At 38.6% G+C, this 144,179-nt stretch overlaps 1 protein-coding gene across 4 annotated transcripts; it reads left to right on the top strand.

Moving 5' to 3' along the window:
• Positions 1 to 34,458: 34,458 nt before the first annotated feature.
• On the top strand, positions 34,459 to 135,969 carry ARMC3 (armadillo repeat containing 3). Of its 4 annotated transcripts, XM_032243884.1 has the most exons (20): positions 34,459 to 35,215; positions 38,914 to 38,962; positions 51,455 to 51,572; positions 60,080 to 60,205; positions 63,560 to 63,628; positions 63,878 to 64,053; positions 66,330 to 66,524; positions 68,597 to 68,780; positions 78,720 to 78,872; positions 78,975 to 79,080; positions 95,860 to 96,109; positions 99,910 to 100,046; positions 101,256 to 101,424; positions 104,606 to 104,703; positions 105,672 to 105,770; positions 106,214 to 106,309; positions 128,060 to 128,260; positions 130,298 to 130,460; positions 134,720 to 134,847; positions 135,096 to 135,969. In XM_032243884.1, the coding sequence occupies exons 2-20, from the start codon at positions 38,915 to 38,917 to the stop codon at positions 135,118 to 135,120; spliced, it is 2,541 nt and encodes an 846-aa protein (XP_032099775.1). In that variant the 5' UTR covers positions 34,459 to 35,215; position 38,914; the 3' UTR covers positions 135,121 to 135,969. The 4 variants fall into 4 exon arrangements, with proteins under 4 accessions (XP_032099775.1, XP_032099776.1, XP_032099773.1 ...); XM_032243882.1 differs by having other exon boundaries at positions 34,460 to 35,215; positions 134,720 to 135,969; XM_032243885.1 differs by lacking the exon at positions 105,672 to 105,770 and having other exon boundaries at positions 134,720 to 135,969.
• Positions 135,970 to 144,179: the final 8,210 nt, after the last annotated feature.

Below are 144,179 nucleotides of genomic sequence, written 5' to 3'. Positions count from 1 at the left end.
GGCTCTTATTATTTTGAGGTATTTGTTGAGGGTTTTTATCATAAAGGGAGGCTGGGTTTTATTGAATGCTTTTTCTGCATCTATTGAGATGATCATATAATTCTTGTTGTTAATTCTGTTTATGTGATGTATCACATTTATTGACTTGCATATGTTGAACCACCCCTGTATTCCTGGGATGAAACCCACTTGATCATGGTGAATTATCTTCTTGCTGTGCTGTTGGATTCAGTTCGTTAGTATTTTGTTAAGAATTTTTCCATTTATGTTCATCAAGGATATTGGTTTGTAGTATTCTTTTTTTGTTATGTCCTTTTCTCGTTTTAGTATGAGGGTAATATCAACGTCATAGAAAGAGTTAGGGAGGAGTCTCTCTCAATTCCTTTGAAATAATTTCAGTAGGATTAGTACCAATTCTTTCCTGAATGTCTTGTAGAATTTGGCTATGAATACATCTGGCACTGGGATTTTTTTGTTGGCATTTTTCTTTTTTGCTGATTCAATCTCATTGTTTGTTATTTGCCTATTCATGATTCCTTTTTCTTCCTCATTCAAGCTAGGATGGTTGTATGTTTCTAGGAATTTATCAATTTCCTCTAGATTTTCTAGTTTATGTACGTAGAGGTGTTCATAGTAGTCTCAAATGATTTTTTGTATTTCTGTGATGTCAGTGGCAATGTCTCCATTTTCATTTCTGAGCTAATTTGAATCTTCTCTCTTCTTAATCTAGTTAATGGTCTATCAACTTTATGATTTTATAGGAGCAACTTTTTATTTCATTGATCTTTTGTATTTTTTGTTTCAATATCATTCAGTTCTGCTTTGATTTCCTTGAGGTGTAATGTTGTCAATTTGTGATTTTTCAGACATTTTAATGTAGGTATTTAGTGCTATTAGCTTTCCTCAGAGCACTGCTTTTGCTGTATCTCAGAAGTTTTGATAACTTGTGTCACCAATATCATTCATTTTGAATAAATTTAAAATTTCCATCTTGATTTCATTGTTAACCTAAAAGTCATTCAGGAGCAGACTGATTACTTTCCATGTATTTGCAAAATTTTGAGGGTTCCTTTTGGAATTGATTTCTGGTTTTATTCTGCTGTGATCTGAGAATATACTTGATATGATTTTGATTTTTAAAAATTTATTGAAACTAGTTTTGTGGCCTATCATATGGTCTATCTTAGAGAATGTTCCATATGCTGATGAGAAGAACGCATATTCTGCAGTTCTTGTATAGAATGTTATGCAAATATCTGTTAAAATCATCTGTTCTAGAGTTCAGCTTAAGTCCAGCATTTCTTAGTTGACTTTCTGCTTCGATAATCTGCCTAGTGCTGTCAGCGAAGTGTTGAAGTCCCCCACTATTATTGTGTTGCTGTCTATCTCTTTCCTTAGTTATAGTAGTAATTGTTTCATCAATCTAGGAGCTCCTGAGTTAGGTGCATATATTTTTAGTATTATAATATCTTCTTGTTGGGTTGATCCTTTTATCATTATGTCATGACTTGCTTTGTATTTTTATACTGTTGTTGCTTTAAAGTCTGTTTTATCTGATATAAGAATAGCTATTACTGCTTGCTTTTAGTTTCCACTTGCATGGAATATCTTTTTCCACTCCTTTACCTTGAGTCTGTAGGAATCCTCAGGTGTCAGGCGAGTATTCTAAAGATAGCAGTTATTTAGTTTGCAATTTTTAAAATGTATTCTGCTACTCTGTATCTTTCAGTTGGGACATTCAGATCATTTACATTTAATATTACTATTGAGGTGTTAGGTACTGTTTCGGTCATCATGTTGATTGTTACCTATTTTGTTCTCTTCACTGTGTTATAGGCCCTGTGAGTTTTTGCTTTATTGTTTTACAGGCTCAGTCTTTTTTGGTGCATATCAACCTTTTGTTTCAAACTTTAGAACTCTTTTTTCTTTTAGGCTGGTCTGGTAGTGACAAATTTCCTCAGCATTTGTTTGCCTGAAGGAGACTTTTTTTTCCCTTCATTTGTGAAACTTAGTTTTGCTGGATACAAAATTCTTGGCTGACAGTTATTCTGTTTAAGAAGGCTAAAGATAGGACCCCAGTCCCTTCTGATTTGCAAGGCTTCTATTCGGAAGTCTGTCATTAGTCAATAAATTTTCCTTTACAGGTAGCTGATGCTTTCATTTCACTCCTCTTAGAATTCTTTCCTTCGACTTTAGATTGCCTGATGACTATATGACTTGGTGATGTCCTTTTTCCAATGAAGCTCCTAAGAGTTCTTTGAGCTTCTTGTATTTGGATGTCTAAATCTCTAGCAAGACCAAGGAATTTTACCTCAATTATTATCTCAAATAAGTTTTTGAGGCTTTTTGCTTTTTCTCCCCAATCAGGAACACCAAAACTTAGATTTGACCATTTTACCTAATCCCATATTTCTTGGAGACTGTGTTCATTTCTTTTAATTCTTTTTTATGTTTGTGTGATTGGGTTAATTTGAAAGGCATTTCTTTGATCTCTGAAATTCTTTCTTCTACTTGGTCTAGTCAGTCTATTGTTAAAACTTCCCACTGAATTTTGTAATTACCTAATATGTCTTTCATTTCCAGAAATTTGGATCCGTTTTTCTTTAGAATATCTGTTGTAGAAATGTTTCATTCATATCCTGAATTGCTTTTGAAATTTCTTTATATTGGATTTTACCTTTCTCTTGCATCTCCTGAGTTCTGCATCTATTATTTCAAAGATTTCATTTTGGTGTTGCTCCATAGCTGAAGATCTAATGTGATCTTCTGGGGTGTTATAGAACCCTGTTTTTTTTTCTTACTGCCAGAATTATTTTTCTGGTTCCTTCTCATTTGGGTGACTATTTCTTCTATTTCAAAATTTATTTTTTATTCGACTGTATTTTTACCCCCTCATCCCCCCACTTTTTAGGATGTGACTTTAATGTTTATAGTTTAGTGTAAACTAATTTGGCTTGGGTGCTTTTGGGGGTGAAGACTTGTATGAGTTCCTTGGTTATATACAGTCTTTGTGTGGTGGCCTTCTCAGATGCTGGTTGTAGTAGCAATGTGCTTGATATACGTATATGTAGGTTCACTGTCTCCTATGGGGTTGGAATGGCAGAGGTCTCTTGAAGCTTATCTCTTTCTCCAGTGATATTCAGTTATTTATTTTTTTCCCTCAGTGTTTTATTTACTGAGTTGAATAGTTCAGGTTTTAGGCCAGTAGGGGAGATGTTTATGGATGAAAACCAGCTGTGGTTAAAGCAGGTTGATAAACACAATACCCAGTGATGGGCAGAGGGCCCAGCCTTGACAGAGCCAGCTTGGGGACATCTCAGTGAAATGCACTGAGGTCTTTTCAAGGGGAAGACAGAGAGCCATCTCAGTTCCCCTGTTAGGCTAGCGGAAAAGCAATACACCTCCCAGTCATACTCCTGACCCAGTGTTACAGCTGTTCAGGTTAGACAAACACCTCTTTTCATCTGCAGGAATGCTCATGTTCAATGTGGAGAGAGATTGTGACTCTAATCCTCATGCAAGCCTTAGCTTGGAGGGCTTTCTTCCTTGTGGGAATGCAGTTACCCTGAAGTATTCCAGAAAGAATGTCTGTAGGTACACCCCTGCTGAGCTCTTGTGAGAGAAGCCCCAGCTATATCTGCAGTGGTGGACACAGAGAAGACGAAGTCCCCTTCTTCAAGGCCTTTCACAAGCACCAGAATTGCCTGACTGTTGGGTGGAGCTGCAGACTTTCTCTGCTGAGCCCATCACTGCACCTATGCCTCTGCTGAAAGAAACCTCCCGCAAACAGAAAGTTGTGGGACTGCAGGCCTGCTGTTTGGATTCTTTCGTCCCATGGGGTGCTCCCTTGATGTAGTCCACTCTCCCTTCTTCTAGGAGTAGGAGTCCCTGAAGGCAAGACTACTGTGAATGCCGCCGCTCCTCTGGACCTAGCTGCCCAATGGGGCTGCCATACTCGACACTGGTGCTGGGAAATGTCTGCAAGGTGTCCAGTGATGTGACCCGTTCTCAAGTCTCCCAGCTGTGAATATCAGCACCTGCACTGATGGGGCTGGCAGCAGAGTGACATAGACTCTGTGAGATTCCTTCATTATAAAAAGCCTTAGTGTGTTGACTTTCTCAAATGCCAGTTATAATAGTAATGACCTCGTCATGTAGACAGAGTCAGGGCCTCCTGGTGAGCTAGAATGATGCAGGCAATGGGGTAGTTGAGGTCACGCACAAGCTCTCTCCTTCCTGCATGCTGTGTTGTTTTGTGCCTGCAGATGCTGCAATGTAGCGGTCCCCAAACTTTTTGTCACCAGGAAACAGTTTCATAGAAAACAACCTTTCCAGGGATCTGTAGGGGGTGTGGATGGTTTTGGGATGAAACTATAGCCAGATTCTTATAAAGGTCATGCTACCTAGATTCCCTCATACGTGCAGTTCACAATAGGGTTTAGCTCCTAAGAAAATCTAATGCTGCTGTTGATCTGACAGGAGGCGGAACTCAGGTGATAAGCTTCCTCACTCACTGCTCCCCTGCTGTGCAGCCCAGTTCCTAGCAGGCCACAGATCAGTATTGGTCTATGGCCGGGGACTGGGGACCCTTGCTGTGATGGGCTGTGTGCTGGGTGGTCTTTAGCCAGGAGGCGGTGCTTGCAAAAGAGCACCAACTACTGTACTAGCAGTGGGATTTGTGTTTGCCTTGTGTTACCCAAGGGAGATATTCTGGTGACTCACACACTAGGCAGGGCCATAGAACTCCCAAAAGTTTCAGTTTTTTGTGTTAAGCTACCAGGGTGGGTGGCAGGGCAAAGCTGGATGGTAACTGGGTCAGGCAAGTTCGCACTCTGGCTCTCCACATACATACAGGTAGGTGCAAGCAGTGGCCCCAGTAGGGATTACAGGGTAATCCTGGAAGCAGAGGTAATGTTCCAGGGAGGAGTCCAGTTGTCTGTGCTGCACAGAAGAGTCTGTATGGAAAGTGGGAAGTAGCAGGAGGCAGTAAGGCCCACCCAGCTCCCACACACTTGGCAAGGCAGATCTTACACCTGCAGTGTTCACTAAAAACAATTGGCTAGGTTCAAGGCAGTCTGCACTCAACAACTCAAAACCGCCCCAGGCCATAAGCCTTTCTGGGGAAGACAGCAACTGCTGCTTTCAGGCCACACCCCTGCCGGTGTGCCCAAGAAGCAGGGGTGCCCAGTTCCTTTGCCTGTGGCTGCAGTACACTTCCCACTTGTCCCTCACTTCTGGCCAAGGGAACGTGTCTCCAGTGGAGATTATTTTGTGAATATTTAAAAGTTGGCACCTTTTAAATATTCCATGTTTTCAATACATTCTCTCCATTCTAGCTAGTTAAAAAAATCGAAACATCTCTCAACCTCATCTATGCTCTGGGATTTTTTTTTTTTTTTTTTTTTTTTTTTTTTTTAAGCTTACAGCTCTGTTGCAAGGCCTCATGGAGTTTTGCACACCATATGGACAGCTTAGTATTCTGTCAAAAGCTGAATAGATTTTTGTGTATGTTTCTGGAGCTCTCCACAGTTCCCTATTCCCCAGTATTCTGCCCTGCAAACTCCATTCACCTTGATATTCCCAAACTCCAATCCCTCTCTTGTCAGCTCAATGAAACCATTATGTTCCACTTGGTTTCCTCTCACTGAAAAATGAACTGACAATAGACAGATTAATAGGAGAAAGAGGGATGCAAATTTACTTAGTGTTCATAGCATGGGGGGAATTGCAGGAGAATGATTACCCTATAACCCAGTGAGGACCACATGTTATACACTCTTCACAGTTGAAGAGGAGACAGAGAGGTAGAAGTGAATGCTTTTCAGGGGAAATTACTGAGCCCAAAAAGCAATGGCCTGAAACAAAGTTCTTCTGGGCCCTAGGGGAGTTCCTGGGAAGGTGAGGAATGGAACTTCACTGTGAACAAAGATTGTCTTATTATGTAGATAAAGCCTCCCAGGTAATCTCTCAGAGCTGCCCTCAGGAAAACAGATGAAAAGTTTGTTTAGGAATGGTAACTTCCAGTTTCTTCTCTTCTCTGGTAGTTAATCCTTCCTGGTTATTTGATGTGATTCCTAGGAAGAAGGTCTTAAGACAATTGTATTCTTTTCAGAAAGAAGCTTTGCTAATCAGACAGGGAAATTCCAGAGATAGTCACTCTTGGTGCTTAGGGAAAGTAAGAGAATCCGAGAAGCAGGGAAGTGGGGAAAGGTCAGAGAGAGACCTTGAGGCTGCTTCCTTCCTTCAGCCAGCAAGTCAAAGTGGTATTTTGGGGTACTGCTTGCTAAATATAATAGTTGTAATCTGTAAAGCGCCTCTATGTGAAAACAATAATGATAATCAGTTTCACCGTTTGTGTTTTGCAATGGCTAAGAACTGTTGTTTCAAATCCCATCAAAAGTGGGCTAAGGACATGAATAGACAATTCTCAAAAGAAGATATACAAATGGCCAACAAACATATGAAAAAAATGCTCAACATCACTAATTATCAGGGAAATGCACATCAAAATCCCAATCAGATACCACCTTACTCCTGCAAGAAGGGCCATAATCAAAAAATAAAAACATAGTAGATGTTGGCATGGATGTGGTGAAAAGAGAACACTTTAACACTGTTGGTGGGAATGTAAACTAGCACAACCACTGTGGAAAACAGTGTGGAGATTCCTTAAAGAGCTAAAAGTAGAACTACAATTTGATCAGTAATCCCACTTCTGGGTATCTACCTAGCGAAAAAGAAGTCATTATATGTAAAATATATTAATATTTACACATGCATGATTATAGCAGCACAACTCATAATTGCAAAAATATGGAACCAGCCTAACTGTCCATCAATCAATGAGTAGGTAAAGAAAATGTGTTATATATATACCACGGAATACTCAGCCATAAAAAGGAATTAAACAATGGCCTTCTCAGCAACTAGGTAGAATTGGAGACAATTATTCTAAGTGAAGTAACTCAGGAATAAAAACCAAATTGTATGCTCTCACTCATAAGTGGAGGCTAAGCTATGAAGATCCAAAGTCATAAGAATGATATAGCGGACTTTGGGGACTCAGGGGAAAGGGTGGGGGGGGAGCGGGGGATAAAAGTCTAAACATTGGGTACAGTGTACCCTGCTTGGGTGATGGGTGCACAAAAATCTCGAAAGTCACTACTGAAGAACTTATTCATGTACCCAAATACCACCTGTTCCCCGAAAACTCATTGAAATAAAAAAAGAATCTCCCCCACAAATAGAAACTGTTGTTGCAGATATTTTGTCCAATTTTCTAGTTGCTTATGGCTAGTTCAGTATCAGGTCTTCTTTCATGGCTGAAAGAGGTAATCTATCGTTTCTCTTGGTTGCATCACTGAGCCACAGAATCACATAAAAATGACCTATACCACGGGCTTTTTAGATACATGATTCAATAAATTTCTTCTTTATTTTACGACAGTGTCAGTTGGATTTTTCTCCTGCCTACAACCAAACTGTGTGTAAGTGGGACTCTAAATAATGACTTGGATTCGCTGCCAAAAATGGAAATAGTTATTATTCTACAATTTTACCTATTTTTTAAAATTGATCTGTATCAGCATTGCTTTAATTTGTCACCTTCTACACACATTTATTGAGTACTTAAATATACTTTAGATGCTATGCTAAAAACTAAGAGTAAGGGTAAAGAGCTTCCTGCTCGTAAGACACTCTCAGTTTATTAAGGAAAATCTGCATATAAGCAAATAAAAGCAATACAGTTTGTTTTGGGTTGAATCACATCCACCAAAAAAGATATGTTGAAGTCCTAACCTCTGTTAATTCTGAATGTGATTTTTTTTTCTGAAATAGGGTCTTTGCAGAGGTAATCAAGTTAAAATGAAGTCATACTGGATTAGGGTAGGTCCTAAGCCAATGACTAATTTCCTAACAAAATGGAGGGAAATCTCAACACAGATGAAGAGAGAATACCATATGGAGAGAGGAAAATGCCATGTGGAGGCAGAAGCACAGAGACACACAGGAGAGGTCACATGAAGACAGAGGCAAATATTGGAGTGATGCATCTACATGCCAAGGAATACCAAAGATTGCCAGAAACTATGAAAAGCTAGAAAGAGGCCAAAAGGAGGACTTGGAGAGCCTTGAAGAGAACAAGGACATGCCTATACCTTGATTTCAGATTTCTAGCTTGCAGAACTATGAAATAATAAATTTCTCTTGCTTTAAGCCATCCAGTTTGTGCTCCTTTGTCACAATAGCCCTAGAAAACAAACACACAATTTTGTACATACAATGGTGAAGTACAAAGTACAGATGAGGCTGCTAGGAGGGATTAGAAGGACCTGATAATAGATTCTTATCTAGGTACTTTGTATCAATCAGGAGAAGCTAGACAAGGAGGCAGAGCAGAAAAATAGTTGAAGAAATATGGCCAAAAATTCCTTAAATTGATGAAAGTCATGAACCCACATATCCAAGATTTCTAAGTCTCAGTGACTGAAGACAATAAAGATTTACTTCTTATGCACACAAAGTTTACTGAGGCTCTGGGAGATCTCCAGGACAGCTGCCATCCAAGATCTGCCTCAGCTTTTGAGGCAATGTCACACCATTCTCAGTATGGTCCCCAGTGCAGGACTCTTCAGAAGGGCGGTCTTTGCTCCAGAGTTATGACTTTCAGTGGCAAAGACTCTGCCCTGTCTGTACGGTGGTTTAATGGTCCCTGCTGTCCAGTCCTGCTTTCTCCCTTTCTCTAACTTTTACTTCACAATTAAATGTATATACCCTAACTGTGTCACCACAACTACTTCCTGGAGAATCTAACCTGTGACGTGTACCTTCCTTTTTCAGCTCACCATTGTGGGAGGAATTTGGAAATCAAAGTTACACAAATTGATTTTGCCACTTTTTGCTCACAAAGAAGTATTTTACACTAAATTGAGAGCACCTTTTAATGAAAACAGGCCTAGGTAGGAGGCAAATATTCATTTAGCATAGTAAGAGGCTGTCTTAGTCTGTTTTGTGTTGCTATAAAGGAATACCAAAGACTAGATAATTTATTTAAATTAAAGGTTTATTTGGCTCATGGTTCTAAAGACAGCCAAGTTTAAGATTGAGCATCTGCATTTGGTGAGGGCTTCAGGCTGCTTCTATTCATGGAAGAAGGTGAAAGGGAGCTGCATGTGAAAAGGTCACATGGGAAGGGGGCATGTTCCAGGCTCTTTTTAACAACCAGCTCTCACAGGAACTAAGAGAGTGAGAATTCATTCACCTCTGAAAGAAAGCATTAATCAATTCATGAGGGCTCTGCCCCCATGATCTACATGACCCCCATTAACCCCAATACCAATATTAGTGATCAAATTTCAATACGAGGTTTGGAGCGGGGGACAAACACCCAAACCTTACCAGGGGCATTATTTTGTAAGACAAATGGCCTAAGTCATAGTAATCGGAGGAAAGTGTCGTCATGTAGTCTTCAGAAGAATATGAATTCTTAGTGGAGTCAGAGGAAGACAGCTGTGATCTATCCCTGGGGAGAGAAAGAGTCCAAATGATCTTGTTCAACATTTGCCTCTTTTTCTTCCTTCAGAGCCAGGCCACAGCTGGGCAGAGGAAAACCCATTAACACACAAGTGAGGTTTTTGTTGGCAGATTTTATAAGCTTAAAAAGGACCTGAGATTAAGGCTGTTTGATTTTGTGGGATAATTTTCCCCTAAATTGGCCCTATAAAGAGATCTTAGCCCCCAAAATCCCAACCAACAGTTTTTCTGGTGCTGTGCTACTTTAGGATGTTTACTAGAATATCTAAGTAATAATATTTTTATTTTTTCAAAGGTTGCTTTTATGCCATCCCAGTTCAGTGTGGTTTAATCTGGGGAGAAAAACACATGGCAGTACTTAGAAAGGGGTTGCTTCTGTTCCTAGCACTTGGCTGGTCATTGTCTGAGTTTTTGTACCAAAGGAGAGAACAACTCTCCAATCTTACTTCTCTTAATGCTTCTTCCCCCAAAAGGGACATGTTTGATGGAAGGAGAAGGGATCTTTGTTGTACTGGTGATACATATACCTGTCTGTGCATGTAGGATTTCTTTGGTGCAATCTGGTCTATTTTAATTTTATGAACCTCAGTTGTTTGCTTGTTTTATAAAGTAGTTTTCCAAAGTCTGAAATATGAGTCTCATAAAACTCAAAATGTTTCCACAAACCCCTTGGGCATAAGGTATTATGCTATCTTCCCAGCCACATGTCCTGCCCTTTCTCCTGGGCTCCATCAGCTCATGTCACAATAACTTTCCTGCAGTCTGCAAAATGTATTTTGTCAATATTATTTCCTCTACCTGAAATGAGATATACCCATTGTCAATCTGGCTAAAATGTTTCTCGGAATTCAGCTTAAATCACCTCCTCCTAAAAGCTGTCCTGGGAGCTGGCTCTGTTTCTCCTGAGGCTGGCAGTTTTCTGTCTTCTGCTCTGACTCTTCTCTCCTCTAATCACCTAGACTGAGCACTGATGACTTAGTGATAGGGTTTATATAAAAGACTAAGATTTTCTTGTAAATATGTACATGTATCTCTAGCCCTGTTCCTATCACTCAAATGAAGTAGAAAACATCCCTAAAATGACAATGCTTCTTCAATAAATACTGTAATAGTCTGTTCTCATGCTGCTAATAGAGACATACCTGAGACTGGCAATTTATAAAGAAAAAGAAGTTTAATGGAATCACAGTTTCACATGGCTGGGGAAGCCTTGCCATCATGGCAAAAGGCAAAGGAGGAGCAAAGGCAGCTCTTACCTGATGGCAGGCAAGAGAGGGAGTGTGTAGGGGAACTGCGCTTTATAGAACCATCAGAGCTGCTGAGACTTATTCACTATCACAGAAAGAGCATGTGAAAAACTCACCCCCATGATTCAATTACCTCCCACCAGGTCCCTCCCACAATATGTGGGGATTATGGGAGCTACAATTCAAAATGAGATTTGGGTGGGGGACACAGCAAAACCATATCAAATACCTTACTGAAACAAAGTAGTTGTATAAATACCCTCATTGCTACACTCTTTAAAATGTATTACTGAAAAAGGAAGTCTTTATTTAGTTCAGAAATAAATGATGGGCCTAAATCCTGGAAGAGAAATGAAGGGACAAATTTAATTAATCAAGTATCAATTTTCAAGAGTCTCTTTCTTAGTTTTATCAAAATTTTGCTTCTGAATCTTTATTTGCCTAATGAAGGACTAGGCTAACTTTCTAGTCCCAGAGATGGAGTGTGGGTAAAATACAAGTACGTTTTTTGCTTCTTCTCATCCTCGTGAGATGCAGAGGGGAAAAACAAGAAAGGCAATTGGTGAAATAGACAGTGGAACATTCAAGTTTCTTACAGTGCGGGATAGGGTAAGTGCCCACTGGCAGCAGAGAAGTAGGGATAGATTTGTTTCCAAAATTCATAGATTTCTAAGGAATGACAGTCTTTCTTGACAGTTGGATCAGGAGAACACTGGCATGGCGGTCTCAGCAGTAGAAGAATGGGCTGGCTGTGTGTCCTACCACCTCAGACTGCTCTGACAGCTGAAGATCATTATCCCTGGATTATGGAGTCAACTGGATACACCCCTGGTTTTGTCAAAACTGGTGTGGCATTTTGGGTACAGGCTGCCTACACACATTATTCATTAGTCTTTGTTTTGCTTTAATTTTCAATTTAAACATTATTTTGTTTATCTTTAAATAAGTAATATAATCATCTGTTACACAAAAAGTACCAAATATATCATGAAAATTAGTCTCTTTCCTACCCTCTGTAGCCAGCCAACTCTCCTCCGCAGGTAGGACAGCTGTATTTACCTGTTTATCTTCCTGAGCTTTTTCTCCACTAACAGGAGCATAATATTCACAGGGGTCCGCATCTTGTATTTTTAACCTAATAGCTCTTTGAGATTATTTCAAACCAATACATATATGTCATTTGTCACTTTTTTTTTTTTTTTTTTTTAGACAGAGTCTTAATCTGTCACCCAGTTGGAGTTCAGTGACTTAATCTCAGCTTACTGCAACCTCTGCCTCCCAGGTTCAAGCAATTCTCCTGCCTCATCCTCCCAAGTAGCTGGGACTACAGGCATGTGCCACCGTGCCAGGCTTACTTTTGTATTTTTAGCAGAGATGGGGTTTTTACCATGTTGACCAGGCTGGTCTTGAATGCCTGACCTCAAGTGATTCACCCACTTTGGCCTCCCACAGTGCTAGGATTACCAGAGTGAGCCACCGCACCTGGCCTGTCATTCCTTTTTTTTTTTTTCTAAACGGGTTCATAGTATTTCATCAGTAAATAAATCAAGATTTATTTAAGCAGTCCCCTCTTTAGAGATTTTTATGTTGATTTTGTTCTCTTGCAATTACAAATAACGCTGACATGAATATTCTTGAACACATGCCATTTCCTATATGTGTAGGTATGTGTATTTAATCTTTGATATTAGCAATTTATTCTACAGAGGTTGTACCTATTTAAAATTCCAAGAGCTTCAGAGTGCCTGTTTCCCCGTACTTTAACAGAGAGCATTATCAAACTTTTGATTTTTGACATTCTGATGAGTGAAAAATGGTATCACATTATGGTGACAAATTGCATTTTTCTTATGTGCAGGGCTGCCATATGGTTGTGCAAGTTGTGTACTGTATAAATATGGGAAGACAGTTTTAAATACACCCTGATGTGAATAGCGCCTTCTCAAATTCTTGATGTCCGATCTGTATAACTATGAGCAGTGCCCCTATTCTGTGTGAGGATGAAGTTGAATCAATGTCACATGACTGAAAGTCACATGTAGCAGTTCCTTTGCTATTAACTGGCATATTCCTTATACACTTCCTATACGTTCCTGGATTTTTTTAACTTATAGGAATTTTGCATATATTATATAATATTCCCACATAGGTCGTAGTATACATTTGAAATGTATTTTTCTAATTCATTGTATTTTGATTTTGTGTATGTATAGCGCTTTCATGGAAGGTTTTTTTTTTTTTTGGTTGTAGGCTTAAACATCAATCTTTTCATTTATGGCTACTTTTATTTTGGGCCTTATTTAGAAAGCTCTCCTTGATTCCAAAATTTTTGTTTAGGATATATTCTCCAGTATTCTTACGTAAATGTAGGAAAAAGGAGTCCTTTTTTTTTTTTTTTTTTTTTTTACAGTACAAGTCCAATTAGTTTGTGGAGAAGAAATGATAGAAACAAAGTATTGGTAGGCAAATGAGATATTAATAATTGTAGGCAAGAATCACAGCTGGGTGCTAACATTAAGGGTGAACTTGTGATGAGAAACAGGTAGGATATTGCACAGATTGAAAGTACCTCTCAACAGGTACTTAGTAATTACAAACAGAAAAAGAGTAACGTTATAGTGGAGATACCACCTTAGCAAGTGATCAAAATGCACACTATCCATAGAAAGAAACTGACACTATGTGCCTCCCAATATGATGTGCCTGAGAAGGGCACCTCAGCCCTTCTGTGAGAGTCTTGCCAAATAGACACAGTCTCAATCTAATCATCAGCAACCATTGACAAACCCAAACTGAGAAGCATTCTACAAAATAACTGGTCAATACTCCTCTTAAGAGTCAAGGTCACAAAAGAAAAAAAAAAAAAACTGGAAAAAGACTGGGGAATTGTTTATTTTGAAGGAGACTCAGAAAATGTGGCAACTAAATGCAATATGGGATATTGGAGCAAAAACAGAGGATATTAGTGAGAAGGAGGCCCCTTCCAGGTTGTGAGAAGCCCGATGACCTTGTATTTTTCAGACTCTGCTTTTCCCTTTAAATTCAATCTGCCCTCTTGGGTTTTTTTTTGTTTTTTAATTTTACTTTAGGTTTCACAGAGGACACTGAAGATCCATTAAGCCTGGATCCTAAATCATTAGTCCCCAAAAATGAATTTCCCATTCTCCAAGGGTAAGGAAACATTAGCATTCAACTTTCTGAGGTGAAGGGCATTCCAGTCCTTCTATATTTGCATTTCTTCTTTCTAAGGCAAAGGCAAAGTAAATAAACAGGACAATCTGAATGATAATATCCTGTCACTGTCTCCCTTCATAAATATTTGTGTTTCTACAAAGAAAATTTATTTCCCATGTTGAGGTTCCCTACTCCGTAACTGCTGGGTTGAGACGTATATCTGAATTAGAGTTTCAACAACAGTAAACTTCTCACATAGAAAACAGCACCTTTCTGCATGTGATATGTTGTAGGGATACCCAAGAATTAAGTTGAATAAAGTTTTAAAATTGAAGTAAGTAATGGCTTTAATATCAGTTTTGTATGTACTGAAACAACTCATGATTAATTCTCTCTTTAAAAAATGGTGGGCTCAATTTATTAAATAAGTGAATCTAACTCTTGTAAAAAAAAAAAAAAGAGATGCAACTGCAGTCTTCTTTAAAATAATAAAAACAGAAACACACACAGCATTAAAAATATAAATAGCAGAAAATAAGTTGATGAAAGATTCAGGTTCCCAACAAAGAGAACCACTGATTCTCTAATTTATATAAATAAGGTTGTTTCTGAATGACAAGAGAAAAGAATTTCTGAAAAAATATGATGGCTTTTCATTGCTTTTTCTCTCTGGGGTTTTTTTAGTTATTTCCTCGATTTTGGCTATTTCCTATGATCCGGTAGTATCAGACTGCTAGAATAGATGAAGGGGCCAGTAAATCTCTCCTGAATTATATACCAATAAACTATGGAAATAGGGACATATGAAATATTCAGATAATTTTTGATTTCTGCATTTTAGGCATTATTCTCATGACCATTTGCACCTTGCATGTTGGTTCTACAGTAATTCATATTATCTGAAAGTTCCTTATACTTGATATATCCCTTACTTAAACAGGGTTGGCCAGGTGTGGTGGCTCATGCCTATAATCCCAGTAGTTTGGGAGGTTGAGGCAGGAGGACTGCTTCAGCTCAGAAGTTCAAGACCAGCCTGAGCAATATAGTGAGACCACATCTCTACAAGAAAATTAAAAAAAAAAAAATAGCCAAGCGTGGAGGCACACACCTGTGGTCCCAGCTACCCAGGAGGCTGAGGTGGGGGGATCACTTGAACCTGAGAGGTTGAGACTGCTGTGAGCTGTGGTCGTGCCACTGCATTCCAACCTGGGTGACACAGAAAGACCCTGTCTCAAAAAAAAAAAAAAGGGAAAAAAGAGCAATCAACAACAGCCTGCAAAACACAGGGTCAGCAACTATATTTTCAGCATTTATTCAGACCAGTAGTTCTAATAATCTAAGAGTCAGCCAGTGGACTCTATTTTCTCTTGATCATTTAAACTTGCTCATTTATCACTTCTTATTTGTCAAGAGGAATATTTATACATTACTTAGTATTTTTATGTTTATATGAAATCTTCAAAATTCAGTTATTTTAAGATATAGAAATCTCTATAAATTATAGAATATAAATATTATTTTAAAGAATTTTGGCTTCTCTACCAATATTGCTGGTATTGCACAACACTGCTTTATAATGTAGTTTTAGCCATCATATAATGTTCCTAATAGTTATAACACTGGCAAATCTACATTCATGCTTCTTACATTTTGAAATATTTCTACTAGTTACGTATCTCCAAAATACTGGATGCTTTTCTTGCTCATGGGGCAAATTGCCATGGAAATGGAATCTAGCGGCCTTGATTTTCAGGCCAAAATAATAAATGACAGCTTATTACTTTGGCAGATATGGATCATGTTCTTGACTTTAACTCTTAAGGTGAGTTTTCTCTTGATTGAAGATATTTGGAGGACCATCTTAGACCCTTCCCATCCTACGTTGCTCTATTCAGAACTAGTGGATGATGGAGCTTCTAGCATCACTTGCTTATTGCCCATTTTGATGAGTCAATTAAGATTCAAGATTTTATAATTATAGAATAGAAATTACAAATATTTCTTTCCACAAAAATTAATACTCTTTAACACAGTTAATTTGCATAAGCATAAAGTATGTGTTCTATTCAAATTAGTTTCCAAGCGATGCAATTAGTAATGCCAATCTTAGAAAAATATTTTTTGAGATGCATTATGTTTACTGACATGCTCAAAGATGCATATGGGAGGGTGAGTTGGGACGATCCCTTGAGTGAAGGAGTTCTAGACCAATCTGGGCAAATAGTGAGACACACACACAAAAAGCTCAACAATATAATGAACATAATCCAAAATTGAAGGCCCACAGGAAAAATAATGTGTACAATCAGCATTAATGGACTCAAAAAAAAATTCACAAGTGTTGTTTGATGACTGTTAGAATTTTAATGTTAACCAGTAAGACCAGTGTATTAGTCTGTTCTTGTGCTGCTAATTAAGACATACCTGAGACTGGGTAATTCATAAGGGAAAGAGGTTTAATGGACTCAGAGTTCCACATGGCTGGGGAGGCCTCCTTATCATGGTAGAAGCCAAAGGAGGAGCAAAGGCATGTCTCACATGGTGGCAGGCAAGAGAGAATGAGAGCCAAGCAAAAGGGGTTTCCTTTATTAAACTATCAGATGAGACTTATTCACTGCCACAAGAACAGTATAGGGGAAATAGTCCCTATGATTCAATAATTTCCCACTGGGTCCCGCCCACAACACATGAGAATTATAGGAGCTACAATTCAAGATGAGATTTGGGTAAGGACACAGCCAAATCATATCATTCTACTCCTCGCCCCTCCCATGTTTCAAAACCAATCATACCTTCCCATCAGTCCCCCAAAGTCTTAACTCATTTCAGCATTAACTCAAAAGTCCACAGTCCAAAATCTCATCTGAGACAAGGCAAGTCCCTTCTGCCTATGAGCCTGTAAAATCAAAACCAAGTTAGTTACTTCCTAGATACAATGGGGGTACAGGCATTGGGTAAATACAGCCGTTCTATATGAGAGAAATTGGCCAAAACAAAGGATCTCCAGGTCCCATGGAAGTTTAAAATCCAGTGGGACAGTCAAATCCTAAAGCTCCAAAATCATCTTCTTTGACTCCATGTCTCACATCCAGGTCACACGGATGCAAGAGGTGGGTTCCCAAGACCTTGGGTAGCTCCTCCCCTGAGGCTTTGCAGGGTACAGCCTACCTCCCAGCTGCTTTCATGGGCTGACATTGAGTGTTTATGGCTTTTCCAGGAGCATAGTGTAAGTTGTTGGTGGATCTACCATTTTGGATTCTGGAGGACAGTGGCCTTCTTCTCACAGCTCCACTAGGCAGTGCCCCAGTGAAGACTCTGTTGGGGATCTGATCCCACATTTCCCTTGTGCACTGCCCTAGCAGAGGTTCTCCATGAAGGCTCTGCCCCTGCAGCACACCTCTACCTAGACATCTAGGTGTTTCCATACATCCTCTGAAATCTAGGTGGAGGTTCCCAACCTCAATTCTTGGCTTCTGTGCACCCTCAGGCTCACCACTACATGGAAGCTGCCAAGTCTTGGGGCTTGTACTTTCTGAAGCCATGGCCCAAACTGTACATTGGCCCCATTCAGACATCACTGGAGCAGTTGGGACGCAGGGCACCAGGCCGCTAGGCTGCATGCAGCAGGGAGACCGTGGACCTGGCCTGTGAAACCATTTTTTCCTCTTAGGCCACTAGGCCTGTGATGGGAGAGGCTGCTATGAAGGTCTCTGACATGCCCTGGAGATATTTTCCTCATCGTCTTGGTAATTAACATTCGGCTCCTCATTATTTATACAAACTTCTGGAGCAAGCATAAATTTCTCCTCAGAAAATTGGTTTTTCTTTTCTATTGCATAGTCAGGCTGCAAATTTTCTGAACTTTTATACTCTGTTTCCCTTTTAAAACTGAATGCTTTTAACAGTACATCCAAGTAATCTCTTGAATGCTTTGCTGCTTATAAATTTCTTGTGCCAGATACTCTAAATCATATCCTTCAAGTTCAAAGTTCCACAAATATCTACAGCAGGGGCAAAATGCTGCCACACTCTTTGCTAAAACATAGCAAAAGTCACCTTTACTCCAGTTCCCAACAAGTTCCTTATCTCCATCCAGTTCCTCCAGGCTGAGGTGAGGCCACCTCAGCCTGGATTTCATTGTCCAGATCACTGTCATTTTAATCAAAACCATTCAGTAAGTCTATAGGAAGTTCCAAACTTTCCCACATTTTCCCGTCTTTTCCTGAGCCCTCCAAACTGTTCCAACCCCTCCCTGCTACCTAGTTCCAAAGTTGCTTCCACATTTTCAGGTATCTTTACAGCAGCACACCATTCCACCGATAGCAATTTACTGCATTAGTCTGTACTCATGCTGCTAATAAAGATATACCTGAGACTAGATAATTTACAAAAGAAAGAGGTTTCACTGACGCACAGTTTCACATGGCTGCGGAGGCCTCATAATTATGGCAGAGGGCAAAGGAGGAGCAAAGGCATATCTTACACAGTGGCGGGCAAGAGAGAATGAGAGCCAAGAAAAGGGGATTCCCCTTATAAACCCATCAGATCTTGTGAGACTGATTCACTACCATGAGAACAGTATGGGGGAACCAACCCCCATGATTCAATTATCTCCCACCGGGTTCATCCCACAACATGGGGAAATTATGGGAGCTACAATTCAAGATGACATTTGAGTGGGGACACAGCCAAACCATATCAGCCAGTAGCCAAGTATTGCATGTATAATGTCTCATGTATAAGGACCAAGTGGTCATGCTGTGACTGTAATGAAAACAATTTATGTAATAAGTAGGATATATGTAGAACTACATTTTCCTTTCTGCACAGGTAGAAATGTGTTTATAATAGGTAGAGGTGAAAGTTGAAGTAAAAATCTCACCATATTTTGAGTAGCAGAAAATGAAATCTCTTTATTTTGGTAGTTTTTCCTTTTGGACTTTTTCTTTATTTCGATATATCAGCTCCCTGGTGAAAAACTTAGATTAATGGGATACAGAAAATTATTTCTGTTTAAGAGTTTGTTTTGTTACTTAGTCATTGTGTAAAGTTGGTCTCAGTCTTTCATTACATAAACATTGCAGAATATTTTATTCCTCTTTAATTTTTTAATTCTGAGGAGTAATATTTAAAATAAATCCTTCATGTCTGAAATCAACTGTTAAAACTTTATTAACTCCTTCAAGATGCCTTTAAGTTGAGGTCTCTTAAAAATTAAAAAAAAATTAACCCTTTTACTTGGAGACTAATCTCTTGAGTGTCATAATTTTCATCACCTTACATAATTTCACTTGTTAATATCACAGATAATACTCTACTTGAAACTACAGGCTGTACAGGAAGCATAGAAGCTTCAACTTCTGCGGAGGCCTCAGGAAACTTACAAATATGGCAGAAGGTGAAGGAGAAGCAGGTACATCTTACATGGCCTGAGCATGAGGAAGAGAGCGAGTGGGGAGATGCCACATACTTTTAAACAGCCAGATCTCATAAGAATTCACTATTGTGACAACAGCACCAAGGGGCGATGGTGTTAAACCATTCATGAGAGACTGACCCCATGATCCATTTGCCTCCCACCAGGCCCCACCTCCAGCACTGGGGATCGCATTTCAACATGAGATTTGGGTGGGGACAATTCTATACAAAATTAGACCCCAAATTCTGATAATTTGTGGAAACAAAACTTACTATGACTAAAACAATGCTGCCTTGGAACCAGACCCATGTAGACTGGCCTGGGCCTTCAAACGTGAAGGACCCTCTAAATGCAGGCCATAGGACCCTCTTTAATTAGAGTGATAGTCACCACATGTTCCTGGAAAGACTGGAGCCCAGCCTTCCTTTTGTAGCAGTAATCTTGTGTCAGTCTTGATCAAGTCAAAATCTCTGGCTTAATTTGGACAGAAAACCCTAGAGAGATCAGACCCAGGATCTTGGCCTCAATAGTTCCACGTGCTATAGTATTACCTACAACTCACCGCAACAGGCAAAGAGAAGTGTTCACTGATCCAGTCCCTCTACTTTCAACACATTGACCTTCTTGGGGGAGCCCCTCGACCACACTACTCAGTATAGTTTATTCTGGTGGTTCTGAACTGGGTTTTAGATCAATCCAGCTCTCGGTTCAGGGGATCCTTTCTTAAACAAGCACAATTATTCCTTTTTTTCTGACAAACCAAATATCAGAAGCCAATCTAGGGGAATCGCTTTTTAATCAAGATGTGGCTCTGACAGGAGTACCTACAGTGTATCCACGAGCATGGATTACACGTTCCAGGTAGAAGGATTTCTTCCACCACTGTAAGAAGCCATTTTGGAGCATCCTTCACAGAAGAAGATGTTATCTCCAAGGGGTAGGTTGTCTTAGACATCTGTTTTTACTCTTTTTCTAAGTGAAATGTACCATATTTTCTCTTAAACTTCACAACCACTAGCAAACAAGCTGCTATCTCCACAATGCAAATTACAGAAGCCAAGTTCTGAGTCAAAATAATGTGAAAACTTGTCTAAGAAGTAAATGAGTGCTACTTAGGGACCTTGTCCACTAAGTTAAGCTGATTTTAAAGGCCCAGAGTCAAGTGCACAATGAGCCTTATTTACTTCGAAACTCTGTCATTCAGGCTTTTAAATGGTCTTTTTTATAGAGTGGCTGCCTCTAGTCTGAGGGGATCTTATTTTTCGCTGTGGGTGCTTGGTAGTCTTACCCTTCTGAATAGCCAACAGGGCTTCCCACTGTTTCATGGCCATTTGCAGAGCAGTGTCAGTCTTTGGAGCAGTTAATTTTTTTTTCTCCCTGGTACAAGAAGACAAACACTCTGAAATTGTGCCAAGATTTCGCTTCCCCCATAGCATGAGGTAGAGGATTTACAGGCAAAGAGCTCCCTTGAACAGCAGCCAACAAAGCAGATAACTTTTAAATAACACAATGTGGTGGAAGAAACTGCCTTGTGGCAATCTACTGTTGAGAGAAATAGCAACTATTTACGGTACATGTTGGCAAACTATGTATGCTTAAGCTTTAGAAATGGTGAAAGGTTACATAGTGTTTATGGCTTTCTTTACGTAGCTAACACTGAACTGAATGTTACAGAAAACAGAAGTCTTTAGATTTTTATTATCTTTGACTAATTTCAATTGATTTACAATGATCAATGATATGACTAATTCAATTTGGATAGAAATGAATTCAAAGACTGCATTAAAATGAATGTATTATGGTCATCTACCTAGTATTGTACAGATGCACCCTTTCACTTGAGGCAAATTTAGATTTCAAAAGTAGACAAATAATAGATAATTGCCTTCTTTACTGAAGAATATCTTAATCAGTTCAGGTTGTTATCACAAATAACACAAGTGCCTTAAACAACACACATTTGTTTCTCGCAGTTTTAGATGAAGTGCAAGATCAAGGTGTGAGCAGATTCAGTATCTGGTGAGGGCTCTCTTCCCGGTTTGCACACAGCTGCCTCCTTGATGTATCCTTATGTTGCAGAGAGAGATCTCATGTTTTTTCCTTTTAAGGGCAGTAATCACATCATGAGGGCCTTATTCTAATGACCTATATAATCCTAATTATCTCTCAAAGGCCCCACCTCTAAACACCATCGCATTGTAGATTAAGGATTCTACATATAAATTTTGGAGGGACACTAACATTCAGTTCTTAGTAAAAGTTCTTTGCTTTTTTTCTATGAAGTAATTCATTCTCAGATTTCCCTAAATAGTCAACTCTCTTACTGTTCTCGAAGTATAATTAGATTTCAAACATTCTTTTTTTAAAAACCTATTTTCTAGAACATATCTACTGAGTCAAATCTAGTTTTTTGTGTTAAGACTCTCAGGTTGCTAAAAATAGGAGAGTTGATACTATCATGTGGTTTAATTAGTTTCTGACACTAACAGCACCAAAGTACTTGTGGGTAGTGCATGGGAGATAAGACGTCATCTAGACATGGAAATAGCTACGTTGACTGTGACACAGTCTAGGGGAGAAACATGTTGAGTCTGAAGGTCCATAAGAACCTAGATGCAGCAAGAATGTTTTCTGTGGTGGGGAAGGAAAATCCGTCATGATTTCTCACCTCCTCTAGTCCTATTTATGTTCAGCTACGACTATAATTATAACACTGCAAAATTAACGTAAGTAAAGATAGTTAATTTTCTGCTCAAATACTTCAATATCAAGAAAGAAAGTTGGCAGATTAAGGGAAGATAAGACTAAGTTTCATTAAAAATTACACAAAAGACACATTTTGTGATGTCTGCATGTTTGGATAATGGCAGGCTGCTACACTAGGACTGTTGTGAACAAAATTCTGTAGATCGAACTAGGAACTTAACTTACTAGGTGGTCAGTAAGGCTTTAGAGAGTACCTCAAACTTCTCCACACCAAGACACTTACAGAAAATGATAATATTTGTAAGTCACACTGAACCTTCCAGTCAAATTGGAAGAGATTTGGGGGAGTCAATAGGTTAGAGTGCAGCGGCACTATCATAGCTAGCTCACTGTAGCCTCCAACTCCTAGGCTCAAGTGATCCTCCTGCCTCAGCATCCCAAGTAGCTAGGACTACAGATGCAGTAATTTCTCATCAAAATATTGCATATTCTCGATAGTCACCTTGCTCACTCCAGCCTGGGCAAGAGGGCAAGACCTTGTCTCAGAAAACAAGAAAAGAAAATAAATTACATGCAGCAATTTCAAGCTGTAAATTAGATTGTGTGTGTGTGTGTGTGTGTGTGTGTGTGTGTGTGTGTGTAACATATCTGCAGGGGCAAACTCTGTGATCTCATTTAAAAATGTGTGGCTATTTATATTAGTAAATGTTTTATGAAATCAGAATTTAATATATCCACAGTAATTTTTATTTCATTTTCTTTATCATAAATGTATAACAAAGAATATTTAATTTTTTTCACTAAGCTGCTTTGGTCAGAGACTATTTACACAAGTAGATGTAAAAAGTAGCAAATTCTTGCTTTGTCTCTAATGAATTAACACTGCTGTCCTGCTCTTTATCAGATCATTTGTTCTTTGAACTTTTAAAATTTGTATTTCATAGGCTTATCACTTTTTAAACATAACTCCTTTCTTTGACAAATGCAATGTTGAAATAGTTTGTGATAACATATGGTTATGAATCTTTTAAAATGTTTTCTTATTAAGTACTTCAAAATTTTAATAAAGTGTTTCTTCCAGAAAAAACAGATATTGCTTGTCTGGTCTTTCTAATTCTTTAGTGTCCAAATTCCAACACTAATTAAACATTGGTAGTTATGTCTTAAATCCATGAATGTTGACAGTGCACATTATTATACTTCTTGTGGTTCTTCCAAACTTGGATCATGTGTATTAAAATGCTCAAAATGTTAGTTAACACATTTTTTTTAAGCTGACAACTAATTTTCAACTCTGTAGAGTAAGAATAATTTATACTCATTTAAATTTCAATTGTTATTTGAGTGCAGGTATTACAGAAAATCTCATTGGGTAACCCCTGTGCCAGGAGAGTGTGTGTGTGTGTTTTTAATCTTAATTATTTGTATAGAGCTGTAAACAGATATGACTATAGTGGTTTGGATTTACCATCTTGAGAATATCATATAATATGAACTATAGATTCATGAAAAAATTTTTTACACTAACATTTCTGTGTAATTAAAATGATAGGTTCTTTCACTCAGAGTATTTGAAATAAACTCTTTCCATGAAGCCTTTAACCTTCCACAGAAGCAGCATCATATCCATTTAAACAGTGTTTCTAACTTATCTTATTTGTTATGACAAATATAGTCCTTTAAATATCTTATCTCAAGAACTTGGTTTTGGTACCTCTTTGTAGAACAAATAATATTTTTTTCCAAGCATTTCTCTTTAGGCAGTCTTAACTAGATGTATTAACTGCACATCACTAGAAATGTCCATAGAGTCATCAATCTTTCTTTGATTTAAATATTTTCTAGATTAGTGCTTCCTCTGTGTCACCTCATGTCATAAATGTTTCTACTAATGATACTATATGAAAGTGACATCTTTTCTATGACTTTGCCTTGTTCTCAAACACATTTTCACATAGGCTGTTAAATGAATGATTCTGCGATGATGCATGCAACCTGGCTTTAGCTATGAAATTTAAGTTAATGTAACCCTGGTGAACCTGATTTCACAAGAGAATTTTATTTTGAACTTGCAGTTGCTTTAAGAGGTTCAAAGCTTTTTCTCTTTGAGATATAAATGTTGTGGGTGGAGCTGGCATGATTTGCTAGGCACTATTCTTTCAATTGATAACTTTTCCAAGACAAAAAATGATTAGCCTAATTAGGGTGAGGAGGAGAAGAATTAGTGAACATAAATGTCAAATTGAGGTTATCCTCATTATTCTGCTTGAAAGTGACTTAAGCTTCCTGATCTCTTGGCTTTCTTGGTGGACCATTTCTGCAGTATTATTCTGAAATTCATCTCTAATGGTGAGCCTAGAAACGATTCCTCCAGCTCTTGCAACAACACTACAAGTGTAATTCCCTGCTAGTTAGAACTGATTTTGTTTTCTGCAATAGAATAATATAACACATGGAACCAGAGAGTGATTTTTGACTTTAGAAGCTCAAAGATAGAAATCCAGGACAGGTCATGTGACCTGCTTGAATTTGAAAACAGTGAGAATCTGCTTAATTTGAGAGGATGTCTTAAAAAATTGGAAGTTATCTGTGGTTTTCTGGAAAGAAGTAACCATTGGACACTTTTTTTTTTTTTTTTTTTTTTTGAGAGACGGGGTCTCTGTTACCTAGGCTGGAGTGCAGTGACGTGATCATAGCTCAATGAGGCCTCAAACTCCTCAACTCGAGTCATCTTCTCACCTCAGTTTCCCAAGTAGCTGGGACCACAGGCACTTGCCACCACACCCGGCTAAATTTTTTTTGTAGAGATGGGGTCTTGTTTTGCTGCCCAGGCCATACTGGACACTTTTGACAGACCCAGTGGCTATTGCCATAACACAGTGTGGTACACAAAAGAACTACAAGGGACATGGGATGGCAGATTGCTTCTGGTTATACCTCTTCGTTCTTAGACTAAAAAGGACAGGTTTAGAGTTTTAAATGCCTAGAAGCTATGGCTACAGGACTAGAGAGTTCCTATGACTTCCACACACTGGTATGTTACCTCTTGTTTTCACAGTCTGGACCTCTGAATTTCAGCACAATGTATGCTGAATGCACAGCTTCACCAGGCTTCTGAAAAGGCCTAGGAGCAACGAATGACTCAAGAGCAATGAATAACCTAGGGTCTAGATTATGATCTCTAAATGTCACTTTCCAGTATAGCAAAACTAGATTCTTTGGATTCCAGTTTGGGGACATAAAATATGCAAGATGAGCTGGAAACGTTTTTATACTAAAGAACAGGGAAGTTATCAAAGGCTGCTGGAGTCACATCAAAAGGACACCAGAAATTAAAGGGGCTCTCAGGCTGGGTGCAGTTGTTCACACCTGTAATCCCAACACTTTCGGAGGCAGAGGCAGGAGGAGTGCTTGAGGTCAGAAGTTTGAGACCAGCCTGGGCAACATGGTGAGACCCCATTTTCACAATTTTTTTTTTTTTAATTACCGTGTGCCTATAATCCTAGCCACTCTGGAGGCTGAGGTGGGAGAATCACTTTAGCCCAAGAATTTGAGGTTGCAGTGAGCTACGATTGCACTACTACGCTCCAGCTTGGGTGACGGTGTCAGACCATGTCTCTAAAACAAACAAACAAATAAATAAATAAAAGAAAATTTAAAAAGGGCTCCCACTGGCCAATATAGGACAATTTGAAGATCTAAAGGAATAGTGACTATGATTGATTTTAATGTATCTGTTACAAACCCATGTGTTCGTATTGCTAATAAAGAACCGAAACTCATTAATTACCTTTGGAGCTTCTAGGTTATAACAATGCATCACCCCCAAAAACTGGTGAAAACAAGGAAACAATTGAACACTTATCCTGCCTTTCATATATGAACTATATTTCCTGTTAATCAGATAATTGATGAGAAAATATCTTAGAACAATAACTAATAAATTCAGAAGTAACACAGGACATAGAAGATCACCACTGTGCAAAAATCCAATGAAATAATGGACCCAGAAAATTATGCTCAATGGCTACTCAAGCTAACAGATAAAAAGCTGAGTGGAATTTTATAGTGAAAAATATCAGGCTAATAAGACCTGAAGTCATCAAAAGGGAGATATCCAGAAATTTTATGCTTTCTGATGTGATACAACAGAAAATATATAGCATTGCCTGTGGTGGCTTATTGTCAAAAATTGTACCTGAATGTATTAATCTCTGGATATAAACACCCATTAATAGAATAAAACAGCCTACAGACCACCATGTTAAATGACATTATGGAAAACAATCAGAAAAAAAAGGACAAATAAGTTACCTGATTTCTTTAAGGAACAGATAGCAAGATTTAACAAAGAGCAGCGTGAAATTGCTCTATCTTTTTTAAAACAAAGTTTTTATTTTAGAATAGTTTTAAATATAGTATAGAGAGCCTCCATATGTGCCTCACCCAGTTCCTACTATTGTTTGCATTTTATATTACTATGACACATTTGTCACAACAAAAGAACCAACATTGCAACATTACTGTAAACTAAACTCCACGGTTTGTTCAGATTTTACTAGTTTCTGTCAATGTCTTTTTTCTGCTACAGGGTTCCATTCAGGATCTTACATTCCTGCAGGAAGCTTCATGTCATAGGCCCCTCTCTGGTCTATGACATTTTCTCAAACTTTTATCTTTGATGACCTTGATACTACTGAAGAGCACTAGCCAGATTTTTTAAATCAGAATGTTTCTTTATTTGGGTTTTTCTGATGTTTTCCCATGGTTAGACTTGGGTCATTGGTTTTCGCTCTGTCATCCACGCTGGAGCATGGTGGCATGATCACAGCTTACTGCAGCCTCAACCTCCTGGGCTCAAGTGGCCCTCCCACCTCAGACTTCCTAGCAGCAGGGACTACAGGTGCATGCTACCACTCTTGGCTAATTTTTTATTTTTAGTAGAGATGGGATCTCACTATGTTGCTCAGACTGGTCTTGAACTCCTGGACTCAAGCGATTCTCCCACCTTGGCCTCCCAAAGTGCTGGCATTGTAGGCGTGAGCTCCCGCACCCAGACACCGTAACATCTTATTAAGCTACATTCTACATACTCGACTTATCATGGATGACGTTAACCTTGACCGCCTGGATGAGGCAGTGTTTGCCAGGTTCTCCACTCTAAAATTACTGCCCCTCTTTCCTTTCCAGAATCTACTATTTTGGAGCAAGTCACAAAGAGCAGCTTACACTCAAGAGCCGGGATATGGGAAGAGTTAAGCTATACCTCTGAAAGGGAGGATTATCTACATAAAATATTTGGAGGTCTTCTGTAACGGAGATTTGTTTCCTCATCCCCATTTATTTATTCATTCATTCATTTATTTAAATCAATATGGACTCATAGGTGTTTATTTCATACTTTGTGTTATGGTCCAGTAATATGCTACTTATTTGAGCGCTTAAGTGCTTCCAGATTTGACCTCTAAAAGCTCCTTCAGGTTGGCTCCTGTGTCCTCCTAACACGCCCTCATCTTTTTGTTTTCTGAGCACTTTCTTACATTCTGGTAATACAAGAGGCTCCAGATTCATCTTGTATATATCCTGCCCCAGACTTAGAATAAACTATTTCTCCAAGGAATTCTGGTTCCCTTTATTGGAGAATGGTATTGGAAAAAAAGGCCTGGGTGCTAGATGTACTTATTACTGGAATGTCACTGCTTCTAGGTCCTCTTAGTAGACAGGTTAGGGAATATATGAATATATGTTGACCCATAGAAACACATCTATGATTATTTCTGTATCTGTTCATCTGTGCATATAATAATCTAAACATCAGTTTGTATTGATGTCTTTAATCCTGATCTAATCCTACATAGTTTGTTCCAGTCCTCTGTCTTGCTTATCTGTAACTTTTCTTTACAATAGTAGGAAACATGGCTCCACCACTAAATAATAAACATTTATTTATTTGCTCAACCCTAAAATAAATGTACAATGACTCCAGAATTACTAACATTCATAAACTCTATGAGAAACAACTTTGCTTGGTAGAATACACTATTGATGTACTGTTCCATTTGTTTTTAGTCTTATAGTTTGCAGTCAAAACAAGGTTTCCCAAAGTTAATTAGATCAGTTCATTTTCCCTGCCTGCTTCAGTGAGGTTATATCATATATTTATAACAGTTAAGCTCTTTTATCACCGTCTGTTTTCTGTCCTAGGCTCTTCTAACCCCCTGATTAATTTTATTTAATTAGTATGCATTTAGTTTCACTTCTTATGCTGTAAAGTTCTATGGGTTTTGACAAAAGTATAGTGTCATGGATCTACAACTACAAGATCATATTCGTTCCATCACCCTAAAAATTCCCTTTTTCCCTGTGCTCCCCCCTAGTCAAATACTCTTCCTGCTACAAAAGTTTAGCAGCTGGGCACAGTGGCTCATGTCTATAATCTCAGCACTTTGGGAGGCTGAGGTGGGCGAATCACGAGGTCAAGAGATTGAGACCATCCTGGCCAACATGGTAAAACCCCATCTCTACTAAAAATACAAAAATTAGCTAGGCGTGTGGCATGCTCCTGTTAATCCCAGCTACTCAGGAGGCTGAGGCAAAAGAATCACTTCAGTCTGGGAGACAGAGGTTGCAGTGAGCCGAGATCATGCCGGTGCACTCCAGCCTGGCAACAAAGCGAGACTCTGTGTCAAAAACAAACAAACAAAAAACTCTAGTAACCACTAGTCTGTTTTCGTCCTTACAATTTTGCCTTTTAAAAAATGTAGCATTAATGGAGTCATACAATTTTGTAGCATTTTGGTTTGGCCTTTTTCACTCAGCAAAGTTAATTTATGATTCATCAATTTTATTATGTAAATTAATTGCTCATTTCTTTTATTGAGGAATTGTATTCAATGGTAAGAATATACCAGTTCATTTATTCAGAATCCTCTTTGGTTGCTTCTGGTTGTTAGAGATTATAAATAAAGCTGCTATAAACTTTTCATGTACAGGTTGTTATATGGGTAAAAAACTTTGAATTCATTTTCAAATTAGCAATATCACAAATGAAAGTGGGACATCACTATTGATAATACAGATATTAAAAGAGTGACTTGGGGAAACACTGTGAACAAATTCATACCAATAAATTTGGCAACTCACCTAACTGGACAAATTCCTCTACTTATATATACTATACTACCAAAGCTCACTGAAGAAGAAATAGATAACCTGAATAGCTGTGTACCCGCTAAAAATAAAATTCATAATTAAAAACCTTCCCACAGAAAAAAAGATAGCTTCACTGATATATTCTACCAAACATCAAAGGGAGAAAACTTACCAATTCTACATAAAGAAAATGCTTCCCAAATTATTTTCTGAAGCCAGCATTATCATGAAACCATGATCAAAGACATTATGAGAAAAGCAAACTACAGACCAAAATCCCTCATGAGTATAGATGCAAAGATCTTTAAATGAATACTACCAAGTCAAATCCGGTTTTGTGTAAAATGGTAATGCAAAATATCCAAGTGGGACTTTATCCAGGAATGCAAGGTTGGTCCAACATTTTAAAATAATTCCATGTAATATCACCATACTAATAGACCATAGAGGAAAAACCATATAATTATTAAAGTAGATGTTAACAAAAACATTTGACAGATTTCAACTTAATTCAATACAGTAATTCATCAGCAAACAAGAAACTTTCTTGACTTGATTAAGGACACTTTGAAAAAGCCTATAGTTCATGGTAAAGGCTGAATGCTTTCTCCCTAAGATTTGACATGAGGCAAGATGTTCTTTTACCATTTCTATTCAAATTTGCATTAAAGATTTTACCTTGAGCAACAGGGCAAGGCAAGTTTTTATTTTTCCAAAAAGATAGATAACCAGATTGGAAGCAAAAATGTCTTCACTGGTAGATAACATGATCATCTACACAAAAATCCTAATGAATCTACAAAAAATTTACTAGAACTAATAAATGAGCTTAAGATCACAGTAGACAAGATCAATATAAAAAAATAAAATATATTTCTTAAACTAGAAAGAACCATTTCAAAATTGAAATTTAACAAATACTCTTTACAATAGCATAAACACTTATAAAAATACTCAGGTGCCAGCTTTTAAAAATACAAGTGTCAGACCTGAACATGAAGAAATACATTTTAAAATAAGTAAATGAGGACATATACTTTGTTAATAAATTGGAAAACTCAATATTAATAAGCTGTCAATTCTTCCTGAATTGATCTATACATTAAATGTAATTCTTATCAAAATCCCAGCAGATTTTCTGGTGGAAATTGAGAAGCTAATTTTAAAATGTGTAGGAAAATGCAAAGAACATACAATGGCCAAAACAATTTGAAAAATAACAAATTTGTTCTTTTTGGTAACTCCTATTATTTGATTTAAAGACTTACTATAAGCTATAATAAGCAAAAGTGTGAGGACAGATATATTGATCAAGGAAGCAGAACAGAGCCCAGAAATTGATCCATTTACGAAGGGTAAATTTATTTTTGACAAAGATGCCAAAGTAATTCAATACATAAAAAATAGTGTTTTCTTCAAGTGATACTGAAACATTTGGGCATTTATATGCAAAATCGTCATTCTCAAACCATCTCATACCATATACAGCAACTAACTTGACATGGGTCATAGACCCAATTGTAAGAATCAAAACTGGAAGACTTCCAATACATAAAATAAAAGAAAGACTATTTTTTCCCTTCGGACTAGGCAAAGCTTTCTTAGGTAGGGCAAAAGCAAAATGAAATAAAACAAGACTAACCTTTGAAACAATGAATGAATTGGACTTTACCAAAATTGAAAGCTTCTGGTATACAAAAAGGTATTTTTAAGAAAAAGATAAGCCACATGTGGGCAGAAAATATGTCCAAAATATGTATCTGACAAATGACCTGTACTAGGACATACAGAGAACTCTTACAACTGAAGAATACAAACAACCCAATTAAAAGTAGAAAAAGTATTTGAACAGGTACTTCACAAAAGAAGGTACAGAAATAGCTAAAAACCACATAGAACAGGCCGTGAAGGAAATCATCATTACTAGTCATGAAGGAAATGCAAATTAAACCCAGAGGGAGATAATATAACACCCCCACTAAAATGGCTAAACTTAAAAGGACTGACAACATCAAGTGCTGTAGAGCATATGAAGTAATGGCATCTCTAATTTTTGCTGGTGGGAATGCAAATACAGTATAGTTCCTTTTGAAAGCAATTTGGCAGGTATTCATAACATTATTCATACACATGGCATAAGACCTAGAAATTCCACTCCTGAGTATTTTCCCAAGAAGGGAGAAACATATGTTCACACAAAACCCTGTATATTTAACCAGATTTATTTATAACAGTCCCAAACTGGAAAGTACCAGAATGTCCATCAATCAGGGAATAGATGTTGTACATCTATGCAGTGCAATACCACTCAGCAATAAAGTGAGACAAGCTATGGATAAATGCAACACCTTGGACAAATCTCCTAAGCTATGCTAAATTATAGAAGCCAGACACAAAGGAAGCATATTGCATGGTTCTGTTTATAGGGCGTTCTAGAAAAGTCAAAACGATAGAGAGAGAAAACAGAGCAGTTGTTCTCAGGGAAGTGGGGTAGAGGGAAAGATCTGACTTCTAAGGGGCATGAGGGAAATTTGGGATGATGGAGATGGTCTCTGAAACTTCCCTGGGGTGATGGTTACACAACTGCAAACAATTGCCTAAATCCATCCAACTGTATATGTTTAAACATGACCCCCTGTCCCCCGCAATTTGACACACTCAGCAAAGACTAAGTCTATAAAACAAGAATTAAAACAGTAGTTTAAATTATCTCATAGAAACACATCACAACTTGTTGTAACACTGTAATTTCAGGATAGGCTGGTGTGATGTATTGGCACGGAACATGGCTATAAAAGTCAAGCAGAACTTAGTTCAATTCTGTTTTTACCATTTACTATAGAGTGACCTTCTGCTAATTATCCTGTACTTCATTCAGACCTCACAGGATTATGGTGAGGATTTAATGACACACTTTAACCACTTCATCATTGCCTGTCTCATAGTGAATATTAAAAAAACTTTAGTTGCCTGAAGAATATTTAGAAACAGCCTAGGTGGGGAGACATACATATAAACAAATACATTACAATATCATGTGAAAGTAACAGAAATAGAGCAAGTGCAAGGTACAGCTAGAGCAATGAATGAGAAATGCTTCACTCTGAAGAAACAGAGAGACTTTTTGGGGGAAATAACCACTAAGTTAAAATCTGAAAGATGAATAAGTGGTCTTCAGGCTGATTAGGGGAAGGAAGGACACAAAATGTCATGGTGTACTTGGAGAGTGCTGAGCAGTTTGCTATATTTTTGAACAATGAGAGAAGCTATTTTAGTAGAAAACAGTTAGTCAGAAGAAGAGAGATCTTGAGTGTCAATGTAAGAATCTTGTTGCATTTCATCATTTATGTGTTAGAGCTGTTGGAGCCAGCAAGGACACAGACAAATTAAATTTGCATCTTAGAAAGATTACTTTGATTGTCTTGGAGAAGACGAATTGAAGATTGGATGAGTCTAGAGTATGGGAGACGAGCCAGAAGGTTTGTTAGATGAATTCAGGTAAAGCACGGTGACTTTCTATACTTGGGCTATGGGAAGGAAAAGGTGAAAATAAATTCAAGAAACTTTTAGGGGAATCCAATAACTAACTGTATGAGAAGGAGAGTAAGTCTAGGATGCCTGTAAGGCTTGGTGGTCTGTTTAGGTAGACCACCTGTTGGTAACCCTAGATAAATGGAAAAACATGTCTATACTGGGAAAATAATGAGTTTAGGTGGGTAGCGTTGATGACCGAAGTGCCTGTGGGTATCCAGGTGGAACTGTGCAGCAAGCAGAAGGGCATATGGGTCTAGAGTTCGGTATCAGAGTCTGAGGGGGAGCTAAAGATGTGTAATAGTTGAAGTCACAAATATAAATAAGATTGCCTAGAAAAGGCATATTGTGTAAAAAGAGAGCAAGGGACAGATGCCTGGGAAATTTCAACATTTAAGATGCTGCAAAAAAATCGTAACAGGGCATACGTTCCTGTAATCCCAGCTATTCAGGAGACTGAGTCAGGAGGATTCCTTGAGGCCAGAAGTTTAAGACAAGGCGGGGCAATATAGAGAGACCCTGTTTTATAGAAAAGGTCTTAAAGCATGGCCATAAAAGAAAGTAGGAGGAGGATCGAGGATCAAGAGCAAGTAGTATCGAAACCAAGAAAAGAGTTTCAAGAATGAGGTGCCATTGAGTGTTACATGCAGCAGAAACGTCAAGCAAGATGAGGACTAAGAAGCATCCAATGGATATGGATAGTTTTAGTGCTGGGATGAAAACAGGTCACTATAGTCTGCACAGTAAATGGAAAGTTAAAAATGTTTAAGTATCTAATGCTGGTGACTTTTTTTGAAAAGTCATGACCAAGAAGAGAAAGAGAGCAATAGAATAATGGTTACAAGGAGCAACAAGATCAAAGGGATTTTCTTTGTTTTTGATTTTTAGATGAGGCATGGGAGAGACTTCACCCTAATTATATACTGACAGGAAAAAACATGGAAGAGAGGGAGAGGCGCAGGATACAGGTGTGTATTATTCAAGGTCCACTCATATAACACTCGATGATGCTTTATTCTTGAAACTCCTTCTTTGGTTTTCTTGATACAGTTTGGTCTTAATCCTTCTCTTACTTCCATGACCATTACTTAAGATCTTTTCTATACAGAAATCACACCAGATATTAGACCATGGAAAACTGAATAGAAACAGTCATTTTTATAAAGCTGTTTATCAGGCAATTTAAAAGGTGAGGAGAGAAGATATGATATATAAAAGTAGCAATTATAAGAAGCATCTATCATTTCTTAGGACTGGGAGGCCAGTAGGAGATGGAATTTGCAAAGTCTAAGAGGAGAAGGAGAGACTTTTTGCTAAAGGCAATCAAAAGTATTTTATGAAGTTGGCATTTGAGCTAGGCTTAATTAAGTGGAAATGAAAGAATATTCCAGGTGTGGCACATGACCTGGGAAATAGAAGCTACTTTGTAAATATTTGTTGAAAAATGAAATGATGAATAGATGAGCAAAAAATCTAGAGGAAAGTGTGGAAACTGTGGGGAACAGTCAGTTCAGCTGGCGCTTGGGCGGTGGAAAGTGGTTGAAAATGAGGTTGCACGGATGCAACAGAGATGGAGCAGACAGTCTTAAATACCAGGCCAATGTGTTGAAAGTTTATCTTAGGAAGCCACCGACATTTGAGTAGGGAAGTGACAAGACAGGAACAACGATTTCTGGAAGGCTGATTTGCCTGTGATATGTACGAAGCACTGGAAAGAGTGAGGAGCTGAAGTCATCAGCCAGAAGGCCAAAAAATGACGAGCTCGATTGAAGTGACAGTACGAATATAAGAAAGGGAACACGCAGGAAACAAAATGTAAACCGCCACGAGGTGGTTGAAGTGATGACTGTGGTTACAGGGCATGGGAAGAAGAAGGGAAATTGAAGCTCCTTCGGGGTCTAGGCGATTGGAAGACTGGCCAGAAGAGGAAAGGAAGAGGAAGACGACGGGGCTTTGAAAGGTCATGAGAAGTTCTGTGGGAACGGATTGGACATCCTAGTGCAGGGAAATTTGGCAGTGCAGGTCTGCAGCTCAGCGGAGTCTGAGCAGGAGGTGATTAACGTGGGTTTCATCTGCACAGAGATTCTGGCTGACGCCTGTATTTAGAAGAATGCAATAGTATTTGCATATTTAAACCCACAGCCAGTCCTCGGGCCAGAAACTGAGGCTGAACTGCCTCCTGATTTACAGCTTCCACCCCCAGTTTCCACTCTCTCCGAAAGCACTGGACTCAGGTAGTCGAGGGTGCACTTCGCTCCTCCGACAGTGACCGCTGCCCCAGCGGGACAATGGGCGCCTCGGCAGCCCCGAGTGCTCCCAGGGCCCAGGCGCGCAGGCGCAGCGCGGCGTCGCCTAGCAACCAAGCACAACAAGGGACTGGAGGTTCGTGCCAGTGATGTCTGCGGTGTCTGCTGAGCTTGCGTAGCAGCTACTTGGTGGGATCTCCTGGCAGGTAAAGGTAACCCCGCGGGATGAGGAGATCCAGGGCAGAGGCCTGAGAAAAACCTGGGAAAGGAGAAGGTGCCATGCGGGCGCAGACTGCTCGGGTCAGTGAGGCAGCAACCTTGCTGGGCGTTGTGGGTTTCTGTCCCGCGACCGCAGAGTCAGACGGGGATTGGGGTGGGTTTCGTAAGCATCCAATTACCTCCCATTCAACAGGTGACAAAACTGAGACCCCGGGTAGGGGGATCTGAGGTGAGATCAAGTTGGATTCCATTACTTGACCATGAGCAACTCAAGAAGTGGCCTCGATTTCTCGAGCCCTCCTCCTCTTTAAATCTTTTCAAAGCAGAACTTATTAGAAAATGTTTAAAATCATAGGCTGAACATTCATGAAGAAGAAATACAAAGGACCAATCAACTCATGAAAAAAATGGCTTTCATAGACAAGAAGATACATTTTTAGAGCAGACTTATTTGCATATCCAATGCCTTGAAATTTTCACCCAGTTAATTTTCTGTTAGAAATTTATCCTAAAGAAATAGTTGGAGATATGGATGAAAATTTTATGTCCAAGGATGTTCTCTGCAGCCTTGTCCATATTTCCAGAAAATTACAAATTTCAACAATCAGAGACTGGCTAGATAGCTAATGGATTTTAAAATATTTGAAATGGCATGTTATGCTGATCCACTGGAGATGATTGAAGCAATAAAGGGAAAGTGAGACTTCATGAATTTATTTGTTAATATCCCAGCACTTTGGGAGGCCGAGGCAGGCGGATCACAAGGTCAGGAAATTGAGACCATCCTGGCCAATGTGGTGAAACCTCATTTCCACTAAAAATACAAAAAATTTAGCTGGGTGTGGTGATGCACGTCTGTAGTCCCAGCTACTAGGGAGGCTGAGGCAGGAGAATTGCTTGAACCCAGGAGGCGGAGATTGCAGTGAGTCGAGATCACACCACTGTACTACAGCCTGGGCAAAAGTGCGACACTCCATCTCAAAAAAGAAAAAAAGGTGTAGTAGAAATATGAACCCAGGAAGGGAAGGTGAGAGTAGGGGACAGAAATTCAGGCAGGTTGTTAAAAGCACTTTAGAAAACTTGCGATGTCGGGGCAGTATTGGGAGTTTGGGAGGCACTTTAGTAGGCCGAGGCAGGTGGACTCAGGAGTTGAAGATAAACCTGGCCAACGTGGGGAAACCCATCTCTACTGAAAATACAAAAGTTAGCTGGGCGTGGTAGTGGATGCCTGTGATCCCAGCTACTCAGGAGAATGAGGCAGGAGACTCACCTAAACCTGGGAGGCAGAGGTTGCAGTGAGCCAAGATCAGGCCACTGTCCAGCCTGGGCAACAAAGTGAGACTGTCAAAAAAAGAAAAGAAAGGAAGAAAACATATAAAAAAGGAACTACATAGAAATAGTATTGATCTCTCTAAGCTTATCTTTGGATGATTTTTATTTTATTCATTGTGCTCTTTGTTTTCTCTGCAATGAAATGCACTACCCTTACAAGAATCATCTCCTTTGCTCATTGCCACTGGCCTATGTCAGCTTTTCAGTCCCTCCTCCATTAACTATTATACCTAATATAGTGATAAAACGCACAGGCTTTCTCTTTTTTGGAGACAGAATCTCTCTCTGTCACCAAGGATGGAGTGCAATGTCGCAATCTTGGCTCACTGCAACCTCCGTCTCCCAGGTTCAAGTGATTCTCCTGTCTCGGCCTCCCCAGTAGCTGGGACTATAGGCATACACTGCCACTCCCAGCTAATTTTTTGTATTTTTAGTATAGATGGGGTTTCACCATATTGTTCATGCTGGTCTCGAACTCCTGACCTCAAGTGATCCACCTGACTCAGTCTCCTTAAGTGCTGGGATTATAGGAGTGAGCCACTATGCCCAGCCATGATAAAACACATACACTTTTAACTTCCTTCTTTAGCTTAAGAGATGCTCTATCATTGCAGTACTGTCCGTGCAGGTCTTCTAACCTCTGCACTATGCAACTGCTTAAAAACACTATCCTGAAGTGGGAAAAATTAGTTCCTAGGTGAAAATCAGATGATTTAAAACAACTTTATGCAGGTGTAATTTAATTGCTTCCTGAATATTATTCATAAGGAATTCTTTTATAAATCAAAGGCTGCTCTGTCTTGAAATTGGTTATAGAGTGCTATAAACTCATTATTTTTTCCTAGAGATTAATTGTAGGAGAGATTCTCATTTGCCCAGAAGAGTTTCTGCATGTCTGGCTGAAATATTATAGGCAAAAGGTCTAGGGCCTGTTCACTTTTCAAGTACCTAAGGAAGATGTTTGAGATTTGAAAAAAAAAATGCTTATATTGGCACTAAAATATGAAAAGAAAACTGAAAAATTAATGTTAATTAAATGTTTTATTAATATAAATTTTTATTACATTTGAAAACAATTTTCTCATTTTACAAGAATTTCCAGGTGTATGTACTGATTGCTGAGTAATTTCAAATACGAATTTCAAAAGGTTTTATGATGCAAATGACATTTAATAGGTGATGCAGGAGCATTTTTAACATTTTAATATATTGGCTACAATGTCAGTAAACTTGCCCAGGCTCTCAAAAATCTTAAAAGTAGTGTGTTCTGAAGTTAGAGACCTGGAAAAGATGGCTTTCAGAAGTATCTAGGAGTTTCTATGAAGATGTGGCTTTTTAATGTATGTGATAAATGCTGGCCAGTATCTCTAATGCTAGGAGTTGCTTTTCACCCTTGACATGCAGTCTGAGCTAACGCTGACGTTGTAGATTCTCCCCAAGGATTTCTATTGAGACAATGGTAATTTCCCTAAGGCTGCGATATACAGTTTAAGATTGCTCTGATGCCGAACATAATTCCACAAACCTCATTGGAGAAAACTCGATAGATTTCTTGGGTTATTCTGATAGACATTAACATCTCGAAAACTTCTTTGACCCCTTGCTGGGTTACTCCTCTGTAGTATGTTAACTATGTATAAGTACCATTCCTTTCACTTTTTCCACACAGACACAGATATATGAGGACGAGTGGAAAGGAAGTAACCTCAGTTTCCCCAGAATGCATCTCTTCGGATTCTTAATTGCCTTTTTATTGAGCTGCGGCTTATATGAGAGAAAACCTTCTGTTATCCAGGGCAAGGACACATGTTGATTCAGATCTGGCAGATTTTGTATACCATTTACGAGATCATCACTCCTAGGAAAAATGGAGTCAATGAGTTTCATAAATATCAAATGCCAATTATGTATCACACACTGTTGTAGGTGTTTGGGATAGCTCAGTACAAGAAAATAGACAAAAATGTCTGCCTTTGTGGCACAAATATTCTTGCAGGTCCCAGATGAAGTTGAATTTTGTCTCTTAAGCCCATCATAAGCAAGCCATAAAAATGGTAAATGATTTCTTGTTGTGTAAGTAAAAGTTATGCCACTAATATATTCACCTCCTTTCCAAACTGAAGGCCAGAACTAACACTCAACAATCTTATCAATAAGTTTCCTTAAAATTGCAGAGTTTGAATTTGGGGCGTAGGTGACATATTTTTACATGTGTGATAGTTTCTACATGTCTTGCATTGTGTTTTAGGAGGTAAAAATTTAAAGGAGAAAATAAACCTCCTCCCAAGGGCAGAGGTAATTGAAAGGTATATATGCAAATGTCACTTTAATCATATATTACATCCTTTTCCAGGATGGGTAAAAAGATAAAGAAGGAAGTAGAGCCTCCTCCTAAGGATGTGGTAAGTTTCTGATTTGAATACTAGTGGCACTTTAACAACTAGTTATAAAAATAAATTGTTCACACAGTTTGGCATGTACCAGTATATACATGAATACACGGTGGCAGAAGTCCAAAGTCTGACTAATGATAAGATTAGTCAGAGAAATCTAACATTATATAAACAAACATTTACAACATTGTCATTATATAATTAGCACAATTAGAGAGTAATTATTAGCTTTTCCAGTATGTAGATGGCATGTTTATAGCCTAGTTAATGAATAAATAGTTTGGGTTGTTTTTTAAAAATACTTTCCATTTACAATTGCCAGCCTCTCATTTATGCTAATTAATCAAGTGAATTTTCAAAAATAACTGGAAGTTCTGCTATAGTTAGTAGATATGTGTATAAAGTTGTCTGGTGATGACCATTGCACATCAGAAGTCCTATTCTTTTCAGTTCTATCGAGAGACGACTCTGGGATCATCATCTTTATTCCAAATGCTAAGTAATTCATTCCCCATATAGAAAGCTCTCCTCTCTCTTTAAAAACATGATTTTATCTTCTCTCTTTAAAGTTTATCAATTATTGAGAGATTGTATTAAAAATAAAAAATGATCTTTGACAATTTTCAGTTTAGCAACTTATTTTGAAACAGACATTTGATGTAATTTCCTTCAGATAAAAGAGGAATAGGAAAAAAAAAATAGTGAAGTCCACAGACTCACAGCAATTTCAAATTTGAAGGAAATTGGGCTAATGGCAGAAATCTGCCCCCAGCCTTGGGAGCTTCCTGATTAAGACCCTGGGGTCCTTGAGCCAGCTCTGCCCCTCACCAACTGTGATATTGTGGCCAATTTGCCAAATTTGGCCAAGTTATTTCAGTTTTTCTTTAGCTCCTAAATGGGAATTGTATTATCCAACTCATTGCTGTTGTTGCATGAATTAAAACAAAATAAGTTATGTAAAGGTCTTAGTGCCTGACACGTAGCACTTGGAAAATAAGATCTATTATCATGAGAATCCTCTGGACTCTGCCTCTGACACACACACACACACACACACACCACCACCACCACCACCCCCATGCCTCTGTGGAACAAAATCTATAGAAGTGCCTGTCTTCCTGGGTCCAGGAAGGCTTTGCAGAGGTGGACCTCTGATGTTTCATCATTCTGGCTACTTCTCTTAGGACATATTCCTAAAATGTTACAGATTCTCTAGTTTTCTTCATTGCATCTAAGATTTGTATTATCCTCCCTTTTGCCACCAAACAGCATTATTGGCATCTTATTTGCAAAAACATATTCTGATTAAAATTAGAATTAAGGGGCTTATAAACAATAGATGTATGTGTCCAATACACTTTCTATAACTTCCTAATGTCTTCCTGGTATTGTCCTCTGGACGCCAATCCTTGGGGATGTAATGGAGAACTTGAGAAACACAGTCCTAGCATTAACAAAATAGAACTGTTGCTCCCTCAGCTCACAACAGCCTTGGAGGTAGTCAACGGTGTGTGTGACATTGACCAATGGTCCTCACTTTTCCTTGCCTTTCCCAGGAGACTTCCATCCTTCTACTGACTATAGAACTGACAGAGGGGTATTAAAATAACATCTAAGCCCTTTTCTACAGTAAATGTTCTCATACTTCAAAGCAATATGCCACAATTTACAGTATCTTAACCTGAAACTTATTCTGGAGTATACTTCTAAAGTCAGTAAAAGTTTGTTCTACACACTGTAAATGAAAACCAGATTTAAAGAGAAATATAACTACTTAAAATAAACTTTTCTCTGTCAACTAACGTTAATTTGCTTCTTACATGTTTCCTAGAAACGTTGGTTGTAAAGACTTTAATTTTTATAATCTCTTCTCTATGCGTTAAAATAAGTAATAAAAACAGCAATAAAAGTATTGGTAATAGGATTAGAACAAAAGCTCCCTTTAAGATTCTCATTTGTTGTAACATTAACATATGCAGATATGGTATTGATTTATATTTCCTTCTTATAAGAGGCGCTAGCTAAGAGATGCCTACATATGGATAAGATATGGCTTGATCAACCAATACAACTATTTTCTTCCTTTCCAAATCATTTTCCCAAATCATTTCCATGTTTAGCCAAAAGGTTGTTTGTGATGCTTTAATAAAAGGAAAACTTACTTATATATGGTCAGATCTGAGTTTGCAAGCATGGAAATTATATTCTTTTAATATTTCAGAGGTGATTGAGCTTCAGTGAATAAAGGCACAAGATCTAAACTCCTAAGAGACTATGACCTGGTCCTGGCATGGTAACAATTAAATATCAAGTTAACGGGACATTTATGTTAATGGGTCAGGACTTTCTTTCCTTAGTTAAATACACACAGGAAGCTAAGCAGGGAATATTGAATCAGAACAATGGAAAATAGTAGAACACGCCCCTCAGCTGCAAAACCAAATCCAATTCCTGGGAAGATGGTGAGGTCTCCTGGGGCTCGTTTTCCTGGACCTCCTTTATCTCAGAATTCAACCTTTCATTCTTTGTCATAAACTGACAACACTACTATGGACTTTTAAAAATGAATAAATGGCTGTGACTGCTATATTGGACAGCACAGAATCAGAACATTTTTATCATTGAAGTTCCATTGGACAGCACTATTCTAGACAGTATTATTCCTTAACAGAGACATAAACATATCTCTAGAAGCATATGGCCACTCAAATTGACTGGGCTTAAAATTCAAAGCTTAGCCAAAATGCTTCCATTTTCTTGCATTCTTTTTGTAAATAATTTTCTCATTTATTTTACACAGAGCATGAAATTATAATTTCTCAACAAGCTTGTTGGTGACTGTGACTTCCTCACGGAAAAGTAGATGGGATATGTAATGACAGCACAGTATTATTTATTTAATCATGTGGCACTCTGTTATAGCTATCAATTTATTCTCAGTGCCCTTTTTAATTAAAAATTACTATAACGGTGCAGGCTCTATAGGAGAAACAAATGTCATGCGAAGTTTCTCTACTATCTACCAAATGCCGGTATTTCTCCTCCTTTGAGAGCCCATTGGACTGTAACTCGTACAGTCTCAAGCTCCCCTTTAAGCTTCTCATACCCCATTTACCTTTTTCTTTTTTTTTTTTTCTTTTTTTGTGATAGGATCTTGCTCTGTCTCTCATGCTGGAGTGTGGTGGCACAATCATGGCTCACTGCAGCCTCCGCCTCCTGGGCTCAAGTGATTCTCCCCACTCAGCCTCTTGACTAGCTGGGACTAAAGGTACACACCAGTATACCTGGCTAATTTTTGTATTTTCTGTAGAGACAGGGTCTCACTGTGTTGCCCAGGCTGGTCTCAAACTCCTAGGCTCCAGAGATCTTCCCACCCAGACCTCCCAAAGGGCTGGGATTACAAGCATGACCCACTGCATCTGGTCTTTAAAATTAGTTTTAATTATTATAGATTCACATTTAAATAACCACATGTGACTTAAAAATTTACTAAAGCTTATGTTTAAATGTATTTTTGTGTACTCTACCCACTTCTCTGTGACATGTTATTCTGTGGCAATTATAACATACCCATGCTTAACCACAGTATCTTTAGTCACACGTTTACATAATCAGCTTTAAAAATATAGAAACATGAGAGGTCTCTGGGGTGAAGTTTCCATGAGGGAAGGGAAATCTGTTTTGGATGGGGGTTGGTGGGGAAGATGGCCAGCTGGGAGGTGAGGGAAAGTGCCTTATGTGGTGAAGATGATGTAAGGCTATAGTTCTTAGGAGTTTGCAGGGCAATCAAGGAGCTTTATGAAGGTAGGCTGGGAACTGTGGAGCCTCTCCCCACTGAAATGTACTCCAATGTACTTTTGCATATAATTTCAGGTACACAATGTACCCTCAAGCCTACTGCTAGCTCATGGACCTCAGATTTAGAGCCCTCTCTCCTGATATCAGCTAACAGTATACAGTTAAGGCGCTTTAAATAACAGTACACAGTTAAGGCACTTTAAGGCCACAAGCATAGAAAAAGTTTCCAGGGGAACTTTAATACATTTCTTTTACAGACATTTTCCAAGTACTTCCATCATCCAGGTATTGTTCATAGGTGATGGAGACAGAGAAACAGCATGGTCCTTTGCCTAAAGAAATGTATTTATTTGCTGGACAAATACAGAGTGCATACCATATGCAAGCGTTCTTCTACATCTTGGGCATAAAGATGGGGAAAAAGCAAAGTTCAGGCCCCAAGGCAGCTTGTATTACAGTGGGAAAAACAGTCAACTAATAATATAATTCAGGTAGTGATATGATCAATGAAGAAAAATAAAGTAGGTTACGTAAGGAGTGTGGCGGGGCCTCTTTAAATAGAATCTAGGTCAGGGCAGGCTTTCTTGTTGGGATCTTAACCTAAACACACTTAAATGAAATAAGGGGGTATTCTGTGCAAATTATCTGGGAGAGGACCCCAGCCAGACCACAGTAACTAAAGCCTTATGCAGTGTGTTTGAGGAATTCCAGGAAGGTGGGTACGGTAGGAGATTAGTGAGCAAGGTGTAGGAGGGGGTCAAAAAGATGGCGAGATGGTGGCGACCACGTAGGGCATTAGGCTATGTTAATTAAGCAAGTTTGAGTTTTTCCTAATGTGCAAAAAGGAGAATTCGCTGGAAGGTTACAGAGAGGAGTAGTGATATCTGATTTGTATTTAAAATGAAAAATAAGATCATTCTAGCTACAAGGTGGGAGAAATGGGAAAATTGGAAGACCAGTTTGCAGGCTGTTATGGTAATGTAGTTAACATCTAATGGCAGCTGGGACCCAAGAGGTAGGTCACTATGAAGATGAGATGCGGCCAACCTGAGGATGTGCTTTGAAGGTTGAGCTGGCCGGATGTGCTGATGGGTAGGACATGGAGCGTGAGAAACGGACAAGTTGAGAGATCAAGCCTGAGCAACAGAGTGAATGGAAGTCCAACATACTGAAGTAGACAGGTAAATCAAAGACATAATGCAGTGTGTTCAGCTTAGAAAAATAATAGTGGTGGAAGAAGAGAAAGAAAAGCAAGCAAGCAAGCCCACTCACCCAAGGAATTTCAACTCCCAAATCACCACGAATAAAACCAATAAAAAGTATATCCAGAGAGATGGAGGCCTGACAATTAAACATATTATAACTCTCTCTAGTTTCAAGTATTCTTTTCTTATTTTTGTTAGAAATGAAATAAAACTCTCAAGAAGTCCTGGGTGACATGTGGCGTGGTGTTCCTAGACAGTGGCTTTAGTGAGAACTATTTTGGTGAGTTAATGAGGGCGAAAGTCAGATTAGAGATGTGCAGTAAGGAGAGAGAGTGCGAAAAGTATAGATTCATAAGGTTTTTGACTGTAAAAGACAAAGAAGGGTAATGTGGTACTGTGGCGTACAGCAGATGACTACTATCTAGGGAAAGTTGGTTTTTATTTTAAAATAAAAGACTTTTGAGAAATCAGAGTTCAGGGAGGATAAGATAGCTGCAGTTTGCCGGGTGGAGTACCAAAAAGAAGAGACCAACAAACAGCAATAGCTCCAGAAATCTGGTTAATAGTCCTCTGGATTCTCTAAATTCTAATTTGTATGGGGTAAAACTCCACATGGTGAAGGACGTGCATGAGCAACTCTCAGGGTGCCGTAAGCCATATCCTTTCTAGAGCTCACACTGGTCTAGGAGGCACTGTAATTTGCTTGGAAGGCATTGAGAGTCTTATTGAATACCTGGGGCATTAAGGAGAGTACCCAGAAAAGTCATGCCTTAATAATTGTGTGGCTAAAATCAGTTAATAAGCCAATAGAGGAAGTAAAATGGGATACTAAAAAAATCCAATCACCTGAAAAAAGGATAAAAGGAACAGGGAACAAATGTGATAAAGGGAAAAAAATAGCAAGATGATCAATTAAAACCCAACCGTATCAATAACCACATTGGATATAAATTATCTAATATTCCAATAAAATGTGAAAGATTGCCCAACTGAGTAAAAAAGCAAGACTCAGCTCTAACCTGTCTATAAGAATCCTTGTTTACATATAAAGGTACACACAAATTAAAAGTAAAAACATGGAAAAAGATATATACCATGCAAACACTAATCATAAGAAATCTGGAGCACCTATGTTAATACCAGATGAAATACATTTCGATTGCAGGACAAAGAATATTACCTGAGAAAAAGATGGACATTTTATAATGATACAAAGGTTTATTTTTTAAATGGTCCTAAATGTTATTCACCTATTAACATGATGGTAAAAAGGGCTATGCAATAGCTTAAGAAACTATGAAAGACTCAGACATAAGTTTAACAAAATAAAATCAATACCTATAATGCTGAGAACTATAAAACATTCCCGGGACAAATTAAGGAAGACCTAAATAACTCAAGAGATGAAAGTACTATGTTGGGCACAGACACATCGCTGGTGGGAATGCAAATGGTAGAACTAGTCCCCTTTGGAAAAAAATATATATATTTTTGAGACAGGGTCTCACTCTGTTGCCCAGGCTGGAGTGCAGTGGTATGATCGTAGCTCACCGCGGCCTTGAACTTCTGGGTCAAGTGATCCCTCTACCTCAGCCTCCCAAGTAGCTAGGACTACAGGTGCATGCCACCATGCCTGGCTAATTTTTTTTAACTTTCTGTAGAGACAAGGTCTCACTATCTTGCCCAGGCAGGTCTTGAACCCTCAGTCTCAAGTGATCTTCTTGCCTCAACCTCCCAAAGTGCTGGGATTACAGGCATGAGCCAATGTACCCAGACAAAAATTATATTTTCTAATAAAATTAAACATGCACTTGTCAGACAAGCCAGAAATTTTACTTCTAGGCATTTTCTCAAGAGAAAACATTTGTCTATAGAAAGACTGGTATAAAAATGCACATGACAGTTTTTATACATAATGGTTCCAAACTGAAACAACCCAGAGGTCCATCAACTGTTGAATGGATAAACAAATCATGACATACTCATACAATGAGATATTACTCAGCAGTGAAAAGAAGGGTAGAAACAAATGAGATCCATGAAACAACATGGATCTCAAAAATATTCTGCCACATGAAGGAAGCCTACACAAAGGGTCCCCATGTAGTAATTTTGTTACTACTAAATTATAGGACAGGCAAAACTGATCTGTAGTGAAAGAAAGGAGATCAGTGGTTGTCTGGGACCAGACATAGGAAGGGGAATCAACTGTAAAGAGGCAGGAGAGAATGTTTTGGGGCATGGAAACTTTCACCTATTGTTTGGAGTGGCTGGTTATACAGATGTATATGTTTCTTAAAATTCTATACAGATGTATACACTCCTCAAAACTCATCAGACTTACACTGGAAATAACTACATTGCATTACATCTAAATTTGCCCTCTATAAGCTGGATTCAAAAGAAGTTATGGAAGCGTTTAGATGACAGGGAAGAGTTGACTACTCATGAAATGAAAGAGATAATTAATAATATATGGTAAGATGAGAATGTGTCCATTCTGTGAGAATAGAAGACTGAGTTATCTAATGTGCTATTCTTAGTGTCTGGCACTTAATATGGATTTGATAAATGTTTATTAAATGAATGAATTAATGAATGAAGGTGAATGAGCTAAAAAGCCAAAGCACCTATTAGGAATTGGCCTTGGATATTTTCTCTGGAGTAACAGAAGAACGTGTGCAGATATAGGCAGATTTCAATCTGCAAGTTAGAAGTTGATGGAGTTTCCATCTAGTAACTTTATTTTCTCTGAAAAATTTGCGGGGTGAAGACAAAAGAAAGTAGGGAGGTGAGAGGGTTAAATGTTCAAGGATAGTAAAAATGTTTGAAATAATTTTGTTCTGTTGGGAAAAATCAAGTTTACAAGAGAAATGTAGAAACCCGGTTTGCAGTGAGGCCCTCTCAATTGCTGGTCATGAATTTACAGTGATACTAATTTTCCTGTAGCTAAACATTTTTTGAGAATGCTTGGTCACTTGGGTACAAATGCAAAGAAGAAAATACTAGTGTTCATGTGTGGTTTGGGTTTTGGAAGATTAATTTGATGAAAAAACAGAGAAACAAGGAGGTTACGATTTAACAGAAGTGTTATTCAGTTAATAGAACATCTAATCAAAGCAACTTAAGAGGGGAAGAAGGGAGAAAGCTGATAAAGGGAGAGAAAGGAGAGGGACTGGGGATGCAAATGCAATTGAAGAATCTCTGTAGTGGGAGTAGCTGAAAAAATCAATCCGTATGTTTCACCACTTGCTACTTGGCTACCAAGAACCCCTCAGAGCCTGAATACTGTGAGTGCTGCAGGAAACCCATCTGCAGGCAGACAGAGAAAAATTAATGGGTTCTTAAGCATCACAGCAGAAGACAAAGCTGAATGATAGATGGATGCTACTGAATGAGAATTAGCAAAAGAGACAGGAGAGAACTTTCAAAAAGTAATGAGAACATTTCTCTTCTGTCTAGGATATAGTGGTAGCAGGTAGCAGCAGGCATTTCTTCACCTGCAATAACTATGAAAAGCAGATGAACTTAAAAATATGATTTAAGAGTTCTGGAAAGGCAAATTAAAAAGACTGATAATACCAAGTGTTGGTGAGGATGTAGAGCAACTGGAACTCTCATTCATAGCTGGAGGGAATGTTAATTGATAAAAACCACTTTGGAGAACTGTTCAAAAGTACCTATCAAAGGGAAATATATGTCTCCCCTATGACTCATCAATTACATTCCTAGATACATATCAAGAGAAATGAATGTGCGTATCTACAAGAAGACATGTAAAAGAATATTCATTGTGGCTTATGTTATGATTTCCTCAAACTGGAAAGAAAAGAACTCAAACTGGTATATTTACATAATGGAATGCATTATGTAGCTATACGAAATATGACTTAGTTATAGAAGCAAAATTTTGAAAGAATTGCAACAGACATTGCATTGAGCTAAAGAAACCAAACATGAAAGAATGAATGTTATATGATTCCATGTATATGAAGTTCAAAAATGGAACATTAAGTGATTATTTTAAAAGTTAGAATAATGATTATATCTTATGGGGGCAGGGTGGCTTAGGGAAGGAGTGTAAGGAAACCTTCAGAGATTCTAAAAATGTTCTGTATCTTAGTTGGAGAGATCTGAATTAATATTCTGGAAGATCAAGTGGAAGAAATACCTACTAACATAAATGGGGAAGCTGATTTTGCTTTTTAATACAACTTATTGGATTTATTTACCCTACTGATGTTTATTTTGATCACTGACATATTTGATTTTATTCCTATTTTATTTGAAGTTTTGGTTTTTCTTTGCTATGTTTTCATCTTGTAATTTCTTTTGTATTTTCCGTCACTTTTCTGAATTGAGCAATTTTCCTTTGTTATTCTTTCTTTCTGGCAATATGGAAGTTTGGGTACTTGTTGGTAGCCTAAACTATTAAATACACATATTTTAACCTGCATTTTTTCTATTAATGTAAAAATAAATAGCTAAGCAACATTCCTTTTCTTTAAACCAATAATTTCCTTTACCTGTTTCATTGAAAAAAAAAAATCTCAGTTTTAATTCCAAGCCACTATTACTTTGCATTTTTTTTTTTTCCTTACAAATCATTATCACTTCAGGAATCCCGTCTTAAGAATTGCATTGGCCGGGCCAGGTGGCTCATGCCTGTAATCCCAGCACTTTGCAAGGCTGAGGTGGGCGGATCACCTGAGGTCAGGAATTCAAAACTAGCCTGGCCAACATGGCGAAAACCCATCTCTACTTAAAATACAAAACCCGTCTCTACTAAAAATACAAAAATTAGTGTGGTGGTGGGTGCCTGTAATCCCAGCTACTTGGGAGGCTGAGACAGGGAGAATCGCTTGAACCCGGGAGGCAGAGGTTGCAGTGAGCTGAGATCATGCCATTGCACTCTACACTGGGTAAGAGAGCGAGATTCCATCTCAAAAAAAAAAAAATATGATTTGCAACATTTAGAAAGCTAAACAGCAAAATACATTTTTTTGTATTTATTGATCCACCACAATTGCTTTTATATTTTTGTCCCCCCCACTTTTGGCTGGAGATTTTGCTTGAGCAATTTAAGATCATATGGTTGATACACTTTTTGAGTTTGTGAATGCCCAAACATCAAATGATAACCTAGCCAGATATAAACTTCCAGAGTCACAGTTCTTTTCCCTTGGACCTGTGTTGATTATCCTCAATAAACAGTTAGGAGAAGGAAAGGTATAGGTTATTTGCTAAGGTTTTTTTTTCTTATTATTTAATATTATTTCTGCTTCTTCTTGTATATTTTCTATTTGGTCAAGCTAGTATTTCATTCACAATAAAGAAACTTTTATTCCCATTTTAAACCATCTTGTGTAGTCTTCTCCATTTGTGTATCCTTCCTTCTTATTGCCATCCATCCTATTTTATGTGTTCTTCAAATCTTATCTTAAATTCTACCATGTCCATGGCTTTCTCTATCTACTCCAGTTTCAAATTAATTTCCCCATTCTCATCATAGTATTTATTGTCCCTGCCATGTGTTTTGTACTTCATAGAATCCTAACATGTTTTATCTAGAGGAGATCGTGTAATACAGCTCCCTAACTTTTTAGATTAAAAAAACTGTGGTCGGCTGTGTCACCTGGGTGATGTGAGGTCCTCGGATATTCTGGGGCTACCCTTTAATACCTAAATAAGATGGTTCTCAAGCCCCAAACCCAAACTACATTCAGAAGTCCTCCCTTAAGAGTTCTGTGGATTTCTAGGGCCTTCTGCTCTCCTGATCAGTGTTGTAGCCAGCATCCCAACCATTGCTCTTGGCTCAGCTAGAGGCCACTTTTTCTCACTGGATCATGTCACTAGAAATACAAAAGCCACAAACCTGGTGTACACAATTGACTTTTTACTGAAGATTTGTATTCTCTGAAAGAGTGTAAGTGGTTTAAGAATAAACAAGACTTGGCCAGGCGCGGTGGCTCAAGCCTGTAATCCCAGCACTTTGGGAGGCCGAGGCGGGTGGATCACGAGGTCAAGAGATCGAGACCATCCTGGTCAACATGGTGAAACCCCGTCTCTACTAAAAATACAAAAAATTAGCTGGGCATGGTGGTGCGTGCCTGTAATCCCAGCTCCTCAGGAGGCTGAGGCAGGAGAATTGCCTGAACCCAGGAGGCGGAGGTTGCGGTGAGCCGAGATCGCGCCATTGCACTCCAGCCTGGGTAATGTGAGTGAAACTCCGTCTCAAAAAAAAAAAAAAGAATAAACAAGACTTTTGTAATTCTTATAGCTTCTAGTATAGAGGGAGCCATAGAAAAACAGTGGTTTTACTTTGGATGTTAGACAATGCTGTTCTGAAATTCAACAGCCATTTCTCCTCCAAGGAGGAAGTTTTATCCTGGCTACGTCCTTTCAGGTCACTGTTTCTCGCCATCTTCTTTCTTCTTTACTCTTCCAAACTTACAAAATTATGTATCCTTGGGGTAATCAGAGTAATGCATTTCTCCATTCTCTATGTAAAATGAAACAATCTTAAATATATTCCATATCTTAGTAAGATGTCCATATAGGAAAGCCAACACAAAGAACCAGCTAAAGCTTTGAAATACTGGTTTTTTTTTTTTTACTTTATCCTAAGCAGAACTCCATCTAGTCTCTGGAAATGGAAGAAAAATAGTGTAATAGTTTGTTTTCTCCTTAACCACGGAAAGCCTCTATGTGTTATGAACAATAGCTCATTTTAATTACACATGAATTCTCAGGACACAGGTCTTCTTAGAGTCCTATACTTTTTCTTTAGACTATATTATCATTTCCCCTGTCCCAGGTTTTATTCAATTTTACATTATGTTATATGCTGTTTTCTACTGCTTTTTTATTGTTTCACATATGTAGTTCCTGCTTTTCTAGAGTCTAGTGGTTGGAAAGCAAGTATTGATTATTGAGATGGTCAGAAAATCGAATATATACAGGTGCTCAAGGACTTTGTGTATTGCGTAAGCGTAACAACATGTCATTTGATGTACATCTTAGCTCGTCATCTGGCTCATGACAGATGTACATCAAATGACATGTTGTTATGCTTACGCAATACACAAAGTCCTTGAGCACCTGTATATATTTGATTTTCTGACCATGCATGCCTCTACTCCTCTCCTTGCTCCGTTGAGATAGGTACCATTATCTTAAACAGAAAAAGAAATTGACATTAAGGGAGATAAGTCATTTGTATTCCACATGACTAAATTGAGAAACTAGACCTGTCAGCTTCCAAAACATGTTGCTTTTCCTATCACACCCCAGGAATTCCAAGGCCACCAATGCTAACAATTGTTTCTCTAGCGGTTGATGTTTTTTTTTAAATGAAAAATTTTGCAGTCCACTTATTGGGCAGTGACCACATCCTTTTTGCAAGATTATGGTCTCTTTAAGTTTTAAGACCCATTCATTTTTAATGTGATTTTTAAAGCTCATTTGTGAACCTGATAGTTTTCTTTCTGCCTTTCAGTTTGATCCATTAATAATTGAAAGCAAGAAAGCAGCAACTGTGGTGTTAATGCTTCATTCTCCAGAAGAGGAAATTTTGGCTAAAGCATGTGAAGCCATTTATAAATTTGCTTTAAAAGGTTTGGATTTTTTTTGTTTCTATTTCCATTTCATTAATTTTTAAAAATATTTACTACATCATGGTCACTTTTCTTCCTAGTCTTTCACTTACTTGCTGTCAAATGAATTATTTCAGACAACCAGAATATTATTTAATGCATTACTGAAAGCAGTGTCTCTCCCTGAGTGCCTAGCTTAATCTTAAGGAGTAATTTAGTCGTTGGATAGAACAGTCATTCTGAAAGTTTCATTGTAGTTTTAGAAATTGTAAATGTCACAGGCACTAAAAGAACTCCCAACGGTCAAGGCTGGAACAATTTGAACAACAAAGTAAAATAGTATTGAGTTATAATCCAAGTGGAAAATAAGTATCCATGAGTCCATACTGATATAAATAAATGAATGAATAAATTAAAAAATGGAAGTGAAGAGACAAATCCCCATGCAGAATTCCTAATAGTTTATGCAGACACTCTAACTTCAAGGAAGTGAAATATAACTTCCCACTCTTTGAGTGGGAGATGTACAGAGTGACTTATTTCCAAAGAGTAAATATAGAAATGGGGGAAAATAATCTTGCAAGGGATAAACCTTACAAACACTACCTCAGCTAGGTGATGAAAATCAACATCAACCATCTGGGCATGTTGGCTAATGCCTGTAATCTCAGCACTTTGGAAGGCCAAGGTGGGTGGATCACTTGATGCCAGGAGTTTGAAACCAGCCATGGCAATGTGGCAAAGCATCATCTCTACAAAAAAATACAAAAACTAGCCATCTGTGATGGTGCATGCTTGTAGTTCCAGCTACTCAGGAGGCTGAGGTGGGAGATCGCTTAAGCTCAGGAGTTCAAGACCAGCCTTGGCAACATGGTGAAACCCCACCTCTACAAAAAATAAAAACATTAGCCTGGTATGATGGCACATGCCCACATCCCAGCTACTTGGGTGGCTGAGGTGTGAGGACTGCTTGACCCTGGGAGGCAGAGGTTGCAGTGAGCAGAGATTGTGCCACTGCACTCCAGCCTGGGCAGCAGTATGAGACCCTGTCTCAAAAAAACAACCAATCATCAACTGTGATAAGTCATATTGACAATAGGTGTCTTTGATATGATGTGATAAAAATGACACTTTATTTCTGTGTTATTTTCCTTAAAAATCCATAACCCTAGTCTAATGATTCTTAAAATCAGACAAATCCTGGTTCAGGTACAAAATACCCCAACTGGGAGTTTAGTGTAACTGTTTTTTTTTTTTTTTTTTTTTTTTTTTTTTTTTTTTTTAATAAAACATTTCAAACTAAGATGGGAACAATTTTGTTTTAAATACACAATACTTGAAATATTGTGTTGGAGCTTGAATGAGAGAACAACAAATCCTCCAATTAGCCAAGATTACAATACTAACCTTGCTTTGTCACTCAGGTCATCACTGGGAATCCAGATGTAAACCAGAGTGGTTCTGGACGGTACTGTACCTTTTTGAGTGGTTGGTGTAGAATCCTGCGTCAAATTTCAGGGAGATATTGGATTGTGTATCTATGGCAGCACGAATCCCATTCAGTCTTATAGAGTTATTATATATCATGGGGCTGTCACATGTATCTAATTATGTGTAATTTCTTTTTGCATGACATGAAGAATTAGATAGGCATGTATTTCATATGAAATAAACACAGAAATAATTTTAAGTCTGATGTTTTATACTAGTAGTATTTTCTAAAGTTAAAAAAGATAGGACTTTGGCTTCGGGCCAAGATGGACCACTCTACTGCCTGAAACAATGAATGAAACAGACCTAATATGTGAAGGTAGAGTACACTTACTCTGTTGGTAGAAACAATGAAGGAAATAAACCAGATATATGAAATAACAGTTGACAAGACCATCAACATCAGATAATAAAGGGCAGTGACCACTGAGAGACAGGAATCAAAGGAAGTAAATCCTATGATTGACTCAGATTTTTGACTTCAGAGAGCTTTTTGGACATAGCACTGGAAAGGGCAACCTGGTGGACTCTCTGAGTTAAGAAGACAAATCTGAGAGTCCAGGGAGATAAAAGCATTTAGAGTTTTTGGGACAGAGTAAAGGAGAGGAATGAGTTTCACAGAAGGAGAACTCAGGAGATCTGCAAAGGATCCCATTCTTGTATTTAGCAAAGTTGTGAGCAGCACATACATGTGAGGGAAACAGTCAGACAAAGAGGCACCCAAAGAATTGGGGTAATAGTGTCTGGTGCTCACATAGGGCTAGTAGTAGTACCTGTTCCCATCAGCAAGACTGAAATCTCAGAATTCATGAAGCACTATGTAGAATACACAGAGGAGTCTTGCCTCAGTGTGAAAAATAATTAGTCCTAGATGGTACACTGTTCTAGTACCGCCTAGTAAATATTAAAAGCAAGACTTGAAAGGATCAAGTTCTTTCCAAGTAACTTAATTTGTCCCTGAAAAAAATCTCAAAAATACAGAAATAGCCATTGCCTAACAAGGTAAAATTCAAAATGTCTTGCATCCAATAAAAAAAAATTACCAGGCATGAAAAGCAGAAAAAATGCATAAGATATAAAACAACCAGTACATCAAAATTGAGCCAGATGTTAAAATTAGCAGGAAAAGACATTTAAAAATTAATTACAACTATATTCTATATGTTTAGAAAATAAAAACATAGAAGCTACAAGACAGACCCAAATACCACTTCTAGAGATGAAAACTTCAATATCTGAAATGAAAAATATGTAGGCTTGGATAAATGCAGATTAAACATCGCAGAAGAAAAGATTAATGAACTTGAAGACACAGTAACACAAAGTGTCCAAAATGAAGGACAGTGAAAAATAAATTTAAAAAAAATGAACAGAAATTCAATAAGGTATGAGAAAAGTTCATGTGTCCAATATAGGTGTAATTGGAGTCTCTGAAAAAGGGAGACAGGGACAGAAAAAGCACTTGAAGAAATAATGGCTGAAATTTCCCTAAATCTAATGAAAACTCTAAGTCCATGAATCCAAAAACTTTGTCAAAACCCAAGTGCAAAGAATATGAAGTAAACTATGCCATAGTACATTATATTCAAATTGCTCAAAGCTAGAGAGAAAGAGAAAATCTTAAAAGCAGCCAGAATGAGTAAAAACATGTTCTATTCAAATAAAGAATGGCAATAGATAATAATGAATTATAAATAAGGATGATTTATCATCAGATATTATACAAGTGAAAAGTCAGTGGAACAAAAGTCTTTAAAAAATGAAAGATAAATAAAAACTTTCAACCCAGAACTACATATCCAGAAAAAAAATCTTTCAAAGGCACAGGTGAAATAAAGTTTTATTTTCAAATATAAAAAAGCTACAATAATTTGTTACCTGCAGATCTATACTACTACTTATAATAAAAAGTGGCCTTTCGGGCAGAAAGTAACACCAGATGGAAATATAGATCTACAAAAAAGAATACAGAGAACTAGAAATGGCAACATATATGTTTTGTCTTGCTATTTGAATCACTTCAAAAGCAAATTTATTATTTTAAAGAGAAATAATCATATATTGTGCAGTCTGAAACATATGTATAAGCGAAATAGATGGCAACAACAGCCCCAAGGTAGAAAGGGAAAAAATGGAAGTATACTATTGTTAGGATCTCATATGTGAAGTGGCATAATACCACTTGAAAGTAGACTGTGATAAGTCAAAGACATATACTGCAATCCTAATGCAACCACTAAGATAACAAAACAAAGGATAATATTAAATAAGCCAATGAAAAAGATAAAGTGGAATAATAATATTCAATAGATAGAAAAGAAGGCAGAATATGAAGAAAAATTCAAACGGAATAATGGGACATATAAAAAACAAATAAGATGGTGTATTTAATCTAATCATATCAAAAATTAAATATAAATGTCCTAAATACCTTAACAGGAAGAAACTGATATGTTGGATAAAATCAAGAGTTAACTACATGCTGCCTTCAAGAAGTGCACTTAGAATATAAAGACAAAGAAACTTAAAAGGATGACAACAGATGTGTCATGCTAGCATGAACCAAAAGAAAGCCCAAGCATTAATAACAGAAATATTAATATTATAAAAGTAAACAGAGAAGAGAATAGTACCAGAGATAATGGTCATTTTAAAATGATAAAGGGATCAGTTAATGAAAAGACTGAAAAATCTTAAACAGTCATGTACTGAATGTGAGACATTTAAAATACATAAAGCTAATCATGCAAGGAAAAATAAGTATCAACAATGAAGGCTGGAGATTTCAATGATCCTCTCAACAAAGGAGAGAACAAGTAGACAACAAATATATAAGGATATAAAGGATTTGACAATCAATATCAGTGTATTTAACCTAATTAATATTTATAGAACACTTTAAGAGCAGTAGAGTACGCAACTTTTTTCAAGTGCATACAGAACATTTATCCAAATAGATCATATTCTGGGCCATAAAATAAGCCTCAATAAATTTTAAGCGATTCCAATAACACAAAATATATTCTCATACCACAGTGGAATTAAATTAGAAATCAATAATGCAGAAAACTCCGGATAATTGTTAAGTAGTTAGAAAGTAAATAACATACCCTTAAATGACTCATTAATCAAATAAGAAATCAAAACAAAAATCAGAATTGAAAATTAAAACAGAGTGAAGGATGCTATAAAACTGCTTAGAGAGAAGTTTATTGTGCTAAATAACTATACTAGAAAACAAGAAAATTCTGAAACCAGTAACCTTGGCTTCCATCTTAAACTAGAAAAAGAAGACCAAAGTAACCCAAAAGTTACTGATATTAAGGATATCATAGATATCTCAGTATAAATCAACAAAACAGAAAGCAGAAAAAATTGATGAGCCATAAAAATGAAAAGCTGTTTTTTTGAGATCAATAAGAATGATTAACCTATAGATGGATTGATAAATAAAATGAGAGAGAAAACAAATTATCACTCTCAGGAGTGGGAGGGGGGACATCACTAGAGATCCTACAGATATTAACAGGATAAATAGGAATATGATGAATAAATTAATACCAATAAATTCTACAACTTAGATTAAGTGAACAAGTTTGTTTCAAGACCTAAATTTCCAAGCTCACTTAAAAAAAGAGAGCTTGAATAGCTCTATATTACAAAAACTGAAATTGGTAGTTAAAAACTTTCTCACAAATAAAACTCCAGGTCCAGATGGTTTTACTGGTGAATTCTACCAAACATTTAAGGAAGAAATAATACCAATTATACACAAATACTTTCAGAAAATTGAAAAGGGTGGAATACTTCTTAGTTCATCTTGTGAAGCCACCATTACTGTAAACCCCAGATAGAAAAAGGAAACAAACAAAAAAAGAAATCTGCAAGTCAATATGCCTCATTAACATAGATATAAAATTCTAAACAAAATGTTAGCAAATTACATTCAACAATGTATTTAAAAAGCTAACACAACATGACTAAATGACTCTTATTCCCCAAGTGCAGGGTTGGTTTAACATCTGAAAATCAATCAAGGTATTTTACGATGTGTGGTAGGTAGAAGAAGAATCCCAAAATATCTACATCAGAAAATATCACATCCCTGGAAGCTGTGAAAATAGTATGTTACATGACAAGGGAGAAATAAGAATGCTGATGGAGGCAAGAGAGTCAGATTTGGAGAAGACGTGATGGTGGACACAGAGGTCAGAAGGGTGTGATTTGGGGCTTTGAAGATGAAAGGGGCTCGCTTGCCAAGGAATGCTGTGTGGAAAAGAAAAGGAAATGGATTCTGCCATAGAGCTTAGCTCCCAAAGAGCATAGGTAGCTCTGCCAACTCTTTGAATTTCACCTATGGAGAGATGTATCCAACTTCTGACTTCCAAACTGTAAGATAATAAATTTGTGTTGTTGATAAACCACTAGATTTGTTATTTATTATAGCAGCAATCAGAAAAAAATATAAACCTTTAAAAAAGAAAAACCATACGATCATCTTCATACATGCAAAACCATCTTTTTGGCAAAATCCAACATCCACTCCTGATAAAATATGTATGCAAAGTAGGAATAGATATAAACTTTCTCTACCTGATAAAAGATATCTACAAAAAAAGCCTATGGCTTACATCACACTTAATGGTAAAAAAACTAAATGCTTTCCCCTTAAGATCAGGAACAAAAGAAGGATGCCTGCTATCATTATCTTTATTCAACATTGTATGGGAGGTTCTAGCCAATGCAATCAGGCAAGAAAAAGAAATCAAAGACATCCAGAATATTTGTAGTTAAAAACTTTCTCACAGATTAGAAAAAGAGGTAGAACTATCTCTGTTTGATTTATACAAGATGACATAATCTGGCTCTGTTCACTCACCCTAATTATTTTGAGATTAATTCTTATCATAGTATTTGTTTTTGTTGCTGAGTACTATTCCATTATATGGATTTACCACAGTTTGTCTGGGTCATATGGTAGGGGTACGTCAACTTTTAAAGAAATTGCCAAACCATTTTCCAAAGTGATTCGTACTGTTTTATATTCTCACCAGCAATGTCTGAGGGTTCCAATTTCTCCCTACACTAGCTGGCACTTGCTGTTCTTTTTTTTGATGACAGTAATCCTTGTGATGTGAAGTGGTATCTTATTGTGGTTTTAATGCGCATTTCCCTAATGACTAATGATGTAGAGAAAAATGTACTTTATCATCATCTTACATCCTCTTTGGTGAAGTATCTGTTCAAATAATGTTCATATATATTTTAAAATTTAGTTGTTTTCTTATTTGGTTTTAGAAATTCTCTATATATTCTGGATACACATCCTTTACTACTGTATCAGATATGTATTTGCAGAATTTTTCTCACAATTTGTAGAATATCTTTTAAAAAAAAATTCTAGACTTTTTTTCTGTAATCAGTTTTAGGTTTATAGAAAAATGAGGCCAGGCATAGTTGCTTGCAGAGCCTGTAATCCCAGCACTTTGAGAGGCCCAGACAGGAGGATCACTTGAATCCATGAGTTTGAGACCAGCCTGGGAAACATACTGAGATCCCATCTCTACAAAAACTTGAAAAAAAATTAGCTGGATGTGGTGGCATTTACATGTAGTCTCAGCTACTCAGGAGACTGAGGTGAGAGAATCGCTTGAGCCCAGGAGGTCGAGACTGCAAAGAGCCGTGATCATGCCACTGCACTCCAGCCTGGGTGACAGAGCAAGACTCTGTCTGAAAAAAAAAAAAAAAAAAAAAAGAAAGAAAGAAAAGAAAAATGAGAAGTAGAGTTCCCATAAACACCCCTCCTCCATTTTGGTTTTCTCTATTATTACAGTAATCTTTTGCATTGTATTACTCAGGATTCTCTAGAGAAAGAGAACCAATAAAACATATGCAGATATATATGAAAACATTTGTAATGGGAACTGGCTCACATGATTGTGGAGGCTGAGAAATCCCACAATAACGTCATGTGCAAGCAGGAAAACAAGGAAAGCCGGGGATGTAATTCAGTCTTGTCCTAGGGCCAGAGAACCAAAGCTACCGTAAAGTCCTAGAGTCCAAAGGCCTGAGAACAGGAGCTCTAATGTCTCAGGGCAAGAGAAGATAGGTGTCCCAGCCGAAAAAAGAGAGGATTTTTCCTTTTTACACCTTTCTGTTCTACTCAAGCCCTCAGCAGATTGGATATTTCCCACTCACATTGGTGAGAGCACATCTTCACTCAGTTGAGAGATTAAAATGTTAATCTCTTCCAGAAACGCCCTTGCAGGCACACCCAGAAATAATGTTTTAGTAGCTATCTGTGCATCCCTTAGCTCAGTCACTTTGGCACATAAAGTTAATGTGATGACATCTATAGACAATTCTATTGAATCTACAAAAGGGGGCTAGAACTAATTAATCACACAAGGAAGCATTTATTGAGTGCCTGTTACATGACCGGCATTGTACTAGGCACCAAGCGTATGAGATAATAGGGTAGACAGGGCATCTGTCATCATGGAGAGTTATCATGGCATAGGCAAGCAAAACACAGATGTTGTCAAAAAAAATAAAAGACATCTAGAAATAAAAGACATCCAGAAAATTTGTAGTTAAAAACTTTCTCACAGATTAGAAAAAGAGGTAGAACTATCTGTTTGATTTATACAAGATGACATAATCTGGCTCTGTTATCATGGCATAGGCAAGCAAAACACAGATGCTGTCAAAAAAAAATACAGCAGGATAAAGAGAGGTAAAAAACACTTGGATGCGGTAACAGCAGTAAATAGGGTGATTGCGGAGGACTGCTCCAAGGAGGTGTAATGTGAGCTCAGAATTGAAGATAAGATGAAGCCAGTTTTGTAAACAGGGGCAGGGAGAGGAGGAAGCATCTGGGATGCCTGTGCTCTAAGTTCATTCTGAGGGAAATACCAGTGGAAGCCAAGAGTAATGTGAAAGGCAAATGGCAAATAAGAAATTGGAATGGCACAGGGCAAAATGCTGATGAGATCGATGATATCCATGTGTGGCTTTTGTTTTACCTGTGATGCCAGGTGAGGAAAATAAAACCACCCTCCTTGAACTTGGAGCTGTGGAACCTTTAACTAAACTACTCACCCACGAAGACAAAATTGTAAGAAGAAATGCTACTATGATATTTGGAATCCTGGCTTCTAACAGTAAGTATCAACTTTTAAAAATTATCAAATAATCCCATGTAATGCATTATTATTCTTTTAAATTTAACATTAAAGAATTTGTTTCAGTTTTAAACTGACTTTAATGTTCACAAAAACATGACATCAGTATAATGCAGCAAATGTGTGATTTCACATTTTAAGGGATAATTTTAAAACAGGAAAATATATGTAAGCACATCCATGCAAAAACTCCTCTCAGAGTTGGTGGTGATGTCGTCCTACAAGCTGAGAAAGCCATCATTTTCTCTTAAAATGAAAAGCATTTTTTCTTGAGTTAGTGTGATGTAATTTGCCTGCCCATATGTATGTTACATTTCATATGTATTTCATAGTGAACAAAACCTAAAGAGTTTTGATAAACTGATTTTGAAACTGCAAACTATATTTTGCAAAAGATAAATTTCAATGTGCGTTTACCAAGGTAGGTGGATCACCTGAAGTCAGGAATTTGAGACCTGCCTGGCCAGCATGGTGAAACCCCATCTCTACTAAAAATACAAAAATGAGCCAGGCATAGTGGTGGGTACCTGTAATCCCAGCTACTTGGGAGGCTGAGGCAGGAGAATCACTTGAACCTGGGAGGCGGAGGTTGCAGTGAGCTGAGATAGCACCACTGCACTCCAGCCTGGATGACAAAGTGAGACTGTGTCTCAAAAAAATAAATTTAAAAAAGTGCATTTACTTCTTAAATCAGACCTATTTCTTGGAATATTATGTCACATAATATATATAGTATATAACATGCAATATTAATCATATATGTACATAATTAACATTACTATGTGATTGATACAATATCAATTATGTTATATCATAATATTGTATGATTATATTAATATATAATATATAATACTAAAGAACATATTAATATAATAATGTGATTGTATAATATTAGTTAAAAGATGCTATTATGTCCATTAGAATATCAGTTTGACCAAAACCATGCCAATAAAGGCAGTCTCTGACTTATGAACAGGGTATATTTTCCTTGTCATTTTCTAATGGTAGTTTTTGAGTCATCCACCCAAACCCTGTAACTTATAGTTTTTTGTTTGTTTTTGAGACGGAGTCTTACTCTGTTGCCCAGGCTGGAGTGCAGTGATACGGCCTCAGCTCACTGTAATTTCTGCCTCCCGGATTCAAGCAATTCTCCCACCTCATCCTCCCGAGTAGCTGGGATTACAGGCACGCACCACCATGCCTAGCTAATTTTTGTATTTTTTTAGTGGAGATGGGGTTTCACCATGTTGGTCAGGCTGGTCTCAAACTCCTGACCTCATGATCCATCCACCTCGGCCTCCCATAGTGCTGGGATTACAGGCGTGAGCCACTGTGCCTGGCCTAACTCGTAGAGACTGAATTCTAACATGAAACTTAGGCTGCTGTGAATAAACATGTGCCTATCATGGCACATGGCTAAAACCATACTTTCACCCCCTTAACGATAACCTCAGCAAAACACAAGCACGGATTCTTTCCTAGTCTCCCTGCCTAGCCTGCACCCTCTTTTTCCTGGATCTGGTGTGGTGACAGTGAGGCCTCCTTATTCTATGTCCAGCAGGGACAGTTATGAGTGGAAGTTGGGAAGAGAAGTGGAAGGGCGGTTTTGTGTGGCATCTGTGCCATCACGGCCTCAGCTACAGAGACTGTGTCTGCGGGCAGCTGCGGTGACAGCTGTTGGGGCTCTGTGTGTCTTTAGTGGAAGGCTGTGACTTTGCGAGCTCTGATGGTGGCTGTGCTGTAAGGCAGAGGCCTGGGAGTGTTTCCAGAGATGGCAGCAGAATAAGGACAGTCAAGGCGGAGTGCATGTCCCACCAGCTTAGACTATGATAATAATACTAGTTAACACAAAGCCCTGACAAGGGGTCAGGCATTATACTAAGTGCTATTGATATATTAAATCATTTAATCCTAACAGCTTTGTGGGGTAGGTACTATTATTATTCCCTTTACATCTGAGGCAACAGAGGCATAGAGAAGGGAAATAAGGCAGTACTCAATTGAATTATGGATCTTCCTAAATTTATCACCAGGATTACCTGTGTAATAATTCTACATTAGTGTCATATTGAATGCTTAACCAAAACCAAAAAAAGGAAAATTAACTAAAAAAAAAATGGAAGATTTTTTGATTTCTTATGTTTTATTCTGTTTACAGACCACGGAATTTGAGAAACAAAAATATTTTGTGGCCAGGCATGGTGGCTCATGCCTGTAATCCCAGCACTTTGGGAGGCTGAGGCGGGAGGATTGCTTCAGCCCAGGAGATTGAGCCTGCAGGAAGCCATGATCACACCACTGCACTCCAGCCTGAGTGACGGAGAAACCCTGTCTCCAAACGAAAACACACACACACAAACATTATAATACCGCTTATGCAACTCTTTCTTTTAAAAGTAGGAAAGATACCTCAAAGCATTAGTTTATTTGCCCAAAGTCATGCATGCGGTTAGTAGTGGAACTGAGGTTAGAGCACAGCCCCTAGGCATACCTGTCTAGTTTTAATTAGGCTGACAAAAATAGTATAAAAATGTACTTTATGAAAGTCAATATACTCACTTTTAAGCATTTTTGACATTTCTAATAATCAAATTGAATGTAAGAAACCAAGATGTATTAATTGAAATAGGCTGAGTAATTCTTATTTGCACTCTGTACAAGATTAAAATCAAAATTTAAAAATACCCTCCCAGCAACACACATAAAAAGATTACTAATACCTAATAAATAAATGTCGGGCACAGTAACTCAACTCTTCGGATATGTGCTGCAGGCACATTCTGCATTTTCATGGTTATTGTTTCTAGTGTCTTAGAAGGACATGACTGAGGAGTACAAGCAGGCTAGAGAATGTGTGTGGTTAGCCCCACTTGAGCATGAAACCTGCCCCACGACTTGCTGTGAGGTTTTGAGCCTCAATTTCCTTATCCGTAAAATCAGATAGTAATATTACCTGTCTCATAAGGGACTGTTCAGTAGATACTGCCATTATAGTTATTATTTTGAGAGAGGGTCTCACTCTGTTGCCCAGGCTGGAGTGCAGTGGCGTGATCTTGGCTCATTGCAACCTCTGCCTCCCAGCTTCAAGTGATTCTCCTGCCTCAGCTTCCTAAGTAGATGGGATTACACGTGCAAGCCACCACATCTGGCTAATTTTTTTATTTTCAGTAGAGTTGAGGTTTTGCCATGTTGACCAGGCTGGTCTTGAACTCCTGACCTCAAGTGATTCACCTGCCTTGGCCTCCCAAAGTGCTGGGATTACAGGCGTAAGCCACTGCACCCAGTCTATTATTTTTAATAATAAACATCAATATTCTATTTCTTCCTTTGTAGATGATGTTAAAAAATTGTTAAGGGAGTTAGACGTCATGAATTCTGTCATTGCTCAGCTCGCTCCAGAAGGTAACTTTGCATTCTATGTCTGTTTTAAGAAATGGAAATTTTTTTACACTTGATTAAACTATATATTGAAAATCATTCATGAAATAGTTATTAAAGTCTCTCAAACCACAGGTCAATTTTGAGTTTGTAAAAAGGGTGAGCTGTAAGCAAGATACAATTTGTGGAGCTTTGGTTTCCAAGGCGTATTTTAAGGTAGTGGTTGAATAATTAGCAGTTGGCATACTTGTGTTATTTATTTTTGATACACAGAAGAAGTAGTTATCCATGAGTTTGCTAGTCTTTGTCTAGCAAACATGTCTGCAGAGTACACCGGTAAAGTGCAAATATTTGAACATGGAGGATTAGAGCCACTCATCAGACTACTGAGCAGCCCAGACCCAGATGTAAAGAAGAATTCTATGGAATGCATTTACAACTTGGTGCAGGTAAGATTAATTTCTAAAAAGTATTCTGACGAAAGCTGATTTTAGATTTTCCCATTAAAAATAGAAAAAAAAAAAGCTTTTAAAAACTCACCAGTTCTGCATCATTAGATATTCTTGTTACTGGTTAGTATTTATTATTCAGAGAAAAAATAATGGAAGCGGTGTAGATATCTTTCAGTTTTCACATTTGATAATATTTGTCTCCCATGAAAAAGTATTTGGAAATGTATTTCTATTTTTCAAGAACAGAACGGCATGCAAATAAAATGTACTTCTCCTGAAACAGGAAATCTAATATGTGGAACCTGGGCAGCTACTATTGATTGAACCCTGGTGCTCTAAGCATATTGGATGTTAATATATACGCTATACAATGTACTGAGATGTTAATTTAGGCTTATTTGTTGCTAAAAATCTAATAATTTGAGTATGCAGAACAGAATTCATTATCCACAATAGTAAGATAGATGCTACCTCACTGTGATGCTTTCCTTTGTAATGGAAGGAAACTGCCAACCTTCCCCTCCCCCACAGTCCTGTCCTTTGCACCCCGGCTCCGGGAACATGGAACACACATACACCCCTCATGCACACAGGTCATCTTCCCGACACTTTGAACAGCCTTCTCTACTGCTTAGATTCCTTAACAATTAGCATGCACATGTGATTAGCTTTAGATTAGCTGGAAATGGAAAGACACAAATTTTTAATGGCCATTAAGAGAGCAGGAAATACCAAAATGAGAGTGAAGAGGAAGATTAATGGAGAGGCAACATATCCAGGCAGAGAGAGACAAATGGGCTCATATCAAAAGGCAGCAAAAGCAAAATTCCTGACCCAGCATGCCTTTGCTACTCACTGGTTTCACCCTCACTCCTCCCTCCCTAAAAGGCACCCTCAACAGGAAGTTTAGCCCCTCTTTTCCCTTCTCCAGTCACGTGGGCTTTACCTCCTTTGATTAAGTATTTCTCTAGGTGTGTTTGTGTTTTAAATCCCAAGAGTCCTTAGGGCAATATTTCCCTATTGTTTTAATCAAGCAGAAATGAAAATAATCACCTCCACAATTCTTAACAGCAGTACCGGCTAAAAACGGTGTATTCGTTTCCTAGGGCTGCTGTAACAAAGAACTACAGACTAGGTGGCTTCCTACTAGAGACAGTCACAGTTCTGGAGGCCGGAAGTCCAAAATCAAGGTGTCAGTAGGGCCATGCCCCCACCAAGACCAGATCAAATCCTTCCTTTCCTCTTCCCAGGTTCAGGTGGTGGCCATCTATCAAAGGATGGAGAAAGTCCCTTGGCTTATGGCTGCATCCCAGTAAGCTCTCCCTGTCATTTTTTTCTCCTAAGGACACCAGTTGTACAAGGACACCACTGAGGGCCCACTTTACTCCAGAATGACCTCATCATAACTAATTACGTCTCCAGTGACCCTGTTTTCAATAAGGTCACATTAACAAGTACTGGGGCTAGAACTTCAACATATATTTTGGGAGGACACAATTCAACCCATGACAAAAAGCAACCTACAATTTTGTGTCTAAAGGATGCTCCATATTAAAGATCAATAAAAGGATGGACAGGGGAAAGCTAAGCTTTAATTGGAGCCTTTTCCACCTTTAGTGCCATTTTATATTTATCATGTTTTGATTAAAGGTGTCATGTCTTAACAGAGTTTGGGAGCTTTCCATGGCTTCGTGGCTTGTTTTCTTAACCACCCACTTTTTCACTCACCAGAGTCATAGACATACAGGCACAACAACTGTCTAGACTATAATGACCCCTTGATTGTGTAAATGTTTTAAATAAAGGTCGTGTATCTGAATAAAGCTGCTGTAAATTTGTATGCAGAGGGCCTGTCAACAGCACTGCATGCTAATAGGTATTTCATAAACAGTCCATTTGAATGAGGTAAGAAATCAATGCCATAATTTCATTTTATTAATTACTATTTAAAGAAGTATATCCAAGTGTGAAAAGAATTTCATTACGCATAGATTTTATAATGCTGTTTAATCGAAATTTGCTGAATAAATGATACTACAAAAGTCGTAGATGTTTACTTTCTGTTGTAAATAATGTGTATATATTACAGTTAAATATTTTGGTGATGTCAATTGAAAGATTTCTCATTTTTGAGTTATTTTGGAAGGGAATTTGGAATAAAAGATGAGAAAATCATAACTTACGTTCTTGTGTTGGAAAACGGAATTTCTCCGTTCTTGAGAATGTATTTTGCTTAAAAATTTATTGTTTTGATCATTTGTATTTTGTGACAGGATTTTCAGTGTCGAACTACACTTCAAGAACTAAATGCAATACCTCCTATCTTAGATCTCTTGAAGTCAGAATATCCAATTATTCAATTGTTGGCTCTCAAAACCTTAGGTGTTATTACAAATGATAAAGAGTCTCGAACAATGCTAAGAGACCATCAAGGATTGGACCATCTTATTAAGATCCTAGAAACTAAGGTATTTAGTTTCATTCATTTGACTTTCTATTAGGAAATGTATCTCTCCCAAATGTTCAAAAATGAAATTTTATTCTATTTAACATGTATTAAGTGTAATGGATTAATTTGCTTATTGCTACAGAAAGTTTATTGGCCTGCTTAAATCAGGCTAATTGTACAGGGCAATTTAAACTAATTTTTAAAGTCTTCTGGTTTAGCAGACTCAAGATGCTTAAATTCTTGTCTATGATCTTCCTCTTGATTTCCTGAAACACCTGGGGTGAGTCTTTTAACCTGCATTATGGTTTTCTCCAGGATAAAGCAAGAAGCATAATTTTCCTCCCAGACACATATATTTTGATAATATTGAAGCTAGTAAGTTGCTAGTAAGTCCATAGTTGCTAGTAAGCCCCTTAGGAATTAATTAAACTTTAAGAATACTTGTGCCTTCTAGGATCTCCTGATTATAAAACCTCATCTAGTAGTTTGTTGAATGCCATTTAATTGACTTGAGTGATTCAGGTAGCTTCCAAATATGTCCAGTGTCTTTTGCCACTAACTCTTTATTGAAATAGTAATAAACAGATTTCAGATCCAGTGCCCCTACTTTAATCTCATGAGAACTCACTGTCATGAGAACAGCATGAAGGAACTGCCCTGATGATTCAGTCACCTCCCATCAGGTCCCTCCCTTGACACATGGGGATTATGTTATTTAATTTTCCCTGGGGATCACAACTGGAGATGAGATTTTCGTGGGGACACAGAGCCAAACCATACCAATGGGTTTGTGTTGGAGGGGTGGGTGGGTAGTTTTTTTTAAATAATTGGCTCATGTACTTTTGGAGGCTTGGCAAGTCCAAAATCCACAGGTTAGGCAAGTAGGCTAAAGATTCAGAAAAGTGTGTAGCTTGAGTCCAGGGGTAGTCTGCTGGCAGGATTCCCTCTGTGGCCAGGTAGATCAATCCTTTTCTATTAAGGCCTTCAAATGATTAGGTCAGGCCCACTCACATCATGGAGGGTAATCTACTTTACTCAAAGTCTACAGTTAAATATTAATCTCATGAAAAAACGCTGTCACAGAAACATCTAGAATATTTGACCAAATATCTGGGTACTGTGACCTAGACAAAAATTCATCATCAAGTTCTCTCCTTGCCAAATTGGCAGCAATATACATCCTAAATCATATTTGATCTTCAAATTAAGACAATGATGAGATCATATTTTCACCTAACATGATACAACTATGCCATATACAACCAAATATTTCCCAGTGCTTACCCCAGAAGAGGATGCAGAATCCTTGGGTGATGTTTACCCTTCCTGGACCCACTAATCCAGGCTATAGAAGAAATGGCACCATATGGTAGACACTGATTCAGAGCATATACAGCATTCTGGAGAACCTTGCTCCAGCCCTGCAAGGTCTTGCCACCTAGCTGGTGCTGTAGAATGGCAGAATGGTCTTTAAAAGAGCATTCTATCAAGCCAGCTGCTTAAGGATGGTGGGAACATGGTCAAACCAGTGAATTCCATGAACGTTGGCCACAATGTATTTGCTGTGATGTGAGTTCCTTCCATTCATGATGGATTATCCTTTCTGAGCATTTTTCAGTTTTGGGATTTCCCCTTTACATTTCTAGCTATTTAGGTAAGGCTGAAGTTTTCCATAGCTGTAGGGATTCAGTCGATTTCCTCAGGCAAGATAGCCACAAATTATTTTAAAGTATATATTTTCTTCAGTTTCGGTCTTGCTTTTTCAAAAAATGTTTACTCCAGATTTCAAAATTGTTTTTGGTGTAAGACTGTATGAGCAACTTCACTGACTACCATTTTTGAAGTTTTCTTCTTAGCATTACATTTTATCCAAAAAACATTTTGGAGTAAGGGAAAGGAGAAGACAGGGCACATAGCCAGGAAAGGTGATGTTACTTTGGTAAGCAGAACTCCTGTCACCTGGGGCCTCTGTCACAACAGAATTAATTACATTGTGTTCTGACTGACTTTATTTCCTCTTGTAGTCAAATATGGGAAGTGTACATTTCTTTTAGTACAAACTTCTAAAGTTGCATATGCTTTTATTATTAGGAATTGAATGACCTTCATATAGAAGCACTTGCAGTGATAGCCAACTGCCTTGAAGACATGGATACTATAGTGCAGATTCAGCAGACAGGGGGTCTTAAAAAACTCCTGTCATTTGCAGAAAACTCTACAATTCCTGATATTCAGAAGAATGCAGCCAAAGCCATCACTAAAGCAGCTTATGATCGTATGTCTTATTGTATTTTATTTTATTTATTTGGAGACCAGGTCTCACTCCATCTCTCAGGCTGGAGTGCAGTGGCATGATCACAGCTCACTGCAGCCTCAACCTCTCTGGGCTCAAGTGATCCTTCCACCTCAGGCTTCCTAGCAGCTGAGACTACAGGCGTGCACCACCATGTCTGGCTAATTTTTGTATTTTTATGTAGAGACAGGGTTTTGCTATGTTGCCCAAGCTAGTCTAGAACTCCTGGGCTCAAGCAATCTGCCCACCTTGACTGAGTCACAGCCATAAGCCACCATACCCCAAAATATCTTATTTTATATAAACTAAGCACATGTAATTCCTCTTGTAGTCTTAATTTTGATTAGTACTAATGAACACTAGAGTATTTGTCTGCTTTTTAAAAAACAATTTGAGGCTGGGTGCAGTGGCTCACACCTGCAATCCCAGCACTTTGGGAGGCCAAGGCAGGTGCATCACCTGAGGTCAGAGGTTCGAGACCAGCCTGACCAACATGGTGAAACCCCCCTCTCTACTAAAAATACAAAATCAGCCAAGTGTGGTGGCGTATGCCTGTAGTCCCAGCTACTTGGGAGGCTGAGGCAGAAGAATCATTTGAACCTGGGAGGCAGAGGTTGTAGTGAGCCGAGATTGCGCAACTGCACTCCAGCCTGGGCAACAAGAGGAAAATTTCATCTCAAAAAAAAAAAAAATTGAGAATAGTGCTGTATTTACTACTTAAGGCCAAATTCATCTCACTTCCAATGGGTTAGAGATTTGTCAAGGATATGAAGAATGCAATATGATTTCATTATCATCCTATTTTTTAAAAAACAATTCATTTCTATATTAAGTTCTAAGCCTTCATTTTGCTTGAATTTGGAATTATATAGAATGTATGCATCGTTTGTGAACCTGAAAGCATTGTTTGAAGAAATTCACATTCACAATAATATCTATAAAGTAATTTTTAAGTTTCAGCTGGAGTCTTTGCATTTCAGTGACAAGTTATGTTGACATAAATCTGTAAAATATGAGATTAATTATATCACAAGCACAGAAGATAAAATGATAGTTTTAATTTATGTATATTTGGAGTCTTATTTAATAAAAGATGTGATTTTATTTTTCCCCTTCTGCACCACTACTGTTATAAAGGATGACACCATTGACTATTTTAAGTGATTTATATTCTAAACACATATACTCACATCTGTGTATCTATCTACCTATCTGTGTATATATACATATATATATATACTATGGGAAACACTTCCTTTTCAGCACACACTGGATGTCTTCAAGACAAAGCTTTAATGCAGTAAGCAGGATTTCAGTATCCAGTATGCAGTGTATATAGAGGGGCCTCATGAGTTACATTATAAATTCCTATTTGAGAGGCTGGTTGTGAAACCAAGGTTTTTTAATATTGGCAAAAGACACTTTCTCCAGTATTCTATCAAATGGAACTTATACATTATCATAGCTGGTCAGTTCTATTTTCCTTCTATCCCAGTCCTTCTTAGCTAATTGAAACCCAAAGAGAAGTAAAATGCTAAGACATGGACAATGTCAATCCTAAAATGTTTGCTTATCCCCGCATCTCTCTGGAGAGTATTATATGTATCAAATGTGGCTGGGTCATTCTAAGTCTGTTCTAACTCATTTTGAGGTGGTGAGTTTGATGATCCATTATATGCCACAGTATTGAAAAGCACACAGTTGCTGGTACTGAAGTTCCACTATTGGCATTGCAATGACCTACTCGTGTGATTTTGAGTGAACTACAACCTTTCCAGAACAATGTATAAATTCATTTGCTCATGATTTATTAAGTCCTCACCCAGAACAGAAAAGTAAACAGGCAATCACAATGCAGTGTTCAAAGTGATTAATGACAGAAACACAGGATCACCCAGGAAGTCTCCCAGCACAGACCTGGATCAGATAAATCTTCCTGGAATCAGTGATTTACAAGCTAGGACCTAGAGTAAGTAAGAGAAACTGACTGTTCAAAGAAGGTTCAGCTGGGATGGAGCAGGAGAAGTCATTCTCTGAGAAGGAACAATGTGTGTAAAGGCCAGAGGAGGGACAACATGGTAAGTTCCAGAACTAAAAGCTTTCAGAACAGCCAACGACCAGAATGTCACAGAACACTGAGTGCTCAGGCTGCAGACACAGTGAGGAGTCCAGTGCCCATTGACATTATAAGCCCAGTTAAGGACTTTGGACTTTATTTTAATGCCAACAAAGAGCCATTGAAGTTAGAAGGGAGGAAACCTCACGGATTTTCACTTTTTAGAGAAAGTGAACTCCTGTTGCAAAGTGGAGAAGAGATTGGAAGTGTTTAGGACCAGACACAGAAGACCCATAGGGCGGTTGCTGTAGTAATCTAGGTGAGCTGTGAAGGTGCCCTGAACAGAGATGTGGTGCTCAGGATGGGCTCAAGGTGCTCTGGAAGGAGAGCCACCAGCACATGTGTGAGTATTTGTTGAATGACTATGTTGGTTGATAGAGGAAGAAGGCAATATGAAGCATGAGGCCAGGTTTCTGGCTTAGATAGCTGGTAATAAAATGGTGCCACTTACAGAAATGGAGAACTCAAGAAGGGGAACAGTTTTGCTTGAAGAAAAGGAAATCAATTCCATCTTGCTTTTTAAATTGTGGTGAAATGCAAGTAACATGAAATTTACCAACTTCATCATTTTTAAGTGTACAGTTCAGTGGCATTAAATGTATTCACATTTTTGTGGTGTTGTCCATCCACCGAAATCTTTGCATCTAGCAAAACTAAAAGTACACCAATTAAACAATAATTCCCACTTCTTCACACACACTCCTAGCAACCACCATTCTACTTTCTGTCTATGAATTTCACGACCCTAGATCCTTCACATACGTGGAATCATACAGTATTTGTGCTTTTGCAAATGCACAGCACTTAGCATGATATCAAGCTTCATTTATGTTGTAGGATGTGTCAGAATTTCCTTCCTTCCTAAAGCCAAAGAATATTCCATTGTCTGTATAGACTACATTTTGTTTTCCTTTCAACCATGGATGGACAGTTGGTTTGCATCTGCCTTTTGGTTAATGTGAATAATGCTGCTAAGAATGTGGCTATACAGATATCTCTTTGAGTCCCTGGTTTCAATTATTTTGGGTATATACCTAGAAGTGGAATTACTGAATCATATGGTAATTATATTTTTAATTCTAAGTTTAATCTTTTTTGAGACGCAGTCTCACTCTGTCACCCAGGCTGGAGTGCAGTGGTACAATCTTGGCTCATTGCAACCTCCACCTCCCTGGTTCAAGCAATTCTCCTGCCTCAGCCTCTCGCATAGCTGGAACTACAGGCACACACCACCATGCCTGGCTAATTTTTGTATTTTTAGTAGAGACGGGGTTTCAGCATGTTAGCCAGGCTGGTCTTGAATTCCTGATCTCAGGCAGTCCGCCCACCTTGCCCTCCCAGACGTGAACCACCACTCCTGGCCCAAAGCCTCTATTTAAACAATCACTTTGTCATTACATTCAATTTTAACTACATTTATCATTTAGAGTTATATGCATGTTGAGTCTGTTTCAGTGTGTGCTGTCAATTTCTCCTAGTTAAGCTTACCTGTCCTTATTTTAGATTCATTTCTAAAATTAACCAGAGTATATTTTTTTCAGTTAAAAAACATTTTTAAGGCATTTCCAATAGTGATATACTTTGAGACCTTACCTGTGAATAGGTTTTCGGCCTTCAGACATATATGACCATTTAACTGGGTTTGGAATTGTTGTATAATATTTCTCTTAAATATTATGAAGCTTGCTTTTGTAGAGTTCAAGCCTGATTTCCATTATCTTGCATATGTGACTTTTTTCCTGTATTAAGGTAGAGTTTTTTATTCTGAGTTTGAAAATTTTGCCAAAATGTGTCTAAGTCCCCTTCTCCACTGTCTTTACTACACAGGCAGCTTTTGATCTCCAGAGTCATGGTTTTTTCCCTTAATTCAGGAAGCTAGTGTTTTCTAATATACTGTGGATTCTTGTTTTTGTTTCATTTAATTTTTCCCCATGAATACTTATTTTTAGACCATCTCTGTTCTCCTTCTCTCTATGCAGTGTTTCATAATTTCAGTTTTTAATGCTCATCATGGAATGCAGAGGACTCTGCCTGGGCCTGGTTTTAATAAATAGAGGAAGCCTACAGGGTGCCCTTTGCCTGTTTTCCCATCAATTGAGAGGACAAGGTACTCCTGTAGCCCAATTTTGGATGACAAGGAGACTTTCCTGTGATGTGGCATTGCACTGCCAGAGTTCTACCTTCTCCTGATCTCAATGGCTTATGTAAGAGGAAGGTGATAGAAGTTCAGAGCTTTCTGGAGGCTCTTCACTGTTTGTGGCCTGGGTTATTTGTGGAAATTTCTTTCTTCCTCTCTTACCCTTGCCCCAGGGTCCTTTTTTGCTCCTTTTTTTCCTCAATCATCCTCTTTGACAGATCAGTCCATTTAAAACAGCCCCATGTCTTCATCTCATCTCCATCATGTCACCTGCTGCACCTGACTTCCGTTTCCACCATTCTGCCAAAATAGTCTTTGTAGAATTTGACATTGACCTCTCAGCTCCTAAATCCTGCAGAGGCATTTTCAGTCCTTTTTAACTTGACCTCTGGGTGGGAGTCCATGCTGTTGATTCCCCTCTCCTCCTCTAAACTTTTATCCCTTGGTTTCCAAAACACCCCTCTCTCCTGATTGTTCTAATTACCAGACCAACCTTCACCTTTACTGCTTTCCTCAGCTTATTTCAATACTAATCTTGCCTTCCTGCTTTCTGTCTTGTTCTCTTGAAAATCTTCCTGAGCACTCTCACTTATGACTAATGTTTCAGCTGCCTCCTTATTTGCTTATGAATCCCAAATCTGTTTCTAATTCTGACCTGTCTTCTAAATTCCTGCCTGTCTTCCTGACGGCTTCCAAGCACATCCAACTACACTGCCCACACTTTACTTTGGAGAGCGTTAAGTTGTTTTTGAGAATCTGAACAAAGAGTAACCTTCTGAAAATGTACAAATACACTACATTCTGCATATAATTGCAGAGAGTTCATAGACTGCCTGAAGCCCACCTGTCTTCTGAATTCATGGACCCCAGGTTAATAACTCTTGAGCTAAAATACACAGGATCAAGTCCAGATAGCCCCACTTGGCATTAAAGATTCTTATATTTCATTCAAGTGCACGGCCATTGGTTATCAATTTGTTCTTCCTCACATACTCCCCTTTGTACTCTGGATTGTATAACTTTGTTAGACCATCATTTTGTACTCATTTGCTCTGGTTTGGGCCTTTTGTCTGGATTCTGGTTTGGGAAATACCGTTTTGACCTATTGGTATCTATGTTCTTCCAACGGCTTGATTTAGAGGAAAAATCAAATTTTCTAATTCTGTTAATTTTTAAGGTGTCAGTAAAATAACTGGTTTCTCTTTCTGTCCTTAAGAAATTAAAGAACCTGCTTCCTTGTGCTTTAACCTGGTGCAGCCCACTCTGCTCTACATACCCTACCAGCTTTCTCACACCAGATCTTCACCTGTCCCCACTATGGTAGATTAAAGCAACAATCTGTGCATGAACTAAAGTAACCCAATCCTCACTGGAGTACCAAGCCAGCACAGCACAAAAGTTGACTTCCATTGCTGAGCAGAACCTCCATTTTCCAGATGGCGGAGACATATCTACCTTAACATCATTCAATCAATAGCCGTCTGTATTACAGTAGGGCTCTTTCACCATGATCTTGCGATTTCCTCAATTACTGTGAAAACTTACATTTTATAATTCAACTTATTCAACTGGTAATCTCCCCCCATCCCTTCTGACATAGCCTCCTTTCTTTTTAAATTGTTTTCATCTGTGGCAACTTTACAAAAACTGAAGAAGCATGCCAGGTGTTTTGTCAAATACAATGAATGCAGAGGTGGTTTAATTTTCTTATAGCCTAGGAGTATCTGGTCTGAAAGCTTGATTCTTGGAAACTCTACAAAGGTAGATGATTCCACAAAGATTCAAACTTTCTCTCTGTTCACATATCCCAATAAATTATTATGAGTGAACGCTCTTCTGATTGGAAGTGCAGAGCTTTGAGAAAATCTCTCCATTCCAGACGCAGAATTTCCCCTAAGGACTCTGATCTGCCTTAGCCATAGACATTTTTGGGCAGTACTGCCCACTTCTGACCAGAACACAACATTAAGGCAGAACCAACATCCTTGGGGCCAGTGCTAGAAGATAGGTTGACATCTTTGTCATTTGCCTGATTATTCTCCTCTATTTTTGTTGATTTATTTACCTCTTAACTCTTATTATCTGGCTAGCGCTACCATATTTCCCTCTTCCTCCTGCCTGGATTCTAGGTTCTGCCTTTTTTCCAGGTCTTACGTGTATATTTTGTTAAATCAGTCTGTTCTCATCATGCTATGAAGAAATATCTAAGACTGGGGAATTGATAAGGAAAAAAAGTTTAATTTACTCACAGCTCTGCATGGCTGGGGAGGCCTCAGGAAACTTACAATCGTGGCAGGGAGCACCTTCACGTAGAGCGGCAGGCGAGAAAATGAAAGCCCAGCAAAGAGGGAAGCCCCTTACAAAGCCATCAGATCTCGTGAGAAATCACCCACTATCAGGAGACTAGTATGGGAGAAACTGCCCCCATGATTCAATTATCTACACCTGGTCTCTCTCACGACATGTGGGGATTATGAGAACTGTAAATTCATGTAAATTCACGATGAGATTTGTTTGGGGACACAGCAAAACCATATTATGTGTCTACTTCTTTGTATATCAACTCTTGCCTGCCTTGACCTCTATCTGCCAGAAGCAGCCAGCTTAACCAGATGTGTCTTATTTTAAATTACAGTGGCAAACTCTAAAAACTTAACAAAGATTAAGAAAGCTATCTCCTAGCATTCCTGTATTGAAAGCATATAATCATGAAGAAGTGTAAAAAATGTCCCGCTGTTAGAAAACTCCATTTATAAGTAGATTTTTCAAATATTGCTCCTTATACTGTTAAGAACAATGTAACTATCAATAGCAATTTATAACACTTATTTTTACTTACAATCATCAAGAGAATATTTTTTAGACAAGGTCATGCATTGTCATTGTATGTCAGAAATACAGTTGAAACATCCAAATGCAAAACACACTTTCTGAGTTTTTTTGTTGAGTAAAGTTTTAACATGCATCTCACCTGTGGAAAGCCCAAATCAAATGTGCCTTTGACCTGGTACCAGTGGGAGGAAGGTGTTAATTACTGTGTTGCCATGAGGTTTATGAACTGGCATTAACATCTCAGCAGGAGTAAAAGTGGCACAACAGCAACTTCTGAGAATGGATGAATGAAAGCATCATTACACACAGATTTATTTCCAGTAACGAAACGTCATGCTTTTTTATTTTAAGAATACTGAACAAATGTTATTTTTAAAGGACATTATGCTATTGGTAGCCTAACTATCTTACCATTTTATGATCTGCGTAATTAAAACACAAATACTTCTTGGTGTAGCAATTCAATGAAAGTATTTGGTTAATATGTTACTTCATCTTTTAAATCTATTATAGCCACGCTGCAGTCAGCACTTTTGAGGTTTACTGAACACAGCTGCATTTTGAGAATACTTGCAGCAAGGTTGAGAAACTAATTGCTCTCAGTATCTAGTTAAATTATTTTTAAAAATCTTTTCAGTAATTGTAAATATACTGTTTTCTGAAAGCAACAACTACATACTCCAAAGTTCGTCTTTTCAAATTAATCATTTTGGCCAGTTTTCCTGATAGTATCCATGCCAAGAGGGTTCTGTTTAGAAAATTGCATTTAGAGCCATCAGGAAAATCTTAATGATAAATATCAGCATTTTAGGTCAGAGACTCCAGAAAAGTTTTGGATATTACTTATTCAGTGAAAAATAATAGGATCTATGTATATTTTAAAACATTTTTGGAGCCATATCCTTGAGATTTAAGTATTAACTGAAGCTTTTTCATGAAAAAAGGTTACGGCCTGCCTGAATTCTAACGGTAAATGAAAGGAACAAGAGATTAAAATGATAGGATTACAGGACGTGGTTCATGATTGGTTTAAAATGAATGAGCAGAAGTGTTAATAACTTAGCCTGTGCCAGTTATGGCCAGATTGCTTGACATATATCTGTGTATCAGGTGAACAGAGGCCAAAAGTATTTGCAAATATGGTGCCATCTAAATGTAACGCTGCTTCTGCAAACAAGGACAATTTTTTTTGAGTCATCGTTGAAGGAAGGGAGAAATCATAACTTTACAATGGAAACCTAGTTGTTGTTAATTTCTGAAAATATTTCTAAAACAACAAGTTTATTAAATTACGTATAAGTAATGAACTAGTTCCACACGTAAATATTGTAATCTAAATTATCAACATTTTTTTGCAAAGATTCTTACTCTAATAGAATATTCTTCTCTTATTTATTATATCCTGAGTGCATATGACACATTCTTCCATTTTAATCACAAAAGTAGAATATATAAAAGTTAATTTTATAAACTTTATAAAGGCTATTAATAATCGAATCTATGACAATTTTTTGAAGGAACGAAATTATTTTACAAGGAATTATTTGTAAGTTGTTTCGTTTTTTTTTTTTTTTCTTTTTTTTTGAGACGGAGTTTCACTCATGTTACCCAGGTTGGAGTGCAATGGCGCGATCTCGGCTCACCGCAACCTCCACCTCCTGGGTTCAGGCAATTCTCCTGCCTCAGCCTCCTGAGTAGCTGGGATTACAGGCACGCGCCACCATGCCCAGCTCATTTTTTGTATTTTTAGTAGAGACGGGGTTTCACCATGTTGACCAGGATGGTCTCGATCTCTTGACCTCGTGATCCACCCGCCTCGGCCTCCCAAAGTGCTGGGATAACAGGCGTGAGCCACCGCGCCCGGCCTAGTTGTTTCTTTTTATATTAGTCTCTGGTACCTCTTTATGTCATCAAAACAGTTTGACTTAATATATTTTTTCTAGAACATACTTTAATAAATAGCAACTCCTTTAGAATGAGCTAGAACATAAAAAAATTAGAATTAATATAACACAAAACAAATTATTTTAATGTTCTCATTTAGTTTAATGCAACATTTACGTTAGTATAGTAATGAGAATGTCATTTATAAAAAATCAAATGAAGCCAAGAGAAAACAATGTTTAGGGAACATTAAAGATACTTTAAAGAACATTAAAAATACTTCAGTTTCAAAAGTAGTGTTTTAAATGGGATGAATATAATGATATGTACTTAGAGTCATAACTTTAATTAAATAATTATTTAAATTTTTGCTACTTATGTATGTACTGTCACCTGAGAAAAAATTATGATTATAGTTTGATATAAAACTATACGTTTCTTAAGACTTGGGATCATACTTTACAACTCATTTTTACTTCCTCCTGTCCTCTGCTCTTCTCCTGAACGTCGTAAGCATCCAGCTAATCAGTTTGCTCATCTTAGGCATTCTTCCAATATTGGGTTTTACATTTAAAAGAACCATCAGATAAGCTGGATTTTGTCCTTAGTGAGCAGATAGTCTGTGTGAGCTCGGAGCACCAGGTCAGGTACATGACTGGTGTGAAATCAGTGCTTGCTAAATCCGAAAACTTGCCTTGTTCCTATTATAGAATTTCCTCGGCCATCATACTGATCTCATACAAGGGAATAGGGGAGAAAATGCAACATCCGTGATTCATTTTGCATAATTGCTGCAATCTAAAGTTAAATAGTTATAGATTTGGTCTAGTTTTGACTCATACTAAAGCTAGCAAATGGTCTGAATTCCTATTAGACTTTAGGTGAGAAAGTAATAATAGTTCACAGTGTTTGCATTAAAATTCTGATTTTTTTTCCTTTTTGTGTATGAAAGCTGAAAATAGAAAACTTCTCCATGAACAAGAGGTTGAAAAGTGCCTTGTGGCCCTTTTGGGTTCTGAAAATGATGGAACTAAAATTGCTGCTTCCCAAGCTATTTCAGCAATGTGTGAGAATTCAGGCAGCAAAGATTTTTTCAATAATCAGGGTAAGCCAACTGAAAACAACTCTTTTGAGCATTTTTAGGTTACCATATTTTAGTGCACATGGGCATTTTAAAAGTCACATTTTTACCTTTCTCTTTCTGTAGGTATTCCACAGTTAATTCAGTTGCTAAAAAGCGACAATGAAGAGCTACGGGAAGCAGCAGCTCTCGCATTGGCAAACCTAACCACATGCAACCCTGCTAATGCAAGGTAAGTTCAGAGATCCTCCCCCAACACCGACCCGTGGGGCAATTCACAGTCTAAGATGTTCTAATGTTAATATTTTGACTCTCAAGAGAGTCAATGAATTTCTCCAGATGGTATATCTTTGGGTTATTCTTCAGAATCCCTTATGAAAACAGAATCATCAAATGGGCCTGTTTTCTAAAAATATTGCAAAATCTTAACTATGTCTGACTTTGTTGGGAAAATGTGCAGGCCATTTGATTTCAGGGACCAGGAAGACTCTTGTAGAAGCTTCCACAAATAACACTGAATAATGCTGGAAATGTTAAAGACAACATTGCATGAGCATTTGGTAAATCTGGAATAATGCTTAAAGAACCATTTTAAAAGGATATGAACATTAGATAACAGAGAAACAGTTAAAAGGTCAGTGGCTCACGCCTGTAATCACAGCACTTTGGGAGGCCAAGGTGGGCATATCATTTGAGATCAGGAGTTCGAGATCAGCCTGGCCAACGTGGTGAAACTGCGTCTGTATTTAAAATACAAAAAATTAGCTGGGCATGGTGGCATGTGCCTGTAATCCATCTACTGGGGAGGCTGAGGCAGTAGAATTGCTTGAACCTGGGAGGCGGAGGTTGCAGTGAGCCGAGATCGTGCCATTGCACTCCAGCCTGGGTGACAGAGCGAGGCTCCATCTCAAAAAACAAACAAATAAAGAAAAAAACATATTATGGGCAAATACTGTGAAGACAAGTTAAGGAATAGGAATGCCTTCTGCATCCCAAACACTCTAGTATCTAATACTCATTTTAAAATTACCAAAATAATCTCCCAGCATTTAAGGAAACTGAGATTTTTCGAGGGTACATAATTTTCCTGGGTACACATTTTTATCAAAATCGCTGAGCTGGAAATCAATGCAGGTCTGTCAGACTCCAAAGTCTTTCCTCTATAGGAGATAAGACTGCCTTATAAAATAGTAAGCACTTCATGAAGGCAACTTCCATAAAGAAAATAATTACTTGCCCTCCCTACATCTCATTTGGTATGTTAGTTGGCTTTCATTTATTATTGTTTTGTGATATTGTGGGTAAAATTATCCTTTTCTAACTTGAAAGAAATCTCTGTCTGCCTCCATCACATACATAATAGTTATTAGCCTTTCTTTCCCTTTCTGTTCTCCCATACAAATATATATATCTTTTTTGGCAGGGATGGAGTCTCACTCTGTAGCCCAGGCTGGAGTGCAATGGCACAATCTCAACTCACCGCAACCTTTGCCTCCTAGGTTCAAGCAATTCTCCTGTCTCAGCCTCCCGAGTAACAGGAACTACAGGCACGCCCACGCCCAGCTAATTTTTGTATTTTTAGTAGAGATGGGGTTTCAATATGTTGGCCAAGGATGGTCTTGAACTCCTGATGTCATGATCCGCCCACCTCAGCCTCCCAAAGTGCTGGGATTATAGGCATGAGCCACCGCGCCTGGTCCACCCAAATATTTCATAAGACCCTAATAGAATGACTACAAATCTAACCGCCTGATAAAAACATAACAGAAATGCATAAGCGTCAAAACAAAACTGTGTTCCTTTGGTAGCTACTATCTTTGACATAGTAGTTTCCTAAATTAAGGGTCATCATTATCTCTAGGAAAGCACCAAATTTCTGGAATATTGAGTCCTTGTAAGTAGCAATTTGAAAATAGCATATTCAGTGATTTTTCCAGTATGGTCGCACAATGTAAAAAAATCTTATCAGAGACACTAAACCACTTCTCTCTCCAGTCCATTTAGATTTGTATATTATCTAGAATACTTTAACAGGCCTCCAGAGTGTATAGCTATTTTGATTTGATGTGAGTTTGCCCGGCTTATATTTTTTGTTTTAATTTTATACAAAATCATAGAAAATTAGGATGGTAAGTAGTTCTAAAAGGGGCTGACTTCAGAGAGAGAGCTGCCTTCTCTCTCAGTTTAATTATCTATTTGAGACATTTTTGTCATTTGACTGACTCTATAGTTCCTTTGGTTACCACAGAAAGGTTAGGACTAAATGATACCTGACTTCTCTACTACAGTTAACTTTATTTTCGTAATTTAATTTTATTCTTGTAAATTTTTAATTGCAGTCATTTCTTTAACCCATTATATACTGTCCATTCTGTTATTTTTTTTAATTTTATATTTTGTAAGGGAAATGGGACATGAATGAGAGCGGCTTTCTGAATGCTCTCTGAGGTTTATATAGTTTTTACCTGGGATTTTCTGAGTTAAAAAAATATTGAAGATGAATGCTTTTGAGGAGGATATGGAATCAGATTTGACAGGTTTATGCCAAATGCTGAAGACTGAAGTTGCAAAAGATTCTAGAGTCAATCAAAAGGAATGAACATGAATAAGTCACTTATAGAAGGACTCCTTCTAGAAACCTCCTTGAGTTCAATACCTAATGCGAAATACAATGGAAATGAGACAACAAATGTGATTGGCTATTTTTAATAAAATAATTTTCTGCTCAGATCTTTTTAGAATTGTTAGCTTAAACTCAGCATTGGTGAGTATTTCCTGCGTCACTTTTAGTAGCAGTCCGTTCCATCATCTCCCCTAGGAAGCATCATGGCTTTGCTGCTGGGATAGTGGGAATCAAGGTTTTCTAATTATTTTTCTGTCATACGTAAGTAGTATAGGAGGCAAAAACCCAGATAGCTTTCTCCAGATGCATTTGGTAGCGTTTGAATTTTTGATCCTTGCTAGCCTACTTTTTAAAAATGCACATAAGCACTGCAAATACCAATTTTGTGTGTAGGTTAAAATGTAACCCGTCTCCTACACACATATCTTAATGTGCCTAAAATGAAATTTTAAAACCCAATGCTTAAAATCAGGGCATCTTCTGGAATTGGAGGCTCATTTCACGCATTGAGTAATTGCTGTGTTGTCATGGTGACATATAACGTCGGTGCAATTTCCTTTATGTAATAGATTTTTGCTTGGAAAGTTGTGGGTAGATCAAAATTTTCTAAATTAAATAATCAGCCTGAGGAAGGAGAAATGTACTTTGTGGTAACCCTTTTTGTAAAGCTAACGAGTGCTTTTTTATTTAAAATATTTTTAAAATCTAAAAATAGAATTTTATAATCTTTCTGTAAATTAATTTATAGTCTAATGTATCTGATTTCAAATTTTCACACATCTTGCTTTCTCATAACAAAAAAACCACACTCAAATGTTATAAAATAGTACGATGATGAGCAATTTTAGGAGCAACCATAAATAAATAATCAGACCATTCATAGCCTTATGTGGAAGATTTTCAACTTTATTAAAGTAATCTGATCATCACCTTAATTGATGCCAAAAAATCTTGCCTATTTGATATTCTTTATGAATGAGGTTTCCCAGATACTCAAGTTTAGTGGATTTTTAAAAATTTACTTCTTTAATCAAAAAAAACTTTTAAAAATTTGTGATGTTTGAATTAAAATCTAAAATCTTTTCCTCTCAACCTTCTGTTTTATTTTATTTTTTTTTATTTTTAGACAGGGTCTTGCTCTGTTGCTCAGGCTGAAGTGCAATGGTGCAATCATAGCTCATTGCAGCCTAAACCTCCTGGGTTCAAGTGATCCTCCTGCCTCAGCCTTTCAAGTAGCTGAGATTACAGGCATGCACCACCCCACCCAGTTAATTTTTCTTCTTTTTTTTTGAGACGGAGTCTCGCTCTGTCACCAGGAGGGAGTGCAGTGGCGCAATCTCGGCTCACTGCAACCTCCAGGGTTCAAGTGGTTCTCCTGCCTCAGCCTCCCGAGTAGCTGGGATTACAGGCGCGTGCCACCATGCCTAGCTAATTTTTGTATTTTTAGAAGAGATGGGGTTTCACCATGCAGGCCAGAATGGTCTCGATCTCTTGACCTTATGATCCGCCCACCTCGACCTCCCAAAGTGTGCGAATTACAGGCGTGAGCCATTGCATCTGGCCTTTTTCTTTTTCTAAGGGATGGGATCTTACCACGTTGCCCAGGCTGGTCTCTCAAACTCCTGAGTTCAAGCAGTCCTCCTATCTTGGCATCCCAAAGTGCTGGGATTACAGGTGTGAGCCTCTACATCCAGCTCCCTCTCAGCCTTTTAAACTGATCACGCTGTTATTAAACTTTGGTGGGGAAAGTTATGGTTGCCATTTTGACTAAGTGGCTGCCATATGACCCTCGGCGGTGTTCTCAGGGCCCCTTGGGAATGGGGGTTCCTTGTCCCACTCACTGGGAATAAATTCAGGGTGGCAGCTCCTTTGACCTTCAATGTATTTTGTTGATTACTTATTAGGCTTTTGAGAACTTTCCGTTTTTTTCATTTTCACTGCTGTCAGTGGATCTGATTGGCAGAGCTCTAACTTCCTCCCTGCCAGAGTTCCTTTCAAATCTTCCTTTCTGTCCATGAAAAGCTTAGATACCAGGTAACCCAGCTTTATCACATTTTACATAAAACCCATACAGGAGGGCCTGATGCCTCTTCTCTAAGTACATTTTTTTGCTTCTCAGAGGCCATTTCCTACCCTGCAGATAATTCTTAGGTATGTTGTGGGCATGTGAAATTTCTAGGTATTTGAATTATGGATACTTGAGATGGTAGTTTAAAAATTATTAACGAACATGAACCCTTTTACTTACAAAGGAGCTAATGTTGTAGAGTAAAATGGACATAAAATATATCCTGGAAGTAAATATACTTTACTTCCTTCCAGGAGTATTTTGTTTTAGGTCTTTGCAGTGACCACCCTCTTGCCTGGAAAATCTTTTCCCCGGCAGCCTGTAGTTCCGTCTCTCACCCGCTTCATATCTCTGTTGGAACGCCACCTTGGCAAAGCGACTCAGCATTACCACACGGCTTAAGATCGCACCCCACACACGCACATTCTCAACGCTCCTTCCCTGGTGCCCATTTTACATACGCTTAGCATTTTCTAACATAGCATGTAATTCACTGGTATACTTGTCATCATTTGTTTTTTGCACTGCCCTCCCCTGCCACACACACACACACACACACCGCTAGCATCCATGCAGGGAGCAGCCTTCTCTATCCAATTCACTGAAGCATCCCAAGCATCTAGAATAGTGTCCATCACATATTAGGCATTCAGTAGAAAATAGGCTTACATTAAAAAAAAAAAAAAAAAAAAAAAAGAGTCCGGGCAAGGTGGCTCACATCTATAATCCCAGCACTTTAGGAGGCTGAGGTGGGTGGATTACTTGAGGTCAGGAGTTTGAGACCAGCCTGGCCAACATGGCGAAACTCTGCCTCTACTAAAAATACAAAAAGCTTAGCCAGGCACGGTGGTATATACCTGTAATCCCAGCTACTCAGGAGGCTGATGCATGAGAATCGCTTGAACCCTGGAGGCAAAGGTTGCAGTGAGCTGAGACTGCGCCACTGCACTCCAGCCTGGGCAACAGAGTGAGACTCCATCTCAAAAAAAAAAAAAAAAAGGGAAAAGAAAAAAGAAAAACAACCAAATGTAAAATGACAGTGAGGAAAACGAAGTCTATTTGACAAACAAAATCTGTTGTCAAACAATCAGTCAATGCCCGTTACTTAAAACAGAAAGTAATAATCAGCATTGTTTTCCTTGTTTGTTTTCGTATAACTTGGAAAACAGAAGCAGTAGTGGCGGCTTCCCTGTAAGAACCTTCTATTGACACTTCTAATTCTATATTATCTGTGGAATAAAGATTACTTAAAGTGGGTAAGAATATGAAAAGGCAATAAATAAGAATAAAAACAACTATTTTTATAAAGGCATAGTGAAAGAGGACAACCAGGTTCACTTGTTAGCAGCGAAAGAAGGATAAAGCAAAGTAAAACTATTTTAAGGTGAATAAATGAAAGGTGACAAGGCTAAAACAATGCCCATAGGAAGGAACACATGAAAATGGAAACCAAGAAGCAATAATAACTTTTATAGAAAAGTATAATCCATTTACTTGATTGGACACATATCCTTTATTGGTATACTGCTGATCTCTTTGACAATTCTCAATTTGTTATACGTTTTGGAAATGAGAAAGCTGTTAATTTTTGACTGAGGAAATATTATTTTCAGTTAAATTTCATCTCATATTTATCCCAAGCACCTTTATCCAATTAATTATATCAAAGTTTCATATTATTTATGCAAGTACTGGGGGAATTATTCTTCCGAGGAGCAGACCCTACATATTAAAAGAATATTTAAAACTATTAATTTATAACATCACTGCCATCTATTGGATCTGATCAGAATTAGAGTTTAAGTTATTCCAAGAAGAAAAAGGGTTCAGTGATTTTCACTTACCTTAGCCAATGCTAACCACATTTGGTCACTGGTAAACCATGAAAAGATTGGAATAAATGTTCAGAACTAATAAATATTAGTATAAATCTTGACTAGATAGTTTTCAAAAGATGCAATTATCTTAGGAAATAAAATGTAATGAATAAAATAAAAATATAAACAGTAATAACTACAATTATTTTAATACCTATAGAGGAGTGAGAATTACAGTTTTGTTATAGTAAATTCATGATCATGAGTCCCTAGTTTACACATAGATCATACTAACACTGATTCTTCATAACTATTGCATGTTATATCCATGAAGAACTGAGTGATTTCCCCAAATCTTAGAGATCCTTTTATCTCCATTTTTTTGTTTTTCTTGTTTTTTATTTTTTTACTTCTTTTGACTTTCCATGACTGCAGTGACCCAAGAAAGTTCTAAATGGTAGCACATATAGTGGTGACTAAAATAATTAATTGATTGATTACTGGTCCATCACCAGCTTCTACAATACCAGAGACAAAAAGCTCTTCCCCAGAAACTGTCTTGCCATTGTGTTCTCTATGGTCAGCACTGCACAAGGGAATAATGAAATACATAAGCAGTACACCCCAAAGGGACTCCAAGAACAGCTAGAATGCCTCCAAATTATATGGATGTGCATTTGAGCACTTTGGAAACCTTAGAATGTCCTTGTTATATATAGCTGACTTGTCATTTTGCATTATCAATATTAAACATTCTCTTTGCTAATATAGAAATAAAGCATTGACTAATTTTAATACCTATTAGAATTATTTATGGAGTATCATACCCAAGAATGCCATGTAATTCGTAGAGAAAACTTTAAAACGTATGCCACATACAGAACTTCACTTAGTGTTCAAGCCAAGTCAATACTCCATCTAGTGCTTCAAGAAAAATCAGTACTGCACAGTGACCAAAGTTCTTATCAATCATTTCAGTATTGTCAAGGAGGGGCATGATCTTAAGTGATTTCCTGAAATGTTAAATTTCTCCAGCAGAAATAAAAAGCACTTTTCAAGCCTTTTAAAACATGTCTGTCCCATTCAGTAAAGTTGGTGTGAAGAGAATATATTTGTGTATTTATTGTTACCATTTCTTTTATTCTATTGATTTTAGGCTAATGGTTATTCCTTAGGATTGGCTATATTTCATGGTGGAGTTGGCTGTATTTCATGGTGGAATGAAGGCTGAGTGCAGTGAATGATGATGATGATTTTGAAGCAGGAAAAAAACTCCTCTTAAAGTTAGCAAAATACAAACCACGAGTTTCACTTTTCCTTCTCCATCCCTGTACAGGAAGAGATGAAATGGCTGGACATGTGTTCCATCACCCTTTGAAAAATCAATGTTAACACCCTGTTCTTAGGGCACACTTCTTGGCCAGTACTCACAGACCTGCTTATAGAAGTAATCCTGTCATTTAGAATACTTTTTACTGAAGAAGCACTGGCCATAGAGATAATCCACGGTGATTTACAAAATTAAAATGTAGTCTCATGAAAAATGCAAGGTCGTGTTGTAGGCTTGACGTATAGGTTGTACGGCTATTGTCTTTGTCGCATAGGGCTTTTCAGAGTTCCGTTTTTCCTTCTAACAATGCAAGGAACTGCGTCTTTATACTGACCCCTAGTGGCAGTTTAGGAGGATGTTGGGGGAGGGGCAAAAAAGTAATGGAAGGATTGCTCTGTAGTTTAATGAAACGAATATTAATTTAATTTGAAACACTCTCCAGTGTATCTAAGATTAGATTTTTAAAATATTCTTAAAAGATTTCTAACTGAAAATTATTCCAACATGGTGCTTTTAGAGATAATATTCTACTGCTAAACGTGTGTTTAACAGATGCTAGTGTTTGACTTTGTCCCCTGTTAAGGTGTAGCAATTTACAAATGTTTTGAGGCATTCATTGTACTGGTAGCTGGACATCTTCTGTGGTATATAACCAGACAGGATAAATTTCATACTCTTGAACAACATAAAGTAATAGATCTCATTGCTATTATGGTTTCTCTAGAGTTGATTTTTGCACTTGATTTTGTACAATAGATGATTTTGTTTTAAATTCTTATTTATATCACTTTGTTGTAAAATTCTACATCCTTTGAATTAGAATACTCGCAATATGAGTGTCTTGGAAGATAACGAGCTAATTTCATAACTTTTTAGGAGGTTTTGTTTTGTATTAAGGATAAATGTATTATTTTGTATTAAGGAAATACGTTCTCTGGAAGAACGTATTTAACATGTTAGTTAATACCTTAAAAGGCCTCTGGAATTAATAGATAAAATAAATGGGGAAAGTCTTCATGGTAAACCTGAGAATTATTTTTGCGTTATTTCTGTCCAGGTTTACTGAGTGGATGCTTTTCATTTCTGCCCCTTAGAGCCTAGATCCTCCCTGCTTGTTGGAATCTTGTTCTAAACATTGGTTATGCTGACTTGGAAAAAATCATAGTGAATTTGGAAAACATAGAATGAAAAGCTGAATTCTGCAACAGAACAAGTGGATTCCACATCCCCATTTCGTGTCGGTGGATGCCCACCTGACCTTGACCAACAGTTTGAATTTGATTAGCCACCAATTTTGTGAGGCTAAGTGAATCCCATAAAATGTTCAATTAGAAAATTATCCATGCTACTTTTATTACCTACAGTGCAGAGACTGATATTTGCATAACCTCATTTTAAAGTTGCTAGTACTCTTTTTCAGGTTTAATTTACAACATTACTGATTTTCAGAGGAAATCTTTATACTGTGTGATTTTTCTCCCTCTCTTTCAATTTGAAGCATGCTTAGACCTATATAAGTTTATTTTTACCAACCCTTGACTTTTTACATTAATCATTTCTCTTGATTTTTCTTCACTCTGGAAATGGTCCTTACGGCTCATTGATTACACTTGAGTGGAAAGGCTTGCGTAAGATTCCTGAGGAAACTGCCTCAGCTCTAGCCCTGCAGGTGTAGGAGATTTGGCTGTTTAACTAAAAATTCTCTAAAAATGAAATTTTCATGCACACACACGAGTTTTGCAATATGATCGTATGTTTCTATGATCTGAAAAAAATGACGCTGTTGTTGAAAGCTGGCAGTTACAGGCCAAGTATTGAGCTAAGTCCTTGAGTGCAATATATCATGAAATCCCAGAGCAGTCCTATGGGGAAAGGAATATTACTGTCATGCCCATTTTGCAGATGAGGAAACAGGCCCAGTGCTTACTCATGGTCACAGAGGTGGTTTGTTCTCTAGGTCCCCAGGGAACCAGTAGGCACTGAAGCTCATACTCTCCACCCTGGCAACTTTTATTTTATTCTCTCCTCATCAGTGCCTCCAGGACCCAGAACTTCTCCACATTCCCCACCAGAAACTTCTCCTGTGCTGAAATTCATGATCTCTTTGAATTCCTCCAGACTGAATGGTCAGCACACCTTGGACTCACGCCTGCAGGCACCTTTGGAGACATCTTTCCTGCCTTCCTTTCCCTTTCTCTTTGCTTCCCACCCTCCCTCCGCCTTTCTCCCGGGGTTCCTTCCCCCAGGCCCCCCTCTCCTCCTCTTTTCTGCCTCTGCCTCCTCCTTTTTCTCAGTTTCCATTCCCTAAGGAATGATGTCCTAAAGCAAGTAAATTCTGTTGTTTTATTTTGTTTTCCTGGAAATAATGTACTTTTTAAAGCTTAAAAGGTTGAAAAATGTAAAAAATAATGAATTAAAAGTCAGAAACCCATGTTTTTTTCCTGTCTGTTGATTAACTTGCTTTTGAGCAAGTTTTAGTCTCCCTGCATCCTGCCGTTTTGACTGTGAAACAAACAAGTAAAAATGAATCTACATGATCTACTGTATTTTGTGCATGATAAGCGATTACCCCCTAACCAGTATCGCGAGGAGTCTGGAATCCAGCTTTCACTGGGAGCCAGGTGTGATCTGTCTTTATAGCTGTTATCATTTCATTCCCAATGGTAGGGAACTTACCACTTTGAGTGTAGGGATTATTATTATTATTATTATTGGTAATGATTCTACCATTATCTGGGTATTCTTTACCTGCTGGGCACTGTGCCAGGCTTTAGGGGTACCACAGGAAAGGAATGCATCCGGCCTACATTCCAATCAGGGAGACCAGTAGTACCCGAATAATTTTAGAAAGGTAATTGCAGAACAGATAACAGTATAGGTAAACTTAAAACAGAGCAGCGTGGAGAGAGGACCATGGCCCCGGGGTTAGGAAAGGGGCCTAGAGAATGATGCCGGGCTTGTCAAGGAAGGGTCCTCTGAAGAACAGACATCTGAACTGCTGAGAATAAACCATTCATGGCAAGTGCAGGGACTTTTTTTGTTTGCTATCACACCAGAGCATTCGGTATCCTTATTTAGTTAAGAAAATCAACAACATGGTATCTCTAATTACTTTCTGACTGTATCCCTTGTCATTGACAGATATAAAAATAGGCTGATTTCCAGGCTAAACAGAAACATTTTCTAGCTGCAAAAGTCATTTATTGTGAATATCCTAACTCCTTGACCATCATTCCTGTTTTATTAGAAAACAAGTCACCCATCAAAAGAGAGCTGTTCTATGCTGATGGCAGGTAGTTAATTATGAGTAGGGCATTCTAGCCTTTGAAACAGAAGGTAGCATGTACGGAAGTGAAGTGTTGTGATTGAACAGCTAGGTCAATAAAGACTCCACGTCACTTGGAAGAAAATTACATATGATTTCCCCAGACTTTGATTGAGTGCCTCAAAATCGGTAGCAAAACATGCATGCTTTTTGTGGAAGTGCTGGGTTAGCGCTCACTATTCTCTTTGCAGTCATGCTGTTCTCTTTGAGAAAGCGTCATGTCACCACGGCGGCAACATCAAAGAGAATTCTGAAAGTCTCAAAATGAAACCTGCTAAGGTGCATCAATATGGTGTAATCCATTCACATATTTCTTAGCATTTTTTTTTGGCATTTTTCTGATTTTGCTATAGATGCAAACATCTTTTTTCCCATGGCTAGACTTTAATTATATTACTTTAAAACCCTTCATTTTAAGCATTTGCCGACAATTAATTGTGTTTCTCTCCCTTAATTGTTAAAAACTTCTTTAAATAATATTTCTTTAAAAGGAGAACATTCTCTTGGCTAGTTTGTCAGTCCTGGAGTTCAGCCAGAGTTTGGGGGCACAAATACCAGCGTCCTACAATTGTGGGGCTGCGGTGGGACAATCCTTGTTTTGGACTCAGAAATTGACCAATTTAGCAAACACACTCCACTTCTTGGATCATTACCTTTGTTGAGAAACTGGCTGGAACAAGAGTCAGGAATTCTGTTTATAGCATTCCAAATCTGGCTGTGTTAAACAGGAGACGTGTTTATCATAACGGTCAGTGTTCCACCTGTCCAGACTCCCTGCAGCCGGCAAGGCTTAAAATGCCAGCCCTGAGTTGCTGCTGTGTACCCACCGTCCCTGACCACTTGCAGCGTGTCTGCCGCCAATATGTCTTCCTTGGTGTGACAAAACTCACGGAGACATATGAAAAGTCATGCTGGTGGGAATGGTTGTAATCACTGTTAACAAACAAGGTTCTTATTGCCAATATCACCATCTGTTCCATCGGGTTCCACATATTACCCTGTATGTGGGCTCTGTAAAACAGATTTCTGTTCTGCCCAAGGTCACCCTTGATTCGTGTTACCAGACTTTGCAGATGGGTTGAATGTGAACCTCAAATTGCAGCAAAGATTCAACTCTGAAAGGTACCAAATGGTGTCATCTGGTGCACACTCAAATAAACAGAGTCAACAATGTCTGCAAAGGCAAAATAGAGACATCCCTTGCTAAAAGAGATGAATTTATTCCCGAGAAGTTGTCTAAAGTGCAAAATTTTATTTCTTGAATATCATCTAAAAATTACCTCACTGTATAATTGGAGAAGCAAGAGGGTGGGGAGGAAATGAACCGATTTCAGGAGCAGCTGTAAGTGATAAAACTGGAAATCCCGGTGTTGTTGGATCCTGTCCCGTCTTGCAAACTTAAAGCTGAGCTAAGCACATTCCCCCTCCCTCCTCCTCAATACCTGCAGCGGATTTCTGCTCACTAACCTAGAGTTCATTTGAGTCAATTAAAATATATTAGTCGTCTCCGCACCAGAAATAAAAATAAGACTCCAATATTACCTCTAAGAAGTATGTACCAGGTACAGACGTAGCACAGAGGAGGGAGTGATTAACAAGGAGGGCTGTGACTGTCACAGATGACTTTGAAGAGGAAGGGACAAGTAAGCAGACAGTGAAGAATGAGATGGAGTTCTCCAGCCACAAGTGCCAGACGGATATGGAAGAGTGTTTGGAGCAAAGGGACCACAAGTGTAAAGACACAGACATGAAATTGCATAATATTTTTAGTGAGCCATAGACACTACCTTTGTGTGTTTGAATTTTTCCTCAGTGACGTTTTTAGTGTGCTTTCTATAAGTGCTTTTTTATTGTGGGGTTTGGGCATTTAAATGAAAAACTCTGTTGAATTCCATTCATGAATGCTGCAAAATAACATTTTAAAGTCGTTACTTTTCTCTGATGTAAACCTTTGTGCCAGAACATCATGTTTTTAAACAAAAAGAAACGTGTATATTTAGCACACAAATGCTCTGAGCTCATGTTAAAAAGAAACCTAGTTTGGGGATCCAGAAGTGCCTCCTTGAGGAAAAGATGTTTGTGCTGAGCTGTGAAAGAGGGCTGGGCATTGTCCCAGGGGGGAAGAGGATGTCAGGAAGTGCGAACAGCACAGGGGAACCCTGATGTGGGAAAGAGCCTGGAACATTGAAGGTTGCCAGAGAGGCCTAGAGCACAGAGCTACAGGAAGAGGCAGGCGGGGGAGGGGGGTAGGGCTGGCATGGGAATCGGGGGCCACTTGTGCAAGGCCTCAGGGGCCATGTCAGAAATTTGGGACTAGGCCAGGCATGGCAGCTCCCTCCCGTAATTCCAGCACTTTGGGAGGCCTAGGTGGCAGGATTGCTTGAAGCCATGAGTTTGGGACTACCCTCAGCAGCATGGCAAGGCTCCATCCCTAGAAAAAAAAAATTAAAAATATAACAAAAAAGAAAAAAATTGGGAACTTTATCCTAAGCAATGGGAAATTTTGAAAATTTTAAGGAGGGGAGTAATATGATTATAATTATAAAAGATCACTTTAGCTGTAAGATGGAGGAAAGACTGGAGGGGGTGAGGAGAGACCTGTTAGGAGATGATTTATATCAACCCACAAGAGAGGATGCTGGATTGGATTCCGTGGGAGGATGGAGAGAAGGGAGAGGTTGGAGAAATGTGGAGGAGGAAATAGTCAGGATTTGCTAATAGATTGACAGCACGTGACATGTCAAGCTTCACCTCTGTTTACATATATCAAATGATATCAACAGATGTTTTTATACATCCCCATATTTGTTTTTTAGTTTGTTTTTTTCCCAATTTACATTTTAAACTCCAGTTGATTAAACTCCAACTGGATGGAGACTAATGATAGTAAATATCAGAAAATATTTTCAAATTATTGTGATGACATATGGCCCTATAATTCTGGATTTTAAAACAAAGCGGTTTGACTTCCATCCCATTCATTTGGATAATGCTATACTATTTGGAAAACTGAAATGTGTTTTAAAAATATGACAGGCTTCGGCTTGTGTACAGGGAAAAATAAAACAGAATCTCTGAGGTTTGAAATAAACAGAATTAATTCAATCCTTTTTTTGTTTTTTAAAGTACGAATTCTGCAGTTTATTTCTATATAGAAAATTAGTTTTTTAAGGTAAGAATAATAGTTTAATTTTCCACCATGATAAGTTAATTCAGTTGTTCTTTTTAGACTTAGTGCTGCACATAGCAAATGATGGGTGGATGTGTACATATAATGTACCTTGTGCCAGCTGTGCTTGCACGATTCATCTTTCTGCACTGGCGTTTATGTTCAATTTAGTAAAAGCTATATTCCACTGTGTACTGGAATATTTGGTTTTTTAAACAGCTAGATTTTTATGCATTTCCCTTTACTGTCTCCGTGAAGAGCAGAGAAAAGAGCAGAAGGTAAAGGTATAAATGAACCAAGTCAAAATATGCCTTTGTAGAGGAGAAAGAAAGAAACAGAATCAAAGCAGGCCGGCTGAGCGTTCAGATACACCTGGTGTAAATTCTTGTATCTCCATGAACAGATTTTCTTAGTTTTTAAGACAAATGAAAAAGATGATGTAGGACCCTACGAACTCCTTTAGTTTTCTAAAATCTCTGTGGTACACACAAAAGACAAGGTCTTTGAGAAATTATTGCATGCATTTACTTAAAACACCTCTGCTTCTACCCTGAATGCCATTGAAGCACCCTGTGATTTTATGCTCTTTCTTAACTCTTCAGGATGTTTTAAAAAGTAAACATTTTCAAGGAAAAACCACCAAGTAACAAAGGAATTGTGTATTTGGCCAAGGAGTGTTTATAATGATTTAAAAATACAAGATATTTGGTTTAAGGGACTGATTGCATTAAGTACCTGAAAAATAAGGAAAAAAATGATTTTTGAAGAGGTTAAGTATATATAATTAATTAGAAAATGCGTAATTTAACATTTTTGCTGGCAGTTGTAAAAAGTATTCAATATTTCCATTGTAAAAATAGGAGATGTTTCTGATAAGGTAATATATTAGAACCTCCAACGTTTCCCTCTTTCACAAAACCAAATGAACACCATGCCAATTAATAATAGGAGAGAGGATGAAAAGTGAAATTAGCTTAAGAATGTTTATTTTATCCACTAGGAAAGTAAATTAAATGCTGATCCTTGGGCTATTACAGTGAGGGATGCAGGGCCTTTGGACATTTTCGTATAAGTAAATTTTGGTTACATGTCATCTGACCAAATGTTAAGGGATGTCATCCTAGACAATGAACGGGAGATATTGAAAGAAGAGTTACATATACAAGGACTGAAGAATGAGTAGAAGTGAAGCTAGGCTCTGCATATGCCTTTGTGGGATGGGGTGTGTTTGATGGACTGGTTTACATAAGAGAGGGTGTGAGGTGGTCCTAGGAGGGCGACACGAACTGACCCCTTCATTTTTTAGAGCTGCTGTCCCTCTTCGTTACGTTCCTGCCCAGTCACTGTGGCATAGTTTCTTTCAGAGCTGGTGCCACAGTCACAGCCTCCTTAAACCCACAGTTACCAGTCTCTTGATGGAGATTTCCTTTGCCTCCTCTCTAATGGACAACTGCCATAACTTCTTTTCTTGAGATTGTCAGTCCTGCTTCACAATAAGCAAATTGAAGTGACAATACCAAATTAAATTTAATTCATCACAATTCAGGATGATGGGCTGAATCATATAGCCTTAATTTTTTTAAATTTTCTGGTTATTATTATGTAATCCTAAATAAAAAACGTGTCAAACAAAAACTTAAAAGAGATGTTCATATTATTAACATCTCAAGTATTTTTATTGCCTTGATGACGTCTGTTACTATGATGATTTAAGTGGATTTTGAAAACAGAATTTTGGGTCTCCCTTTAAAATCAGGATGCTCTCTTTATCTTCTTGCTTGGAACATCTCCAATTTAAAGTGATTCCAAACATTGAAGAACATAACTAAATTATCTCCCATTCATTAAAATTCTCTAATTTTTATTTTTACCACATATGAGCTTTTAATCTGATTTTAAAACAAGGACTATTTTGTGCTCTTAAAAGATTTAGGCTATCTAATTGTGAAAAAATGTTAATATATGAATAGTAACTGTAGCCTTTTTATACTAGAGACAGGAAATTTAATAACTGAATATGCCTACATTACTAAAATTATCTATATCCATATCATGACTTTGATCTTTGATGTTTAATTTGTAAAAGAAATATTCACATGCAGAATGATTTGCTGGTTTCAAACCTGTTAACCTTTGCCTACAATTAACAACCTAATTTGAAAAAGAGGAAGACATGCTAATGAATTTTAACTTAAATCAGGTGTTTCCATGCTCACTCATTTCTACTATTTAAGGCTCTGTTTTCTTAATAGCTAGGAATATTTTATCTTCAAGAGAACTTTCTAATAATTGTATGGTTCTTGTATAAAATCAAATAAGAGTTTCTTTAAATAGAATTTCCTGTTCTTAAATGTAAATAAATTAAAAAAATGGTTGTCCCATTTTCTAAGAAGCCGTAGTCATCTATTTCTGAGGTTTCTAAGAAACAGTAATGGTATATTTTTCTATAACCAAAAGCTGTAAAAGTAGAAGAAGAATTATTTAAATTCATTCATAGCTCCAAATTTCCCAGACTCCATTTAAATCACTAGTGCTCAATTCTGGGTTCATTGCATGGCAAATTAATTTATTTCTAAAATTGTATTTCTGTACTCATTTGTTTTATCAGCTTAGTTGCATGCTCCAAAGATAATTTTTGAATTCAGATGAATCACATTCATTTCGCCTTCATTTACTCAGCGCTGCTGCTGAAGCTGATGGTATTGATCCATTAATAAACGTCCTGTCTAGTAAACGAGACGGAGCCATTGCCAACGCTGCCACAGTATTAACGAACATGGCCATGCAGGAGCCCCTGCGCCAGAACATACAGAATCATGGCATCATGCACGCCATCATCAGCCCGCTGCATTCTGCAAACACAGCCGTGCAGAGCAAAGCTGCTCTCACTGTCGCCTCAACTGCCTGTGATGTTGAGGCCCGGACAGAGGTGAGAGTTTTAATAACATGTATTCTCTCAATTTTCTGGCTAGTACCTGCTGGTGGATTCATTTGGAACCTTTTTAAGTGATGGAACAAACCTATCATTTAAGTCCGTCAAAACTGGTACAACAGTGGGAAACAAATTGGCATTGTCTTGTCTTGTTTTGTTTTATTAGCAAAGAAGGTGAGCAGGTCCTATAAACCCAGCAATTCTGTTTCTAAGTATATACCTAAGAGAATCTGTTGCCTCTGTGTACAAGGAAGCATTTTTTTATAGTATCTAAATGACTGGAAACAAACCAATTGTTCAATCGTTAAGAGAACGGATAATGCGTTGTGCTGTATACATAAAATAGAATCTCATGTCAGTGAAAGTGAATGAGCTACAGCCTCACATGTCAGCAGAGATGAGTTCACAGCATTATGACAACGAAAAACAAGTTGTAGAGAAATACGTACTTACGATTCCATTTATGTAACAGTCAAGAGGATGCAAAGCTAAGCACTATGCTGTTTTGGCATGCATACATATAAGTTAAAACTATAAAGTAAATTGAGGGAATGATGAATCTGAAATTCAAGAAAGTGGTTGCTTCTGCAGGGAGAAAGGGGGGCATGTAATAGGATGGAACACACAGGGTTCAGTGGCATTGAAATGGTCATCTCTTAAGCTGGGTAGTAGACCAACAGGTGTGCTTTTTACTAGAATTCTTCAAATTATGCATGTGGGTTATGATGTGTACTCTTGTGTTTCTCTTATATTTCTTATTTTTAAAATATACAATTGCATTTATCTGAAAATCTATGATATAAAAATGTCCTTGGTAACTTATGGTGATACTATTAAATCTTCAAAAAAACTTCATTTAGGCCGGGTGCAATGGCTGACACTTGTTATCCTGGCACTTTGGGGAGTCAAGGCAGGTGGATTGCTTGAGGCCATGAGTTTGAGGCCAGCCTGGGCAATTAGGGAGATCCACATCTCTACAAAAAGATTCTGCCTCCTAAAAGAATAAAAATACAGCTGGACTTAAATCAACAATCATCCTCTTTTTTTTTTTCTTAATTTTCTCACATTTTCTTGTCACCATGGGACTCATCAGAACATCCTGGGACTTTGTTCTTCTCTGTCCCATAAAAATAACAAAGCCAGCATTTATGGGCACCTACTGTGTGCTACATGTGTGCTAAGCACTTTACATGCATTTAAGCCCCACTTGAGATACGTATGTTTGTAATCCTCATATTACAGATGAGGAAAATGAGGCTTAAAGCAATATACTCAAAGCAGAGTTGGTAAGTGGCAAGTCAGGGATATGAGAACACGTCTGAGTCCAGAGCCCAAGCTTCACACGAGGCTGTCTGCTCAAACAACTGCCTAATCCTTTTCTTCTGTCTCCTTGATCTCCATTCTGCCTCCCTTTTTGTTCCCATTGACTCACTTCATTTGTGCTCACTCATGCAGGTAGTGGTAGACACCACTTACTGTGTGCCAGGTGCTCTGTTGGGTATCATGGGCACAGTGACAAACAAAGGTCCTCTTTATGCCTCCCTGCAGCCTGCAGGGGCACCCACCTAATTCCTGGAGTATGCAGGAGACCCTTTACTTTTTTCCCCCTCCCCTTCTATCCCCCTTACTGGCTCCAGGCTGATCTTTCTAACGTGTAACCCTCTTCACATCATTGCAAATCCCCAGTGTGCTGCTCAGCGCCACCTGCAGGAGCCCCCATGACCTGCACCTGCCTACCTAAGGGTGTAAACTCCAACTGTCCGGGTGGGACTCTGCACCCCAGAAATGCCACACTACCTGTTACTCTATCTGAATGCTCTGCTCTCAGAGCTGTACCTGCTTGATTTTTCTGCTTTCTTCCTTTTCCCCACCTGATAAATTCCTATTTCCCCTACAAAATTCAGCTCTACTCTCCTGTCCCCCAGGAGGCCTTTCTTTAGTTTTTAAACCGGGGTGCATCTTTCTCTATGCTCCCATTGCACCCCTTGTCTTCCTTTTTTGAATGGTATGGTTCTATGTAAAAGACTACAAGCTCCTTGAGGCTTTAGGGAAAGGAACTGAGATATTTTTGTCCCTGTGTCCATGTCATTAATATATACCTGGCACATAACACATGCTGAATGAACAGTTGTTAAGTGAATGAATGAATAAATAAATGGAGGAATTAATGAATAAATTAAATTTTTGCCTAAAGGACACATGGTGTTAGATTACTATCTTATCTTATACCCAGATATAAAAATGATCAGAAAGTTGGCTTGCTAAGCGTTAGGATGATTTAAGTGAACTTTCTAAGCTGTCCAAGTAATATGTGATAAAATGTAAGCCCAACCAGGCCCTTGTGTTTGAGATGAGAGTGCCTGAAAGTGGAACGCATTCCACAGGGATCTTGCCTTTGGATACTAACATTCACACTGGTAGAATAAGAATATTCTTTTTATCCTCCAGACACATAGATAATTCAGCATTACATTTCAGACATGAGACAAGAACTCTGCCCAATCTTTCCTTTTTTCTGATTGGAATATTTTTTTTTTTTTTGAGAGGGAGTCTCCCCTATCATCCAGGCTAAAGTGCAATGATGCTATCTCAGCTCACTGCAACTTCTGCCTCCTGGGTTCAAGTGATTCTCCTGCCTCAGCCTCCCAAGTAGCTGGGATTACCAAGCTCCTGCCACCATGCCCGGCTAATTTTATATTTTTGGTAGAGACAAAGTTTCACCATGTTGGCCAGGCTGGTCTCGAACTCCTGACCTCAGGTGATCCACCTACCTCGGCCTCCCAAAGTGCTGGGATTACAGGCATGAGCCACTGCACCTGGCCGGAATAATTTTATACATGAGTAATGTCTTTTAATAATGTAATTAATGAAGTTCTAGGCAATTCTTTTCTTCTTTTCATCTTCTGTCCTTGGAGAAAGGAAGAGAAGACACTGTACAGATAGCAAAGATGGGTCTTTCTCTGGAGAATTGCTTGAGTGTTGCTCTGGCTGCACTGCTGACTTGGTGGCCGTGCACGGTGATGTTGGGGGGTCCTTGCTGGCATCGGTTCATCCTACCCCAGCCTCAGAGGTGGTGTTAACTTCCTATTGCCGCTGCGACAAATGACCACCACTTAGTGGCTTAAAGCCATGCAAATCTAATATCATATAGATTGGGAGGTCAGAAGCCTGAAGATGTGTCTTATGTCCTTGCCCTTTCAGCTTCCAGGGGCTTTCTGCTTTGCAAGGCTCATGACCCTTCTTGGATCTTCGAAGTGTGTCACTCCAACCTCTGCTTCCATCATGTATTTTTCTTCTGCTTCCCACACCTCTATCCCTGTCTTATAAAGATCCTTGTGTTTACACTGAATCCTCCTGGATAATTCAGGATCATCTCCCCATCTCAAGACCCTTAATCACCTCCGCAGAGTCCCTTCCAGGGATGAGGACATCTTTGGGGAACCGTTATTCTGCCAATTACAGAGCCAAAGGAACATTCAGTGTTCAGGAGCAGAGTGAATAAGCATCCGGCATCCCACATGCAGGCAGTGAGAAGACAGACTGCCGCAGTCCCCGTCCCACATAAAATCAGGATGACCTCCCTAGGATACTTTCCTGGGGCCAGTAAACTGGGCTTCTGCATGTAAGGGTTTGCAATACATTTTGTCCCCTGAATTTAATAAGCCTAAAGATAGACACATTCTAAAGCATTTTTACATAGTTAAAACCTTTTAGCCATCAAATAATGAGATTTTTTCAAAGGCATAAATACTTACATTCTACACTCTTAATGTGTGACATTTTGGTTTCTGCTTTAGTTAAGAAATTCTGGTGGATTGGAGCCCCTGGTAGAGCTGCTGCGCTCCAAGAACGATGAAGTCAGGAAGCACGCCAGTTGGGCAGTGATGGTGTGTGCTGGTGACGAGCTGACGGCCAATGAATTATGCAGGCTCGGGTGAGTGGATGCCATCTCAAGTTTCTGGCTCAGATGAAGAGCAGATGATGGAAAGGCACACTCTTCAGGCCCAAGGAATTTCAAGCAGAGTCTGCGCTGCTCTGTCATTCCACAGAACACTCAGGAGCTCTGCCTGTCCCCAGGACCAGCCTTGGCTAGAAGGAACCGCCCGGAGGCAGAGGGGTACCCATTCACTGCATATGAATGCTCCCCCACTGCCCTTGAAAAAATCATCTTTGATATTTTTTTCTAACCCCTTTATCTTGATAAGTGCTTCTCTTTTACTTTCTTCTGCCACTGCCAAACAAATTCTATTTTTCTCCCAACTTTCAAGGCTAAAATTAAACGGGTGAGCTGTGACTATCACCTCTATTTTCTTCCCCACCCATCGAAACCTTTTCACCAGAATTCCACATTTAACCACCCTCACCAATGAGTTCTGTTGACCAAAAGCAGATGAGTTTGTTGCCTTCAGCACATCAGCGAATAGGGTTTTCCGCGCCCTCCCTTCCTTCCCTCCCTCTGTCCCTCCCTCCCTCTCCCTCTCTTTCTTGTTCTCTCGTTCTCTCTTTCTCTCTTTCTTTCACAGTCTTGCTCTGTTACCCAGGCTAAAGTGCAGTGGTGTGATCTCACACTGCAACTTCTACCTCTTGGGTTCAAGCAGTTCTCCTGCCTCAGCCTCCCTTGTATCTGGGGTTACTTTTTTATATTTTTTATAGAGACAGAGTTTTGCCATGTTGGCAAGGCTGGTTTCCTGATCTCCTGATCTCAAGTGATCTGCCTACCTCAGCCTTCCAAAGTGCTGGGATTACAGGGGTGAGCCACCACATCTGGCCCCAGGTTTTAAGTTTCTATAGATAGGTTTCCTTTATTAATTTCTAAACATTTGGATTCTTTGCATATATTGCATCTAGTTAGATGAAAAAGCTGAGGTCCTATACTAATTTTGCTTTTAGATGAACAAAGAACTCTTTCTCCTGAAAGTGTCCTTTTCGCCTGTTTGAATATGGGTTACTACTTGGCATATGTATCCTTAAGAAGGGCAGGTTTATCTTTATAATTCTGTCAGAGTTACTTATCTAAAAGGGTGGGGGAGGCTTTAAGCTCCATCTCCATTCTCCCTTCAGGATCTTAAGTCAGTATAGTAATGGAGACTCAGTTTTGGTTGGCTTGTATAAAGCAAATAATGCTTTTTGCTTTTATTGAAAGGGCTTTAGATGTCCTTGAAGCAGTTAACCTATCAGGAAGTCGGAAAAATAAATTCAGCGAGGCAGCTTATAATAAGTTGCTCAACAACAATCTTTCCCTGAAATACAGCCAGACCGGCTATTTGTCATCAAGTAACATAATTAACGACGGATTCTATGATTATGGTCGGGTAAGTGACAGCACTTATTTGTGGTTTAGTATGTAGGATAATAATTTTTATTTAATGCTGATACCATTACATTGCAATTTCAGAATCACTGAATGTGATTTATATTTCACGGCAGAAACTCGAAAATCAGCACTTCATTCTTAACTTTGTTTATAAGATTTTGCATTTTTTGTTCAGTTTTAACTAGAATGTGATTACTTGTAATTAAATCAGCTTGCTAGTGGCAGTCTCAAGTTTCAGATAAGATACAAAAGAAAAGCTGGGTGGGCCAGTGATGCACACCCGGAGTCCCAGCTATTTGGGAGGCTGAAGCAGGGCAATCACTTGAGACCAAGAGCCCAGGAGTTTGAGGCTACAGTGCACTATGGTTGCACCTGTGAGCAGCCATTGCAAGACCTATCAAAAAAAGGCAGCATAGCAAGACCCTATCAAAAAAAAAAAAAAAGGTATAAAAGAAGGAGCAGGTCACATGACTCATGCCTGTAATCCCAGAACTTTGGGAGTCTGATATAGGAGAATCACTTGAGGCAGGAGTTTGAGATCAGCCTGGGGAACATAGTGAAACCCTGTCTCTACAAAAATCTTCTAAAAATTAGCTGGGTATGGTGGCATGCATCTGTAGTCTGATCTACTCAGGAGGCTGAGGTAGGAGGATGGCTTGAGCCCAGAGTTCAAGGATGCAGTGACCTATGATCACACCACTGCCCTCCAGCCTGTCTTTAAAAAGAAAATAGCATTTAAAATTTGGGGGCTCTATTATTTCCATTACATGAATGTTGACAGAAGTGAGAAGCTGGAAATTAAAATCTTTAGGACACTTTTTACATGACTGGTTTAGTCAGTATTTTCTACTTCTTCTGGAAACCAAAAGCAATGAGGAGAATGGGGGAAATGTTAAAAGCCCACAAATTCCATTTTAAGCAGAACTAGGAAGCAGATATGGTCTGCAGAGTTAAAACACTTTTAAGGGTTGCCAAAAGCTCCCAAGATCAGGCAGAAGCTGTGCAGGAGGAAAAAGGAAAAGGAAAAAAAAATCACAGACAGGAACAAGAGAGCTAATGAAAGCAGAGCTCAGAAAGCAAGCACCATGAGCGCTGCGTACTTCCTGAGGTCACGGGAGAACTCAGAAGCGCAGGAGCTGTTAAGTGTTGTCTTCCAGGCAGGTGTAAGAACTCAGGACATGGGGAGTGAGGCTGACAGCAGAAGCCTTCTTGGACCGATTTGGTTCCAAGGAGCAGAGGAGACAGGGCCATAAAAATGAATCACTGAGTCTCGTTTGCAGGAAACACTCGATAGCGGTAGTGGAGAACTAGAGAAAATTTGAATAATTCAAAACAGCTCACCTTAAACTTGACACTCACTCTCCCTTCTGCCTCCCCGACCTCCTGCCACCACTGCCGTGCCCTGTAACACCCTGCAACACACACAAACCACTGAGGAGACATCACTCACAGGAAGCCCATCTCCTTCAGTGATAATTTAAAAAGAATGTTGCAGCATCAGGACAAAGCTGCTTTAAGAAAACCAAGGTGGGGAGGCGGCGGAACAAACAAGAAAACCGAGGGAAAAAGCCAAAAAACGATCGTGGAACACTTATCAGGAAAACCTTGCCATAGATCAGATTAAATCGTGACAAAATGTGTTTGGTCATGAAGTTTTAAAACATTTAATGAGACAATTTCTTTTCTAAATAGGGATGCTCTGATTCATTCATTCAGTAAATATTGTTCCAAGTTTCTGATACTGGAGTCTGTGAAAACGTCAGTAAACAATGGAGACTAAGATCTCTGCTCCCATGGTACCAGTGCCAGGGGACAGAGAATAAACACCTAACAGGATACGGAAACAAATCCTATCCCAGGGTAGAAATGAGAGGCATGGGCCTGTAATCCCAGCACTTTGGGAGGCCGAGGCAGGTGGATCACTTGAGGTCAGGAGTTCGAGACCACCTGACCAACATGGTGAAACCCCATCTCTACTAAAAATACAAAAATTAGCTGGGCATGGTGGCATGCACCTGTAATCCCAGCTACTCAGGAGGCTGAGGCAGGAGAATCACTTGAACCTGAGAGACAGAGGTTGTAGTGAGCCGAGATTGCACCATTGCACTCCAGCCTGAGCGACAGAGTGAGAATCGATCTTAAATAAATAAATAAATAAAGTCACCAGGGAGGGAGAAGAGGGCAGCGCAGAGGCAGGGTGAGGCACTCTGACATGCTGGGGAGCCCTGAGGTGTGGGCGGTTGCAATTTTAGAAATGGTGGTCAGGTGGATCTCACTGATAGGATGATCATTTCCAAGCCCAAGCTTGCAGGGCGTGAGGGCCTTAGTTGTGGGCAAATCTGGGGCTGGGGGGAGTCCTGGGCAAATCTGGGGTTGTTTTCTAGGCAGAGGAAACAACCATTGCAGGAGCCATGAATGAATATATGCTTGGCATGTTCTAGGCACAGCAGGAAGGCTGATGCGGCTAGAGCTGGGCTAGCAAAGTGGGAGGAGAGCAGACTCGAGACCAGAGGGCTATCGGAGGCCAGGTCACGTGAGTCTTGGAGAACATTGGAAGGACAGGGCCTTTACTCTGAATGCAACGGGAACCATGTCAGGATCCTAGGCAGAAGAATGGCAGGGTCAGCCTTATTTTAAAAGGCTCACTTTTGCCTTCTTTCCAAAGGACCATGAAATGTATCTTGGATGAGAAAGGGATTCAACTACAACTTAATTGGAAAAATATCTCAAAACTGATCTAGTCTAGCCCTCTTCCTCCAGGCTGGTGAAACTGCCCGCACAGGGCTTTGTCTGGCCTACTTTTAGACACACTCACAACACTTTTAGTCATCTGTTCCAGTGCTCAGTTACTTCTGCAGGCAGTCAGTTCTCCCTTAGGTATATAGATGGATTTGCCAATCCAAATACTTCCAGGGGCCAAGATGATGATGATGACATAAAGCAGCTGAGTGTAAAGCAATCGAGATGATAAGGAACTGGCTCTGTCCTGCCCAAAGGCAAGAACATGCACAAGCTTCAGGTTCCTATTTCTAATTTTATATATGCACAGTATACATGTGCGTGTTTGTGTGTGTGAAATTAGACACTGCAAACAGCTGAAAACATGTTCTGTCTGTACTCATTTTCAAAAATATGACCTCATGCTAATACTACTTTTTAGCCCTTAAATTATTTTACAGATAAATCCCGGCACCAAACTGCTGCCTTTGAAGGAGCTCTGCTTACAGGAACCAAGTGACCTACGGGCTATACTCTTAATCAACAGTAAATCTGATGTGTGAGTCTTTGCAGGCAGAGGGGTTGCATGGAAGCACATACTTGTGGTTGTTGTTGTTTCTCCATCAACATGTGAATATGCAAAGATTCCCAGATTGTTTTCTCCTGTATCTAGCACCTCCATGAAAATAAACACTGGCTCATAAACTCATAGCCTGACGTGGAATAACCGTGAAATAGCCACCGCCACAAATCAATGAGCCCTCTGCTCCCTTCCTTTGACTCCACACTACCAGTCAATTTCAAGCACATTCTGAAGTCAAGGCCTCCTACTGGGGAGTCACTGAAAAAAGTGTAAACAGCAGCAAACCAAGATGAGTCATGTTTGCAATTCTCCAGGACTATGTGCTGGAGAACAGTTACCACCCAACGTTTCTCTTTGATATAAGAAGTCGATGGTACAGCTAAAAATGAAACCTTCCATGGTCTTCTTAAAAATGATCATGTATATCCATATAGCCATATAGTACTTATGTGATACATTTTATACAAATAATTTCTGTTCTAGCTTATGAAAGGCTTTATAATAGTCATTTGGCAGTGGCTCACACCTGTAATCCCAACACTTTGTGAGGCTGATGCAGGTGATTCCTTTGAGCTCAGGAGTTTAAGACCAGCTTGGGAAACATGGCAAAACCCAGTCTATACAAAAAATACAAAAATTAGCTGTATATGGTGGTGCATGCCTGTAGTCTCAGCTACAGCTGAGGTGGGAGGATTGTTTGAGCCCAGGAAGTCGAGGCAGTGAGCCATAATCGCACGCCTGCACTCTAGCCTGTGTGACAGAGACCCTGTCTCAAAAAAAAAAAAGCAACTCCTCCTTTATACTTTAAAAATAGCTGGTCACTGTTAAAAGTCAGCTGCAGCTATGACTTTCAGGAAAAAATTCTGGTTTGTGAAATAAAACAATAATCTATTGACAAATAGATTATTTTAATCTATATATAATTTAAATGTGCAAAATTTTAGTTCTCCACCTTCATCTATGGAAGATAAATCAGATGCTGGTTATGGACGAAGTATTTCTTCTTCATCTTCCTTAAGAAGATCAAGTAAAGACAAGACCAAGTAAGAAACGAATGTTTTATCTATACACAAATAACTCCTCCTTTAATTTGAGTGTGAAAAAATGTTTTAGATTTTAGATTTGGGCAACTGGATTTTCATTCTTCTTATGGTAATACAATTGCACAACTGCCTTTTACATTGCTGTGGAAAGTCGGACCTCTGGAAAAGGAGCCGGGAAACCTGGTTCTACATTCTATCTGCCGCTGACCTGCAGTGATTTGGGCCGCATGACTTAGTGTCTATGTGGGTTTCATTTCCTTAGTTGCAGATGAAATAACGCTGGGTCCCCGGCTTCGTGATGGGGAAAGGAATCAAAATCATATAATGAAGTAAAAATGCCTTGTAAACTCTAAATGCAAATGTAATGTATTGTTATTTTCCATATGATTGAAATTGGTTGTGGTTTTTTTTCAAATGACAAGAAAAAATAGTTATCATTTTAGTGCCGGATTTGGGTCTCCCACAGAAGACAAATCGGAGGCAGCTTCTGGACGAAATACTGTTCTCAGCAAAAGCGCCACCAAGGAAAAAGGCGGGAGGTAAGAAGGTGTCCTGAGTTCCTCAGTACCCAGCCAGGCTGGTGGCAGTAGGAAGCTCTCTTCTGCCCTCAGTGTGTTGAACCAGGCAAGACTCATGAGATGAAATTAAAAAGGAACTTGATTTTTGTCTCCTACCATCTCTTTAAAATTTACCCAGAGAGAACTGCCTTCTGGCTCCGGCTGAAAACTCGGGTCACTTGTAGTAACAACAGGGTCCTACAGTCGCTTTAATTTAAAAAATGACAAAAGGGACAGCAGTCTCTGGTCCATCCTTTGAAAGCCCAACCCTGGGTAACCAACTTGGTGTGAGGATTTCTGCATCCCACGGCTGCCTTTTGAAGGTGGGGAGCCCCACACCCGGCCTGGGCCCGCCCCGTTTCCCCATCCCTTTTGCCTCCACGGCGCTCCCTGCCCCCTCCCTGTCTCTGCCCTCCATGGGAGAAGGACCGAGGCGGTGGAAAGACAACACAACACGCTTACTTGGTTGGGACAATTACAACGTGCTTTTGAGGCCTGTGTATTTTAAACGTCCTTTCTTCTACATGTTGACATTTTTTTTTTTTTTTCTTGAGACAGAGTTTCGCTCTGGAGTGCAGTGGTGCCATCTCGGCTCACTGCAGCCTCCGCCTCCCGGGTTCGAGCGATGCTCCTGCCTCAGTCTCCCAAGTAGCTGGGACTACAGGCGCGTGCCACCATGCCTGGCTAATTTTTGCATTTTTTGTAGAGTCGGGGTTTCACCAAATTGGCCAGGTTGGTCTCAGACTCCCGACCTCGGGATCCGTCTGCCTCGACCTCGCAAAGTGCTGGGATTATAGGGAGGAGCCACCGTGCCTGGCCCTACACGTTTACACACTTTTAAAACATATTCTGTGAGAACGTTCCCGGGTCCTTTGGAAAGCTGTACTGAGTTACGTAGACGTAGCCTGCGGGGACCGCGGGGCACTGGAGGCCGTGGGGAGGATGCCAGACCTCGGCTTTCTAAGGAGCTCCCAAGGCGTAGGCAGTGGCTTGCCACCGCCCCCCCCACCTCCGCCCAGACCTCTTCATTTTCTGTCTCTAGCTCTCTTTCCTGTTGCTACAGTCCCTGGTTCTCAGCATTCTCATCACTGCTTCTCATCTGCTCCGGTGGTTCCAGTCCCTAGCTTCTGCTTGCTCTCCCCTCCCCTTCCCTGTCCTTCCCTTCACCTCCCTCCCTTCCGCCCCATCCCTCTTCCCTTCCTTCCCCTTCCCTGTTCTTCCCTTCCCTGTGCTCCTCTCCCCTCCCTTTCCCTCCCTTCCTCTTCCCTCCCATTCCTTCTCTTTCCCTTCCTTTCCCTTGTCTATCCCCTTCCTTCCCATTCCCTGTCCTCCCCTTCTCTCTCCTTCCCTTCCCTCCCCTCTCCTTCCCTTTCCCTCCCGTCTCTTCCCCTTCCTCCCTCCTCCTTCTCCTTCCCTTCCCTCTTCTCTCCCTCCCTTCCCTCTTCTCTCCTTCCCTTCTCTCCTTTCTCCTTCCCTTCCCTTCTCTCTCCTTCCCTTTCCATTCGTTTCCTTTCCATTCCTTGTCCTTCTCTTCCTGTCCTTCTTTGTTTTGCTCTGCCCTGCCCTTTGGCCTCTCTGAGCTTCTTCCCACTGGACTAAAAGCTCCTCAAGAATAAGGACATGTACTGATTTGGATACTTTCTTTTCATCCCTGTATTTAGCGTCATGCCTGGCTGGCACTCGTAGGCATTCACACTTACTCAAAAGAACAGAAATGCAAACTTTTGCAGGAAAACGTTATTTCCGACAAGTTCCATACTTATAAATGATGCGTCTGGAGCAAATAGGTTACCTTCTCTTTGCCTCTGTTTCCTTATCCGTAAAACTGAAATAAAAATAGAACCATTTCATAGTGCTGTTGTAAGCCTCAGGTAAGTCAACACATGTGAAATGCTGAGCGCGTGCCTGGCACATGGTAAACCGTCAACAAATGTCAGCTCCCATTGTTATTATTGTTGTACTAAACAGTTGCAAGGAGCCAAAACCCACTCCAACTCTACGACCATGTAAAGGAATCCAGTGCAGGGACGCAGAGGGTCCTCAAGGGGACAGGTGACAACTGCAGGGCCTGCCCGTCTCTCTTCCCCTTTCTCTTTCTCTCTCCACCCGCATAGCATCTTCCTTGCTGGCTTTTTGTTACAGCTTCACCTCTAACTGTAGCTTGCATGTGAACTTGGTTTGCTAAGGGACCACATCAGGCCCCAATTCCAAAGCAGCCTTCCAGTTCAAAAGCCTGGAAGCAATCAAGTACAATCTCTGTCTCTTCGTACATTTTCAGGAGACACAATCTTATTTTCACAGGCCAGCCAGAACATTGGCTGCCTGAAACAAGTGTCCCCTGTAGTCCACCCAGCTATGGCCCTGGGGAAGACTCAGCCTTCGGCTCTTTTGCTAGGGACAAGCCACTTGACTGATGAGCAGTCACAGGACCCTGGTATAAATACAGTCCCTCAGTCAAAGCATGCCTTTCTCAGACTGGTGAACATCAGCTCTCACTTTTGGTTCTTCTGCTCTTCTTGGCTTTTACAAATTGTCTGACTTTTCCTACAGCTTAATCTGGTTCTTAATCCTAGATCTTTTGGGCAATGCTTCTGGGTGGGAAAGCATTTTGTGTGCTTGTGAACATCAAGCTGCTGATCGCCACACAGCTCTGGTTTGCTTTATTGTGGTATTTGACGCTGACATTTTCTGTAACACTGTGAAGCACTCACATCTTGATCTCATTAGATCCATGTCACTTTGTTCTATGGATAAATCCCTTCTTTTTGGGCCCTTAGTGCTATCTTCTCATCCTTTGCAATACCGTAAATACCAGTGTTCTCTGGGGTTCTTCATTTCCTCCTGTTCCTACTCTCCACTGTTTTAGCTCCCACTCCAAAGCTGAGACCCCTCTCGAGTCCAGACCTGTGTCCAGTTCCCTGGTAGAGTCCTCTGCCCTATCACTCTGAAGGTACCTCAAGTTCAATATGTTCCAACCTGAACTCATTGTTCACCGCAGCTCCCAAGCCCCCTGCCCCCGCTTCCTTGTGCTGGTTCATGTTAACCATATTCACCTATGCCTAGGAATCATCTTGAAGTCCTTCTCATTTATCCCTAATACGGAATGACCAAAAGAGTCCTATCCACTCTATGTCTTAACTCTCCTACAACCATTTCTTCCCTTTATTTTCACTTTCACTTCCCTGGTTCAGGACTTTGTTATGTATCATTCACAGCAACCTTCTTATTATACGGTAAATCCTCCCACTTTTGCATAACCCTCCATAAACCCGTCCTCCATGCACGCACCCCCGGAGGTGCTCGCCCCCACCTTTTTTGTTGTCGTTTGTTATTTTTTAGACCAAATCTCACTCTGTCACGAGGCTGGAGTGCAGTGGTACAATCCTGGCTCACTGCAATTTCTTCCTCCCAGGTTCAAGCAATTCTCATGCCTTTGCCTCCCTAGTAGCTGGGATTACAGGTGCTCACCATTTTTTTTTTTTTAATTAGAGGCGGGGTTTTGCCATGTTGGCCAGGCTGGTCTCGAACCCCTGGTCTCATGTGATCTGCCTGCATCGGCCTCCCAAAGTGCTGGGATTACAGACATGAGCCACCATGGCCGGCTGCTACACGTCTTTTTAAATGAAAGTCAGATCATATGACTCTGGCTAAAATAAAGTCCCCTCTCATCTTATAGAGGAAGCCGAAACTCCAGCCGTGGCCTGCCCTGGACTAGCCTTTCTTGTTTTGTGGGCCTGGAGTTCCTATTTATTCTTTATTTTCTTCATAATTTTGTTTTTGTAAAGCCTTCTGTGATCACGCCAGGGTAAACATTTATTTTGTGCCCATTTTTTTGTGAATTTAGGTTTTTGATTATTTTGTTAGCTATGGTTTTTTCTCACTTTATTGAGGCAAAACTGTCCACTGAATTATTATGTACACTTAAACATGATGTTTTGATATCTGTGTACATTGTGAAATGTTTACCACAATTAAGTTAATTAACACTTCTATCACCTCACAGAGCTCCCTTTCGTTTTTTGTAATTTTGTGGTGAGAACACTGAAGATCCACTCTTAGAAAATTTCAAGTATACACTACAGCATTATTAGATATAATATAATGTCTCCATGCTATACATTAGCTCTCCAGAACACAGTCATTAGTCATCCCAAAAAACTGAAACTGCTCTGTGAATTGATTCTATCTGCCCTGATTTGTGTTGATTTATTTGTCTTTCTTACGAAACAATGAGCTGTTTGAGATCTGGGACCATGCCTTTTTTTAATCTTTTTATCCTTAGAGCCTAGAATAGTATCAGGCACATCAGGGGCAGTAAAGAAATATTCATTGATTAAATATTTAAAATTACTTCAATTACTGAATGCTGCTTGTTGAAAGGAACAGATGTTTGACTCCTTTACAATATGCCCAGGGAGAACAAATATAAACAAATGAGAATAATTATTCCTTTTTGGTACTGTCTTCACTCTCCCTCTTTCTCTGCACATTCTGGCAGCTCACTTCCCGCTTGACGATAAACCCTGAAGGAGAACACAGAGACTTTGAATTCAGACACAACTGGGCCTTGGTCTTTTGAACTATAAATGAAAATGATGATCCCTGCCTCAAAGAGCTGCTGTAAGAGGAGGGATGGTGTCAGGAAAGTGCCTGAGCACTGCCTGGCACACTTAGGGGCTCAGTGTGCGTCCATTCTGTCTTCCCTTCTTAGCCTTTGGTCCATTCAGGGGTAGATTAGCCATAGCCCTGTTGTCCTAGTCAACCCTTCTTGTCTTGTGACTATTAAAACTCTGGACTCCTGGAAATAGAATAAAATATTTTAACTGTATTTATCTGATAAGCCATTGAGAATATTTTATGTTAAAAAGAATGAGACAAGGTTGGGTACGATGGCTCATGCCTGGAATCCCAGCACTTTGGGAGGCAGAAGCGGGTAGATCTCCTGAGGTTAGGAGTTTGAGACCAGTCTGACCAACATGGAGAAACCCTGTCTCTACTAAAAATACAAAATTAGTCAGGCGTGGTGGTGCATGCCTATAATCCCAGCTACTTGGGAGGCTGAGGCAGGTGAATCACTTGAACCCAGGAGGTAGAGGTTGCCGTGAGCTGAGTTCATGCCATTGCACTCCAGCCTGGGCAACAAGAGCAAAAGTTCACCTCAAAAAAAAAAAAAAAAAAAAAAAGAGTGAGACAATAGCAGAGACATGGAATCAACCTAAATGCCCAACAACAGTAGACTGGATAGAGAAAATGTGGTACATATACACCATGGAATATTATGCAGCCATAAAAAAGAATGAGCTCATGTTCCTTGCAGGCACATAGATGGAGCTGCAGGCCATTATCCTTAGCAAACCAATGCAGGAACAGAAACCAAATACTGCATTTTCTCACTTATAAGTGGGAGCTAAATGATGAGAACACATGGACCCATAGAGGGGAACAGAAACACACACTGGGGTCTACTGGAGGGTGGAGGGTGGGAGGAGGGAGAGGATTAGGAAAAACAACGAATGGTGGGTATTGGGCTTAATACCCGAGCAGTGAAATAATCTGCACAAAAACCCCCCATGACACAAATGTACCTATGTAATAAACCTGCACATATATCCCTGAACTTAAAAGTTAAAAAAAAAAATTTAAAAGAAGGTAATAAAGGAAAAAAATAAAAGGAGTGAGAGATACTGACAAAGAATGAGACATTGAGAACCGTGGAGTGGCTACATTTTTGAAAGGGAGAGGAGAGAAGAGACAGGAAAGAAGTAACTTCAATTACGTGTGAAGTGTTCTAAAATGGAAAAAAGAAAGGGAAAGTGTGGATTTCTTTTTCCTGATGAGTATCATTACGATGCAGCGTGGAAACTCAAACTGCTGTCTCCTGGGTGACCAGGCACCGTATTACTTTTGGTTTTGAAGGCTTTAGCTGTACTCCCCTTCATGGCAAAACATACATAGGAGACGTGATTAATTTGTTCCTGTTTATCCACTCCCTCCTTCCTTAGTCTTCACGGAAACCAACATATCTAACATTCCTTCTAAAGCTTTTCCTTATAGAGGACATTTAAATGTAAACATTTAAAAATAGCATTCACTAGACCTGTTTGTGAAATGTCTGATAAGTTCTATCTACAGTGTTCTTTTGTATTCAGACCAGCTTTCGTAAATGTTCACTTAATTGAACATGAGTTTATTACACACATTTAAAGTTAGTTGTTTTGCTGTCTCCTTTTTCATATCTTCTTTCCAGGCTGCTTGTGTCTGAAGCCTTTTAGATATTTACAGCAAATGCTTTAACATTTCTGTTACTCACACAATCTTGATCTACAGTATAATGATTTCCTAAAACATTTGTGTTTTTAAAATAACTTCCCACTTCTCTCTTTTTACCCATAATTTAACTGTTGTTTCTTCCCCAAATCTTGACTACTAAAGTCTTTCAGAAGCAGATATTGTTTCTTAGTCACATACAAACACCATCTCACCTTCTTTTCTACAGTTCATTCATTCAGCAAATACTTACTGAGCCCCTTCTATATGCCTGGAATTGTTCCAGTGCTCAAGATACAGCAGTAAATGAAAAGCTTTGCCTTCACAGAACTTACATCCTAGTGGGAAGACAGACAACAAAGAAATACACACACACACACACACACACACACACACACACACACACACACATAATCACACAATCAGACACTACCCAGAGCAAATCCCATCTCTAATTTGAACAAGGCCTTGTTCCCATCCTTTTGGAATAGATTGGGTGGAATAAACCCCGAATTTGAAAACATTTCTTTTAACGTTGAACTTCTGGAGACTTTCATATCTTTATCACTCATGTGGAATTTATTGAATGCTGCCTGGTATTGTGATTATTTTCCACATAAGAAAATCTTGCTTAAACTGAAACCCCAAGTGGGCTGGGTTGATGACCTGTATTTCTCCTACCAGCCTTGTCCTATTTAAATAGTCGACGGTATCAAAAAGGAGCAAAGGATTAAACTCTGAAAATGTCAATGCACGACTTAGGGCCAGCCAAATATTCCATATGTTTACCTGCTCTCCTTTTCATCCACCTATGAATGTAGAAAAATGCCCTTAGAGCTTTGGATCCCCGGTAAATCCCTGTTTCCTGAAGTGGTTTTGCTAAAGTTTCTGCAGGAGAGGTAAAAGTTCTGCTGTCTTTAACTGTAAACTGATGCTCTTTCTGAGAATTAATTTTGCCAGAGTTAATCTTATAATTTCCAAGTGTTTATTTCCATCAGCATGAAATGAAATTTATTTAAGTACTGAAGCCCTTATTAATATAACCTGGCAGCCTTCATGGGAAAGAAGTTCAAAAGAAATGCTTCTATCAATATGAAACTGCATTTCAGGAGTTCTAGGAAATTCTCTCTTTTTAGTCATTCATAAGATTGCCCTTCCCGAAGGCATATCAGATATTTTCTTCTTCATGCCAAATGATTCCTTGTTCTTATACTAGACAGCATGCTCTGTGAGAAACACTCCTGCCTCTGTTTTGTAGGTAACTCTGAATAGTCGCTGTATTCAGTGACTGAGTATTGCACTGACTATTGGAATTGAGCTCTCCAATCTTACAAGGCTACCTTGCAATTTTAGAAAACAAGTGAACCTGTTTGTGCTTCCTGCACTTCTAATTGATCTTCCTACTATTGGCTTCTAATTTACTAAAATCCTAACTACATATGTGACAATGTCCAATTTATAATTATTATTATTTACAGATAAGAGAAAGGGGTTAAGATGATCTTTCTGGGAAATACTAACTTTTGCTTAGAGATTTTATCATAATATATCGTGGGTGCATTCAATGATACATGACTAACCTCTCGTTAGCTGCAGCAAATATTATTTTTAATTAGAAAGTATAAAACTTTTACTACTTCTTATAAATAATATAGAGCTTTGTAATTCTCGAATAGCAGTTGGCAGGATTATTTTTCTATTCTTTTCTTCAAAATAAAAAGAAAATTCATCTGGACCTCAGCCAATTCTTCCCCTTCACATTGTGCTTCTAGTAATACTTAAAGATAAATAATTCCCGCCCCTTACTGCTAGTGTAACAGATGCTCAGTACTCATGAGTATATAACAAGTGATTGGCCGGGCATGGTGGCTCATGCCTGAAATCCCAGCACTTTGGGAGGCCAGGGTGGGCAGATTACTTGAGGTCAGGAGTTCGAGACCAGCCTGTCCAACACGGTGAAACTCTGTCTCTGCTAAAAATGCAAAAATTAGCCAGGTGTGGTGGCACATGCCTGTAATCCCAGCTACCCGGGAGGCTGATGCAGGAGAATTGCTTGAGCCGGGGACCCTGAGGTTACAGTGAGGGAAGACTGCACCACCGCATTCCAGCCTGGGCAACAGAGAGAGACTTCGTCTCAAAAATCAAAACAAAACAGGTGATTCACCTGCCTGGTCTGGCCTAGCCCCATTTTCTTGATTTTCTTGACCCTCTGACACTTTTGTTGTTTTAAGTTCCTTGTTCTCAATAAGGTAACAAAATAGAAGCTGCTGTTGAATCTTCATATTGTCAGATCCTGTTATAATGAACAGGGTGTGTAAGAAAATCTGCCCTCAGGGAAATGTCACAGAGGGCAGTGTGGTAGATATTTAGATAAGGCAACAATTCTTTTAAATCATAAACAGAAGCATTTATTTGCATATCATTGGTTAACTGACAAAATTCTGCTGGAAAAATGGAACTATAGAGCTAGGGTCAAGCAGAACAGGCCGGCACTGTCCTCCTTGGAACTCCACCTCCTCAAAGTCCCACCCAAACCTGTTCTGGAGACTTCTCTCATCATTCAAAAGAACTAAAGGCCTTGGGCAGGGAAGCAGGTCTGTGGTCACAGCTGGGGTTATCGGACAGCCTCCCAGCCCACACTGGAGTCACCACACTGTCTGGGGTCCTGGAAACTTAGGTTCTTGTTTCATTCATGTTTAGACCCCTCTGCCGAAGGTCATGTTTGGCCATAGATGGTGCCTCTTGATCTCTCTGTGTGACTGTGGGTCAGCCGAGAGCCTATGTGCTTCAAAACAAAAAAGGTGTCTATAGCGGTATCATTTATTAGACTTGCACCTTGGTAATTATTAAGGAAAAAAATCATTAAGGAAAAGGATAGGCTGTGTCTTGGCACAGCTGAGAAGCGAGAAGGCTACGACTCCCCTGACTCCCGCATCTTCCCTGTTAGATTTCCCTGAGTTCCTTGCAAAGCTGCTCTAGTGAGTGGCCATGGAAATCCTCCCCACTTTCTCCCAGAGGGCTGTTCAGCCTCACTGCGGGTTCTAGCAGTGTGGCCTCTCAGCTAGCAGTGAAAAGAAGAGAAAGTAAGCATTGCCGAGGCACAAATGACAGATAAGCCGTTATTTATCAGCCCAGAAGTATTTTAGCAAAATGATGATTGCCTTCTTTGATACTGAAAATGTTTATGTTTGTGTCAAGCTGTTTAGGTGTGTTTGTTGCAGAGTAAAAAGTGGGGTGTTGGTCATCAGGTCACACCAGCATCCCCTAGGGTGAGACGCAGAAAGTGAATAAAGACAGGCATTCCATCTATAGTGTTAGAATATAATTGATGTAAAAGTAAAATAATAACTCTCATGTAAATATAAAGTGAATACACAGCAAGGTTTATTTTAAAATTGATTTCTTATACAATTCTATGAATTTTAACAGAAGTGGAGATTTGTATAATCATCATCAGAACCAGGATACAAAACAGTTTCATCGCCCCAGAAATTCTAACCCTGCTGTTCTCTATTTATTCTCTGTTACTGTAATTTTTTGTTTGTTTGTTTTGTTTTGTGTTTTGGAGACAGGGTCTCACTTTGTAGTCCAGGCTGGAGTGCAGTGGCACCATCTTGGCTCACTGCAATCTCCACTCACTGCAACTTCAACCTCCTGGACTCAAGTGATCCTCCTGCCTCAGCCTCCTGAGTAGCTGGAACTACAGGTATGCACCACCACACCCAGCTAATTTTTGTATGGTTTCACCATGTTGCCTAGGCTGGTCTGGAGCTCCTGAGCACAAGCAATTCACCTGCCTCCGCCTCCCAAAGTGCTGGGATGACATGTGCAAGCCATCACCATGCAGCCATGCCTGTTAGTCCTTTTGAGAATGCTACATGAATAGGATCATACAGTGTGTAACCTTTGAGACTGGCCTTCCCACTCAACATAATGCCTTTGAGATTCTTCTGAATTCTTTTGTGTATCAGTAGTTTATTTTAGAGCATGATTTCATTGTGTGGATATACCATTGTATGTCTACTCATCTCTTAAAGGACATTTGAGTTGTTTCCAGGTTTTGTTGATTATGGATAGAGCTGTTATAAACATGCATGTGTGTCTAAGTAGTTTTTTTTTATTTTTAGGTGGAGTCTTGCTCTGTTGCCCAGGCTGGAATGCAGGGGCACGATCGTGGCTCACTGCATCCTCTGCCTCCTGGGTTCAGGCAATTCTCCTGCTTCAGTCTCCTGAGTATCTGGGATTACAGGCATGTGCCAGCATGCCCAGCTAATTTTTTATTTTTAGTAGAGATGGATGATGGTCTCTACTAAATGATGGCCAGGCTGGTTTCAAACTTCTGACCTCAAATGATCCACTTGCCTTGGCCTGCTAAAGTGCTGAGATTACAGGCATGAGCCACCATAACCAGCCAGTTTTAATTTCTATAGGGTAAATATCTGGGAGTAGGATTTCTGGGTCATATGGTAACTGTATGTTTAACTTTATAAGATACTAGCAAATTTTCCAGAGAAGCAATAGCATTTTGCCTTCTCACTGGCAATGCGTGAGAGCTCCAGGTGCTCCACATCCTTGCTATCACTTGGGATTCTCAGTATTCACTTATACATTCTAATATGTACATAGTGGTATCTCATCATGATCTTAACTTGCATTTCCCTGATAGCTAATGATGTTAACATCTTTTTCCATGTACTTATTTGTCATCCTTATATCCTCTTTGGTGAAGCATCTGGTCGAGTATTTTGCCCATTTTTTAAACTGGGCTTTTGTTTTGCTTTTTCTCAACATTTGTTTTAGGTTCAGAGGGTACAGGGGTGGGCTTGTTACATGGGTAAATTGTATGTTGCTGAGATTTGGTATATAAATGATCCTGTCACCCAGGTAGTGAGCCCAATAACAGTAGGTAATTTCTCAACCCTTCCCTACCTCCCCACCTCCCCTGTCTAGTAGCTCTCAGTGCCCTAGTGTCTGCTGTCCTCATTTTTATGTCCATGTGTGTGTGCAATGTTTAGCTCCCATTTATAAATGAGAACTTGTGGTATTTGGTTTTCTGTTCCTGCATTAATTCACTTAGGATAATGACCTTCAGCTGCATGCATCCATGCTGCTGGAAAGGACATGATTTTATTTTTTTATGGCTGCATCGTATTCTATAGTGTATATATACCACATTAAAAAAAATCAAGTCCAATGTTGATGGACATCTAGGTTGATGGCATGTATTTGCTATTGTGAATAGTGTTGCAGTGAACATATGACTACATGTGTCTTTTTGGTACAATGATTTATTTTACTTTGGGTGTACACGCAGTAATGGGATTGCTGGGTCAAATGGTAGCTCTATTTTAAGTTCTTTGAAATCTCCAAACTTGTTTCCACAGTGGCTGAACTAATTTACAATCCCACCAACAATGAATGAACATTCCCTTTTCTCTACAACCGTTCTAACATCTGTTATTTTTTGTTTGTTTGTTTTTTTAGTAACAGCCATTCTAGCTGGTGTGAGATGCTACCTCATTATGGTTTTGATTTGCATTTCTGTAATGATTAGTGATGTTGCACATTTTTCATATATTTGTTGGCTGCGTGTATGTCTTCTTTTGAAAAGTGTCTGTTCATGTCCTTTGCCCATTTTTAATGGGGTCATTCATTTTTTGCTTGTTGCGTTGTTTAAGTTCTGTATATATTATGGATATTAGACCTTTGTTGGATGCATAGTTTGCAAATACTTTTCCTCATTCTGTAGGTTGTCTGTTTACTCTGTGGATAGTTTCTTTTGCTGTGCAGAAGCTGTTTGCTTTTTTACTGTTCAATCTTGAGTATTCTTTCTCTTAGGTATAAGTCTTCTGTTGAGCATGTGGCTTGCAAATATTTTCTCCCACTCTGTTGTACTTTGACTTTTTATTCTCTTACCAGTAACTTTCACAGAACAAAAGTTTTTAATTTTGATGAAGTCAAATTTGTCAAATTTTTCTTCTATAGATTGTGTTTTTGGTCATGTCTAAAAATTCCATGCTTCTTGATGAATGCCTTGAAAAACACATATTTATAACTATAGCAATAGAGTTTTTACATATATATGTTTACATATATATGTATGTATCTCCTAACCCCAGATCAAGAAGATTCCCTCTGTTGTTTTCTTCAAAATACTGGATGCTTTTAGGTTTTCTATCTATTTAGGTCTAGCATCAGTTTTGAGATAATGTTTATATACAGCATAAGGGTTATGTTGAAATTTACTTTGCATATGAATGTCTAATTGTTCCAGGAACATTTGATGAAAAGCAACATTTTTCTCGCCTGAATTATCTTTGTACGTTTGTCAAAAATCACCTGTTGACTTCCTGCAGATCAAGTTGGCATAGACTATTTTTAAGTTGCTCCTCCCTGCTAAATAAAGCTATTAACCCTGGAAATAATGTTAGAGGCAAACCAAGGAGAACTCCAAAGGAGGCAAGAAGAAGGTGAACCGGCTAGACACCCTATGACTGCGGGAAAAACGCAGCCTGGCAGGGCATCTTATGTTCCCTCACCTATCAGAAGATCCCCCAGCCTAGCAACAGAAAGCAACTAGTAGTCGTTTGACAGCACTAGGCAAGCTCAGTGCCAATGACAAGGGGGTTGATTGGAGCCCCACTAACACTAGGAGTTTAGGGTAAGCAAATGCCTCTGCTGACAGCCAGAGAGGCTTCCCTGTCCCCTCATCCACCCTCAGACCTGCCAAGAGATACCAAGGTAGCCGGGCAGCAGTAGCAAGAGGGACCCAGACACAGCAAATGTGCCTGAGGGCCTGAGACTCACTTCTCCCATCCAGAGATACTGGAGTGGCAAGAAGGGACTTGCTCAGCCTAGGATGTGGCCCAGTCTGGGAAGCTGCTTTGTCCCAATAAACCTGAGACTCGCTCTTCCACTGAGAAACATTTGACAGGTGGGTGGAACCTGCAAGAGAGACCTAAGTACAATAAGTACCCTGGCACGGAACACTCCTTTGTCCCCATGGCATCGAGGCTACCTTCCCTCACTAACAGACAACGAGTGGGTGATATTAGTAGGGAGAAATCTTGCCACAAGGGTCCTATCTATCTTACACAGGCTGGGGGAAACCAGACACAACAAGCCCCTCCCTAGAGAAGCCTCTGGGTCCTTGCAGCCCTGAAATACCTATCCTTCACAAAGAGTCCCAGAATGGGGAAACCCCTTGTGTTCCTTCAGATAACACCAGCAGGGACCAGTGGGAGTTCCAGCAGCCTAGTTAAACCAAACAGAAAAGCGCATATACGCAAAGTCTCTGAAAATTGACGTGTCATTGGAATCATTGCCTACAAAAGTAGTCCAGGACCTGCATGCAGAACTCCAGAAAGACTGCTTGCTAAAATAAATAAATAGACTCAGAGTTTCCCAGTATAATAGACATTATATCCAGATTATGACCAAAAAAGACCTATCATATCAGGAACCAAGAAAATCACAATACCAATGCGAAATGACAATCAGTTAATGCCAACATAAAGAGAAATCAGACGTTAAAATTATCTGACCTGGATTTTAAAGTAGTCATGATGAATGTGCTTCAACAATCCATTACAAATTTTCTTGAAATAACTGAAAAAGTAGAAAATCTCAGCAACAAAAACAGCAGTTATTAAATAGGAACTAAATAGAAATTATAGAACTGAAAAATACAGTAAGAGAAATTAAAAATATCACTAAAAGGACACAATAATAAAGCAGAGAGGACAGATGGTAGAAGCAGTGAACTTGAGGAGAGAGCAGTAGAATTCACTCCATCTATATAACCAAGAGAAAAATGACCTGAAAAAAAAAAAAAAAAGAACAAAGCCTCAGGGACTTATGGGACAATAATAAAAGTTCCAACATTCATATCATTGCAGTTCCAGGAGAGGAGAGAGGGTGGGACTGAAGGGGTATTCAAACAGGTAATGACTGAAAATTCCCCACATTTGGTGAAGGAGATAAACCTTTTAATTAAAGAAGAGGAGAAGATTTCAAGTAGGATAAACCCAAAGAAATCAACACTAAGTTTATTATAATTAAACTTCTGAAATAGAAAGACAAAAATCTCTTGAAAGCAGCCAAAGAAAACTATGCATTTCCTGTAGGAGGACACCAATTCAAGTGATTGTGGATTTCTTATTTGAAACTATAGAAGCCAGATAGAAGTGGCATGTTTTTCAAGTGCTGAAAGAAAAGAACTGTCAACTACAAGTATTTGGTTAAACCGTCCTTCAGCAACGAAGAAGACAAATAAAGGCCTTCTCAGGTAAAGGAAAACTAAAATAACTTAGAGTTAGCAGGCCTACCCTAACAGACTGGCTAAAGAATGTTCTTCAAATAGAAAGAAAATGGTGAAAGAATCTGGAAGGATCATGAAGAAAGAGGAATGCACAAAATATATAATAGATAGATAGATCCATGCAGTAGAATATCCATTTCCTCATGAGTTTCATAAGTCACATTTGACGATTGAAACAAAATGTATAACATCTGATACTCAAGACAATGATACTTTAAAGTGAAATAAGACACCTAAAAGGAGGTGAGCCTTCCATACTTTACTTGAAGCAGTAAAATGTGGATACCAGTACACTGTGATAAGCCATATCTGTATATTGTAATATCTACTGTAACCACTAAAAAACCTATACAAAGAGCTACACTCAAAAAAACCATAAACAAGTCAAGATGGCATCCTAAAAGCAATGTTCAAGTAACTCACAAGAAGGCAAGAAAAGAAGAGCAGAGGAATAAAAACCAATTGAAAGACAGATTGGCAGAGTGGATAAGAAGTTATGATCCAACTATATGCTGTTGAAAGAAACTCACTTCAAATTCATTTGACATAGGTAGGTTGAAAGTAAAAGGTTGGACAAAAATACGATGTAAACATTAACTTTTTATGGAGCAGGAGTGTCTTTTAAGCAAAGAAAATTACTAGAGATAAAGAGGATGATTATATTAATATAATGACCAAATGAATTAACCCATGAGGAAGACATAATGATCTAATGCGTATGAACCAAACAACAAAGCCTCAAAATAAATGAAGCCAAAAAAAAAAAAAAGAGCCCTGATAGCACTGAAAGGAGAAATTGACAAGTTCACAATTATAACTGAGACTTCAAAACTCCCCCCACCCCCAGCAAATGGTAGAACTTCTATGCAGAAGATCTGAAAGGATATAGAAGATTTGAGCAATACCAGCAACCAACAAGATCTCATTGACATATGTAGAGCACTCCAACAATAACAGCAGAATACATGTTTCATTAAAAGTGCATGTGAAAATTTACAAATATCCTGAGCCATATAAAAAACCTCAGAAAATTTAAAATACTTAAAATTATACATATGTGCAATAATCATGATAGAATTAGAACAGAATACAACAAGAAATACAACAAGAAAATCTTTAAACATATAACAATTGAATGACACGCTTCTCAATAATCCATGGGACATAAAAGGATGCCTCAAAGGAAATTAAGAACATAGGACCGAAGGAACATTAAAATAAAGCATATTAAAATGTGTGGGGCACTTTTCAAAGAGTGTTGAGAGGAAAATCTATTGTACTAAATGCTTACATTAGAAACAAAAAGAAGTCTCAAATCAATAGTCTGAGCTTCAGTCTCAAGAAACTAGAAAAAGGAGAGCAAAATACTCCCAACACAAACAGAAAGAAGGAAACAATAAAGGTCAGAAATCAATGAAATTTAAAACAAAGAAACAGGAGAAAAATCAATGAAATAAAAATCTGGTTCTTTAAAAAGTTCAGTAATGTGGGTAAGCCTCTGCAAAGATGACAATTAAAAGAGAGGACACAAATTACCAAAACAAGGAATGAAATTAGGAATTATTACTACAACCCCCCACCACACGATAAAGGATAATAAAGAAATGCTATAAGCAACTTAGTTCAGCAACTTAGATGCAATGAATGGACCGATTATTTATCAAGAGCTACAAACTATCCAAACTCACCAACGGTGAAATAGATAACAGAACAGTCTTGTAACTATTAAATACATTTAATTTATTAAATTTTTTTTCAAAAAAGAAATCTCTTGACTCAGATAGTTTCATTGGCAAATTTCACCAAATATTTAAAGAATTAACATAAGTTATATGCAATTTTTTCAGAAAATAGAAAAAGGGAGGACACTTCTCAACTCATGAGAATCTAATGCCAAACTATTGGCATTAGGTTACTCTAATGCCAATACCAGACAAGGACATTACAAGAAAATTACAGATCAATATTTATCATGAACATAGATGCCTAAATCCTTTATGAAATATTAGCAAATCAAATTCAGCAGTATACACAAAGAATAATTTATCTGAGCAACTTCAGGCCTTTATCCTAGGAATGCAAGCCTGTGTCATGCTTGTCAATCAATGTAATCCATCACATTAACAGTATAAAGAAGAAAAACCAACTTATATTAACTGACACAGAAAAAGCGTTTGACAAAATTCAACATCTATTTATGACGTTGATATGATAAAAATAAAACTGTTGGAAAAGGAGTAAAAGGAAATTGCCTCAACCTGATAAAAGCCATCTACAGAATAATCTACAGATCACATCATACCTAATGATAAAAGACTGCAAAGATCATGAAAAAGACAAGATAGCATCTGATTTTACCACCCCTATTCAACATTGTATTGGAAGCCCTAGACATTGCAAGAAGGCAGTTTTTAAAAGTTAAACAGATTGGAAAGTGTGGGAGGAAAAAAATTCCTCTATCTGCAGGCAACATGATTGTCTAAATAGAAAATCCATAAGAAATCCACTTTAAAACAACTCTTAGAACTAATAGATGAGTTCAGTAATATATCAGGATATAAGGTCAATACAGTCAACATACAAAAATCAATCATGTTTCTATAGGCTAGCAATAAACAATTGAAAACCAAATATTTTGTAAATGTTTTAAAGAGCTCTGAGAAATGAAATAGGAAATAAAAAATCAAAGTGAAACAAAACATGTCCAGGACTTGTATATTGACAACTATAAAAACACGAAAGAAATCAAAGAATCACTAAGTGAAGAGACATACCAGGCTCAAATATTGGAAAATACGAAATAGTAAAAATGTTGATTTTTCCCCAATTGCTCTATAGATCTGATACAATTCCAGTAACATTCCAGGATTTTTTGTAGATATAAACAAGCTGATTCTAAAAAGTTTTATGGAAAGGGAAATAAACTATGATTGCCAAAAGAATTTTGAAAAAGGAAAATAAAGTTGAAATAATCACTCTACCTGATGTTAAGACTTACTATAAAGTCACAATAACCAAGATAGTGTGGTATTGGTGAAGGGTTAGACAGATCAATGAACAGAATACAGCCTAGAAATAGATGACAAAAGTAAGGCCAAGGAAGTTCTTAGCTGAAATTTTTGTGAGGTAATAACATGCTGTTATAAAAAGTAATATAGAAAAATCCCATGTACCCTAATTATACAATTTTGAAAACTATAGAATACCATAACTAAGACATTGACATTAATACAATCCAATGATTTTATTCAAGTTTTTTTCATTTTTCTTCTACGTGTGTGTATTTAGTTTTACACAATTTTATCACATGTGTAGGTTTATGCCTCTACTGGCGCAGTTAAGATAATGAATAGTTTCATCACCACGTGGGCCCTCAAATTGAATTGCCCCAGCACCATTTGTTGAAAAGATCATCCTTCTTCTATTGAATTGCTTTTGTACCTTTGTCAACCATCAGTTGAGCATATTTTTTTGATTTCTATTTCTGGATCCTCAGTTCTGTTACAACCATCCATATGTCTATCCCTCTGCTAGCATCACTCTGTCTGAATTACTGTAGCTATCTAGTAAGCTTTGTTATCAAGTACAGTGATTCTCCCCACTTTATTTTTCTTTGTCAAGATTGATGTAGCTATTCTAAAGCCCTCGCCTTTTCATATAAATTCTAGAATAAGATTTTCTATTATATGTCTAGAAAAAAACTGCTGGAATATTGATAGGAATCACATTAAAACCAGAGATCATTTTGGGGGAGAACTGACATCTTTAATACATTACACCTTCAAATCCATGAACACCATATGTCTCATAATTTATCTAAGTCTTCTTTGATTGCTTCCCTTAGCAGTTTTAATATTCAGTACACAGATCATATAGGAATTCAACATGTTTTTGCAAAGTGTGTAAGTATTTTCTTTGGAGCAATGGTAAATGCTTCAAACATTTTTTTGGTTTTAATTTTGATTTGCACATGTTCCTTATTATTTTATGAAACACAATTGGTTTTTGTGTGTTGACCTCATATCCTGACCCTTTGATGAACTCATGTATGATAGTTTTTTTGAAGGATTCCTTAGAAGTTCCTACATAGACAGTCATGTCATGTGCTTTGTGTTTAGTTTTCAAAAGTTTGATTTTGATATATCTGAGAGTGGATTTCTTTGGGTTTATCTTATTGGCATTTACTGAAATTCCTGACTGTGTAGATTTATGTTTTCACCCAAATTGAGGGAGCTATCTAAGCCTTTCCTTTTTTATTCAGTATGTTTTTTCTATATTGTACCCTTTCTCTTCTTTCTGGGACTTTGATGACACCAGTGTTAGACCTTTTTAATTCTACCACAGGTCCCTGAGCATCTGTCAATTGTTTTTTCAATCTTTTGTTTTCTAGCCAGGCACAGTGGCTCAAACCTGTAAGCTTAGCACTTTGGGAGGCTGAGGCAGGAGGTTCACTTGAGCCCCAGAGTTGGAGACAAGCCTGGGCAACAGAGTGAGACCCCGTCTTTACAAAAAATAGAAAACAAATTAGCTGAGCATGGTGGCACGCACCAGTAGTCCCAGCTACTTGGGAGGCTGAGGTGGGAGGATCACTTGAGCACTGGAAGTTTGAGGCTGCAGTGAGCAGTGGTGGCAGCCAGTGAACTCCAGCCTGGGCAACAAGTACACCCCTGTCTCAAAAACAAATGAACAACAACAACAACAACAAATTTTGTTCTCTGTGTTGTTCAGATTGGATGACTTTTATTGTTCTAGCTTCAAGTTCATTGGCTAGTTTCTCTTTTATCTTTTTTCTGCTGTTAAGCCCATTTAGGGAGTTGTGTTCTTTTAAGCTTTTGATTATACCTTTTTCAGTTCCAAAATTATATTTTTATGTCTTCTATTTCTTTCTAAGAGTTTTAAACTTCTATTCGTTTCAAGAGTATTTGACCTTACTTCTCGAAGCATTTTTAAAGTCTTTGTGTGATCAACATCTGGGTCATCTAGGCAGTGGTGTCTATTGATTGTCTTCGCCTATATAAGTTGATATTTTCTTGGTTCTTTATATAATGAGTAATTTTTGATTATAATAAGTTATAAGTCCTATGGGTCTTATTTACGGGTTTTTTTTTACATTCTAAGAATATTCCTTTGGAGTGTGTTTTAGCAGGCAGTTAACCAAGTTGAGTTCAGGCTTCCAATTCTAGCCAGGCTTCTGTGATTGTCATTACAATGTCAGTTCAATTTTCAAAGTCTTTGCAGTGCTATTTGGATTGGCTCTGCATGTATGCCAATCAGTATCCACTTTGGGACTTAATGGCAGTCTATCCTGTAGTTCAGTACTCAGAGTCTATGTGTGTGCTGTTGAGGGTCAGGCCATGTATCCACAACTCAGGATAAACCTAGGAATTTATAAATAATTTTATGGGGTTGGTTTTCTAAGCTCCTTCTTCTACATGACTTTCATGGCCTTTTCTGATTCTTTGGGGGCTTCCCTTTAGATTCCCCAGCCAGAAAACTTTATTTACCTTGATCTACTGCACTCTTGCCATGACTACACCCATATCTACAGCCAGATAGCAGAAGGTCTGAATGAGTATAAAGCAATTTTAGGCTCTTAAAGGATCCCAGTGCCACCAGTGCCACCACTGTCACAGGATTCCTTATGGGCTTAGAATGCACAAGAATGAAGAAAAATTAGAAAGAAAAAAAAAATGGGGACTTTCCTTTATTCTCTCTTTTTTGTTTCTCAAGAGGGCATCTTCTTGAGCTTTCTCTGTCTGTGCTGATATTTACTTCCAGTTACTGGGCTAAGTTTAGTTCAGCACGGTGAATTGCAGAGTTCAATAAAAGTATAAAATCATCATCAGTAGAGTATTAATTGAAATTTGTTCTCTGCTCTTCCTGCTGCTATTTACTTTTCTGGGTCCTCAAATAGCTGTTGCATGCATCCTGTCCAGCTTTTGTGACTGTATTCAATGGGACAGACAGGGTGAAATGTGCTTACTCTACATTACCTGGAATAAGATCCCATGTTATTGTTTGTGTTTGACTCATTAATTGGGGATGGGGTGGGGGGGTACCAGTAAGATGTTCACACTGGTTCAAAGAACAGTTGAGGTGGAAGGTATTTCTATACAATTTAACTAAGGAATATTAGAAAAAGATTGCTGAGTTACATGCCACATTGGTTAACATCTTATAGGACAATAAACTGTAAACTTTGAAGTATCTTTTCCATTGGACAGAAATTATTTGCATATCTACATGTTAAAATATACATGTTACCTAGTAATTCTCTAAGTCCAGAACTTTTAATTAAAATTATATTTGTACTAAGTACTGAACTAAGTACATTTCCCTAGATAAACCTTGGATGAGTCTTTGTTCTTGTACATCGTGGAGATTATATGCCATTCTTATTTTGTGGGGTTTTTTTTTTTTTTTGCTTAATTTCCTTGTTTTGAATAATTTTTCTTAAAAACAGCAATCAAAATTATTCCTGCAGCAGGTTTTACCTGAAGTAAGAGGTGATGTAGCTGGCTTAGACTCTGAGAAGGCAACCTAATTGTTTCCAATTGAATAAATAGGTGTTACGTACCTATTGCCAGGTGCCAGACACCTTGCTAGGCAATTGTACGGAAGACCAATATATGATTTTCATAAGATATACCAATCACATAATGTTCTCTTGAAAATTAGTATGTCCTGCCTAATATAGACTCTGTAAAATTCTCTCATCATCATTGAAAATGAAAATTGGAAAACTTTATGTATGTATACAATATAGTCAGTCCTCATGGGGAATCAGTTCCATGAAGCCTTATGGATACCAAAATCCATGCATACGCCAGACCCATAGTTAGCCGTGTGGAACCTACATATATGAAAAGTCAGCTCTCTGTATCTGTGGGTTTACATAGCACGAATACTGTATTTTCAGTTACATTTGGTTGTGGAATGCAGAACCCATGCATAAGAAGGGCCAGCTGTATTTACTGAAAAAACTCCACATGTAAGTGGATCCACACAGTTCAATCTCGTGTTGCCCAAGGATTCAGTGTACCTTATTTCTGTGATGCTGTTCTCAGAAATGCAAGAGCATTTGTTTGTTTGTCTGTTGGTTTAGCAGAAGATGTGATTTTGACTGCCCTTGTTTACTCTCAAAGGAAAGGCAGAGGAAAAAAAGAAGAGGAAAAAGTGAAAGAGGAGGATGAGGTTATGGCAGTACCCAAATTTGTTGGCGAAGGAAGCTCTGACAAAGAATGGCGTCCTCCCTCTGACCCCGATTTCTCTATGTATGTGTATGAGGTGACCAAATCAATACTACCCATAACCAGTATTAAGGAACAGATTGAGGTTCTTGCAAAGTAAGTCGTCTATGTATATATATGTTTTTAATTTCTGAAAAAATGTTAGTGACACATATATTATAGCCATTTTTTAGACAAACACACCATAAATAAAGTTGAAACTTAAAGCACACTGACTCTGACACAGAAACACAATGAATTGGGAGAGTCCTCAATTTCTACTTAGGTCATATGTCAGCTAAGAATCAGACATAGGGGCTGGAAATTGCTTCAGGAAAAATGCCTGTCATTTTCTTCAGCTAGATCATTAAATGCATATTTCAATGTGATTCCGTAGAAGCTATGAATGTGTCAAAAGTTTGAAAATTTAATTATCCCTCAGGTGGATGGGGTGTTCATAAATTACAGGGATCCTACTGTGAATTATTTGTAAACTGATATATTTTCTAATACAAATGTCCAATGTCTCTTTTTCTGATCTGTGTCTGATATTTTGTGTTTCACGTTACTCTTAAGTGGGGTGTAAGCATTCTGAGCAATGGCTGCGTGGGCAGGCTCAGGGCTCTGTATAAGCCAGTGAAGTTGCCCTCTTCATTAGAGTGCTTAATTACACCAGGCAAAGGTTGGAATTTGACTCGGTAGCTGTAAGAGGTTAGGAATCACCAGAAGTGAGGACAGGCTTCGTGACCGACACCATTCAGTAGGTAAACTGCTGGCTTGTGCAACAGCTGCGGTCTCCATAGGAGCCTGCATCTCCTCCAAATAGCAGTGAGTTGCTATCATGAAACCTGGATGTGACAACTGCAAGTAACACAGCTGCCGGATCATTGACTTTTTGTCAGCCAGAACTGGAAGAGAACGTTTTTGGCTAGCGAAGTGTTCCTGATGTCCTTGAGAAGTGATGGCTCAAGTGGAACTCTGCCTTGGCTTATGTGAACATTTGTCAAATCTCGTCATGCTTTGTTCCTATCAGAAACGCTTTTCATCATTCTCAAGTAATTGTCGTTTTTTAACCTGAGCCCACACCAAGATACAGAGAGATGCGGATTTGTCCCCATGGCTCTGGTTCCTTGGCATTCCACCCCTGCCTTGGTGGAAGTGCATCAGTTCAACAGCTTTCTCCCCAGCTCTTTCTCTTGGTTTTTTTTTTTTTTTTTTTAAACCATTGTTCTTCTTTGCCTGGTTTCTCAGGCAGCAAGAGAAAATTCTTTAAAATTCGCATTTTGGGCCAGGTGCAGTGGCTCACTCCTGTAATCCCAGTGCTCTGGGAGGCCAAAATGGGAGGATTTCTTGGAGCCGGGAGTTTGAGACCAGCCTGGGCAACATAGTGAGACTCCCGTCTCTCTTTATAAATACAAATAAAAAAATAAATAAAATTGCAGTTCTGCCTTTACTCCAAGGATGTCGTGGTCTTCATAGACAAAGGTATTGCAGGTGCGTTTACTGACTTCTTCAGTGAGAGCCTAACGTTAGGAGAACTCCACAAGCAAAGTATACCACGTTTATCCTGCCTTGCCCACAGATCTGTGATTTTGTTTTTCTTTTTGCCTTTTCTAATTTCTTGCTCCTCTGACTTTAGTGTTGTCACACCACATCTTTCTCTAAATTAAATTTTAAAAGAAAAAATAAAATTATAAAACTTGAAAATGTTTGTAAATCTAATGGGAAAATTTTCTGTGTGTTTGTCTTGTCTCTGAGTTTAAATTCCTTAAAAGAAGAACCATATGTGAGTTCAGCTCCTTCCTTGGATTTCAGATTAAAATATTTAAAAATATGTTTCAAAAGATAAAAATTTAAAACTGCACTGATATTTAGTTTTACATTGATTTTTATCTTGTTTTAAACATTGGGAAAAATTAGCACTCATTTTCTTCTTCACATGGAATGAAATCCCTAGCATTTCAGTTTGTATGTGATGATTTACATACAGTAAGCATGTTAGCCTACTTATTGTAAGTAGCTTCTCAAAAGTAAAACACAATAAAAATCACAACAAATGTCATTTTTACATGTATATTTACATGTAATTACACTCAAGGCATCCTAAGTGAATTATTAAACTTGACTGATTAGATCTCAATGTAATTGACACAGGTATGTGGCAGAAAAAATGGGTGGTAAGATTCCAAAAGAGAAACTACCTGATTTCAGCTGGGAACTTCACATAAGTGAACTAAAATTTCAACTTAAATCCAATGTTATCCCAATTGGACATGTCAGAAAAGGAATCTTCTACCATCGAGCTTTGCTTTTCAAGGTATGTAAGGTATTTTGCCTCATTTGCATTAAGTAAAAATGCTTTGTCTTTATCATATTGGAGTAGGCCAGTTGCTAACATTTAACTGGATATTATCAATTCTACCATTTAGATTTACTTGTATCTGACATATATGTGTATATATACATATATACATACAAGCATACACATACATACATATGTGTACATATGTGCATACACACACATACCTGCCCATATAGTCACCAGACTACTAGAAGCATATTTATTCAATATTGACCATATACCTACTATGGCAAGGGCCTCTGCCAGGGCCTGAGAGTACAAAGATACTAAAATGACAGTTCTGCACTCAAGGGGTACCTAAACCAGACTTGCAGGTTCCAAAGTGAAGTCAGAGAAAGAGCAGATGTATAACCCAAGTGCGAGAGGCTGCATAGGATTTCATCAAGTAAAGAGGAAAACAAGAGTATTTTAAACAGAGAAAACATGTTATGCAAAACAATACAGGGATGAGAGTCAGTGGTCTATTTGAGGAAGGTAGAATAGTTCATGTGCATGAGGAAAAGAGTAGGGGTGGATGCCAGATCACGATGCACCATGGAAGTTTACGTATTATTTTGTTACCCTAAAATATAACAGTAGCCACTGACAGTTTTCAAGGGGGTAACATCATTTTGAACCACCATCCAGACAACAGAACGGGGAATGAGTTAGAGCAGGGGTAAGACTGGAGACAGGAAAACCAGTTAGAAGGTGACCGAGCCAGAAGTGTGGTTGATCTATACTAAATCCCGACATGCAGATGTGGAAGAGGCAATGAATTTAGGGCACATAACTGAAAGGAGCTGGTGACTGCCCAGGCATGGTGAGAGAGAGTACATGAGAAGACCAAAATGATTTCTGGGCTCTGAGTGGGACAGCTGGCAATGATGGCATTATTTCCTGATATGGGGACATCAGAGAAGGATCAGGTTGAAGAGCAGGGGTGATCTTTTGCTCCATCTTATCCAGTGTTTAGCATGTAATAGAAGCTGGGAAAATGTGAATTATGGACTAAATGCATAAATTTCCTGCCCTTTCCCAAACACCTATAAACATCATTGCATTCACATGAATCTTACCTCCAGCTCCAAGCTAATTCTATTTATTATCTAAGGGCCAGCCTTTCCTATTTCCTTGGACTGACTGCTCTATCGATTCTTTCTTCTCTCCCTTAACTCTCTTCTCTCTCTTAGCTCTTTTCCCCTTTAAAATCTAAACATGCTTCAGTCTGCAGTATATAAAGAGAAAATAGAAATCTTTTCTCATAATAGCTACAATTACAACCTTAAATCTTATTACCATGACTAGCATCATTTTGAACTATATGCCAGGGACTTGATAACTATAATTGTGAAGACTTTCAAAAATGCCAAATATAGAAATTACTACCCTTGCTTTAAAGGTGAGCAAACTGATACCTGGAGAAATAATTTTATCCAAGGTCAACCATAGGTGGAGCTGAAGTTTGAGCCCATGCTGACCTGAATAAAATACCTACCCATAGATAATTTTCATTCCTGGTCAAAATTCTGAGTCATCTTAGCTCCTTGTCACTCCTTGGCACACCTCTCATTTTTGTCCTAACTCATGGCCATCTGGCCTTTGTGCCACTCTCTCAATAAGGACCTCCTTAAGGACCTCAATAAGTGATCTCCTTATTGTCTGCCTTGCTTAACAGGTCAAAGAACTGGAGAATGCCTACAGGCCTCTCTTAAATATTGGGGTTCCTCAAGGTTCTGGTCCAGACACTCTTCTGTTCACCCTTTATGTAATTTGCAGGGTGATGTCTTTCTTCATGTGGCCTTAAATAGTACATAAATATCTAAAATCTACCGATCATTTCCTTCATCCTTCAAACCTCCCCTGATTCCAGATCTATATATGTGATTACTATCCAGCTAGCTCTATCTGAGTGTCTCATAAGCACTGTATTTGTCAGGTTGAGCTGCTATAACAAAATACCATAGACTGGGGGATGAAACAGCAGCTGTTTATTTCTCATGGTTCTGGAGGCTGAGAAGTCCAAGATCAGGGTGCCAGCAGATTCAGTGTCTAGTGAGGGCTCCCTTCCTGGTTTGCAGACAGCCACCTTCTTGCTGGTATCCTCATATGGCAGGGAAAGGGCTCCTATTGTATCCTCACATGGTGGAGAGTGAGTATGCTCTCCTGTCTCTTATTATAGGGGCACTAATCCCATTGTGGGGGCTACCCTCATGACCTCATCTAAACCTAATCAGCTTCCAAAGACCCATACCTCTAAACACCATCACAATAGGGATTATGGCTTCAACGTATCAATTTGGTGGAGAACACAAACATTCAGTTCATAGCAGGCATCTTAAGCTCATTAAGATGCCTCCAACGGAATTACCCTCACATCTCAACTGAATCATGCAATTAATTACCCAGAAATCTCCCATCGCTGAAATTCTGAACACCAATACTCTCTGATAAAATATGTTATCCTTCCACCCCTCCTAAATCTTTCTGCCCTCATATATATATACTCTTTATCTCCTCTATTTTCTTCCAGTTTTTTGGCCTGCTTGACTTCACTTTCTTCCCTAGGCAGACTGCACAAATAGACCACTGCCCTAATAATTTACTCACTCACTAATTTCCCCCATTCCTTCTCCGCACATCCTTCCACCCTCTCCCTTGCCACCCCATCCCAGCCTTGTTCCAATTGTCTATCTTCTTCACTTCTCCATGCCACCTACAGGCCACTCCCATAGGCCACCCTTTCCCAGCTCCCAGTGGCAGGCTTTTTCCTATTTCCTTCAGCTGCTGGGTCCCAAATCTGCTTTTTCCCAAGACCTTCCATCCACACTACTTCCTTCTAAGCAGGTGGCTTGTGTCCCGCTTCACAAAAAAAATAGAAAGTTTCGTATGGGAATTTCTTCACCTCAATCAGCAGCAGTTATTACCCTGACATTAAAAACTCAGACTCCAGAGACGGATTCCCTGGCTCTCACTTTCAGTCACCACATACCGTGACCTTGAGAAAATCATGCGACCTCAGTTTTTACCCTCTACAAAATGGGGAAAACAACAGCCTCTAGTCCACAGAGTTGGTCGTTTTGATGATTTACAAGGCTTTGACAGGGGGTGTTACTTTTGGAAAGATCTTATAATTATATATTTACTTTTGTCTCTCTACCCCACTGACCCACGAGTGCCATACATTCAGATACTGCTTGTGTTCTAGTTGACGCTTTACAGTAGGTCTATGTAGAATGTAAGGCCCTAACCAAGTCTTAATCATCATGGTCCACCCAAGACACAGTGACCTGATGCAGTCATTGTATTGTAAGTAATCAATTAATTAATATATACATATGCAGGGTACTAAGACAGCACAATTCCTGCCTTCTGGTGCTATGTAGCATTAACTGAGTATGTAGCCTTGCCGGTGTTTGCTGCTGTAAGCACTGGACAGATAATTGACTTCATCTTCTTAACACCTTGTAAGCAAAGTACTGCTGCTCTCCTCATTTCTCAGATGAAGCCATGGAAGCCCAGAGATGCCATGTCCCTGGCTGCGGTGCGCAGCTGGTCCGTCTCAGGTCTGGGCTACAGTCCAAACCCAGGCAGTCTGAGCCAGCTCTCCAGTTCACTATAAAGTGGCTGAGTAGTCTCCAGATTAAAGATACTTTGTTTTAATAACCTCAAAATCGGAATTATCAGAGGGCAAATTAAACAGACTATTTACAAGGAACCTAAGTGGTCTCTGGTGAGGTGGCAACAAGGAGCCCTAGGACCAGGCACCCACAGTTCTTCCTCTCCTGCTCCATGGCACACAAAGTAATTCAGCTGGAAAGAGTTCCCACCTCAGGGTGGTGCTTCCATTCAGTCCCACTGCACTTCACAGCCAGGGGAAGACCGGAAGTTTGGAAAGATGGATACATGCACTAGTGCTGAGAGCACACAGAATAGCTTTTTTCCAGCCGCCTTCCCCATCTGATACAATAGCGTAACTACCTGAAAAAGGTCACTTCCCAGCAGGACCTACACAGAGATTTTGCATCTTGAGTGAATTTATCACATTTGATAAAGGGAATTTATCACATTTGATTGGCCCCTATACCAATAGTCCTTATCTTTCAGCCTCCTATCTAAACGTTTCTTGGCAAGACTTGTGTATTTCACTTTCAACCAAGGTGGGCAATTACAAATAGGATCTTCCCTACCCCTCTCCCACGTCCCCTTGGCTGATCTTTTGTTTTCTCCTGCAGGCTCTGGCAGATAGAATTGGCATCGGTTGCTCCCTAGTTCGCGGAGAGTACGGGAGAGCATGGAATGAAGTCAAGCTGCTGAACGAATCTCAGAAGGGAGTGATTGGGAGCCTCCCGCCTCCTGAGTTGTACGTGGTTGATCTCATGTTCCATCCAGGTGGACTGATGAAGTTGAGAAGTAGAGAGGCTGATCTTTACAGATTTCTTTAAACCATCAGATGAAAACAAGAGAGGCTCAAACAAGAAATTCATTTTGTACACACTCTAAGACGTTCACCAAATTGATTTTATCTCTTTAAATAAAAGTATTAGAAATGTTTTCTCTGCCTAGAAATTAGGAAACTTGGAGTGAACTTTGCTGTGTTTCTGATTTCAGACTTTTGGCAAGAGTTCTGTCTTAATAGGTCATCTTCTGCTCACTAACCTTCACGTAAGGCTGATTGTTGTTGAAACTCGTCCAGCCCACTGTGTCCTGAGGAGCACCTCTGTCATTTAGGGATCACATGTAGCTCTCAGCTGCTGCACCCAGGACAACACTGCGGCCTCATGACTGTCATCCTTCGTGCCCAGAATACTTCAGGCATGCTCAGTTAAGTAAACTCAGTGAATTTTTAGTATTTGCAGTCACCTTGTCTCAGTTTCATTGAAGATTTTGATAGTTTAGATACAATAAATACAGATCTGAGTATTACAAATTGCTTTCTAAAAATGTGCTTCTATTTTTAAAAATTTATCATTAAAAAGTTTAATATAGTGAATCTAAAGTATTTCTAAAATATATTTCCAGAAAATGTTTTTGTTTTCATCTGGTCTGTGTTAGCTTAGAGACATATCTTCGGCTAAAAACAATTCTGATTTGCTCTTCCACATTTTAATGCTGGGCCATCAATATATTATTTTCAATTTACAGACCTAAAAAATTTTTATTTTTTGGAAAACTTTGAAGCATAAAGGTGGAGCAAGTCTTTGCTGAGGAATTGTGTTTTCAGTATTGAGCACAAAATGGGGAGTAAATACACATTTCAAATGATAAGAGAAATAAAAACTAGTAATGTAATGAATCTCATGAAGCGTATGTTGCGTAGTCAGGCTGAGAGTCCAATGTTGACCTGTATAGTCATTTTCCTAGAAGATGCTTTAAAGTGAATTTGATTTTGGAAATTAAAGCTAAGATTATTTGGTATTAACCAATTTGTAATTTCAAAGAATATAATTCTTAATTTCAGAATAAATTTCTTTATTTCAAATGGTGTGATAATTATATTTATCATGCAATTTTATAAAAGTAGAGCATGGATTATAGGATATAATCCCATTTTTATATAATCCTGTTTTTATAAAAATTTGTAGGTTTTTTACTCTGCATTTTCAAGTCTGTTTTGATCCAGAAAGTATTTAAAGTGCACTACCAAGATTCAGAGGATATATGAAGAAAAAAATAAATGAAATACAGGCGTAAGTGTAGGAAAGTCCAACAAAGCAGGAATAAGATTTGAATTCAAAGATTAGAATTTACAAAAATGCAATGCATTTGTGAGATATGAATGGAAATTTGACTGTATTCTCACTGGCAGCCAGTATGGGGGAGAAATGTTATCCATTACGTGATTTACACTAGGGTCTACTAGATAAAAGCACAGACCAGTTTCTCAAGAAAAACAAACATCAGGGGAATTTGTCTTTGGTAGATTCATAGAGATGGGAAAGAGTTGTACAGAAAATAACATCGTCAAAAAACAACCTCCTAATAAGTTCTGAAAAGAAGTTTCACAGTCCAGTGCCCTATCAAAGTAAAGTGGAATTAGGCAAATGTTCTACACAGAGGCACTAGGATAGATCCTGGGTGCACACCACTTTTTAAAATCTGGTGCATGCCAAAGATAATGTTTTTTAATCTTTGAGACAATTCTGTACAATGTCTCTTTCAACTAGTTTCTAGATAATTACTGAACAGAGATGGTTTAAATTGAATTCTCATATAGGTTTTCAAAGTTCATTTGTTCTGTTTTACTTAGTTTAAATGTAGAGCCATAAAATTTCATCATCAGCCACTTATACAAAGACAATATATTTGCAATGGCAACAAAAGTTATAAAATACCTAGAAATAAATTTAACAAGAACTATGCAAGAAAAACTACAGAATTTTAATGAGACCTGAATAAAGGGAGATGTCCTTTCAAGGAACAGTGTGCTCTTTGATGGGAAATTCAGTAGTATAAAGATTTCAGTCCCCCATATTAATATATAAAATTAGCATAATTTCTATTAAAATCCCAACACATTTCTTTTCTAAAATTGACAAACAGCAAAATTTATTTAGAAAAATGAATGTGTATAAAAACTAAGGATGTTTTGAAATAGAAAAATATAGAGGAATTGTCTCACTTATCAGAACATGAATTAAAAAGCAATAAAAAGCAAATTAGTATGGTACACGCATAAAATTTTTTTTTTACATTAAGACTTCAGGCACAAATCCATACATATAGGAAGGATTTAGCATTGTTGAAAGTAGATTTTTTACCCAGTGGAAAAATGACAGCCTATTGAGTTACTGGTGTTGGGAAAATTATACTCTTGACGAGGGAGAGTCTATTTATGCCAAAAAAAAAACCTAGAAGTCATAAAAAAACATATTTGACAAGTTTGGCTACTTGCAACTCTTAAATCCCTGTCAGCAAAATACACTGTAAGCAAAATTATTGACGGAGAAAAAAATGCAGTATATTTAACAAGCAAATGTTAAGTAAACATCTTCTAAAAATCAATAAGAAAAAGACAATCCACTTGGAAAATAGATGGAGATGACAATACTTTTCTACAGGGGCAATAAACAATCTCAGATCTCCGTGGCTTAGGTCTTTTATCACACTGCATATCAAACGTAGGTCAATAGAGGAAACTCGCTTGGTTCCACACAGTCATTCAAGGACCCAGGCTGACAGAAGTTCCTACCATTTTGTACCTGTCTCCATTTGGAATACAAGACCTTCTCAGTTGCTACCACGAGAGGGAAAAGTGCTAAGGCTCTCCTTCAGGAATTATATGCTTTGGGCTGGAATAACACGTAATTTGGTCAGAACTAGACCCAAACCATATGGGGTAATGCGTGAAACTACAGAGATTTGACTCAGAATCCTGAGTGTCCCTTAAACACTCTGGAAACCCTGGCAGCTGTTGTGGTTGTGATGTTTCAAGCCAACTTCCATAAAGTAACTTGTATTTGTTCTGTCAGAGTCAAAAGCCAGAGTTTCACTTCCGAAAATCAAAACACTTCATTGAAATTAATATCTAATTTTAAAAAATGGCTATTAATTAAATGGAAAATGGACAAGTAAATAAAATTCTTTTCACAAGCTCCGGTCTTTAAGCAAGCATCATAAATGAGAATTCAAGTTTGTGCTGTGCTTTTCATAAGTATACATCAAATGTGTTGAATACTTTTAATAAGTACACCTCAAATGTATTATTTCCTTGCCAAAGAAGCAGGATTTTATCCACGAGAAATACTTTTCCAGAAGCTCAAAATAATATGTAAAATCAAATGGATTATTATTTTTTTGAGGCAGGATCTTACTCTGCCACGCAGACTGGAGTGCAGTGGCACAGCCATAACTCATTGCAGCCTCGATCTCCTGGGGCTCAGGTGATCATCCCACCTCAGCCTCACAGGTAGCTGGGACTATAGGCATGCACCCAGCTGCTTGCATTTTCTGTAGAGATGGGGTCTTACTATGCTGCCCAGACTGAAATTGTTTCTTTTTATTGAGACAGAATTCTTATACATTTTAGGTTGGTGCAAAAGTAATTTATAGTTTTTGTTATTATTTTTAATGGCAAGTAACTTGTTTCTCAGCAAGGTATCTCTTATAGTATTCCTCTGTCAAAGTCAGCAATCTGGAGATAAAGGATGGGGAGTTTCAAGAGATGGTGCATTTTCCTTAGAAATGTCTCAGAGAGAGGCTGTGTTTACATGCTCTTTTTGTTTGTTTTGAGGCGGAGTCTCACTCTGGTGCCATCTCGGCTCACTGCAACCTCCACCTCCTGAGTTCAAGAGATTCTCCTGCCTCAGCCTTCTGAGTAGCTGGGATTACGGGCGCCTGCCACCAAGCCCAGCTAATTTTTATATTTTTAGCAGCGATGGGGTTTTGCCATTTTGGCCAGGCTGGTGGTCTTGAACTCCTGACCTTAGGTGATCCATCCGCCTCAGCCTCCCAAAGTGCTGGGATTAAAGGCATGAGCCACCACGCCAAGCCACTCTTTGTTTTTAAAACTCAAGTGAATACAGGGGTAGGATGAACTTGCTAAAGACTATATCGAAAAATATCACTGTTCTTGATATATACTAGGAGCAATACAATAGTGTCAAGTCGGTTATTTGGGGATTAATACTTAAAAGTCCTATTTATTTAAAATTACCCAAGTAGTATTATATAGATCGCTAACAAAATATTTGCTTAGGTTTATCACTTTAAAGCCATGAATATAATTAGTTTAATAATAAAAGTGGACTTCATTTCCAAAGACAATCGTCAAAGTGTCAGGTGGGAATAAATTAATATAGTGGATTCAAATGAAGTTCTTGTGGAACTCACACAGTACAGAAGACCTGTAGGATCTATGAATAAATAAACCACAAATCACAATTTAAAAAATAAAAAGCATAGTTGGAAAAGGTAAAGAAATTTTCTTGTGGTGACTTTACTTATAAATTCAATAAGCCTTTATTATTGAGAATTAATATAGTAGCAGGGATAAAAAATGCAATAAGCCTGTATTATTGAGAAGCAAATAACAGCAGCTCTTTAGAATCAGAGCTGAGACTAAGTTCTGTCTCTCAGTTTAGCCATGTGACCTTGAGAAAATTACTTAACCTCTCCCTCCCTCAGTTTAGTCTTCTGGAAAGTAAGGAAAAATATAGCAAATATTTATATATTGTTTATGGTGTGCCAGAGGCTGTTCTATGTAGTTTCAACTCTTGGAGTAATCCTGTGATCCACAGGTAGGACTACCTACAGTTAACAAGTGAGAAAACTCAGGCACAGAGAGGTTAAGTAATTTACCCGAGATTTCCCAGCTAGCAAGTGGCAAAACTTTCAATTTAAACCTAGTTTGGCTACAGAGGCCATGCTTCCAACCTATGTGTCTCATAAAGCTATTGGGAGGGTGAAATAAGACCACGTATATAAATGATAGGTGGAGGGTGGCGTGTGAATTTGTATATGTGAGTTCACGTGTGTGTGTGTGTGTGTGTGTGTGTGTGTGTGTAGCTCTCTCTTCTATATACACATAATGCACATAATGTTCTGTTCTGTTTGCCTTTAGCATGTTTTAAGGGAATTCCTCATTCTTCCTGTGTTTATCTCTCTCTTTACATCCTGGTATAAGGCCAGATAGTAAATATTTTAGGTTTTGCAGGCCTTTCCGTCTCTGCTGCAGCCACTCAACTCAGTGCTGCTATTGCAGCACAAAAGCAGTCGTAGATAATACCTAATCAATGAAACTGTATGTACTAAAGCAGGTAGGGGCCAGACCGGCTCATGGACCATAGTTGATCAGCCCTTGCTTTAGACGATGAGCATTCTGAGGACATGGACATGGAAAGGCTTCACTTCACTTAATACAATCCTTGGGCACCTTAGCTAAGTATTCAGGGGAGACTCCCACCCTGGCATTTGCCTTTCCTGGTTTCTCTGGGCTCTAAGACGGGTCTGCTTGATGTTATTCCAATGGATGCCAACACAGATGCCTTATTTTTCAATAGGATGAGGATAAATTTGACCAATCTACATAAGAAAATAAACCTATCTTCTGTCAAGAACTGTGAAGGGTCTGCGATTTTACCCTACTTGCAAGCTACCTGCCAATTTTATTGTTGCTGGAAGAAGATATAAGATATCCGGGTCAGAGATAAGACTCTATTACTCACAGCACGGCAAGCAGCATGAGCCAGGCTATTTGTGTCAAATCTCCTTGCTCCCAAGTCTCATGGGGAAAACATGGATAGATGCAGATGGATGCCTACAAATGGCAGTGGTTTATGTTACAGAAGAACTCTGAGCTTAGAGAAGCCAAATCCTTTATAATGAGGAGTAAAACAGACACTATATTATTTTCCAAGGCTATTCAACCACATCCTTGAAAAGAGAGTCTGGAACAAAGATCAACCAGGAAAATGTGCAGAATGAGGGAGACCCATGGAGCATTGTCTCCCAATAGCTTCATCAATTCTTAACAGTCTTTATGGAATCTCTCATCTATAAAATAGAGACGATTCATACATGGTTATATGAACTTACCCTAACCAGTATCCCTATATGTATAAATATAGATATTCATATATTTATGCAGATATATAAAAGCTTATTATATATGTATGTTATTATAATTACACTAAAAAGGTCACAACGGATTGGCCTCATAAGTCATTAAGGCCAATTTTCTTTCTCTGGCAGCCCCAAAGGAGTATTTATGAAAAGGTATTGTGGTTATCCTCTATATCCTACTACCTCGCCCTACTAATCTTTTGTCTACAAGTTCAAGTCCAAATTCAGATCAAGCCTCACCTTCTTCCCTAAGCTTCCCCTGCGGACTTATGCTCTACTGGTGACCTTCTGTCAGCATCTTTGGCACTCATTTTGCATTTTTTCATATGCTTACTGCCTGCGGTTGCTATTTTCTTAATGCACATGTATGTCATATTATGGTTAGAAGCGTGCAGATCCTTGGAGTCAGACTAGGATTGGAGTGTCCTTCTTATGCCATTCTTAGCGGTGGGATCTTTTACAATTGTCTTGGTTTCTACCACTTTAAAATGGGATGTAATATAGTAGACACTTCATAAGGTTGCTCTGAGGAGTAAATAAGTGCATGTGAAGTGCTGAACACAGCGTCAAAAATCAAATCAGATCCAGTTAGAACATTAAGAGTTTATCTTTCATACAAAAGACGAGTCCACAAACTGGGAGACTTCAAATGATGTCTCAATTTTACAGCAGTAACAGCGCAGTTTATAGAGCATGAAGGAGGAAGCATTTTGGCCTTTTTCATGATTGACTGTCATATAGTCTTTTTTAAGCCAAACCAAAGTGTTTAAGCTGAGCTGCTGATAGGTTATTGGTTTAATTTCACTGAATCATGCTGATAAGGACAAAAAGCTTACATTTGTGTTGTGTTTATCTTTGTGGGGAAAGTTTTGGGAAGATCAGGATGATGTTAAGTTTTGGTTACACAGCTACAGGCAGTTGGCTTTTGGGTATACCTAAACGGCGGCCTCCATTTTTATTTTGCTTTAACAATTGTAAGCATTTGCCAACTATTAGCTATTATGCTTTGATCTCTCCCAATGAGATGGAAAGCTATTTTCTGTTGGACATACACCTTACTATCAGAGCTCCTAGCAAAGGGATAACGTGAATAATAATTTTTGACTACCTGAATGCCTTAAACTAACTGATCTTAAAGACTAAAATGGAATTGTAATTCATTTTTATTTTCTTCTGAATATTTTTGAAAGTAGTTGAGTGGTAAAGAAAATCACTCCCATCTATGATTAGGTACTGATTTCCTCTGGTCTTTCAGTGTAGCAAATATGATGACCACACAGTTACTTTTTGTTTTCCACCCTGTCACCCAGACTGGAGTGCAGTGGTGCAATCTTGGCTCACCACAACCTCTACCTCCCAGGCTCAAGCGATTCTCCTGCTTCAGCCTCCCAAGTAGCTGGAATTGCAGGCACATGCCACTACCACCCATCTGATTTTTGTATTTTTAGTAGAGGTGGGGTTTCACACATATTGGCCAGGCTGGTCTTGAACTCCTGACCTCAAATGGTCCACCTGCCTCAGCCTCCCAAAGGGCTGGGATTATAGGCATGAGCCACGGTGCCCAGTCACTTTTGAACTTGTAGAATAGAATGTCAAAATACAGAAATTCTGGCTTTGGGGGTAATGTCTGAAATCACTCTCCAACACCAACACCTTGACTACCTGTGTGTGAGTGCTTCATTAAGAAGATATAGCATTACTTCCTATGGTTATATGACTCAGTATTGCTGCTTGGTGGACAGAGCTTGCCTGTGACTTTGAATGCCTCCCTTGCATACGGGCATACTTATTATTGGTTTTTTTTTTGGTGGGGACAGAGTCTCACTCTGTCACTCAGGCTGGTGTGCTGTGGTGCAATTGATCTCTGCTCACTGAAACCTCTGCCTCCTGGGTTCACGTAACTTACCTGCCTCAGCCTGCCAGGTAGCTGGGACTATAGGCATCCATCACCACACTGGGCTAACGTTTTGCATTTCTGGTAGAAACAGGGTTTCGCCATGTTGGCCGGGCTAGTCTAGAACTCCTGACCTTAGGTGGTCCACCCGCGTTGGCCTCCCAAAGTTCTGGGATTACAGGTGTGAGCCACCGTGCCTGGACTTACTACCTTTTAAAGTATGGTTGTTCATGTAGTTAAGATTACTTGGGTACTTGTTAACCTGCTAACAATGTATAAGGCTCCATATAGGCTAAGATCTTTGCTCTCACTGGAACTTGGAAAGGAGCAGGCAGTCATTTTTACAAGTTCCCAATGAGCAGCATCTGCTTTAGGTATATTTCAGTCACAAATGTCTGGGTCTGACCTCTGAGCGATGAGCTAAGAGTCATTAATTTCCTTTTCCAGCTCAAAGGTATCAGCCCCCAAATCCTGCAGACAGTCAGGCTCTGATTATCTTGAGAAAGTCCCAGTTTGTTTTACACAAGAACAGCTGGCATACAAATGGAATCAGGCACTTTTAAGTAGTCGTTAATCATACTGATGAGAACAGCTGAAGCAAACAGCGGCCTCTGTAAGTACTCACATATCTGACACACAAATCGAGTGATAGTCCAATTAGTTTATTTATAGGTTCCTTTCTTTGAAAAATCTGAGTTTGTGTCTAGCTGTCCTTTTGATTCTACAGTCTTTACTTTTAGAAAAACTTTGAAAAACCCAGATGAATGCATTTATATCTGTATTATCGAGTCATTTATCTGCTAACTCATTGATAGTCGTTATCTGCATACGCCATATTCTAGCTCTCTGATTTCATTTATTTAGCTTTCCAGAAACTTGTTATTTTTTGTCTCATTTTATTAATACAAATAAGAGGGAGAGAGATAAATATGCTACTTCCATAGACTCTTACAAGATAGAAAGCTTATTTTTCTTGTATGCAATTATTTACTCCTTTGAAGATTAGAATGAGAAGAAAAATTAACTGTTGAATGTGAAGATATTCTTTATGCAGTTATTATTTTCCTTAGCTAAACAAGATAATAATAGAATACATAATAAAAAGGGAGCAAAGAATTGCCAGCAATAGTCCTCAGAGTCCCACTCAGAAGTAATGATATAAAACCCATCCTAGCTGACTTTAAAGAGTATCACAAAACTTAACAACAGTAAAACTCTCACCATACCTGAGATCCATG

Source organism: Sapajus apella, unplaced genomic scaffold (assembly GCF_009761245.1).
Source record: "Sapajus apella isolate SASKATOON/1434 unplaced genomic scaffold, GSC_monkey_1.0 scaffold53, whole genome shotgun sequence".
NCBI classification, from domain to species: Eukaryota; Metazoa; Chordata; class Mammalia; order Primates; family Cebidae; genus Sapajus; species Sapajus apella.
The sequence above is the reverse complement of the archived record's forward strand: the minus strand, read 5'-3'. Positions and strand labels throughout refer to the sequence as shown.

Bases quoted from the DNA above. Each gene is read 5' to 3' on its own strand.
- ARMC3 (XM_032243882.1), top strand. From the start codon at position 38,915: ATGGGTAAAAAGATAAAGAAGGAAGTAGAGCCTCCTCCTAAGGATGTG. The intron at 38,963-51,454 runs GTAAGTTTCTGA...TCTGCCTTTCAG, and splicing joins AGCCTCCTCCTAAGGATGTG to TTTGATCCATTAATAATTGA. The intron at 106,310-128,059 runs GTAAGAAGGTGT...TTACTCTCAAAG, and splicing joins ACCAAGGAAAAAGGCGGGAG to GAAAGGCAGAGGAAAAAAAG.